Here is a 131110-nt window from a genome sequence, read left to right as displayed (position 1 = left end):
AATTGCTGCGTGAGTTGGGGCTGAGTGGATGCGGTGCGGCCGAGGAATGCTCCCGTCACCGGGCAGGTATCTGCAAAACACAGGCCGTCATAGAATCATAGAATTGTCCGGGTTGGAAGGGACCTTTAAGATCGTCGAGTCTAACCATCAACTGAACCCTGCCAAAACCACCACTAAACCATGTCCCTCAGCATCACGTCTACCCATCTTTTAAATACCTCCAGGGACGGTGAGTCAACCACTTCCCTGGGCAGCCTGTTCCCATGCTTGACAACCCTTTCGGTGAAGAAATTTTTCCTAACATCCAATCTAAACCTCCCCTGGCACAACTTGGGAGAAGAGAAGCTTTTCCTAATATCATGGTGGCTTAAGAAAAAACTCAGCAATGGCATCGAGGTAGCTGCCCTGGCACCGAGACAAAGGTCTCCCTCCTCCGCGCAGGGTCGGGGTAGACTGGCAGGGAAAAGGCAGCTGCCTGGGCTGGGATGTGGTGGGGCACAGATGGAAATTTTGGCAGCTTCAGCACTTACCAGGTCCTGCCTGAATGGCGGGAAAATGTGACTTTTTGTCAAAGTTGAGAAAAGTTGAGACGCTTCCCAAAAACATTGGGTTTTAATTTTTCATCAGATGCAGAAAAAGGGCCGTCCCGCAACCCTCACCAGCAGCATGTGGGAGTGCTGGCAAATAGCACATCTGCACACCCGTCGAGGCCACCTTTGCACTAACTGCGGCCAGCGGCAGAAGGCTCCAGAGGTTCCAACATGTGGAGAGGTTGGGGAAGATTTTCCAGCCGTTCACAGTGGCGGCCAAAGGGAACAGGAGCTGCTAATCCTCGCCGAGCCCCTGCTGCCTCAGTGCCTGCTTTGGATGCAAAGTGGTATTTTTGTCCCATGCCTAGACGTGTCAGGTGTCGATGGCTCAGACGACTGCACGCTAAGCAGACATCTGCTTCGAAGCCCAGCCTCCCGACCTCCACCATGACAGCTTGCAGCTTGGCACAAGTCGAATGGCACTCTGCGCAGGAAAACCCGGCGCAGGGAAGGTTAGATGCTGCTTTTCCACCTCCAGGCACCACTTCTGCAAACTTCAGCCTGCACAAGCTCACCTAGGAAAGGCATCTGAGATGTAACCTGGGCTCCCAAAGCGTTGTCTCTCATCCCGTGCTGATGTTGTCCTACCACTTGCTGTAAAATTCTCCCTGGCACCCTCTCCTAGGGCAGGGCGATGCAGCCCTATGCGCCAGCCAAAGCCCAGCGCCTGAACATCTGTCTCCTGCCACTTCACGGGGCCCCACCAGCCATCACATCTGGCCACAAACTGCTTTCTGGAGTTGGGGGTAAAACAGACAGGCTGCCACCACAGGTAAGCCGGGGCCCTGAGGAGAAGGCCAGCAGCGGGGCGAGGAGCTGCGGTCACTGGGCAGGTGGCACGCACCCCTGGGAGCACACCCTCCCCAGCAGGGACCCCTGCAGCTGGTAGCGGGGAAACTCCGGCACAGGATGTGTGTGAACTTCTGCTCCTTTTCAATGCCAGAGCTTGGGGCAGAAACCTGTGCCCAGAGCACAGGGACTGGCGGCACTGGTGGGGGCGTTGGGCAGAGATCTCTAAAGAGAGATGCCCAGCCCTCCGGGAAAGGGAGATGGGCACTCGGTGCTCTCCCTGCCCCACCAGCTGGTGGCCAGGCACCTCGGTGGCATGCGGGCGCAGTGGCCCTTCCCTCCTCCTCCTCCTCCCCGGCCGCACGCGGGGAGATGGTTGGGATGCCAAACCACTTAGGTAGGTGTGACCAAATAGCCCTATTGAAGGGAGCCAAACCAGTATGACTTCCTTATTGTGCAATGATTAATAAAGGCCTTCAGCTCTTCTTTTTTTTTTTTTTTTTTCCCATTAATTGTGAATAGGCAAGTCCTTGATCATTTCCTTATCCAAGAACCGAGTGAGATTCCTTACAGCATTCCTGCCCCAAAGTGGCCGCACTGCGCTGGGAAGAGAAGCGATTCCTGCGGTACTGAAACCACGCACAGTGAAATCAAAGGCTGTGAACCTCTTTCCCGGTTCACCCGTGCTGAGGACTCGGCCGTCGCAACCTGATACCGAGCTTAGGGAGACCCCAACGTTCCTGCCTTTACCACTTGAGTTTTACAGGGTAAATCCTAACTTAAATGAGCAAAGCGGAGAGTAGCTTTTGGGCGGGAAGAGGAGAGCGGCAGGCAGCAGTCTGTATGGGATTTCTTGGATATCATAGTCTCAGGTGCCAGCTTCCCTACAGCTTTCCTATAGCAAAACATTCTGCACGAGGACTGTCCCTCTCTGAACCGCAGGAAACATTTGCTTTCCCCCGTCCTTAATCTACCTTGTGCATTCAGATGGCCTTTTTATTTTAAAGGACAGGTCCTGTGCGTCTTTACAGACAAGATCTGCTCTTCTTGTCAACCTCAAAGGCCCGTGCAGAAATTCTTTAGTACGCGGGGAAGGTTTGGTTTCCTCTGGCCATGCTGGGGCCGTGTCCTCAGGCGGGGACCCAGTTCACCAGATTGGGTGGCGTCCCCGAGAGGTCTCACTTTACTCAGTCAGGAAAAACAACAAGAGTTAAAAATGTTGTAGAAACTGCAACCAGGTGCGAAAGGGAGCAAGGATACATGAAAAGTGAAAATTTGCCTTTTTAATAAGCCGTTACAGGTTAGTTGGGTGTTTAGGAGGGAACACGCACTGGTGCTTATAGTCATTCAGAGAAGATTCTGTGTGTGTGTGTGCGTGTGTGTTTTTAATGAGACCAGAAGGTGCAGAACGGGGCTCCTTTTCTAACCTATATTGCAGCAATTTGTGCATGTCTGTAGCTGTGGGTGTTATGTGCTTTCTACTCTGAGTGGTAAGTTTCAGTTTGATTCTGCTCTCGAGAGCCGCGGGGACAGTTTGCACTCGCCTTATCAACGCAGAATCCAAATAGCTTCACGGGGTGCCCGGCCCCCTGACACTGCAAACTGAGAAAATACATTTTAAGCACAGAAAAGCGTGTGAGGTGACAACCAGAGGGCTTTTTCTCACCAGAGCATCCCAATCTGCCAAAACTCTCGTGCCCCGAACAGCAGGGTAACAAGCCGTCTCGAGAGCCACAACCTCGGCACCTCCCTGAGAGGCCCCAGCCGGGACCCCAGGGAGCAGAACTGTGACCCCAGGGCTGGGGGTCTTCTCCTACATCCCCATTGCCCTAAAACCCTGCACCACCTCCTCCAGACCCTTGCGCCAATGCCCCAGCACTGGGGCCCGCTGCAAACTGGGCAGCTGCAGAAGGCGCTTGCCCATCCCCATTCGTCCCTGGGCTTGCCCTGAGCAAGCCTGGCTGTGAGCCACTGGCCAAAATTGTGCCCATGATGAGAGGCGGCAGCAAGGGAAGGGAAGGGCAGGGCAGGTACTTCCATGGCCCTTGGGAAGCGGCTCTAGTTTGGCTCCAAAGACTCATGGTCTCAACAGTAATCCCTGTGCCCAGCCACGCAGCTGATTTCCAAAAGAGTGTTGTTACCGTTACATCCATTTGCTAAAAACTTCTAGACTACATACCAGTGTCTGTGCTGCCCGTCCCGCTGTCCCCACATGGGCTGTGACCGAGAGGTGCCCCGCATCCTCCATCCCTGTGGCTCCTGCCTGGGGGTCCTGTGTGGCCACCAGCCCCACAGCAGCAGCGCCGGTGCTCCGTCACCCTCGAGAAAAGCCTGTTCCCAGCAGAGAGACACCCCACAGCAGCCCCAGCAGTTGCTGCTGAAATCTGAAGAAAAATGCCCCCCTGAATCTGGAGCCATTCGGGAGGAGTTCAGCGCAGTTCCCCTGGGATGCCTGGGTTCCTCTCGCCCTCCTTGGGCGCCGCACGCCGCGATTCACTGGGAGCCTTGTTCGTAAAATACCTGAGTGCTGCTCAAATGAAGTTATGACCTACATAGCAGCTAAGAGCGATGTGCAGATTTCCTCCCTCCCTCAGATCTGCTTGAGGTTTTTAATTCCCCCCCACTAGACACAACACTCAGGAGGGACTGTGTTGTTTGCTGCACAGTCACTTGTCTTGCTTGAGCCCAAACAGGAGCCCAGGAGACGAGGTGGAACAGCGGCTGCAGGTACAGCTCCCTCTGCTCTGCCAGGCACAAGTGGTCCAGGCTCCTCCAGGGAAGGGACGACACGGCACGGGCCTTTCTGCTGTTTCGGGCAGTATTATCCTTATTCTGCTAGCAAACACCAAAAGAGAGGCAGGCTGAGGAGCAAAGGGTGCAGGCCATGCTGGAGGCACAGTGCATTCTGATTTCCTTCAATATCTCAGCTACTTATCCAAATTAAGGAGGCCAGAGAAGAGGGCCCTCCCTGACCATCAAACCCGTTCTCCCGAAGCAGCACGTGCCCCTGCAAAATACTCTAAAAGCCTTGTTAGATATGAACATCCTAAATCTCAGCCCTTTGCCACTGGCGTCCTGGCTGCTGACTCCCTCTGGGCACGTTAGCCACAAGGTAACACCTTAGCCCTGTGTCAGTCTGACTCCAAAACAACATTCATGGGCGGACCCAACCACAGAGTTCAGCTACAGGTTCTCATTTCCCCCTGATTTGAGGTATTTAAGACTGGGAAAGGCTGTCGATGTCATTCCTAACGCATTTTTTTTAAAAATTAATTGTCAGTGTAATTGTTTAGATCAATCTAAACACAAAGGCAGTGATGCGCATCTACACAGGGGAATGTATCCAAGTTTAAGAGTATCTAACAATTCAGATTTAAAGACAGTCGTCTTTTTTTTTTTTTTTAATCTAGAAATTTCAGTACTACAAGGCCAGCGCTAAAGTTTGCATCAAGGACAGGGACCCAGGAGCCAAGACGGATGGGTTCTGCTTTGAGTACCTCCATTAACTGGCAGCGAGGTCTGGAACAAGTCGGTTGACCTTCCCATACAACGCCCGACTCATTTGTAGAATAGGTAACAAGACTTGTGCAAGTTGTGGTGTAAGACTAATATTTGTACCTTGTTTTGAGATCCTCCAATATATAACAGCACATATTTTTGTTGTTCGTAGAGAGAACAAGTTGCTTATAGTACTATCTGCAATATCGTAATATTTCGAAGTCCTCACTTACGGGCTACGACTACCCTGAACGCAACAAAAACTCTCTCTGCCCCAAGAAGCTTACAAACGAAGCACTATTAAAAACCCAAAAAACCACAGTGGCTAGGTGCAGAGCTTAAATTTCCATTTTCTCTCAGCATTTTCCCACGAGGGGATTGCATGTGAGAGCACACAACAGAGAGTCAGATCACACCCGGTTCGGTTGCTCTGGCATGCCATTTGGCAATACAAGAATGACATAAATTAAAGTGAAACCCTTCACCTCAGCCTAAGTGAAAATGTGAAGAGCGAGGGGGGTGAGGAGGAAGGGGGGATATTGATCCGTATCTACTCAACAGTCAGACCGGTGGTGTGGTGGCAACAAAAGACATGCCTTTGCTTTTTCAGTAACTAATAATCTATAGAGAACCATTTCCTTTTCTGCTGTTAAGATAACACATTCGCCACCTCAGCTGCATGCAAATAATTCGTGCCTCTGCTTAACTAATTTACCTCTCCGGTGCAGACAGAAGGGCAGAAACCTCTCACCAGTGTCGACCAACGTGTGACACTGAAAAAGGAGCCAGCTCACCCAGAACTTTCTGAAATGTTTAAATCGTTAGAGGAAAACTGCACCAAACGCTCTGCAGGAGAGACATGGCTTCGTAAGATTAAATGGGTTGGTTTTGCCGGTCTTGGGTCCTGCCTCTGCCCCACATGTGGGTTGCAGGCTGGAACTCACATTATCCAAAGAAAAGCATTTGATATCTCTGCACACAGACCACAGCTGGTCAACAACTCATCCCAGATTTAAACACAATATATTAGCTCTCATCTGTTGCCAGAAATATTACACGCTATTAAAAGTCCGGGCCCCCAGAAGTGTGCTGAAACTGAGTGGGCCTTCACTTCATATTGCTTGGAAACAAACGGGTATCGGGTCGGACATGTGTCTGTATCTGATGGAAACCTTGTTCTAATCAAAACGCTGATGCTACTTTCACTCGCTTGCATACGCATACGGCTCTCCCCGCATTAACACAACGCGAGCGAGGTTGCAATGTCAAGCATCAAAAAGTTATGAAATGCCAGAATTAATTAAGCTTGTCCACACATAAGCTTCAGGAGCAGCCCTTGCTTGCAGGATCATGCGCTGGTTTTCCCACAGGACTTCTACCTCGCTCAGCACACAAAGCAGCAGCTGCTCACCCTGCGCGGGATGGGGCAGGGATGCCCTCCCTCTCCTCCTGTCTCCATCGTTGGCCACGCAGCTCTGGTCCTCGTGCTCCTGCACTACTCTTCAGCCAGGGCTGGTTGCTCCTTGGTGCTTTTGGTGGGCCCACTGGGAGGATGGCTGAAGGCTTCACCTGTGTCACTCAATGTCCACATGGGAGAGGAAGGTGGTATCTCTATGCACGACAGAAAAAGAAACAAAATACAGGAGTTGCAAGTCAAATATTCTCTTTGGGTGCTCAGACTTTCCAGGGCAGTTTATCTCAACTGAAGTGTTATTGGACTGCAGCATGGCTCATCCTGACTTCAGGGGTCACTGGGAATACTCAACGCCTTCAAACCAAGCATCTAAAACCAGAAAGTACGATACTTCACAGCCTGTGAAAATTCATGTTAAGTGACTTGCTCCATGCTATGCACAACTCCTTGGGTAACGTGCTTTTCCCAGGCAGCACCCAGCTCCCAGCTGGAGATGGCCCTCGCATCTACCCCACCCCTTTCAACAGAGACCACCAACAAGGTGTAGTGTTCATGGATTAGGGCCTCCTTCAGTTTCCGATGGCAAAGGCCATGGGGAAAGGTAAGACGCATCCTGTGAAGACCACATCATTATGCACATCCACAGGGGCTTGACTCAGCCTTAATTTTGGCTTTTCTCAGCCTCCGAGTGCCTGAGCTTGATGCCTCTCACAGGCTGCTTGCGCATGCTCCTGGGTTTCAGAAAGCACATGGACCAGTGAGATTTGTCCTGGTCCGTGGCTGGCCTGGGGTATGTCAGAACAACACGGCAGGACTAGCATTTTTCCATGAATCCAGCCGCCAGCTCTGCTGGCCATGGCACTGCTGCCAGGAGCAGCCTGTTACCAGTTATGTAGACTAGCACAGGCAGGTGGTGAGCCCCATGTTCCTTCTCTCCATCCTTTTTACTTTTCTCATCTTCCCCTTCCCTGCACTCAGCCCCGTCCTCTTGCCTTCTTGGTGAGCATCCCCAAGGCTCTCAGCTCCCTGCCGGTGTGGCCAGCCCTGCCAGCATGCTGGCCATGGGGGAAGGTGGCCACTGGGCTCTTCAGTCTCCCCAGCCACGACCCAGCGGAGGGAAGCGGTGAAATGCCACCTTTTCTTTGGAAAACCCGGTGCCTCCTAAGCGAGGGGACCCATACAACTAAGGGCAAGGGTGAGATGAAACACTCAAATAAAAAAAAAAAAAGGAAGAACATCTTTTCACAGTCTGTAGATGCAAAGTGAAACTATTTTGATAGATTCAGCTCTCCCACGTCGAAAAGCCCATAGTTTCTCATCTCTGACTTTACTCTGAGGCATGAAATTTCACCCATGACTTGACAAACTATAACATCCACTATGCTTTGTGGCTCCTCAGAAACCTGCTGCCACCCTGCCAAAGCTCACCTTGAGCATTTTGCTGGGTTGCCATTGACAACATACTCCCTTTTTTAGGCTTTTCCTTATTTTGACACATTTTACTTTGCTAATACTTCTCCCTGGCGCTGAAAACCCAATGGTGTGGGAGCTGGTGGCTCTTGTTAGCACATTGACATCTCCATGGCTGGATATAGACAACCAGGGAAGCAAATAACTGGGCCCACAGTAGCAAAGTGTCCCCTTTACTGGCAAGCAATAACAAGCAGCATCCCCATGATGTTGAGAAGATTACTAAGCTGCTAAGCAAGAGCCATTTGCCTTCAGCCTCCTCACAAGGACTCTTGTAGCTCAGCAGAGGGCAGCCAGGCAGCCTGATTTTGGACAGTCTCCATCTACAGCCCTCGTAGTGGACATTTAAATCAAGACTGGTTTATGTAGAAGCATTTTAAATGATGAGAACTGTGTTTAAGCCTGATCTTAGGAAAGCTCAGCCATGTGCTTGGTTTACCAAAGTTAGCTTAAAGAGATAATAATTTTATATACTGCCTTTGAAAAGACGCAGTGGTTTGGCTCTATACTGTTTTACTAAAAGAACAATCTAGCTACAGAGATGAAGAAATCAGTAAACGTTTCAGTCTGGACCAAGCATCTTTCAAAAGGAAATGGTCAATCTCAATGAAGTTGCAGAGGGGTTCAAAGGAGTGGATGACACTCAGTAGTTTGTATCATACAAGGAAACAACCAAGGATTAAAAATCTATTCTTCTGGGCTTATTGGATGAATTTTCCTCCTAGCATTATGAAAGGTTTCTGCTTCCCTGTCGACAGATCATCTTTCCACAACATTGTCTGAAATATGTACTACCTCAGCCACTCACTGTCACCATTGTCGCACCATTTGGTTTAGGGAAGATAAGAAGATAGGTCAAAAAAAGAGGTAGCAAGTGATTGTACCACCTGTGAAATATTCATGCCTCGTACGTTGTTTGATAGAGTTGACGCTCGGGTACTGAAGATGTGTTTCCTGTTTCTTCTCCCTCAAGACAATTTCTTTATCATTTCTATATCATCTTGGTCAGTTTTGGCTTTGACACATGTAGGAGCCCAGATAAATATTCTGCCCTGCTTCAAGGATAACTAACATACCTCTCCAGAATGATTTTTAAAAGCCATGAATAGGGAAGAACAAAAAACAAAAGACAAGTTTGATGCTCTGGATACCTTTTGTGCTGGTACACATGGGAATGAAATTGTCTTTGTCTTCTCCCCCTGCTCTAATGACAGAGGTGGCATTAATAATGCAGAGAACATCTCTCTTCAAGCTCCTTTGCAGCTTTTAAAACACAGAGAGCTAATGGCAAACTTACCTTTCATGTCCTTTTGAAAATTAAGGTAGGCCTTATTGGTAACAAGTGAAATTAAACTGGTTGTTGCTGTTTAACTTCTCTGTGCTATTTCCTCACATGAATTAGTCATGATCAACTCTACTTGGCAGTTGTCCTTACAAAAAACAGAACAGAGAGAAGGGTTAAGCACTCCCATACAATTTACCCAATAAATTTGTCATACCCCTTATATAGAGTTGTCCCTCCAGTTCTGCCTGTTCCCTAACATATCTGGCAGTTTGAACAATGTTGGCAATATTTGAGCAATTAGCCATTCCAAGTGGAAAGGTTAATATACCTTACCCTCAAACCCAGGGTGTGTTTTGTCTTGTGCCTTCAACCATCCTTGATGAGGACTGATTGCACAACAGCCGCAAAGTAGGAAGGTCTTCTTTCAATTTCGGTATGGCCTAGATTGTTTTGGTTTAGCAAAAGGCCGATAGTCCAATGGTGAGAACAGGACAAAAGCACCTTGACCTGAGTGCTATCAAGACAGATCACAAAGAGGGGACTTCATTGCTGTTACCACTTTCTGAGTGTTAAAGCCTTTGGTCATATTGACCCCGGTACAAAACCAGATAACCCATACAAGAAAAAACCCTCTCATGGAGCTCAGAGTAGGACTGGTCAAAGAGATGTGAGATTTGTGGTTCATTTCCCTCTCTTTTGGTTGAGCAGCACCAGGATCTTGTTTTCTCTTTTGGCCACTTTGTTTGCAGTCCAAGTCCGTTGGGAAGCTGTGGGCGGTAGCAAGCATGGCTGGAGAAGTCCCATAGCCTCACATCAGGTGGGACCTGCAAGACCACGGTCCACCAGGACAGGGACGAAACCACCTCCCAAGCGAGCCAGACCAGGAGATGACATCCTCAGCCCAAACCGACACTGAGGTTGGAGAGCAAGTGTGAGTTGCAAACAACAGCCCCGCAGAGGAGTGCCCCAGGTCGCCGGGAGGCCACCAGCCACTGGACCAGCTGCCACAGCCCTCCTCCACCAGCAGCAGGGCACACCCAGCGGCTAGCCTGCCTGCCCTGCCCAGCAGGGATGCTTGGCTGAGTAGTCAGGACCTGGCTTAAGCCAGAAAAAAACAAATCTAAGCAGTAGAGAAGGAAGCTTTGCAGGTTCCAGCCACCACTGGTGCTGCCCATCCAACCCTGAGCCTTCGCGGGAGGTCCGGAGCATCGGTGGATGAAGGAGGTCAGGTCTGAGATGCCCGGCTGCCCCCTCCCAAGGGGACCTGAATGGATGGGAATGACCTGACCTGTGCCGGGGTGCTCCCATGAGGCCCCACGCACCTCACCAGGGTCTCTCATGCGGCAGCCTCAGACCGGTAAAAACTGCCGAGAATTGGGCACTTGGCCTCTCCACTTGTAGCTGGTGGTATTTCCCTGGCTGGGGTGATGCTGATGTTCGTAATGAAGCTTTGGCAGAGAAAGAGAGACATGTTGTAACCATTAGCAGAGTTTGCATTTAGAATTTATCTCAGAAAAGGACAAAGGATAACTCAGCTCAATAGAGTTTTTGTGCAAATTCGGGTCTGCACTTTCCATTGCAGTATCACTCCTGGTCTTCACCACTGTCTTCCTCTGACCCAGAAAAATTTGATCACGAAAATAATGTTAGTTAGAAAATAATGGAACTGATAAGTCATTGCAGGCACATGTGCGTCTCATTATACATCAGTTCGGTTTCACTATATATTTTACACTATGTAACATAAATTTCACTATGCGCCACAAGTATTTCAATATGTGATAGTCAGAAAGTGGCAGTTTACACTAAAAGTTTCAGTATGTGGTAGGATATTTCAAATACTATAAATTCTCCTTTTAAACGAAATGCATTGTGTAGATTAGTAAGAAATGCAGTTGTTTTAGTTTACCCAATGTGGTTTTCTTTCAGAACAGTATTTAGTACTGTGCTGTTCAATTGCCATGTTTATTTTTATCGTACATATTAATGGATGATTAAGTGAAAATTCATTAAACATACACCACACAGGACTCAGGCAACCCGAGTTCCATTTCTTAGATCTTTTACCTCAACTCAACTTATACCATATTAACAAATACACTATATTTATGAAGACTATATTAATGAACAAAATAAGCTTCCTGCATGAGGCTTGTGATTGACCTGGGTTTTTTTGTTGTTGTTTTAACATGAATTCTCTTTGAGCGAGTAAAATTTGAGGGGCCCGAAATCCCCTGTAAGGGTGAATTGTTAAAGCAACGAACAGGTATATCAAGGGGCTGCACTGAATCACCATTTATTGCAGACGATCACCATTTCAGTCGCACCCAGCAGCAGAGGCATCTGCGCTGCCAGCCCTGCGTTGCTGATCATGGCTTTGAATCTGTTGATCAGTTACTACTACACCAAAAAGCTCTGTCATACATTAGAGTTACCAGGTCATCATATTTTCACACGTGACATCCTTCAGCACCAGAGGTTACAGATTACCATTAAAAGATACTTGTCATGAACCGAGAGCATTTCAAAAACTATCATGTGGCTTAGTAAAGCCGAGGCATATCTGCAGCAAGGACCATCTGCAACCTTGGCCAAAGCTATACTAATGCTCCCACACTAGTGCAGCGAAGCAATTTCCCCACATCCGAAATGCAGAAATGCAGAAAGAAGAAAAAACATTAGGCTAAATTTTGGTTATGAGTCCTCCCTCATTCTTGTCTCCTCTAAACACACGCTACACCAAGAACAGCTCCATGCAAAGTTCTATTTTATTCAAAAAGCAGCCTCAGCAGACAGCACGTGGCAATGCTGAACTCTCGCCCAGGAGAGAAACATCAGCCAGTTTTACCTCTGCTCTGGCTTCTGCCCCTCAAGATATAATCACACAGATAATTTTCTAGCAATTTTCAACGGATAATTTCAAAATGCTAATGATCTGTACTAAAGTTCAGTGTTTAGAAGAAGTGGAGGCCTCATCTACCCCGTCTTGCACTCAGAAGACAGGAGTGACCCTGCACCCGTGTGACTCTGGGCAAGCCACTTAGAGAGTTACAAAGGCCCTGGATTAATTAGAAACTAGGTCCTTTAACGTAACTCCTTGCCCCATCGCAGGCCTACCAGACCTCTCTGGCGCCCTGCCAAATAGTTCAAGCACCTATTAACCAAGGAAAAGGTAAAGAGCTTGGGTTGTAATTTGCTGGATTTCAGCCCAGCAGTTTCAAATCTCCTAACCCGCAAGAGCATCTTATCTATGTTTGGAGGTCAAAGACCTCAGCAAAGCCCTGTCAACAGGTGCGCGCTGGCACTAACTCAAACGCTTGGCTCTTCAGATTACAGTGATACTTTGGTTTCTTACAAGTGGGGCAAAAAGGGCCACCAAAGCTGCCAGTGACACACTTGGGGGTGGCCTAAGTCTGCTTACGCTAACATTTTTGGCAAAACACATCACCACAAGCGCTTCCTTGGCTCACAGGAGCCAGAACTGAATGCATCAAGTAGACAGCTCGGCTACCCTACTCTTCCAAAATTTTAAACCAAGACCCACTCTACTCCTTGTTTGTACTCTCTACCTACCATAAGAAACAAATTCTGCCCCAGACACATCACAAAGCAAAGCCCATGAGTTGCGTCAGATGTTTCTCAGCGACTGGGTTGAAGGAAACAGGAATGTTTGTGTCAGACATGAGGCATGGGGACAACCTGGAGAGCGGCGCTTTCATCCCAGATGGGGGCTGGGTGCAATGGTGCCTTCCCATACCCAGCCTGAAACTTTGAACCATGGAGTTTCCCCTGTCCCTCCTCCAAGGCAGCTTGAGAGCAGTCCTGCTGTCTGCCAGACTGTCCCTGCGTTAGACCAGATAAAACATGGGCTCGTCTCTCCATTCAATAGGATATTTGGGATGAAATAAAGGCAATACGTTTACCCTTTAAGCGCATGTCTGCTTTCCAGCATGACCATGTTCCTGTTTAAGAAAAGGAGAAGAGACAACAGTGCAAACTTTCCCATATTCGCTTACTCCTGTGTTAGATCTGGGCTGAGATATGTACAAAGCAATGTATTTATGCCCTAGATTCCACTGCCGATTCTGCCAACAAAAGCTAAATTACAATTATTTTCCTGTAGCCAGGTTGGTAGTCCAACAAGTTTTGGAAGGAGGGAAATACATTACACACATCCTCCAAGTCCCCTCCTAAGTACTGTCACGCTATAATTTTAGCTTACTCTTATTACTGAGCATGTATAATTGATGTTGAGCCATCCTTTAGCCATCATGAAAGTTACATTATGTAAGTTGTTGCGTTACTTTCACTAACCGTTCCAAAGTTTTTCGTATTTCTTGACTGAAAAGGCAGGACACCAACAGAAGTTCATCAAATACATACCAACTCATTTATTGCATCCAAACCTTTGACTTTGACCTGATTAAGTTTCATTTGTAGGCTAAAACACATGATTTCAGGAAAAGAAATTGCAGGGTAGCTTGCAGTGTTTGCTGCTGTGATTTCAGAAGCAGTTCGCATTGGCTTGAAGACTACTGTTTCGTGTGTACTAATAACATCTAACAAAGGACTTTTCCACCTTTGCTGACTGAAGAAGTAGGACCATTTGTAGCGTACAATTACGCTGTTGAGTTTCCGTTGTTTTGAATGTGACCTACCTTTTTTCCTCTTTACTCAGCTATGGCTGAAGCTAATATCCGCTCATCAAAATCCTTCTGTTTTGAATCAACGTATCTCCATCTATATGCAAATCTGAGAGGCGAAATGCTCACAACACAGTTCATATTCCTGATAGCTGAAACATTCCCGTGGAACATCTCTGCCACGTTGGCGTTTTATGGCCATCTTTCTGTTTGAAGTCAACTTCTACAGGTTTTCACACAGAAAATTTTCATCAGCCTCATTTCCTCCAGCTTTAGCAGCAAAACATTATCATCAGCATGCAATAGGCAAGAACCTTGCAAAGTGACACCTTAAAGAAAAGGTTGTCCTGGCACAGTGTGAATATTTTCCACATCGGCAGCTTCCTGCATTATTTCCGTTGATTTTCTTCAAATCAGCCTTTCTTTCTTTTTTTTTTTTTTTTTTTAAAAAAAAAAAAAGAATAAGCATTGGTGTTTCTTTTAGCTCTGATTCATAACAACTGAAGATTTCAACAACGTACCGTGGCAAATAGTATTCTGCTGATCTTATGGAAGGAAAAAGACCAGTTAGACCAAACCTTCTCATTCATTCGTTGCTGCAAGTCCCTGCCTCTAACCGATGTTCTCTTCAGGACAGGGGGAACAGCTTGAGAGGTTTTTTTTTTTTTAAGATTGCTTGAGAGTTTTGATGAGAAAAAGGCCTTCCCTCAGTGTTCATACTCTGGCTTTTATGCTGTGAGACACAAAACAACTGCAAAATTCAGCATCTGCTGACTTCTGCCTGCGTGGACAGGGAGGCATTGCCCTGTTCTGGAATTGGGGTTTGCAATATTGTCTACAAGGATGGCAAACCCCCTCAGCTTTCATTTGCAAAATGCTCCATAAATACAGATGAAAGCCATGAAGGAGACTCAGCAGTCACTTTTGTTTCTTAAGCAGGATGGCTAAATTAAAATAAACAGCTTGTTGATTTAAAGAAGCACTCTTGAGAACTCCTCTGCGGCAGCACAATGCATTTTACCTTCTGGACAACTGCAGAAAATTAACAAATGGCTTGTTTAATGCTGGATTTCTGTACCTAGATATTTGCTGGTTCCCATTTCCCATAAGCATAGGATAAAACTGAGGATAACACAAATGTCACTCTACTATAGTAACAGAAAACAGCAATCAAAAAGAAGGCAGCACAGAAAGGCATACTGTAATCAGCAGTTGTCTTCTGAGGTTGGCATATCTAATAATTTCCTCATGTTTTAATTTTTTTTAATTTTTAAATTTTAACATTCTATTATATCCAGAGAGGTGGCAAACAATTGGAGAGGAACAGAACAAATAACTTCATACATGCAGAAGCATCAGAGGATGCCGCAATCCCGGAATATGCTTAGGAAACTCAAGAGCTGGGGAAGGTTTCTGCTACATGGGGGCTGTGCCTGGGATTAGGCACTGAGGCACGGCCTTTGGAAAGGACATTGCTCAAACGGCACAAACCAGCAGTGGTGTAAAGGAACCTCACTGGTCTGGACAAACGCCCCGAATTAGCACAGCCCATGCAAAAACCAAGCATTAAAAGTAAGAGTACTCTGAATTCATTCCCAACAAGTGCCATCACAGATCAGATTCATGCCTTCCCTGGAGGGTGACATTTGGAATTTACATTTATCTCTTAACAGCTTATGTGGAAATAATGAAAAACACCAAAACGAAACTCAGAAATCATAGAATCACAGAATGGTTTGGGTTAGAAGGGACCTTAAAGATCACCTAGTTCCAACCCCCCTGCCATGGGCAGGGACACCTCCCACTAGACCAGGCTGCTCAAAGCCCCATCCAGCCTGGCCTTGAACACTTCCAGGGATGGGGCATCCACAGCTTCCCTGGGCAACCTGTGCCAGTGCCTCACCACCCTCACAGGAAAGAATTTCTTCCCGATATCTAATCTAAATCTCCCCTCTTCCAGTTTAAAACCGTTACGCCTCGTCCTATCCCTCCACTCCCTGATAGAGAGTCCCTCCCCATCTTTCCTGTAGGCCCCCTTTAGGTACTGGAAATCAACCCAAATTCTCTTTGCACTCCAACTAGGCATATCCTAAACCCTGGGTGGAGAGAGAGGGAAGCAGCGCTGCCTTTTTCGTGTTCAGATAGCAATGCCCCAGAGCACACGGAAAGCAATTATTTCCATCTGCCACACACAACCCAGGAACCTGAAAATTGTTCTGCTAGTAGAAATCTAATGCACCAGTGAGTAACCAGAAGCAACTGACTGCTTTTGTTCGTGAATGGTCACAATGTTCTGGAGATGACACAAGTGCAGTTCACTGTTCTGCTATGCCTGGTAGGGTGGGTGTTTATTACTGGTCTCCAGAGCGAGTAGTATGTCAAGCAGCAGGTGGAAGAGAACAGAAGTTCTTAAAATGCTGACCCACTGCAGAAATTACTCTTTCCTTTCAGTCTGCATTTGAAAAGTATTAGACCAGTCAATTTTTCCCCTTCTTTTGAGGAAAAGCTGGTAATGACACAATTAACTACTTGCAGAAAGATAACTGCTTTGAGATTATGAAGTTCTTTATGTAAACAGCCACCGTTTGTAATAAAAAGTAATTTCAGAATAAACGTGTAGGACTTCAGCAGGTACAAACATCAGTTTAAGTAGTGCCGTTGCCATAGTTCAGCCCATAAAATCCCCAGGTATTTAGCTGGTCACTGATACTGAGATTATCGACCACTACCAACGAGAGCAGAGGTGTCACTCCACCAGCACACCAGCCCTGCCCCTCAGTTCTATACATCTGACTTTTAAGCTGCTGCATCCGCATGTCTGCACCATCCACTCCCCTTTCCAACAGGAGCACAGTGCTGGGTGGGGAGGAGAAGGGCAAGGGAAACTAGCTGTCAGCATCATTTCTGTGGCCATTTAAGCCCTAACTATGTGTTAAAAAAAAGACCAGCCCAGTCTCTTTGTGCAAAACACTACAGGAAAAGCAGAGTGTTATTATCTGAAGGCACAACTTAACCTTTGAGCAGCGTGCTAGCTTTCTTCTTAAGCATGAATATAGGACTACGTACACCCATCTCTGTCTTCCATAGCATGGTGAACAGCTATGAACATTGTATCTTGATCAAAAGGCCAAGGACAGCTAAGCAGATTCCAAATCATTATAAGACACAGGCATGGGAAAGAGGGAAACAGGTGACCTTTCTTCAAATGACATGGATGAAGTCTGGTACCTGGCTTTCTATACCCAGGCATAGACTCTGGATGCACCCGAATTATCAGTCACCCAAGCTACGTGGTGCGACCAGCCAATCCTCAGCAGTTAAGACTCAGTCCCATGCACAGAAGACGAGCTCAGATTTGAGTTACCTGGCAAAGCGCGAGTTGCTGGTTTAGGAGGACTAGCAGAATTTTAAATTAAAGATAAGATCACACACCTTTTTTTTTTTTTTTTTTTTAAGAGCAGAGTTTCAGTAGCAAATGCATAAAGCAAAGCTCTCATGTTTGCTTGAAAAGTGATTTTACGGGATGAAAAATCTGCAGTTACTAAAGTTGTCACAGTATTCCCCATGAATTTCTCAATCACTGAGGACTGGACTGGCTAGAAGCAGACAGGCTAGGCAGCCACTCTCCCATTGTTAAAATAATTGGGATGTCTCAAGATTCTCAATTAAGATAACAAAGTAACTCTTGTGGTCTGATCTTGTTGAAATATTTTGGATATTCTCTGTTTCCGACAGTCCAAGGAATTCTATTATTTTGTTTGACAAAAGAGGCAAAACCAGTAGATCTGCAAGATGACTCCCCATGTAATCACCCTCCGAGTCAGATCAAAGAGGAGCTCTGTCTCAGACTGCAATTTCATCCCCCTCTTATTATTTATTAGGAGATGCATTTGCCAGACCCAGTATTTTCCAGAAGGGAAAGTAAGATCCAGAATCTAAAATACTAGGAATGCTGCCTCCCCCTAACCATACAGACTAACCTCAGCCTTATCAAAGCAGTTGAGAAAATCTGAGGGTGCTCCATTGCATTGGTTCAAATTAAACAAGCCAAGCAAAAGATTTTTTAAATTTTATTTATGAGATGTGAAAAAGTTGCCTTCTACTCTCCAAACCATAGTGCTAAATACCAAAGAGACTGTGAAAGGGGCGCCTCTATTATTCAAAAAATATTTGTGTGCTTTTGGTAGATTAATTGCATTTAACATTTTGGTTAAACACACAAACAAGCACAGCTTTTTGTTGTTGCTTCAAATGAAGCCAGAAAGAGAACAAAAGGCATTCAACTGAACCAATTTAGGTTTATAAACATATTAATTTTAAGAGCGCTATGTGTACACTTAAAATGAATTTAAAGCAGTCAACCTTTGCAGTATGATGCCCAGTTTCGCTGTATCCAAATAATCCATAAATCCAGATGCAAGTTGTCACAGACACTTCTTTGGAGAGCTTGCAAAGTTAAAAGTCAATGTTTCCTATTAATTAATAATTGTTTTCAGCTGTTTTGGCAAGTGATTAAAACAAAGTGTCTGCCTTTAATGTTACAATATAAAAGTTTTCTTCTTTAGAGGCCCAAGCACCAAGCGGGAATTACCTCATTGGCAGGAAGGTGTCATACTTGATTGCTTGGAACATTTGTAAGCAAATAAGATGAAGAGATATTGTACCTGCCAGTGCAACGATTTCCATACCGCGTCCATTAAAACTACCCACTGAGCAGTTTCAGAGGACCATCAGCTGAGATAATTAAAACGGTACTTCTCATGTTAATGGCGTACCATGCTATGAAGGACTCGGCACAAAAAGAAACCGTACGGGCTGTGCATCATTTACCAAACCGTGCTGTCTTGTGAATTCAATCACACGCCCTTTAAACTTTGCTCTGCAAAGCATGACAGCACCTGACCCTTCGGAGCTCCAAACCATCACCAAGATAGTACTGACAGGCTCGCTCCATCTATCAGCCGATGGTTCAACATAACCGCAGTTGTGACCAGTGTCTGCTCCACAGCAGGGTTAGACTCGGCTTTGGGAAGGACCTTCTGCCACAAGTAGCCTTCTAAGCATCATCTTTGATTCCCAAACTTGTGCCAATTCATTCTGCCAGTAAAACTGAAATAACAGTTCTCCTGGAAGCCGAATTTCCACATCCCTTTAAAGGAAGGACAGCAGATTTCATGGCACAAGCTGAGAAACTCTGCTTGCAACACAGAAGGTACTGACATTAATATAAGCAGCAGTTTGATCCCCAGTTATCTTCCCTGTCTGGAGACCGGACAACTCATTGAGAAAACTTTCTCTTCTGCTGCATTGAGACGCTTGTGAAGTGATGAAAAGTGAAGGACTTGTGCTCCTTTCTTTCTGGTACATCATGGGAGTTGCTGCTAGCTCCTCCTAGCTCTTGGCTTCTGCCTCTGGTTTTAAAAACTTTTAAGATATTCTTCCTTTGTTGAGGTAGGATTTTTTTTAGACCAAACAGCACACTTTATCTCTGCAAGGCAATGCATCCAGATAAAGCTGCAGACTGTGCTGAGCAAGCAATAATGTGGCTGTGCTCAGGGAGCGGATTAGCGACAGAATTCAGAAGAACCACACTCTGGTTTAGGTCAACCCTTATTTTGGGGAAGGAGATTTTTCCACCGATACAACACCCTTACTACAGGATCGGAATGGCAGAGGGATACCTCAGCGCTCCAGGCAAACAGTGACCCACCAAAACACTCAACAGAAAGACAGCACAAGCAGGAGCGTTCTCTTGTTCCCGTGATCCTATTTGACATTGCAAAATAAATTCCAATAATTCTCAGGAACTTTCCAGCCGCACCATTCACTCTTAATTGCATCTCATTGCACAGTGAAATGAAATAAAAATCCCAGCCACTGATTTGCTTCAAATAGTTAGCACCAATGCTAGTCAATGAAATGATCCCTGAAAACCCTGTTTGATATCAATGACAAAATCACTCAGAAGAAATCCTGCAGGTAAAGATGACCACTGAGATCCATTACTATGCACCTGTGGTTACAAAGCATCCGGCAAATCCACAGCAATTATTCATCCTCATGTTCTCCCTCACCGGCCAGCAGCAGAGAAAGCACCTTGCTGCTCTCAGAGGCACAAGCAGCCTGTTTACCCTGGGACAACAGGAGGTAAAAGTTGCCTATCTCGGGGCAGCTCTGAAAAGCTCACACCCTTGTTTATTATGTGGCAACTGCGGCACTTGCCCATACGTTAAGATGTTAAGGATCTTCTCCTTTATCGATGGTATCTGCATCCATTTCAGCATAGTGCCTTACAACCCATTAGGATCAAAGCAGAACACCTAAATATGTTACATTTCATTTCAAGTATATATTAAAGATGAAGAATGTGGTTTTATCCCATCCAGACAATACCTTGCAGCAAAGATCTACTTGCTGATGCTGCACACGCAATGCCTTTGATTATTTCAGCATCTTCTAATGATGAAGAATAAACTCCCTTTAAAAAATAAACATTTTTTTTTTCTTGAACTTGCAAGCCTCCTGATACCATCAAATGGTGTTTTGGAATAGGAGCCACATGTGGTTTTGAAGCACTGTTAATTGCCTGCAGTGACACAAGCAAGGATTGACTTGGGTGCGGGCAGGGAGAGGAGAGTTGTGCAACAGGCCTCTTCCATACGCCATCGCACAATCTCGATTAGGTTTGATTTCTGAAAATATACAGAAAGCTGATTACACAGAGACAGCAAAACAAGTGTGAACGAAGGTAGGTATCAGCCTTTGTGGATACTTCCATTTACCCGAGCGCCAATTTTTAAAGAGAATTTCATTTACACCTTGAGTCACACCTTGAGTGGTTACCCCAGACCAAGTCTGTGTTAGAGGTGTGGCTCAAAACCCTGAAAGACCTAAATTTCAGAGCCCCCTGAAATGATAGTTGAAGAATTAATCATTATTTTATATGATGTAGCTATAATTCATCTGCTTCATTGTTCAAAGCATGCCACAAAAAAAGGAAGGCTCCATTATAGAAAATTGTGGCATCTAGTCTGGGGAAGGAGGGAGGGAAGAATGCAAGTAGGAAGGCTTCAGGGCACTGAAATATTTTGCCCCACACTCCCAAAAGACACCGAACTCAACATGATTTATGGAGGCCAGAGGGGACACAACTCCTGCTGCACCTCCCTGAGGAAGCCAATCACAGCAGAACCCTTGAATGCATTCAAGTTTCAGTAAGAGATAAAATAAAAACCAAATAGTTCCTCTTATTGGCATATTAATTAAAATATCACAATATATTTCAAGGAAATGGTAAGCTGGCCCATTAGGACTGTGCCCTCTTACCATCAAAATAACTGAATGCACAACCCGAAGCAGGACGTCACTAATTTCACTAAAAACTGACATTATGATTTCTTAGTGAAGGACATTCCAGCAATAAATTAAGCTGATTTTTTTTTTTTTTTTAATTGCCATTATGGCTATTGTTCCAGTCATTTCCTCAACAGCTGTCAAGTATAAATTTATATGCAATAAAACAAAACTGGACGGTCTCCATAAGGGAGCAGATCCCCCAAATCAGTGGAGAAACTGCCTGGGTGGTTCAGCAAAAACACGCCTCAGCAGAAAGGTAAAGTCCTTCTTGTGTCTTTCTACTGATGGGTGTCAAGATGTAAAGTGCAGAAACACTGATGATTAAAAATGACATGTCCTTTTTCTCCTGCCTAATAAGACCGATTATGAATATCAACATATTTTTCTACAACTAAGCCCAATACAATGGAATCTTATTCTGACTGGAAAATGAAACAGAAAAGCCTTGTGACCAAAACTGGGTTTGGTATTTATCCCACACGTTGAAAATGTATTCTGCTGTTCTCTACGAAACATTCATAACAGTATAAAGCAAAACTTCAGAACCATGTAACAGCAATTTTCATGACACAAAGGTGCTCGAGTGACTCCATCAGCCGTTCCCTGAATAAAAAAAGCAATGCCGGCAACTCGGCTTTCCACAGCGCGACGTATGAAAACAGCAAGGAGAAGCGCCCATGAAACCCCGCCACCATTTTGCACAGGGCCTCCCGACGCCTGGAGGCCCAGGCCTCGGATGTGCCGCAGAGGAAGACGCTCTGAAACAATTCGTGTAAATAAAGGCCTCCTGAAGCAACGTGCTACAAGAACAAAAGTAAATAGACCCTTTCAAGCGTAGTGGCTCGCTCCAAGGAGAAGGCGGCTATGGCAGACGGTGACACCAGAGGTGCCAGACGTTTGGCTTTGCAGGTGAAAGCTGGTGCACCGCCCCGTCCATGGAGAGGACGGAAAGGAAAGCACAGGGTGGGAGCCACAAAGATGATGAGTGAACGAGAAACCTGGGCGAGATCAAGAATCCAGCTCTGTCATTTCACTCCCCACGAAGGGTTTGTTTTTTTTTTTTTCTCTCGAGCCCCACCTTCGCTGTTTCCCTCTGCCCTCCTCCTCCGCACCTTGCTCTCGCTGTTTTCCTACAGGCCTGCCCAGTTTGCGGTAACAGCCAGCAGAAACGAACTCACGCCTCAGATGTCGAAGGAGAAGCTGTGCGAGAAGGGTCATGGAGTCCTCCGGCGACGGGGACATTAGTCACCCTCGCCTCAAAGGCGAGACAGGGGCCACAGGGCCCAGCGGGGGGAGGTCCAGCCTCGCCTCCCCTCAGCTGAGGATCAGCTAGAAAAAGAGACGCTGCAAATTAAAACAAAAAAAGAGCTTGCAAGTAAGGGACAGAACTCGTAAGATAAAATTGCGGCGGTGGAAACAGTAAACAAGCCGTACAGAACTTCCTGGGTCATGCCGGGACTTCGGGGCGTGAGGGCTGCTCCCACTGCCTGGTCTCTGCCTCCCATTTGCCCCGTACAGACTTGGATAAACTTTAAAATGAAGGAACGCCAGCCTCTTCTGCTAATTTTGAACTGTGGAAAAAAAAATTCAGTGAGGGTGTGTGTACATATGACTGATGGAAATCAAACCTCTGAAGTGCAGATGACTTTAATTACAGCTAGAAGAGCACGTAAGGTGCAAGTTTCAGCCAGATAGTTTCCATTCTGATCTGCAGTCCTCTAGTGATGAAAATCGCCTCTCTCTATCTGAAAAAATTACAAATCGGCTTTTTTATGGCAGTGGGGACACCACTGACCCTCAGCAACAAAATCTCAAGATACACTGGGAGAAATTATACACATATTCTGCATGAAATAAGACATCACCAGCTTTCGTACGTGCACTCTCTCCACATGCCTCTCACTGGAAGGCACCCACTGCAGGGAGAGGATTAGTGAACAATGCTATGGATTTTTATTATTTTTTCCCCCCACCACAGCCCGGTTTTCTTTGAAAGAGGACCTGACTTCTAGGAGCTTTTAAGACGTGCATGTGAACTTGCAAAACGCATTCAACAAAGTCTAGCAAGCGATCCTCCAGGTTCTGGCAGATACAAACTATATCACGTATCGGCTTCACCCTTTCCACTGTACAATACTCACACTTACTGTGAATGCCTAGATGAGAATACAGCGTGTATTACTAACTAGATCACACATTTGTTCCCACAACGTATTCATTTTATTGTATCTGTTGACCTATATTAGTGAAATGATGCAAGGTTTAAGGCTTTAAACCTCTTCAGTGGAAAGTGCTATTTTAAAATCTGACGCATTTTGGCAGTTTCAAGTGCAGTAAAGTCAGGCTCTTCCAATCCTAACACAGTGCTTGACTGCCTCTCTTTCTACCTTAAGTGTTTTTTATCCTTATAAATACTATTAAAACCACGTGGAAAACCATACCTTTAAACTTCATATGATTCCTAGTTACTTTATACGTACAAAAACCTGAACTCCACAAAACTCCTCTTCATGTATCTGTTTGCATATAGCTGTATTTGAAAGAAGTTTTGTGTTCTTTTGTGTTCTTTAATATATTGTTTAGAGAAACTGGTGTTTCATTTCACAGTTAAAAGGACTTAATTACTCGAATCGTGGAGACATGAAAGGCAAAGGAAGGAAAAAACCCCCATCTTTCATTTTAAACTCTTCTTCCACAAGCTAATTTGATAGTATAACTTGAAAGTACAGAAATCTGAAATCTACTTCTGAGCATTTGAAACTTCACATCTCTTTACCTCTGTCTCAAGAGATATTACTCAGGTTTAGTGTGACATTTTGAAATGTCACCATCCCTGTTTCAAAACCAGAAGTTTTAACGCAGAATAGACACCTACCTGCTTTAATTCAGAAATCTATTCTATATGTGATGTCTATATTCTAAGAACCTCTGTGCATACCCTTTCTCATCCTAAGGAAAGAAAATAATCTCTTTCCTGTCCAAATAAATAGGGACTGCTAAAATCAATGGCTGAAGTCACACTCCAAAAGCCTTACTCTTCTGATACAGCCAGAAATTGTGAATCAAAAACATTTTTTTGTGGGGGAAACATTTTCCCCTGAAATACGCTTTTGCCATGTCAAGAAAATAACATCATTTTCTCACTAAAGACAGAGAGTAATTTTGGTTTTGCTGGAAGGCTGAAGTTGGAAAAAGTGGTAGTACTTGCCAGAGATTCGCTCAATCTCCACATTTCATCCACTTGCAGCTCCAGAACTGCAGCACCCACAGGAGCCCTTGTGATCACTAACGTGGTTCTTTCTAGCATCATTTGATAATCATCGCTATTAATATTAGACTTATACAAGAATGCAATCAGTTTTAACATCTACATACGGTAGCAGATGAATAAATACATTCTGTAAGCTACTGCTAAATTTGGAAGCAAACTTAATATCTAGGTTTCTTTGGAGAGTTTAGAATCATTACATGTAAAAATGTTCGATTTGGAAAGTACCTATGAAAGGGATTAATCTATCATTTTCTTGTCCAGTCCCTTGGTTTGGCAAATTATTGGTGGCGAGCTGTGAATTTGCTATAAACATTCTCTAATATGAATAGTCATTTTTTAGCCCTAGAAGTCTTCTAAGAGTGTGCTAATACACTTGCACAGCCAAGATGCAGACTTTCCTAAAGATCGAAGCTGAAAAAACACCAGCTACCGTCAGTGCCATAAATAAGGAGCTGTCATTTAGACATCATGCACCATATAAGGAAATTCAAACAAACAAAAAAGGCCATAATTATTATGCAGGATACAAATAATAGTGGAAGTGATGATCAAGAGTCTTCATCAGCTGATTGGTATCTGGCTGGCAGAGCGAAACACGCAGAACACGGAACAGACAAGACTTTCCCAGTCACGGAGTCCAATGAGGGCTATCACAGGCAACCAGCTCTTGCCCTTTTCGTAACTCGGCCTTCGCACCAGCTCGCTCCACAGCTCCAAAAAATTTAGTGGAAAAGTAACTTGAAGTAGCTGAATAGTTGTCCTTTCCATACATTTATTAATGGCTATTTCGTACTGCGTGTTCCCGTGCCTGATGTGTCCTTAGGATTTAATATTTCATCACATTCCTGCGAGATTTCCCAATCACACTGATACACGTTCCCAGCAGTATTTGCATTTCTGCCACTAAGGCAGCGCAGTCCCTATCCCAGCCCAAATTTCTCCTTTCCGCACATGGGTGTTCAGTCCCCCCCCAATATTCCACGTGAGAACTGCTGCCCCTGTGGACAAACAATTCCCTGCTCTTTCCTGAATTTCCTGTACCTCATGGGAACCTAGGATAGTAAGTGCTTTAGCAGCATAATGCACCATTGTACGAGTTCTGCTGTTTATTTCCCAGCAGAGATCCTTCTCCTTAGTCCTTCTGCCCACTCCATATATTCCACATCTTTTCCCATTCTCCAGGGTTACCAGTCCTTCAGATGTCAAATTCACATTCTTCCCTGTAGTGGCAATATCATCCGACTTTTTACCAGTACAAATTTATTTTATGTAGTATGCTTCTATTTTTTTTCCCCCCAAAGAATTAATGGAACTTAATTTAAAACCAAAAGCCCCAATTTCTAGCTCTTAATGAAAGGGCATCACCTTGTGTGCTGACTGACGGCCAGTGGTATCAAAGAAATGATTGGAAAATTAACTTTCTTTACAGAACACTCAAAAATGGAGGTAGACATTGATAAACAACATGAAATACAGTGATGACAGCAACAAGTTCTGTGTTTTGCACTTTTTGTAAACTATCATTTAACTTGCTCACCAGATACACCAGATTCTCAATGCAGAGGAGTGTGTGTGTGTTTTTGGCACTTTTCCTTAGCATTGAAATTAATTTACTGAGCACTATGTTACATTCTGACCAATTTAGACCAAGTCTGTTTTTTCCAGAAGTTACAGCTTTTCAAAGTGAAGAAATGTATTTCATCAAGCCACAACCGCCTTCTGTTGCTATTGTTATTCACACACTAAGTAAAAAACCCTACAAAAATGTGATTTAAATCAGGTAAAGCAAAGGCGCCACTTCATTTTCGTGATTATGTGCTTTTCTTTAGATGTATCGCCCAACCAGCTCTTTAAGGAGCTCCTACTTCTTAAGTATTAATTAAATGTTTTTGTCACTCCATGACAAAGATCCTTATTTAGCTAGAAATAAAGACAGAGTCAAACTTTGTTTTATTTTTTAATAAAATTTAAATAGTTAAAATAAGAGGAAAGAGTATGTTTTAAAGCCAAGCTATTCCTTTGTTCCATGCTAGGCCTTAAAAGTTGGATTTACTAGGAAATACGGGCCACGAGAAGAGAGCTATATAGTTAAAATGCTGGTGTAGAATATATTAAAATAGCCAGTGACTTACTCCAGCTTACCTTAAAGCAAAAGAAACACAGTCTTTTCAGTTTTTTAAATGTACTGTCTCTTATCCTGATTAATGGAAAAATTATCCATAGAAAAGACTTTTTCTTTTTTTTTTTTTAAATAAGAAGACTCTACAAAATGTTTGCTTTATCCATTGGCAGGACTTTGAAATTCTCCAGAATATTTAGATGTGCCTGCCTAAGAAAGTTTATAAATGCCAATCCAACACTGTAACAAAAATTCTAAACAGAACTGGAAATTAGAATAACTCAACAAAATCATCCCACTATAAGAATATTATATTTCAGCACGGTTTGTTTCGTTTTAAAAATTCTTCATGACCAGCAGAATACAGGATAGGTTTATTTTAGTATTACCTTTACCCTTCCATTTCCTTAATGCTATTTCCTCATTTACATTTAAAACACGATCTAATTTGTTCTACTGACTTCTTCTGCCCTCAGGGCTTTTTAGCCTCAATTCTATCCTCACCCAAGGAGATCCTTCCCCTCTTGCTTCTCAAAGAGGTTTTTGTTTGTTTGATTGATTTTCATTTTCTTCTTTTTCAGATACAGGTAAGTATCCTACCGTAAAGGGAGCATGGGAACAACACTGGGAGTTACCAGGACATTCGCAAGCCAAGACTTCGAGTAGGAACTTCAACGGCTACTATATTTGAAAGAAAAATATCATGCTTTCTTTATATTTGATAATATTTGACATATTTGATAATATGTCTACTATAAACATAGTCTTGTGCCACAAACCACCACAAACTGCAGACAAAGGATTATGGCACACTGATGAATTCAGCATAACACAAAAAAAAAGGTAAAGTCCTAGTAGCAGCTGCAATGGTAACAAACATTTAGAAACCAAAGCAATTCAATAACCTAAAAATACATCTGCTAAACTCAGGGGAAAAAAAAAAACATATTAAAAAAAAAATCTGTGTGATGAGATTAGAAGCTTCCAAATTTCAGACTGATTGCTCAGGCACCACAGTAGAACACTAAACTAAGATCTAAGGAAGTATTAGCTTGGAAAAGCTTTAGCCTTCCAAAATTCAAAATTATTAAAAAGCAATACATCTGTTCATCATTCTATGATTTAACTGTTTTCTAGTCTATGGGAATAAACAGCAGGATACAATAGTTTGCAACATCCGTTTACTTTTTTTTTTAAAAAAACCTTTTTAAACTAAATTAAGAAAATACTCTTACAGAAAAAAGAAATTAGATGAGCACAAAGAAATGCCGTGACAAATCCTGAGACAAATTATCCTACATCATTGCTAGTCTATGAAAACTGGTTTGAATAATAAACATACTGTAGTATTCAGTGACAGCATACAAATCGAAAGTATTTGTAAATTATTAAGTTGTGCATGTTTTTAAATGACAAAACATGCTCATGGGTTTACTCTAAAATCTCTCACTGCTTGTTATCAAAGTTAAAAGATCATTTGCATACCAATACACATACTGTAAACATGAACTTCTCATTAAGGAAAGATGGGTTTACAGTAATTTGATCTTTTACAGAAAGCCATTGGTAACTGAATCTCTCAGTGTCTAACTTTCTAGAAAATTAAACCAATGTTTCCACTCTCAAAGTTGAAACACTACCGCTTTAGGAAACAGCCCTGTTTATTTGTTAATCAGAAATACAATCAAGTGGCATATTTCCATTTGCTCTCCGGCTGACAGTTTCAGCTTCATTATATTTTACAAGAAAACAGCAGACTTGCAGAGGTCCTGTAAATTCTTTCATATTGCAACTGATTTAATTACAGCGGTGAAGAAAAGCAGCGGTGATGCAAAATAAGATCAGCCCAATTGCCCTTATCTGATGATAGGATCTCTCTTCCTGTTTGGCTTGCAGCAGTGAGGACTTCTTGTTTTGTTTCAGTTTTTGTTGGTTTTTTTTTTTTTTTTTTCTTTCCTGGTCAGGCTGCCTCCGTCAAGACTGACAGAAGCAAGCAGTTGACATGCCCTTATAATTCCAGCTTGAGAAGGATCCTCGTACCCATATAGCTGAGTTTCAATCTGTAGGTCGGGGAATGATACTAATGTGGAGAAAATTATCTGGATAGCTCATATGTTCACTTAGCCACTGTATGGGTGTTTCCAGCATTGGCTCAATTCCATGAATCATCACTTGAGTCTTCTGCTCTCCATCTAATTCAAAGAAAAAGAGAAACCACTAGTATACCATTCAAAGTTCACAGAAAGATTAAACATTTACTTATACTTAATTTACAGTAGATTTAATTGGTGTTACAGAGTTTAACATTTAACAGAACGAAAAGCAGGAAATATTGGCATGGAGAAAGCTGAGATTTCTATCATCTAAAACAGAAACTATGAGTTAAAATTAATTCCAAGAAAATACTGGGTTAAAATGAAACTTAATGAAAGTGCCACTCTTCTTTTCTTTATTAGTTACGAGGTTTTTTTCCTCCAGTGATCACAGCTGGGTGTCACCGCAGTTACGGCATATCCATCTCACCGGCCACAAGCCATATGAATTTTACACAGATCATGCTTAAGATGTTAAGCTTCCTAAAACATACTAGTAAAGTTGTATTCTTAATACTGTGATCTTCTGAAAGACCTGGACTATATGTAACATGTCACACATATATTATATGTAATATTCCTGAAGTAATTTTGTCATGCTAAGAATAATTTACTGAAGTCTCTAGCAATACCTCAGAGTTACTCAGAAAGCCGAGTTGGCACCAGGCTTTTTCTCACTTAGTTTCATCTCTTGGAAAAGCTAAGTTAGCAAATGATTCCCAGTATGACAAGAATATTTTCTAAGAATATTTCAATTCTTTTTATTTATACTTGTCCCGGAGGATGCAAGTACTTTGATCCTTTGATTCAAATGATGGGAACCAGCTAAAGCAACTGACATAACTGTCATGAAATGAACTAAAAAAAACAAAAATGAAAATTTATTTCAGAGCCTTGAGATGAGAAGAGCATCTGAAATATGCTCCAAATAATGGCTGGGGGGGGGAAAGCAGGCAGTGAAGTTTTACTGTTTTTATACCATACTCTGGCATTTACACATGGACCTACCACAGTGAAGTCCACATTCAGTGCTCAGAAATATCACTGCCTTCTCTAATTGGCATTTTATCCCCCCACAACTGTCTATATTACAGAACAAACCACCGCGCTGCCCAGCAGTTGCACGGAAGAGAGCAGAATCTAGAGGTGAAGGTACCATGACTGGCTCTTTCATTCAGCTCCCCCGGTTGTAGCATATTTCCTATTTTATAACGTAGATAAAATCTTGTTTGTCTGGTAATCAAAATGATTTGACAGCTGCCTGATGAAGTTTGTATTATACCCGGGTATCTATGCCAGCACTGTCTAAATTAGATGAGGAAGAATCATCCTTGAATATGCTGTTGACTTTAGGCTAGTAATAATTCTTCCTGCAGAAGCAGTCAGTTATGTTTGCCTAAAATAAAGCATTATACATTAGTTACATATTATCTACATATGGTATCATATTGTGTATGAGTTCTTGATTAAATATAAAACTTGATTTTCTAAATAGCATAGTATACACATTATCACAGTAAATTATGCACAAACAATTGCTGGTTTCTGGTTTTATTGCAGACAGGTCCGAAAAATGCAGCACATCATTTAAAAATAAACTTCTGCTATATCCAAGCAAAGCACGTATTTACTGAGCTGAAACATTGCCAGTCAGATCGTCAAGAGTATAAACTCCAAAAGAAAAGATCTCAGAAACCGAGTTTTTATACCGAGAAGTTAGGGAACCTCTAAATATTTTTAATATTAAAATAACTTCCAAATATACGTATTTAACACTTTCAAATTAAAATCTACCTATGGTATTCCATAAATTGGCTACAGAGTTGGTGACATTTATTTACATTTCATAATATTATTTAGTTTTCAGAAACAACTAATTTGCATACACAGACAGATGGCAGAACACTGTTGTGGCATTAGTACTGTGTTATCCATCTCCACATAGCCGACTCTTCTTAGCAAAAACTTGAACAAAAAATAGATTAAAAGCTTTAGAACCTCGTTATCATTTTCGTGTCATTGGAGGAAAGGCTTATAAATGATAAACACTTTGACTCTTTTACTGTAGGACAGAACATTTTTGGATGTATGTGCAGGTGCGTACTAACTTGATGCCTCTTGCTTAAAAATGAAATGCAGTTAATCTGAGCGTCCCTGTTCCCTGCTCCCTACCCAACTTTGTCCCTTTCTTATACAAATCTTTTATTCTGTTCCTCAGCAAACTGAGAAAGTCTCAGAGGTCAATGAAGAATTTACGGTTTAATTAAAGTCTAAATCTCTGCATTAGCATTGTTTGTGCCTTAGTATTATCTCTGACAAAGCATCACTTCTCCTTAATTCCTTTTCCCCTTGAGGCTTGACTGAAGAGATCTTATCTACCAATTCTGTATTTACTGTAGCCTTCTTTCACAAAATCCATTGTTTTTACTTCAGCATTCTCCCCTCCTTTTGTTACTAGGGACCATAAACTCTCACTTAAGTCACATTTACCCAAACTTTCCTCAACTTTCATGTTTTCAGTAACTTCCCCATTTTGAATCACATACAGCCTCTCTCTCCTATAGATAGCTCCCCCGCTTTATGTAGCAAAAAATTGCCAACAAACACACTAAAAAAATTACTGGAAAATATTCTTGTTTTATCAACAGCTCTCTAATTCATATCCACCATTACCACTGTGATCTGGGTTCTTGATGATTTGCTAGCTAACATGAAAGCTTCATCCACCTGGTTTATAGATATAATAGATTTACATAATATATTTCCCTACGTTACTGTTTATAGTCTTAAGAGAGTTGTAGCTTATTTTGTACGCATTTTGACACACTAAGTGGTGTCCTCCTCTTCTCCAGCCCATATTCTACGGTAACAAAAAGTCTTTTTACACTGATGAAGTGCCTCTGTAAAAGTGTGCAAGTTGCTAAACACAACATAAACGTAAATGAATGGCGTAAGATTTAAATGACTTAATTACACAAGAGATTAATGCCATGTCCTTGGATGAGGCCTATAAAAACTAGGGCAAATAACTCTGCTCACCTGCAGCACATGGGGTCCAGGCCTGATAATATCATTACTGTCAGTACCCATGTTACCATTTTCAGTTATGTAGTAAAAAAATAGGATTTCGTCAAAATCAAGATCAAATTTTACAGTCATCTCACTGACTTTTTTCCTTTTAAAATCATGATAGAACTGAGTTACATGTTAGCTATCATATGACCTGAAGACAGTTTCTTGTACTTTGTTGCATATAATTCTCAGGAAGAAGATAAAGTGGAAATATTGGAAAAATAAAAGCATAGCAATACATGTTTCATAGGAAGTTTTTTATAGTGTGTACATAGTAACTATAAAATCAGAGTATTTTTATATTACTGAAGTCATGCACAAATAATAAATATTGTTTTGGCATTTACAAAAAAAAAAAAAAGCCTCAAGACCAATTAAGTCATCTCCTATCTGAGTGAATGTCCCAGGATTAAATAATTTTTCTTCACTTTCCTGGTGGAAATCCATGAATATAGAAGGCACCATATCCCCCAGAAATCACTAGTGGGAAGTGATAAGCACAGATTATAAAGCTTTTTGGTAAAATTTAACAATATTCCATCTTCAAAAGGCAGACAACTGTGCTTACATGTTGTGTACTAAGACATATTTGCAACATTTCAGATCACTTAATTTAGACACTAAGTCAAAGACAGCAACGCTTAAAGTAGGTACCCAACCCAGGCTAATAAATCATACCACGTAAAGTCAAAAGAGTTGTCCAACTCTGTACAGCAAATGGAGAGGAGCAGGCAGCTCTGAAGTGAAGGATTCAAGAAGAGGTCTGCTTCTCTATCATCTATGGGGTACCTCGGAGTTCCTGATCAGGAAACCACTTTGATCCAGCCAAAGAAAGTACTGACAAAGGACTCTCTTTTGCAGATAGGCATCTGCTGGAAGGAAGCCAGAGACAGTGGCTGTTGCATCTCAACAGAGTCCTTGAGGCAGCGGCTCAAAGGCCTCCTCAACCTGAGGCAGCTTGTGCCCACTCTCCCTTCTTTATGGAGAATGCCCTACTACAATATTTGCTGTTGCTAATCCCAAGCTTCCTCTCAAAACCCTCAGTGTTCAAGAATCAGTGAGATACAGAGAAAGAACAAAGAAGAGAAAAATCTGTAGTCTTCAGAGATGGTAGGAACATGTGTACGTCATCATAGCACACGGTAAGTTTTTTTTTTTTATTTCCTTTAGCTATGCGAGTTATTGCTTGCAAAGTAAAACACTCAATAATAGGAAACTAATTAATTAGCTTATTCAGCACCAGAGTGTTACACATACCCCTGATGCAATCTAAATACATTTTTCTACTGAATTATTTTTGTGTTTAGAAAGGAAGAATTAAAGATGGAGGGAAAAGACGACTGTTTTTGAGACCGATTCAAGTGCCTACTGACAGGGCATTACTTCTGGCAAAAGTAAGCATTTCAGACATTTCTCACTCAGATTAGCATCACAATACTCACCAATGTTGCAGCTGCATCCTTCCTTTCACCTACACAAGATCACCTTCTCTAGCCAGACTACATCCGTGATGCGCCACTTAAAATTCCTCAGTGGGATGAAACACCTCCTTCTGATTTGTGACCTCTAGCAATCACCTGTCAGGGCAGTTTAGCTGGCTTAAATTCTTTCACTGACAGACAATACAAGATATTCAGGATCTAGCAAAAATTTCCCTGGAGTACTTCAATTAAAAATCCTCTGTATACAAGTCCTCTGCATAGCAAGTCCCAGAATCTGCCTGTAGTCATCAAAACGGACAATGCAGAAACCACAGCTTCTTATCCAGGGCAGCACCACTTAGAAAATTGTCTTTAAAACCCTAAAAAGGGAAATAAAACCTTGTGCTACAAACTAGGAGCAAACAATGAACTTCTTGCATGATACAAGGCCTCAGGGCTATATTGAACAAGGATACTAAAAAGTGTAAACATAACCACGGCAAGTGTCATGCAGTAGCAGCCTTACAAATGATGTAACAGACCTAGTTTCCATCTTTTTTCAGCTGTGAAGTGGTTCATAAACGTTTTGCTTGCTTGTCTTCAGAATACATCGTATGTTCTGGATTAGATGATACTAAAGGTATTCCTGACAATTAGTTATATCACACTGTAGGAAAACTCATCTTGGGTCAGCATCACAAGAAGAAGAGTTCTCCTTCTGTGGCTGTGGTGGGCTGCTTTCCTTTCCACACCTCCTGCTCCTCCGATTGCCAGGCAGAAGAGGCCTTTAGGTTCATGTGCCTTGAAGCTGCCAGAGCACTCCTTGACAGCGTGTGCGCTCAGCAGCTGGTGCCTCGGACATCTCTGAATCTGAAGAGACATGTCAGTATCTTCACCAGGAAGATTTTCATCTATCTCTTAAGGATCTCTTAGGAAATTACAGATACATAGCTTTCAGTAATGTGCTTCATGTGTAGATGCAGCCACTAAGTTCGTTACTGACATATTGCTGACTCAATTTTTAAAGCCTAAAGTCAAAGCTGGGTGGGGCTAAATCCCTCGCAAGCAAAGGTGAAAATTTCCTTCTTGAAAGCTAGACTTCTGGTCTGGCACAGCGGATTGCATATGAAACTATGCGCAATTATTTACAAAAGACTACACCGTATTAGCAAGCAAATTCAAAGACTATGGTCTAACCTGTAATCACAGGTGGTAAAAAAGAAGTGGACCGTATCTGAAATTATCCTACCCCTCTGTAGGCACCTCAGGTTGGACATTACAGGACATAGAAGAGAGCCCCACACAAGCCTCATGGTCTAAAGAAGTTCTCCAGTGACTTCTGTACCAGTAGTAGAATATAAATAAACAAGCACTTGATCAATGTACATCACTTTTCACACTTTTAAGTAGGTAACATCTCTAAAAAATCCCAAACCTCAATATTGTCAGTAATGGTTCAATTTTATACAGGGATCTTTCAACTGCTAGTGCTGAAATTAATCAATAGCATCTAGTTCTTCAACAGCAGCCTGTCCAAAACTGAAAACAACTCCAATGTCTGATATTAAAATTGGCAATGACTGGCTATCATTTACAAAAAAACCAAGCTTCGAATTATTTTCGTTGTATGTGCTACAAAAATCATGTGCTCATAAAATATCCATAAACATTTTCACATCACTTTTGTAATAATTACTTTAGCCAGTTACCATATCTTTTTTAATTTATGGCAAAATATTTTTTTGCTTAGGGAGCAAGCTTAGCTACAGAATGAATTCAACACATCTATATATCAAATATTCATGCTTTGCTTTTCTTAAGTGTCTCTTTAAAAAAAATATTAGAAGTTAAAACGTATTATTTTATACTTTTCCATTCATAAACTCAAATCTAATTGGAACATTGCTGCAATCAGTTTCTGGCATGTGTATGTGTAATAGCCACCAAAGTACAGAAATATGACAAGATGTTCTGATTCCACAGTAATGATGAGCTCAATATAAAGGTCTCAAATAGAAAAACAAACTTGTACTTTAAGCAAATCTTACCTACTCAGCTGAGTACTAGCAACTGCTCAATACCTATGCAATTTTAAAGGAAGCGCATACAAAAAAAGTTGAGCTTGGTCAAATCTCTTGGCCAAATGATCACTTGCTCTTTGAATTAACTCAGCACAAGTACTTCAGACAGTGAATGCTTCAGTTCTCTTTACCAATACAAAATATTTTTTATTTAAGAAAGGTCTATGGTTACTACACAATCTATAGAGCAGGGGTTTTTTAGTTAAAATTTTTAAAATAGGAGTAAAATCTTAGTATGAGTTTTCAGAAGCTTCACAGTAGCTTCTTTCAGTCGTCATATCCCAGGCTTTCCTTATTTTTCTACAAATTCCACCCTATTGCAAAAAGCACCCTGCTTGTCACAGTAGTAGACTCCATTGCCAGAAGTGGCTCATTTTCCATAGCAATCTTAACATATTTTTCACCTCACCTCACTTGACTTGCACATAAACTACCAAAATCCTTATTCCCTTCCTCTCCCCTAACTTGGAATAATTAGCAGTTTAAACAGAAACACAGATGATACATTGGATCACAATCAGCAAGATATCTGTTCAGTATCCTCTGACCCAAGAAAACATAAAAAATTCTGCAAAGCCGACTCTAAAATAGCCCTGCCACAACAAAAGATTCCTCTGACCTCGAAAATGTAGAGGCTGGTATGTGACACAAAAGCGCAGGACTGATTTTTCCTTCCTGCCTCCATATCTTGCCAGCCCTGGGGAAAGCCACTGATGCTGATTTCAGGTAAAGAACTCGCACACAGAAATACATAGTCAGTACAACACTTAGGACGAGTCTTGTCCCTCAAATTGATTCTGCATCTGGAATAAACATTGTTCCAAACACAAGATGTGGTTTGGACAGTAAGAACTTCAGTTCCTGGATATAATCCAACTGCCCAATATGAATATAAATAAACAATTAGGTACATCTGGTTAACTAGCAGCAACATGAGAATATCTCTCATTTTTAACCATTGGTAGTAACATGAGATCAATTGCTCAAACTGAAGGTCAGAGTTTTCCTAAATATATGTTCTCAGCTCTGGATATTCTTGATATCCTTGATATCCACACAAATATCCTAGACAGCTTTTAACTGTGGCAAGTTCCTGGCACCAAAGACAACGGTAAATAAAATCCACAACTTCATATTTTAATTAAAAATCTCTTTTAAAATAAGTGTTATTTTTTAATAGGTTTACTGACCGACCCCTTACAGATAAGGGAACAAGGGTGCTTAACCTATCTTTTCTAGCTTGTTACTTTGATTTTTTTTTTTTAAATTCTTCTCCAAAATAAACACTTCGAAATGTAAGTCTCTCTCCATCCTGGAGTGTTTCATCATCTATCTCGTCTCAATTTCACCCTTACAGCACCTTAATGTCATCCTACCAGAGCCCCTCATAAGAGCTACTGCTTCTCAGTCCAAAATGCTATGATAGAACTAGACCTGTATCAACCTCAGTGAAGTCTGTTCTTGCAGAATACTTGACTACAAAAGCATAACTCCAGGCAAGACAACTCAAGTACTCCTCTACTGCAACCCTGCTATGAAGCCCACATTCACTGATTTGGCTTTAATTACTGCTGTTATGTCTTTACATGGTTTTGACACAGGCCAGTTGTCTGATCTCTACATGATGGTCTTGTGGTATAAACATCTCCTACCTGAGTTTAGACATCTGTGACTAAGGAGAGTAAAAAAGTTTATTTGTCACAGATCTTAGTATGATTAGATTCCCTAGATTATATGCCAGCACAGTCCTAGCTTTGTCTGTCCCCAGAGTGAAAGTAGAGGAATATACAACATTATCATCTACATTAAGTATCATTAAATACTGAGATTAAATCAAATACTTGGCATCTCCCTTATTAATGATTTTCTTCTCTATGCAATTTTTCCTCTCTTGTTATTTCCTGTCATCTTCTACTTCAAGTCTATCTTCAGATTAGATAGCCACACTTCTGAAACATAACAAAAAATGGAGATTAAACTAATCACCTCAAGCAAACGTTTATTACACTTTGGAGCAGCTTATGAGAACCTGATTTACACTCTCATCTCATAGCAGCCAGAAAGTACATTGAAAAATTTTTTAAAGAAAGTAAATTTGGCTTCAAACACCAGTAAATCTAGGTTGCCTGAGCAGGCTATTTTTAACAATTCTCCATGTAGTCCAAAACAGTTAACACCCACGGTAATGTCATCTAAGACAACCAAGGGGATTTTTTTTCTTCCGTAAAAGAGTTCATGCAGCCCAATGAAAAACCAGATGGACGATGGAAATGAAAGTTTTACTTAACTAAACTTTGTTCATTTGTTGTTTTTTTTTCATTTCATTTTTTATTTTTATTCTTGTATATTTCATAGGCGCTTTTTAATGGGGTTGTTGTCATAAGTCCCAAACTAATTTATGACAGAACCCTAAAATACTTTTCTTAAACATCTAACATTTTAGTAATTAAAGGGTTTTAGTAGATCTTACAATGACTGAACCTGAGATGCTTCCCATCAAACGTCTCGCTTCAGGCAGGAAGGAAAAAAAAAAAAAAAAGAGAAAGAAATTTTATAAGATGAAACTCCCAGGAAATACTGTTACACCCCTTCTTCCTGAGTGTCAGTGCCTTAGCCTCAGCCCTGAACCAGCAATAAACCTGTGCTAGTTTATAAAAGACTGGGGTTAGCAACTGAAGCTTATAAAACAATTTTCTGCAAATCGTTTCAGTTTGGCTATGCACATGTGAACAAAGTGGCAAAGTTCAATGCAAATCATGCTGCTGTTGGCTGTGACAAGCAAGCACACAACACATTCATACATACAAAGAACAGGCAAGGTGTGCATTAAAGAGATAAGCACTTGAGTGCATGACAAATTGAGCCCAACTCATCCATGCTATGTTTTCCATTGTTGAGGGAAAGTTAAATCACTTTTAGTTGTGTAGCTTTTTTAAACAGCAGGCATCTTGACTTACAATAAGTTAACCCTTTCCTGCACCATGCCCTCTATATTAGATTTGAGGTTTCCCTTCCCTCTAAACCGTGTACAACTGACCTTCAGAAATTAAGGTGCTCTCTGTCTACAGCCAGGGAGCTAAATGCAATCGATATGGTTCTTGAAAAAAATGAAATACCTGATAAAGATTTTTCTCTGTAAAGACTGTATAAAGCAAATCAATTTGCTGCAAAAGACCTCTTGTTGCTGATAGTTTGTGAGAACTTTTATAATGTCATTGTTTTCAAAACACTGTTATGCCAAACAATTAAACAGCAAATTCTCTATACAATTTTATTATATATTCCCTATGCATATGCACATTCATACACTTTTAAAGGTTTTTAATGGCATTCTTGAACTTTCAACCTCTATTTTATTTCATTTTCAAGTTACTATAATTCACATCATGCCTGCAAATATTCTTCAATTCCAACGGCCGTCCATCTTTTATAATGAACTTTTCAGCTAATCAAATGATGAACTATTCCTAGCAAGGCAAAGCAAAGACGGATTACTGTTGTTGCAAAATCATTGTCAATACAGAAAAGACCAGCCAGTTTGTTTTCATCAATTCATAATGCTAATTTTTAGTTTAACTGCCCAGTTTAATAAATCAAATTCAAAAGTGAACATTCGGACATAATTACAGTCTAAAAACATTTGCCTGAAAAGTGATAAGCGATATGTACAGATCAAAGGCTTAATGGTTGCTATTTTGTGTTTTGTACCTTCCCCCATTTAACTGGAGAAAAACAAACTGGGTTTGTCTTTTTTTAAATGCTACTTCCAGCAATATTATTATGACGTTTAATGAAGTAAATAACTTCACAAGCAAACTATACATGAAAATGGAGGTGTGCTATATTCAATTAACCCCAAAGTATGGACAGTTTTGTTCCATGTCTGACAAATTCTTCAACCTCTGCTAAGTTGATCAGTAAAAACTCGGCTAATTGAATCCATCGATGTGAAAAACCACAGGCTCAAGTCTGTACTGCATACATCAAGCTGAAGGATTTCTGCTTCAGCCATGGCGGTAATAGTCAGTGGGGTCAGGTCAAAGAGGGTTAAAGTGAGTCAGGATATAGCCAAAGGAATACATCAAACACTGATTTTAAAAGGGCAATTAATCTTAGACAGAAATGCTTCCTGGGGAATGAGATCTCAATCTTAAGAGCACACTACATGATGTAGCAGTAAAAATGTACATATACAAGCTTAGAGAGCTTTCATCCTGTGATCACAAACAGAAGGGGAGTGCTGTTTATCAGAGAAATACAAACCCTTGCTAAAATACTTACATTAGCTTCTTCCGGGCCCTTACTTATTGAAAAATAAGTTCTTTAATGAGAAGGCAACAGAGTTTGCATACATGAAATATCTTTTTCTGTACATGTATTGTAAGTTCTTTTGAACAGCTACTAGATGACAGTATTTAGAGATTTCTACCAAAGTAAAATTAAATAATTTAGTCTTGAAAAAAACAGGAATGAGCAGATAAAGGAGAAATGGAATACCTGAAGGGCTCTTTACACTGAACAGTAACTTAAATTTTTTTTTTTAAGCTACCTGTTCAGAGTTAAGATTGAAAGTGAATTTTCAACTAAAGTTCATTTTAATTTTTCCATTCCAAAATATCAAGAGTTAGCTTCAAAGCTGATAGATTATCACATAGTCTTTATTTTTAAAGAGTTTGACTAGTAATGATTTTTTGAGTTCAGAAAGTATTTTTCCACTTCACAGAAGAAAAGTGGATCCATAGAACTTACAACACATATATACAGCATTTGCAAACAGTATTTGCTAAGTTAGTATCATTAATTAGTTAGCAATATTACTGGGAATCATCAGCTATGTGGACAAAATACTGCAGGTACATACCTCTGAAATAAGTTACAGCTAATTTCGCTGCATTAGTTTACAATTTTAAAGATAGCTAGCTTTGCAACCACTCTTCCATCTGAGGATACTGATCCCCAACATCACAAGTGGCAGAATGGCATCTATTTGTGTATCTGTTCCACACATCTGTCTTCTTTGCCAGTGAGTAACACTTTGCATTAAGATACTGGACTTAGCGAAGTTTCCTGAAGTGTAGACACCCGCTGCATTTTGCCAGTGTAAGTGTGGTGATGATGCATCAGGAAAAAGGGCAAGGAGCACAAGAAGCATTCCAATCTTCAATGGCTATAGCACCTCTGTGCACATGCCAAGCCTCTTTTGCTTTTACACAAGGAAAATTTTTACCTCTATTTTCTTACAAATATTCTCCAAATCGCTACAGGTACCAAATCAAATAGAAAGTACAATTTATCCACTGACTGTGAAGGTAGCAAAATCTCAGATTAAAACGAGGTATTCAAGAAGGGGACAACTACTATTGTACAAGTGCTGCTGAATCCTTAGAGAAGAGAGTAGGACACAGTAAATAGTGTTTATCAGTGGATTACTCTGCTTTACATTATTCGTAAGGCTGCTACTTTTCTCCTAATTATTTTCTGTAGGTCCTTTAGTTTTGCAGGTTCTCTTCTTTTTAGCCCTGTAAGATGTTTATATCCTGGGAAAATCAGGTTATGCTTATATGCATCAAGGCAGAATAGAAAAGGACCACAAGAGAGAAGGAATACGGAAATTATTTTACTCCCCCCCAAAGATACAGTACATATACCTAATTTAAAGACCAGAACCCACTCTCTGGACCTCAGGGCAAGTGCCAGCGAACAGCTCATGCCTATTCAGCTAAATTATCTCCTCCCCATATTGCTTATTGAGCATAGTCCCCAGACCGTTAATCCAAGAACACTGCTCAGATTTTCTGGGAATGTATTAATTGGTCTAGACCAAAATTATGCCAGAGAACTGCTAATAGTCATACAGCACAAACACAACATGTTCTAGCCCTCTTTTGTTTACTAGCATAAATAAAAACACTGACACCACAATGTCTAAATCAAGTTGTGCACTGCAGTGTCCTGGTTGAGAATTTCACATTGCAAGTCTTCACGGAGGTTTACTGCTGCCTCCTGAAAGCTTTTGTAGACCCACTCAAGTCTCCAGTTACAGTTGCACCAGTTACAGCAGTAAAGGTGGCAGTGCTGCGTATATAACATATGAACATTAACAGGATGATGACCCCTACTGAAAAAAGGAATTTTGGAGCATTCTCACATTTTCTATGAAACTAACCTTAAAAACTATCCTGTAAGTCTATATACTTTGTGTTCTTTAGCTGTTGCTAATACGCTTGCTTCTGTGAGCAAGGATATATGAGAAACTAGGAGAAAGGTTTGTTTTGGGTTTTTTTGGTGAAGTTTTTGATGGCTCAGTCATACTGAGTGACCTCTGTGATCTCCTTGGTCTGAAACAGACTGATTTAGGTCAGGATCCAAGAAAAATCAAACTCTTAACTCTGCTACTGACCTCAGCGTGATGAGGTGCAAGCCACATCACCCCTCTGTGCCTCTAATTTCTCCTTCCTTTTTGTCTCTCTTCACTCATCTTTTGTCTAATGATAAACTCTGTGGGAATACACTGCAATGTCCATACAAGTGCATAAAGGACTTAAGGTTTCCTCCTAAGACACACAAAAAAATACTCCTTTTAAAACTGAAAATTCACCACAACCAAAGCATTTTGTCAAGATGCTTTGATTGCAACAGTTTGCTTAAAACTCATATACACAGCAGATTACTTGCCCAACAACTTGCCCAATTTCTAGTAATCTTCCGCAATCTTTTCTTGACTGCCTAGATTGTCAGATCTGTAGCGTTCCATCAGGGATTTGTGAGTATGATGCTGATACGCCCAGGAAGTGCAAGCTCTACTGCAGCCCATGAAGCAGATCACTCTAGGATGAAAAATCCCACCTCTCTTCTGCAGAGAATTCTAGAAGTGCTGGCTTCTGATTTCCAAACTGCATAAGCTAAATTTTGAAAAAGTTATTTTGCTCTGTGGAGGATTTTACTTTCTCCATTTCATACTATTACTGTTAATAATAGACTTAAACTTTGTTGTGCCTGAATAAAGTCATTGGCCTTCTGACAAATTTAAAGAGAACAGCCTGGAGCCTGATACTAATAAAACTTATTGGGTGGCCGACAGAACAAATTTAGTTGTAGCTGAACAAATTTCCAAAGGCTTGTCCGAGAAACAGTGCTATCTCCCTATTTTCTGTACCTCTTTCTACATTCTACCCTCTTGAATGTGCATGCTCAGAAACCACTTTCAAGTCACAAAAAAAAAAAAAAAGGCACATTACTCTTGTGATATTAGGGAAGTTGCTAGATAGAAGAGGAAAGACAATGATCATCTAGTCCGACTGCCTGACCAATTCAGGGCTGACCAAAAGTTAAAACATGTCTTTAAGGGCATTGTCCAAATGCCTCTTAAAAACTGACAGCCTTGGGGCATTGACCTCCTCTCTAGGAAGTCTGATCCAGTGTTTGACCACCTTCTTGGTGAAGAAATGCTTCCTAATGTCCAGTCTAAACTTCCCCTGGCACAGCTTTGAGCCATGCCCATGTGTCCTATCACTGGATACCAGAGAAGCACTCAGCACCTCCCTCTCCACTTCCCCTCCTCAGGAAGCTGCCGAGAGCAATAAGGTTACCCCTCAGCCTCTTTTTCTTCAAACTAGACAAGGCCGAAGTCCTCAGTGGTTCCTCGTAGGACATTTCTTCCAGCTCTGTCACCAGCTTTGTTGCCCTCCTCTGGACACATTAGCGTACCTTCACATCCTTCTTAAATTGTAGGGCCCAGAACTGTACACAGAACTCAAGGTGAGGCATCACCATTGCTGAATACAGTGGGATAATCACCTCTTTTGACCAGATGGTTATGCTGTGTTTGATGCACCCCAGATGTGGGTTGCCCTCTTGGCTACCACAGCACACTGCTGACTCATTGAGCCTGCTGTTGACCAGCACCTCCAGATCCCTTTCTGTAGGGCTGCTCTCCAGCCACTCCTCTCCCGATTTATACTTGTGCCCAGCATTACTCCATCTAGGTGCAGAGTCCGGTATTTGGACTTGTTAAATTTCATCCCATTTGCCACTAGGAAAGGGGCAGGGAGCTCACATGCTACTAAACAGATAATCCTCGTATACTCGATTGAGGTAAAGTCAGAGCAATCCTTAAAACCAAGTTATGGTTGCTGTTTCCTGAAAAACTGTATGCAGAAAGATCACAACCAGCCTCAGATCGCCACCATGGTTTTTTTTTTTCTTTTCTTTAAAAGCAAGCCAGAACGTTCTTTATACACAGAAGTCCTCTCTGAATATGCTAAGAGCTTGTTTAGAAATGAGGATTGCTAACAAGAAGCCATATAAGCAGCACAGCTGCCACACTACTAACTCTCAGATTATTTGCACCTTTCTGTGTAGTCATGACAAACTAATTCTATATTAATTAATTCTGTAGTCATGACTATTAATTCTCTAACCTCTGGACTTCCACCTCTTTTGATCAAAAAGAACTACTAAATGAAAAGGCATGCAATTTTAGCACAGAAGAAAATATCTTTCCACTTCAACTTAAAAAAAAAAAAGTAACTGGGGCAGGTAGGTGTGTGTGGGTGTAAAAAAAAAAATCAAAAAGTCGGAAGTCAGACCGATGAAAGGCAGATGCAGAATGATAATCCAAGCAGATGGCCTGCTTAGGAAAAGATAACAGGCACAAATAATGACTCACACCCGAAAGGAGATGTACACGATGACCTCCTCTAACATGGAGAGCACCACTGAGTCAAGGACACAAGGTGGGTGGAAAAACTCAAGTAGCAGGTCCAAACTGAACTTCAGACCACAAGATGACTCTCACAGTAGAGGAGACAGTTCACTAGAATTCATACCACTGGTGAGCTTTTAATAATCTTTTAAAGTGCCTGCACACTACAAGAGCTCTAACCCTTCACAATACTGTCATATCCATGTGGGATGATAGCATGGCTAATAAATTGCCTAAAACTGACCAGGGCTAGTTACATTTCTAAATTTAGGAGGTCTGGAAAAAAAGCATTTCAACACTATACCTCCATAGCACTGAAAAGCACAGACCAGCCTGTAGAGAGCACAGGCAGTCAGACTTACTAGCTAGACACGGGGAGCAAAAGCTTCCCGAGTTTGCTCACCACCGGAGCAGCATGGACAGGGATGGTGCTGTGCTGCTCCTCTCCTTGCTGTGCGGCTCCCATGGTAAACCCCAGGTCCAGCTCATTCTGACCTCAGACAGAGCAAGCCCAGTTACGTTTCGTGTCAATCCAAAGACATTCACACTGCATGCATTTACTTCCTTCTATTGCACTATTTGTCACTTGCATCAAAATTAGGAGCCGATGCAACAAATCTAATCTAAATTCAATTTTCTGTTTGACTAATTTACTGGAAGTCAATGCTTAGAAAACCGGGGGAGAACAAAAACAATTAATATGTAGTCTCTCATACAATATACATTAAAAAAAGCTGAGAGTTAATTGAAAACAGTTGGTCCCTAATTTTACAAAATCATTCAGTACAGCGAGTCTTAAGAGAAAAATCCTGGAAGTCTTTTTGATCCTTGTTTTATTTCTGAAAGAACTAATGACATTGCTGCAGAAAGAGGTCAGTTCACACAGCTTTTCTGAATGAACAACAATGCTGTGAAAACTGGGATTGATTGATAGCCTACTGTTTGCGTCATTATGTCCAAATGTTTACCATTTGAGTCTTCAAGGAAGCATGAGACAAAAATCAAAACAAGTTTTATGAAGACTTCAACAACACTGGCAAATTAAAATTATATCCAGAGTTGTTTAGACATGATAGCAGTGGGAGAAAACTGTTTCCTGCTGCATTATACAATTTTTATCTTTGCGTTATGCACAATGTCTTAAATTTCTGGTGTGGAAGAGGAAAGAAGTCTTTCCCTCCCCCAGAACAACTCTGTTTTCTATCATTTTAACCCTTTGCCTCTTCAAAGCATTCTGTTGAACTCGACACTGTTTCCTCTTGCAGTTGTTGCTCTGTAGTTATGTAAGTTCATGGCGTGTTCATCCCCTTCTCCTAATAAGATGAGTCACCATTTCTAAACGAATTGTTTACAATATTAGGATGTTCTTTTACAGGAACCTCATAAATGTCTACTAAACAAATTTTTGTTTTTTTAAATTGCTGCAAATTATTCACATGGGATTTTTCAAATTTGATAAACTCTGAAGTTCAGAACCGGTATCACTACTTCTGGAAACAAAGGTCCCTTAATTGGCAACAGGAACACCTATCATCAGATGCATAATACCATGGGGAAATGCAGCATGAGCTCTCTAGCAGCAACAGATAGATAACAATTTTATTTATCTGTCATAAATTACGTTGTTGCTGTAAGCAGGTACCCTAATCTACCTCATCTCAGTAAGACAGAGGTTATTAGACGGTAGGGAAAAATAGTCATGGTGCTATCTCCCTTCAGGCACAGATAATTAGTGTTGTTATTAAGCAGTTTTGGGAAGAATCCCCATAAGTAACATGTTCTACCATATCAGGTATCTGACCTTATGCTATCTTTGCAGGCAACGTGATCTTAACACCTTCTCTTCCTTACCTGGATAGAAACTATAACTATGCAGTCTAAGAGACCACAGGCAACATCAAGCTTCACCTTAGCCTGTTCCTCCATAATACACTATATCTTCTCACAAATAGTAATAACTCAAGTTGTTTAAAAGACTGACTAATTTTCTGGAATTGGAACTACTGCTGACAATTCCACTTTACCACACAAGAACTGTCCAATTAAAGGATCAACTTTTGTCTGTGCAAGTGGCATCCACAAGCATAGGAAAAAAAAGATCAGACAGCGAGTTTACAAGCTGCAGCATGAATAATCAGAATAATTTGATTCTAACCCTGGAGTCCTCATGAATGGGTGTTTCGTATTAAAATAAAAAAAGACATCTGTCATGAGCTTCGATTCAAAACTACGTGATGCAGTCTATGAGAAGTAAAACTAGGACTTTGGACTGTTGGCTGGAAAGGATCTTTGTACAATTTCAGGAGTGTAAAATGGTGAACGAAAAGGGGGACAGTGGAAAATTTTATTCTGGTCTTCCCTGAGTAACCAGGGCATTAGTCTTCTTGGAGGACATCTGAAAACCAAGAGATCTAAACTGGGAAATGGAAGAATGTTGACAGAGAGACATAGTCTCTAGGTATATAAATATTTTTGATTTTCATATACAACAGTACAAAAAGTTGTTGGAAAACTCAAAAGAAACGGAAGTATAGATAATGGAACACCACAGGAGAAAAGGATGGAAAGCAAGAAGAAAGAACAAAGCAGAAGTGACAATGATTAACTATTTTCCCTGAAGATCTAGATGTATTTCTATTAGGAAATTAAGGTTTGAAAAACTACAAAAATAGTTATCTAAATTATGGTGAGCTTAGGCAAAGCAGAAGAACCCATTTTAAGGGATGCAAAGGCAGCTATTAAAAAAGTAACAAAGGATAGCAAGAGTTATGTATGACTAGAATAGAGGTATTGAAGGAACATGGTGGAGGAAAAAGAAACAGCTGTAGAGCCACTGACATGAAAGAAAATAAGATGGGTCAACACAAGTTGAAAAAAGAACTGAAAAATACGTGTCACTCTTCCATGATGCTAACATCAAGATCAGAAATAACTGAACATTGCCCAAAAGCTAAATGACCAGCTTGCTTCTAAACACAGTTTAATATGCTCACATTGCAGAACTTACAAAGTTTACTTTAAAAGGCTGAAAACTGAAATGAAATCGCACATCTTCTAGTAAGGATTCCCAGTAACTCTAGGTGGTCAGGGATAGCAAGCTAAGTATTATCTATACAACCACAGAACTCCCAAGTTCTATTTCAATTGTATTCAGCCTTTACATGAATTTAAGTAAACAATAATTATGGAAATATAATAAATAAAAAACCATACTAATACACAGCATAGGCTTACCCACAGTAAAATTTCAGATTGAGGTGTCTTTCTTTCATTTATGAACTGATGTGTAACTGATAAATTGCAATTTATTATTGCAATAACTAAAACCCAAATAATAACATGCCTTAAATAAATATTACAGTAGGCTGCAATACAGAGTAAGTGATTACTAGATTAGTTTGTGTTTGAAAATATTAATTTTAATATTTATCAAACACGACAAGGACAATTTCACTGCTTCCCAAACTTGATATCAATACAGGAGGATCAGAACAAAGAAAAAAAAATTGAAATAAGTTAAATGCATCAGTATTAAACGCAAGGTGATGCACCTTCTGTGATGACTTGGTCTTACTATTTCTGTTGCCACGTAACCACAACCACTACCTGTGAAGTGGCGAAACAGGCACCAAGAAAAAAAAAGGAAAACTCAGCTAATGAGAAAACACCTTGTTTTACACAGTTGTGTCTAAATACTCATTTACACAGAAAATTAGGGAGGGTTATATTACAGCCGTTCTAACCTAGTTTTCTGGAAGAAAGTACTGTACAGTATTGCAATAGGAGTACTGGAAGGTGAAAAAAGAGCATCTTCTCTGAAGGTTCTCTCAACATTGTATTATTCTTAAAGATGTTTGCTACTAATAAAGGTGGCCGTTATCCTTGTTCTAGAGGAACAGGGTATCCTTTATAGTCAAGATAATTAATGTAATTGCCAAAAGTCTATAGAACTACACTGGCTTCTTAGTGCTTGTTCTAATTTGAGGTACTGCTTTTCCTCACACTTTCTGATCATTATAAAGTATAGTAAAGTATAAATTGCTTGATATGCGTTTTGACAAATGGGTTCCAAACTGCTATACTCTCTGCAACAATTCCACTGCAGTGATTAAGGACAAAAAAAAACAAATCAAGCTAACGTGCCTTGCTGTCTGAAGAGTTAACAGATAGACTATGAGTAGAAGCCACTCTTTCCTTTGGTCTAACAATGCCCATGACAAAAAGCCTCTAACTTTTATCCATCAGTTTTCTTCTGATGAACAGTTTGAGGTGAAACCATTTAGCAATACAGAAAGGTGAGCGTTGTACAGCATTCATTAAGGAGGATAATATATACGTAATTGAATGAAGGACCAGTTTGAAGAGAAACAGGGAAGTATGAGTTGGGATAATAACTGCTCAAGCTTTTATTTCTTAGAGCATTTAAACAACAAAAGACTCGAATAAATAGCTTCATAAGCTAATTCAAATAAAATGCAGTATCTAAACAGTTACCCACAGTCCGTAACAGTCCAAAGTAATATTGACACAGTATTTTACAAAGACCATTTTCACTATCAGTTTTACTGTCACTATTCAACCTGTTCTACTTCTGACAATGTTCTTTACATCATGTTTTCAACAGTTGGTAATCAACGTACGTATTCAATCCACATATATATAAATACATTTTTCATGGAAATATTTTTTTCTCAGCACAGTTAAAAGAGAGACTTAATTATATCCATGTTTCCTAAAGCAAAGGCATATAGACACTGTGGGTGGTTCCTGAAACCCTTCCCTCCCTCTTCTTGTGGTCCCTAAGTATCTGGCAGCAGGAACAGCTCACATATATGGCTACAAATGCTGAGTCTGAAAATCATATAGTCCCTGCGTTCCCACGGCACAAAGCTCAGTTACGGATGTCACCATAGACAAGCAATCACCACAATTACCATGAAGCTTCCAGTTGAATGAAAAGTCATTGGAAAAGAGAAAACCATAGAGGAAAAAGGAAAAAAAAAAGTTCAACAGATGGAGAAAAACAGAGAGAAGCTAATATTGATAGCGTTGTGTTGACAAAAAAATGCAGCTGATGGCACCAATGCTTTAATTCACTAAAGAGAGAGGGTAGAAAATATTCCTGGAAAAATCTTTAAATTACTTTTTGAAAACAAGAGTGAAAAAGGTTGAAAACAACTTGCTTCACCAATATCTATTATGTCTTTAAGCATATCTGATGAGATACTTTTTTCCTTTGTTCAGAAAAATTAAGTAGATCTAAACTTTGATAACGCTGAGTAAAGTCTGAAAATCCACATGTAGAAAAGGTTGCCATCGTTTTCTAGTATACCTTTAATAATGTATTCTATTTTGTTACAACATTATTTTAATGCCTTGACCAGAATAAATACAAGTTGTAGATTAAGATGAAACATAAGTTTACAAGAGCAAAAACGAGACGATATCAAAAAGGGTCCAAAGAGGACAATTTTAAATATAATGAAATACAGTCTTTACCATAAGCTATTTTTCCTTCAGAAACTGTTTCATCAAGATTTTCCTGTAGAAAGAGACTGTATTATCATCATTTTATAGATCACATACAGAAGTCAGAGAGATACTATGGCCAGAAGTATCCATTTTTTGGAGGGTGAGAGAGAAAAAGAGTAATGAGAGGCCTAGAACTTGACTTCAGAGAGTGCTTGGCGTTTGCACACTCAAAGTCCCAGAGCTCTCGCTGATTCTAAGTACAAGCAAGCAAGCAAGCTCTTCAGCAGAACACTCACGGTGATCACTGGATTTTTCTGGAGCTGCTCTCTATAAAATGGGTGGTTTTCTAACACTCAGCTTGCCTAGTATCACATATGAATGAATTCCCTAGGGGAGAAGAACTGAATTCAATTCCCAAAGGCAGTATTCAGCTGTCTAAATTACACTACTTCCTGAAGTACATTAATTTCCCATCCATCAGGACAATGATTTTTCACTACACAGCCCTGAAATTAAAACATGTCCAGCCTGTGCAGGAAGACAAAAGTCTCACAGAAAACAACAGGAGATGAGAGGTGGAGAGCGATTATAAGCTGTATAGCGATCAGTATGCATGTGTATGGAAATGAAGATTGTACAGGCAGTCTACAACCCTGAGAGACCCGCTAAATTTCAAGTATTCAATTTCAAACGGATACAACTTCTTTAGAAGAAAAACATTTACATCCCAGGTTTCCAAAAAATGCTTGCAAATAAAAATCTCATATGCCCATAAAATGGACAGAAACACTCAGCTCTACAATCTCCTCTGCATTTTGAGCTGATGGAGCATCTACTGGCACAGGAAGCTTGGTAAATTCTCAGTGAACAGGATCAGAGAGAAAATGAGTGGACTGAGTGGGTTTCATGGAGACTTCAGCAGCACAGGTGTGCTGAGGTTCTGCAGTCTCAGGAGTATAGTCCACTTGCTAGAAAAGGGAGAACTTCATTCTTGGTATGGCTGCTAACATTTCTATAGGCAAAACTTGAAAGCGGAACTATACAGTCTGGGTGAGTTAGCAGGGTTTTTTTAACAGCTCAAAGCTGTATTAGAGCGTGAACACTTAACATGGTGCACATTACATTTGAATAGTGCATGAGATGAACAGATTAAGCCAAACCAAGATTAAGCCAAGAGAATAATCAAAGTTCACTTATTGGCTAAGTTGAATCATCAGTGAACAGAGTATGATGAACTGAAGCAGTCAAGCCTAAACCAGTGCTGCCCTTCACACCTCTTAAGTGCACTGAGCTTACCTGTGCATGTTCCTCAGCAGTAACCATCACTGCTGTCATGAGCATCCATCTTCTCAGGTCTTTTTCTGTAAGTCTGATCCTTTCTCTATCATCCCTCCATTTTGTCCGAGTTCTGCATCTTCCTGGGCTATCTCCTAGGTCTTTTTTTCTTTCCATGTTGCCATGCTTAATTTTCTACTTTGTATTCCTCTCTGGGGTGCACTCTATTTGTACAGCAAACCCTGAACAAGTTTTCCCCAGCCCCTTATCTATCCCCAGATCCACCTGACCACCTATCCACCTGCATCATCTTGTTCTGCCAGCACAAAATGCCCTTTTTAACTTTCAATTCAATTTGTTTCTCCAAACAGGTCTCCACACCATAGGAATGACCTCACCAGCAGGACTTCCACTCCCATTCTTTCACAGATGCCTTGCACAATCTCAGCATATGATCCACATGCAATATGCTGCTTTTCCTCCCTCATCCTTTTATCATCTCCTAACTCACTTACTCTGTCCAGGTGTTCAAAGTTGTTATGTCAGTTTTTGGCTCTTGCCCCAGCCTCTTTCATCCTGCCACATTGTTTATAGTCGCTCCCCCCATCACATTTAATGGCTCCCAGATCTGTCATTTTCTTCCAAATTACTCGTTCAGCCAGTCTGCCTCCCCCTCCACTGGCTCTATGTATCAGTCTATCCCCATATCTCTTCAAGAGTTCACAATATTTTCTATGTTTCGCTCAGACAGCTTTCCTTCTGTTACCTACCAGAAGAGGAGGAGAATGCTCAGAATGTAAGAGGAGCAATTGAACAACGCAACAATACAAAGCTGCATTACAGGAGAGATTCTGCTGAATCCTAGATAGCTCACACCAATGTGAGCGATCGAATTTATTAAACTCAAAGTTTACAAGTTGCTCAGTAGAATCCTAAGGATCAAAGCTAGGCCAATTTTAAGCAGATTTATACAGGAACAGACAAGCATATTCCAATAAAAGGAAAACCTTCCACCAAATTTCAAATCGCTCCTCCTAAGTGCAAGGATAGTACCTATTTTAGTTTATTTTCTTTCAAATGATCACCATTTTTTGCCCCCATTGAGTAAACATGATAGGGCTTTTTTCAGCTTTTAACAAAAATGAAGCAAGCAGTTAGCATAGCACATTTCTATCCTGCTATTAAAGGTTGGTGCATGTGTCGACATCTGAAAAGAAGGTCTACTAATGGGAAGCATCAAGTCATTGGCACTCAGATGAAATTACATTACATTCATGCTTTTAATAAAGGCAGTAACTAGCACATTCCCCATCTGCAGCTTTAGCAAATCCACATAGAAATTATCATCCATTATATCCTTGAATAACTTCTGCATAAATGCTTTTTGAATTTCTTTCATTTAATTTGTGCTCTGGACTGCCTTCCAAGCCAAAATGCATCCTCCTCCTTACTCTCTTTTTTTAAATTTACTTTGTACCATTTCACTTGTATCTGTGGGATCCTCACACTTAAGGACTTAAAGATGGTTAAACTTGCTTGTGCTAACATTCAAGTATCTATTTGTATCTTGCTTTATCCTTTAGACAGTTAGTTGAAAGCATTACCTAAAAGTATGCTCTAAAATTTATAGTAGCTTTAGGAAAAATGGACGCATGGCAAGCAACATTCCATATTTTTCTTACCTTTTGTTATTTTTTGAAATTGTTCCCATGTGTTAAACAAGTATTAAATGGGGGTAAAAAAATACTTTTGAGATTCCAGTCTATTTTTAAGATGACCATACTTAAAGAAACCCATGACAACTGCTTGATTTTGAATTATACAACTTCTGTGTACAGCAATATCTTATAGATTTTTACACTGTTTGCAAATTAGTGCTTTACTGTCAAAAGGTGCCGATACTACACCAGTAAATTCTGTGCCAAGACCATCTCCAGAATATCAGACGTTCTCAAAACAAATTGCCATTTATTGACTGAAAAGTTACTTCTTTACAGGTACTGGTAAGGCAACAGCAAGAACAAGATGAAAAACACTTCACATTAAATAATTCTGATCTCAATTTGCAGAGTACATAACTTTTACATTTATCCCACCTAAGAAGTATATCAGAGTTCCAATAGTTGTAATCTTTGAGGCTAACATCCAGAAATGCTTATTTTTCCGTATAAGTGCTGATCAGCAAATGCTACTGTATGAACTAATGCTACATGAACTAACGGGTATCATGTCACACAATACTACTTAGTAACCACACATAAAGTTTACATACTTCTAACAATCTCTTTCTTTTCTGGTACATTTTTAAAGGTTGGGCTTCAATAGGGAAAAAAGTATTCTGAAAACATCTTCAATTTCTATCAACTTTGGAATTTTACATATTAAAAGTTTACGCAATACAAAATCAAAGGTAACTTAAAACTTCTATTGATGTTGCTTTAAGAATATTTTTTAAAAACACAGAAAATAACACGTGATTAACAGCGTGATGGCAAAGGAGCACAAGAATTTTAAAATAAAACTTCCAGAGATTAATTTTTCAGGAGTGCCTAAGGACTCAATCTTACCCTTTCCAAACACTGCAGGTGATGGGCATGTGTAATCGGCACGCTATAGGGCAGGAAGGAGTGAAATCTGAAACTCTGGTACTGAGACATAGTTCTACCTCCAAAATCCCCATATTAAAAAAAAAATAATAAAGTCAACAGAAAAAATATCTTACTGGACAAAAGTTATTTCTACAGTACCTTCCAGGCTGATAGCACTAGGACACACATCTTTTAGTAGATCTCCCAAAGTATGCAACTGTCCTCCGGAAGCAATTGGACGAAATAGCTTCTGTATAAAAGGTCTCTCTGTTGTTGCCTGTTTTAACAACAAAATTAGCAAAATCAACAATTTAAGGACCATGCAAATATATACTATTACTATTTGAGACAGGCAGAAGATAGGACAGGACAAGAGGTTGCAGCAGAAGCAACATCTGGCATTACCATTTTTTTCCCCCCCTTGCATTCCATTCATATAATGAAATGCAGGGGAGTTTTTGTTTGTTAACAATTGAAAGTAAGCTGACACTCCAGAAAACCGTGAAGATAATTTATAAATAGTGTCATGGATAGAAGAGTGTTAAATCCTTTTTATTTTTTAATTTAAAAAACCCCCTTCTGTTATAGGAATGAGATCTGCTTGAACAAAACATTTCAATATATTCCAAGTTTTAGTAAAACAAGCAGTAAGCACAAACTTAGGAGCTCAACGTACACCTATATGTTTTGTTGAGTAAAAGCAAAATTGTAAAAACTATCTAATACCTTCTGCAATAGTCTGTCTTCCTTGTTTTAGAAACACATTAAGCACTTTCAATGGCAAACAGGTACCTTATAGTTCAAGCCAGGTGCATTTTTTCCCAGTAGATTTTATGTTAAAAAAATTCAAACTATTTCAGCAACAAGAAACAGTACAATTAAAAAAAAAGAAAAAAGAAAAATGTGTTGTGCTTTGACAGACAACCTAGAGTCCTCTGCCTACTTATGGAATTAGTCAGACATAAAGAACAGTCATGCCCCACTTCTGCTGCAAATATCCACAGGAATTCAGAATGATTTCAACTACAGGTCCTGTTAGATCTTGCACATCATCATAATTTCTTTTGGAGACAAAAAAAGCAAATCGACTGCCAGTCACTACTGCCAGTCCCTGTCCACAACATAGGCAATAAAACTCCCAACGCTGCAGAAGCAAAGTAGCTTATGGGATCTACAAATGCACTTATTTAAGAACTGTGGTTGTGTTAAGGTAATCCCATTCTTTGAGTATGTGTATAAGCAACCCCAGGCTCAGCAAGCATCTGATATTGAAGGGACAGGAAAAGCGTTTTTTTCCCCTGACAACATGACCTCTTCCCCCAAACTGGGACACCTGAGCCAGAAAACAGAAGTTAAAAACCTCATATTCAACCAACCCAAAAGTTTTAATCAAGCTCTAAATTGTTGCTGACAAATTTCTGCTAGCAGCTAACTCCAGAAAGCAGCTGATGTGGCCCACATTCCAGGTGACTGGGCTCCAGTAAATTACACTTTCATCACATGCTATCTTAACTGGAAAAAGCAATACAAGCTACTGCCACTTCCAAATTTAGTTTTCTACCCCTCAGAAAGTGGTTCCTGTCCTGCTACGGTACTTCAAGAATAGAAACAAGACAACACAACTCAACATCAGGAAGTATTTTATCTCCTGGTAGAGATTTTTGGGGAAAAAAACAACCAAGTATTGTAAAAATTTTGAAAGGTAAAAATTAATTTTGAAAGGAAGTTACAATGTGGTCTCTGTTACTTACGATATGGTCTCTGTTACCTACCTACACGTAAAGCCACAAGCAGCAGATTAACCGTGACAACTTAATTGTCATTCACCTCTCTGAAACAGCAGGGCAAGGAATCTTTTCCTAAGAGTGGTACACTACCTCAAAGTAATTCCAGGGCAGCACAGTGCTGAACTGTTGACAGACAGCTACTTGTTACTTCTTGCCAACAGTCTCCAGAAATAGAAAAATAATCTTTTCCCAGTTTTTCTTATGAAGACTGATCAGAAGGAGCTGACTAGCTGCCGTACTCAATTCTCTATGTCCTCAGGGTAGCAGAATGTGGATACAAACAGTGCTAATGAAATGTCTGAACATTTGAAAAATGATGGGAGGCACACAGCCCGCAGGATCCACCTCAGACAGATCCACACTTGAGAAGTGAACTCTGGCACATTAATGTTTTGGATGTATATTTCTTCAATATAAAAAAAAAAGATGAAAACTCTAAAACATTGTTGAAGTCAAAACAATTTTCTACCACTTTGAGTTTATTTTTAAAAAATAAACTAAATTATTCACAGAAGTCTAATCACAGCTCCCAAGTGCTTACCATCTGGAGTAGCAGAAGTGGAAATAAACACCAGAAGGATGCAGGCAAAAGTGGTTATCATCAATAGACATTTATGATAAGAATTTCCCAAGTGCATTTTGCAGTTTCTCATTATTTAATAATAAATTACAATCCATTTTTTCCCTAGTTATCATAACTTAATGCCATATTACAGCAAGAGGGAAATGCCAATGATGTATTTTCTACAATCTCCCACACAGTTGCTGACTGCTGCAAAGCAATATCCTCAGTTGCTATCATGAAACATTATACAAAATTAATTCAATTTTATATTTTAAGTGTTGAGCAATACAGATATGGTAATGTAAATAAAAATCACTGGTCTCCATCAATGTTAAAATGATAAAAGTAACTTCATGTCATTTATACAAAGACTGTGATTCACAAATATAATTCTATGGGCAGAGTATTACCCCAACATGCTTACATTTCTCCCCCACCATGCAGCAGATGCTTTATGCCTTGAAAAAAGTCAGAAGTGCCATCTTACAAACTAGAATGTTTACAGGATAACTTTTCAAAGTATCTTAGTCATGTAGCCGCATAAATCATCTTAGAAAAATCGTATTGCCACCCCTTTTGAAGTGTGGTAGCTAGTAATATAAGCCCAACTTGACTGCAGCTTTCCACTCTAGTATTTACTACACCACCACATGAAGGAATAGTCAACATAAGTGATTACATAATGTTGTGTTTTGTACAATATTTGCTTAGTCCATCATGCGAGACAGCACTATCTGCAATCTAACCCACAAAGACATCACTGCATAACTGTTAACTAACAATGATTTGAAATAATCTACGTCAGGTCTAAAGTATGCATTGTACAGGATCCGTCATTTTTTCCTACTAAGATTTTTATAGCTTCAACAGAATATAGCGCTTTTAAGACAATTTTATTTTTCAGTCTAGCCCCAATGCAGCTGTGAGCTGTTCAAAAGATGCTGGATTCATTTGCAGGGTACAACGGGTGAGAGTCAATCAGTAATTGCTGATGACAGATCTACAAAGGAAAAGCCTCCAAGTATAAGAGCATATCAAGATGTGGCCCAAAATTTGTAGTGCATTTTACATTGGTCATGTCCACAATTTAATATCAAATCATCACATTTTGATGAAAGCAAATATTCACCTCTAAGTTAACACATTTTCTAGAAAGTTGGACTTATTTATTGCAACTGAAATTTCTTATTCTTCTGTACTACTACATAGCTCCACAAATCTTGCAGAACAAATTGAGACTTTACTCTTTTTAAAGAAAGTTTAAACAATGACAGTGATAGGAAAGTGACAGCGAAAAATTACACTACAGTGAGAAAAAAAAAAATAGATTAACATTTCCTATTCAGGTATACTGGCACTGAGAAGAGTTGTAGGTGAGGGAAAGTGGACACTACATCAGTGGACAAGGGAAGAGCTATGGACGTCATCACTGTGGACTTTTGTAAGGCTTTTGACACCACCTCCCATAATATCCTTTTCTCTATATATTGGAGAGGTATGGATTTGATGGGTGGACTGTTCGGTGTGTAAGGAACTGGTTGGATGGTCACATCCAGAGGGTAGTGGACAACGATTCAATGTCTGGATGGAGACTGGTGACAACTGGTGTCCCTCAGGAGTCTGTATAGGGACCAGTCCTGTTCAATATCTTCATCAATGACACAGTGGGATCAAGCACACCCTCAGAAATTTCGCAGATGACACCAAGCTGTGTGGTGTGGTTGACATGCTGGAGGGAAAGGATGCCATCCAGACAGATCTGGACAGGCTCAAAAAGTGGGCCCATGTGAACCTCATGAGGTTCAACAAGGCCAGGTGTGAGGTCCTGCACCTGGGTCAGGACAACCCACAGCATCAATACAGGCTGGGGGATGAAGGGATTGAGAGTAGCCCTGCTGAGAAGGACTTAAGGGTACTGGTGGATGAAAAGCTGGACATGAGCTGACAATGTGTGCTCACAGCCCAGAAAGCCAACTGCACCCTGGGCTGCATCAAAAGAAGTACGGCCAGCAGGTTGAGGGAGATGATTCTCCCCTTCTGCTCTCGTGAGACCCCACCTGGAGTACTGCATCCAGCTCTGGAGCTTCCATCATAAGAAGGACATGAACCTGTTGGAGTGGGTCCAACGGATGGCCACAAAAATGATCAGAGGGCTGGAGCACCTCTCCTATAAGGACAGGTTGAGAGAGTTGGCGTTGTTCAGCCTGGAGAAGAGAAGGCTCTGGGGAGACCTTATTGCGGCCTTTCAATACTTCAAGAGAGCTTATAAGAAAGGTGGAGACAAACTTTTTAGCAGGCCCCTGCTGAGATAGGTCAAGGGGTAATAGCTTTAAACTAGAAGAGGGGAGATTTAGATTAGATAGGAAGAAATTCTTTCCTGTGAGTGTGGTGAGGCACTGGAACAGGTTGCCCAGAGAGGTGGTAGATGCCCCATTCCTGGAAACATTCAAAGTCAGGTTGAACTGGGCTCTGAGCAGCCTGGTCTAGTTGAAGATGTCCCTGCTCATTGCAGAGGGGTTGGACTAGATGACCTTTAAAGGTCCCTTCCAACCCAAACCATTCTGTGATTCTATGAAAGTTTTAAGAGGCCCTTTAAGGTAGCATAAAGCCTCACAAGATCAGAGACAAGCTATATAGTTACATATTGTGCTAGCAGTTGTAACTCTTTCTTCCCTATCATCCTGCCAAAAAAAAAAAAAAGTGCAGTCAGCTTGCCTGGTCCTTTTCAGAATCAACAGAACATCAAACACTGCATGAAATCCACAATTTAATTAGTCATATATTTTTTACAGGATGCATCTTAAAATGAAAAACATGACTCATGAACTGCTGGGTTTTAATCTGGAAAAATCACAGAGTTACCAGTGTTTCCATCTACAGGAAGGGATTTGGATTTTCTGCCTAAAAACACTGCTGCTACTCTAACAGTATTTAAACAAATAGAAGTTACCATACATATTGAACCGACAAAGTAAAAAACCAATTTCTTAGGATCCCCACATGGGAATAAACTGTCAACCTAAAACCGTAAAACTCGAGGCTTTACTACTTACTGCCTCATATTTTCAGTAACTTTTAAAGTTCATAGTCTGTGCTGTTTGGTAATGAACCACTTTACACTAAAAAAAACTCTCAAAATTTAAATTTATCATTTTGTTTAAACTGATTTAAACTCAACCAAGAAGCTTTAAAAGTAACAATAAGAGTTTCCATAACGATTTAAGTTATTTTATTTAAAAAGTACAGGAAAGTTAACTACTCCCTGAAAATAAAATTAATTATATAAATTTTATTAAGTATTTACTCAAAAGCCCATTTTCTATATATTTTCTAAGATGTCTTCTCTTGTTTTAGAAATGTTTTCAATTAAAAATCTCAATACACAATGAAAAAGTGACTAATTGAAAAGATGACAAATTGCTGTAGTCACAGAACCATCACAATACCACGTCTGTCTGAAAGCAAGATACTGCAAAGCCCCATCTGGAATACTGCTCTTTCACTGGAGCTGAAATGCAGTTTTTCTGCTGGTTTGGTTTTGGGGTTTTTTTTGTTTTTGTTTTTGTTTTTTTTCATGGGTGTGTATCTTTGGCATCTTTTTGTTTAATATTAGACACACTGAGTACTTCATTGTGGAAAAGGCACAAGGAGTGTTTCTGTTTTGTTTTTTTAAAAAAAGAATCCACTCACTGGAAACTAGACAGGCAGGTTATCAGACTGAAAGATTAAATGGAAGCGGCAGCTAAGACTGATAATCACCAATAAACTCAGGTAAGAAAGAATGTGTGTCAGAATGGGAAAGAACTATTTCTCTGTGTGTAGAAAAAGCAAGATCTAAGGTCTTAGCCTAAGGTGACCCTCCTGAACCTGCCCTACCTCTTGTCCCAAGTTTTATGGTTTTAATAATGTTATCTTATCTACAGTTGCTTCAACTGCTGCATATTTTGACTTCCACTCAGAAACTAGTCACATATTAAGATGGCTTACTTGGCTTTTAAGCTCATTTCATATATCCTGATACCTGCAGAATAAGGCCAATAGAAACATTTGACTGACTTCTGGGAAAAAAAAAAATCACCAACAAATAAAAAAATACCACATCAAAGACAGCTTTTACATATGTAAACAGCTAACATTAGATAGCCAAAACAAGCCAGCAAGGCAGCCTATGCAACAAATAGCACCAGTGATGTAGGAGGGAGAAGAACATTTGACTAGCAGGGCAAACATTGACTATCATCATCTAGAAAACAAACAAGTGACTATACAGTAAAGAAATCAGTAAAGTTAAACTCACATTCATTATTCTGCATTATTGTACTACCTGCAGGCTGATGAAGCTGGTGATCATAGCAGATAATAAAATGCTTTATAAGCAAAATTGTGTGTACGTAGACCTTTAATTCTTCCCACACTGTTCAGTGCTGCTGTTCTAAGCTTCCTATCTCCAATCATGCTCATTCTTAAACAAAAGCCAAACTAAAAATCAATTATTTGCTTTTGCAATGGCCAGTGTAACTTATAGTTTAAATCAACTTTATAAGTTAAAATTAAATGTTGCAAAATATTTCTGTATAAATAACAAGCCAATATCTATAGCAGTCCTTTTTTGCACTTTCATGCGTATTTCTTGTTCATACAACTTATTTAATATTTTGAGGTATTCATTTTGTTCCACCTATCAAAGCATCTTAAGCTTATGCTAGGAAGACAGAAGAATCTAGTGCGATACTCACATCCTAATTAACTCCACAACAGAGTAAATGTGATCATGTAGCTAAAGATATCAGTACTGCTTAACTGATACTTGTAAGTGATTCCTATTTCATCATTTAATTAATAAAAGCTTACAGAAAGACCTAGGTAAGCATGTATTGAAGGAAGTACTACAGTAGGCACAAACTTGCTATGTTAAACTTCAAATTTTCCCTTTCACTTCCATTTGTAAACTCAAATTAAAAAACACAGGAGACTGCATTACTTAAATTGATTTGTTCTCCTATGGTCCGATCTTATTTTTAACTTGTTTTTAATCTCAAAATATTTCCCTATTCACAATCGCTGCTATTTCCCAGCATGCCTTCTAGTTTATGCTTCTAAATAAATAGATTCTGAAAGATTTGTGTCAGCTGGAGTCTCAGTATTTTACTTCAAAAAACATTTCAAAGTTTTTTATACTCTTATTTCTTCATTGACTATTTTACAAGCAATCACTTTGCGCTTCAGTCAGTATAACCCTGAAACAGTATTTTCCAAGCGTGCTAAGAAATAATCCATTTATATACTCTAAGGCTAGAGATTCGAGTTACAGCATAACTAGAAAGCGATTATTTAAATGCCAAAACACAACATCATTCTCTATGAATTGTAGTATAGTATACCGATGCACAAACACTACATTCCAGTAAGTTAGCCACAAACCTACAGGTTTTAAAAAAATTATGTAAAATAATCCATGTTTGTTAATTACAAATAAACTTAAATTGTGTGCACTTCCCAAAGAATTCAATAAAAGGTCATTTATTCATTTCAACACAAATAAAGGAAGCCTTTTCTCAACAGGCTGCCATTACTCAAAGAGCAGTTTGAGAAGCAGAAGGAAAAAACCTGATTCCTCTCTGATATAAGATATTTAAAGCAAAAACCTGATTCTTACATCTTCATTAGATGTTTGGAAAAAAATAAGGAAGTGATACGTTTCTTCCAACTTCACATCTTGTATGATAGCAAACAAGACTCAAAAATGGCTACTATGTCAGACAAAACTACTTATTATGATCCAAAGACAATACTTTTGACTTCAGGTCTTAAAAAACTCCATGTAAGATACAGAAATCTTACACCGCAAAATACATCTAACATCTACTAAGCACGTTACCAGCTAGAGGCAAAACGCAAGATCATTTAAATGAAAATTCTGATACTGATGATACTGATACTGAAAATTCTGATGGTTCGCTAAAACAGAGGGAGACTTCCCATAGACTCAAATTATCACAAAAATTTCCAAAAGAGGAAAATAATTTTAGCCACCATGTATGTTTGTTAAATTATACATAGCTTAACATCGTGTTTTACCACAATGAATGTGATAAAGCCAAACATGAAATAAATGCATTACATTCAGTGTCCTCAGATAATCGGAGTTACAATACAAGAGAGAAAATACAATGTTAATATACTGACCAACTTAAAAAAATCAAATATGAGAATGTTAGTTTAATAAATGCCCCTGAAATACCCCCTTTTTCTTCTTAGTCCAGTATTTTTTCTACACTAAAAGGAACTTTGATCACTGCCCTTAACATCGTCTTATTCATCACAGACTTGCTCCAGGCTGTATAGGTGTTGTGGTAAGAGCAAAGTTGACTTCTAGAAAAACAGAAATTTAAGTAAATAAGCTGCTCAGAATATTCATATTGCATATCTTAAGTTAGCTCAATTTCTGCATTAAAAAAGTGTAATTACTATTTCCTTAAGTGATTATTTTACTTCAGCATATCGAATTCAATACTAACAGTCCACAGACCAGGAAAAAAAGAGCGTATGGAATTTGTAATTCTGCTAAACCATTTTAACTGACTTATCTCTGTTCCCTCCAAAGATGCTGTATGACCTCTTAAGCTGCCAGAATGCAAGGGGTTTCAAGAAAAGCTATTCCCTCACTGTCTATGCCCACAGGTTTAGAATGAAACAATTCCAGTGTGAAAACCAATAGCGACTTTCAGAGAAAGATGGGCTCAAGTTTACAGCTTTCTTTTTGGCTTAGTTTGTAAGGACGCAAGGCAACTATTTCATAATTGCTCCAATGCCCAAGCCTGCACCACTCTCAACTAATGCTTTAAGGGTCTGTTTGCAAATCACTGCTTTCTGATGACAACAGACACAAAAGGGAAGAAATTCAAATGCTGATAATATTTATTCCACTAGAATACTGAAACAAGGTATTTCTACAAGGCTGTCCCACTTAGCAAAAGAAAAAGTAAATCGAACTTATTTCTACATACAGCCTAATTTACAGCTGTAGTGCAAAGGTTGCCACTCTAGAGAACAGCATTTCATGCTATATGGAACTTTGCAGTGACAAAATGAGAGGTTACCTTCAGGAAACTCAATGCTCAACTAGGATTACAATGAAACACACTAAAATACCTGCTTTTACTTTTATCCTTTTTTTTTTTTTTTTTTTTTTCAAAAAAAAAGAACACAATCCCCTTACTTCAAATATTCTCCTTAGAAGCACTTGCACTGTTGCCAACATAAAATTTATCCTTGCCAATTTATTTGCTAGAAGGAACATACCATTCTCTTAGAAAGAATATTAGTGCAGTTTGGACTAAAGAAACTCTCCTAACAGTAGACCTCACAAACTGATTACTTGCATTTAACCTTTCTTTTTAAACCTTTACACAGACTCAGCTAAAAAGCAGTAACAGCTCTCCTCCATTTCTCTCATCTAGCCTTCATTTGAAATATTAAAACAGTGGACTGTAAGAGGCATCCACAGAGCCCCAGTAAAACAAACTAAATGAAAGTTAAAATCTCTTCCTCTGCATTGCAAGCAATACCCCCCCCAATCAAATCCCATCACAAGCAGTCAACGACTATATGAAGGACAACTGGCTAAAGTTAAACTCAATAAGAAATACATATACACACTGAAAGAAGCTTCAAAGAACTCGTTCTTCCTTAATCATCTATTAAAAATCTACAAACTTCATTTCTTCCGTAAGGCAGCAAGTTCACCCTTGACTTTCAGCTCAACAAGCTAAAGTACACACACACAAACACAAAAAAAGGAAGTGATCTCTTGTTTTATCTATTTGAAATCTGTCACCTTTCAAATTTCATCAGTATTTTTTGAGCTTCTACTACAAGAGGCATAAAACACAACAGGAATTGTCTTTACATCTTTGATGATTTTTCTATTTCACTTACTCTCCAAGTTGTTAGGACTGGAACAATGTTCCAAGAAAACTCTGTTTCTAGTATTTCTTTAATTAGTCTCCGTAAACTCCATTTAACAGATTAACAATGATTTTGTGTGCTTTGAATAAGGCTGGCACTGCTTTTAATAGCATTCAGAGTTTCGAACAGCCTACCTGCAGTGTCACATTACTGTTCAGAGAATAAGGTATGTCACATTATGAAATAAAATTAAAATGTTTTAAATAAAACAACTAAGTAATGGTTTTTTATGTCCAATATGTAACTAAAAACCAGAAGACAAAAAAGGAGTATGAACATGCTCAACACACCTATCTAGAATTACCAGAAAAATTGACTCACTGACAGAATGGGATGCGCATTGCAGGACTAGCTGTGAAGTCAACATACAGAATAAATCAAATTACTTGCTTTTCCCAAAATACATTTTAAGTTGATCCAATAAATTACATGTATTCAGTGGCTGTAAAGATTACAATATATACACTGATTACAACCTATAGAAAAAAAAAGCATCCTTTTACTTTTTGAGTTTGTTTTAGGATTTATGCTGCGAGAAGGAAGCTTTGGTTTCCTCACGAAGTTAAGTCTTTATGGTGATGAACAGGAACTTCATATTCCCTAGTATTTTTAAGAGGCATGCAAAAAAAAAAAAGGAAAAAGAAAATAGAAACAAACAGGCTACACTTCATAAATTTAATTTACACTAACAGCAGTCACATAAATTAGTAGTGCAGAAATATATCACCAGGTTGAAGCTTAAGATAATTCCATGAATACCTACCTGTACATACACTTTAATATGGTCATGACAAATGTGTATTTGAATACACCTTTAAAACTGCTTCAAATCCTAAGATTTGAAGTAACACGAAAAAATATGAAAATAACATATACTGTTAACAGAATATTGCATAACATGAAGGACATACAATGGATCAATTTTCTCCCTTAGACAGGTGTATCCACATTACCTCAAATTGATTTTCCTACTTTTGCATACTTCACGTGATGAACGAAATATAAACTTGTGGTCAAAATTATAACCTGTACACACATATCAAGTAAAGTGAAAGTTTTGTTATTCTTGAAAGCATTCTTAACAGTATTACATAAACTGCAAATCCTTTAGTTTTTGAACATCAATGATCACTGTTTTAAAAGCAAGAACAATTATATGATGCATTCCCTTGGTGGAAGCTTTAACTTGTTATGGTCTGTTATGTGGCAAATGTTATGTCAAGAATTGATGCAAGTAATATTTAATGCCAGAATTAACTAGTATCTTAGCCAAGACTGTAGTCAAATTAAAGCCACAACTAGAATTATAAACACATCTGGAATAAGGTTAAAATTTTATGTAGTAGGCCTTATTACAGTTACGTCTAGACAATAATATTGAACAATTTTGGGTCATGAGTGGTTAAGGACTATTCTCCTAATAGTGCGTGGGCAAGAACTCATGTCTTCCTTGAAGTCTTTCATTGAACAAAGCACAGTGTATGAAGCAACTGCAGTTCTATCCTAACTTCCTACACAATTAACAATAATTTAGCATTAGTATAAACTTACAAAGAAATATGGCAACTTTCAGTTAATTCCCCCACACATGTTGTTCCGGGCCATTACTTGCTCATCTTTAAAAAGACTGAAGAACCATTAAAAATACCACCCTTTTCCATATTATTTAAACTGGCAATGTGCTTCCTTATGATCTTTTAGAACAAGTGTTATGTAATAGCAACAAAATGAGTTATTACAACCATGTAAAACATTTGAAAGTCCTAGCACGTGTTCTACTAATCTGAAAAAGATACGCTTAGTTAGAACACATCCATTACCAAATTCAAGTGATTAAAAATTTAATGGGTTGGCTAAATCGTAACACTTCAGAATAGAATTGCTTCAGTCTCTTAACTGTTTCTAAAGATGCATCAGGCTGTCCACACCGATTTTGTGTCTGCATCAAAAATATTCACATCACATTGCGTAAGGGCATAAAGGAGAAAAAAGGCACAAATATATCTCAGATCCTTCTAGGAATCCTAGATTTTAGCTTTGTAGCATCAAGTAGGAGCCTGTCACAGAATTCATAAGAGCAATGGTGCCTAAGGAACTATTTAAGCTTCTGTGGCTTGAGAGAACATCTTTTGGGTTTTCCAAATGGCTTTTCGGCATGCTAGCGTGTTGATTCTGAATCACAGAATCTCAGAATGGTTGAGGCTGGAAGGGACCTCTGGAGGACATCTGGTCCAAACCCCATGCTCAAGCAGGGCCGCCTATAGAGAGATACCCATGTCCAAGAAGCTTTTGACTATCCCCAGTAGTCAAAATGGGATGGGGACTGCACAACCTCTCTGGACAACCTCTGCTAGTGCTTGGTGACCCTCACAGTAAAGAAGTATTTCCTGATGTTCAGATGGGAGCCTCCTGTGTTTCAGTTTGTGCCCATTGCCGCCGGTCCTGCCACTGGGCACCACTGGAAAGTGCCTGGCTGCTTCTTTTATACAGTCTCCCTTCAGATACTTATGCAGATTGGTGAGATCACCCCTGAGCCTTTCCTTCTCCAGGCCGAACAATCCCAGCTCTCGGCCTTTTCCCCCCCTCATATTAGATGCACCAGTCCCTCAATCATTCTAGTAGCCCTTTGCTGGACTCTGTCCAGTAGCTCCATGTCTCTTCTGTACTAGGGAGCCCAGAACTGGACACAGTACTCCAGGTGTGGCCTTACCAGTAGAGGTGAAGGATCACCTCCCTTGACCTGCTGGCAACACTCCTCCTAAAGCAGCCCAGGATACTATTTCAGCCTTCCTTGCCATAGGTCCCACTGCTGAACTCCCTGTACTCTTTGAATTCAAAGGTTATCTAGGAGAACCTTCACATTTACAAATGTAGACACCGAGACCCTTATGAGATGTTCAGAGATTGTACTCTCTTCCATCTGATTAAATGAAGAGTGAAGCACCACCAAAGTCACATTATTTTGGTTTCCATAATGTGACAAAAATTAACAGATGTGTGAAGGATCTCCCTAAGTCTGCAAGGTGACCACTAATATTGCTAGAGCTGAATGAGACTCAGCCCTGATCAATACTTGCTTCTACCCTGATCAACTTGGACAAGATTCTTAACTGAATATGTGGTTAAAAGAAGCTGTGTTGAAGTGGCTAGTCCTTTGGGCTTTTTGCTAAACAGATGAAGAACTCTCCTAAAGGACTCTACACAGTCAATGTCAAAAGGTAAAGTCCACAATACACCAAAAGCATGTAGCAGAGCTTCAGTCTGGGATGCATGCAGTTATGGACAAGACTCTGGCAACACAGCACCTTGAATATTGACCTGCAAAAACCCTAAGTATTTAGGATTGTCCAAAACACAGTATTCACCCTTGGAAGTCATGAGATATGGTCATAAGGCAAGAAATAACAGAAACTAACTAGAAGAAACAGTTCCAAGAGACAGTTTTGTTGTCCACTGAGAAGACAAAGACATTTACAGTATAAGCATGGCCTCAAAGTATTAAATTTCCTTCCCAGAAAAGGATTCATATTTGCAATTGGTAAAGTAAAGGTATCTGAAGAGTCAGTGACAACAAGTCAACAGTGGTTTTCACAATTGCAGTGTCTTTTGCGCATATGCAGACCTAAGGATCACATAAAAGTAAGAAATTCAGTAGCAACTACCTATGGAGCAATCAATTGTAGAAGTGGATTTACATCCACAAAAGCAAACATGACATTGTTTGCTTAAAAGCAATGAATAGTACAATACTTCATATAACACTTTCAATCTACTTCAAAGCATTAAAAACAAAAATACTCTAGTTTTCTACAATAATAATTAACTAGAAGAAGCTCTTATAGTCAAGGACAGCAAAATTTCAGAAATTTACGTTTGTTAATTCATAGTGTTTTCTTAGAGTGTACTGTTGTATCCCACTTCCTCATAGGTTCATTCCATTCCACACTTAGTTGTGTACAATTTGCTTTCAGTCTTCTGGAAAATGCAAATAGAAGTCTTTGTACTTTCCAAAAAACCGAACACTTTCTGTATTTTCTAGTCCCCAAATATGTCCAAAAGTTAGCCTGCTTTATTTACCTATTTTTCTTAAAAATAAGGAAAAATAAGATGGCATACTGACACTGACGAATTAAAACAGGTACTGCTGACTTTCATCCATGCAGAGTTAATTTTTTGCATCACCATCATAGGCTAGGCTTTGTTCTAGTTTAATTCCTAAGCAATAGGCACTGCATATGCTGCACAGCCACAGAAATAACTCTTGAAGATGGCATTCTTCATCCCTCTGAATTAAAAATTCCATCTCTTTTTCTGAATGCAAAGCAGTTCACCAGCTGTGGGTTTTTTTTTTTTTTTTTTTTTACTATTATGTCAGAGTACAAGAGTCAATCTCAGAGGAATACAGCTCCGGATTGCAAGTTTCAGGTAGCAAAAATCCCTCTCGCTACAAAATAAGAACCTTACCACATAATGAAGCGTGTAGTGAAAGTGGCAAATCAGTTTGTGTTGACTAAATCGAGTGAAATAGAGAAGTTAAACGATCAGGTCTAATGATCAAAAGGCAGCAATATACTAAAGAGCACTGCATTTGAATTACAAGATTGAACAGTAACTCTACACAGACCTAATCTAACTGAATTACTGCTTCATTCATTTTCTTCATCCCAGCCTCAACATATTCATATTCTTAAGAATTAACACTTAAGGTTGAGGTGAAAACTGCAATTATTTATTTTTTAATTGCATGCATATATTAACTTTCATATCAAATTTAGGATTATACATAAATATACAGGAGTATAACCTTAATAAAACAGTTTAGGGAATTAGAGACACAAGAATTCAAACCTTAGTTTAAATTAAAATTTGTAGCATGAACATTTACGTAAACTTATTTATATCCAAGTTCATGATCATAAATCAATTCAGAGAAAAGATGACAAGTTAGAATTTTATAAAAAAATAATTTGCTAAAAAAGTAACTACCAATTTGTGATTAGGGAGTGCATAAGACATATGGTAAAATTAAGGCATTTTCAAATTAGGAGCAGACAATTTTTTTTTCTACCAAAACTTTTCATTATTTCATTGTAGCTCAAAATGTATCTTGACTTATCTTTTGCTACCAAAAAAAAAACATAACTGTTTACAGAAAGTTAATTTATTAACTACTGACATGCTACTGGTTTTTGATACACCTAGATTCTTCTAAGATCTAGCAGTATGTGATAAGATAAAGAAGGATTTTAAACAAAATACTACCCAATTTTCCCCATATGCAGAATCTAGTATACCCCTAAATTGTTTTAAATTGTATAATGTAATTCAGAACCTCAACAAACTATTTTTCCTAAAAGCAAAACTACTTCACTCTTTACGTACAAGCTACATCTACATTCAACTGACTACTGTCACTCCTATTGACAAGCCTGAGCTAGCTTAAAACTACCCACCTTGGTAACAGTTCAACCATTGCTCAGAGAAAACACCTAAATTGAGGTTCTATAGTCTCATCTCTTCTGCACCTCCTTCCCTGAGCACTATGCAACTTTTACAATAGCTTTGAACTAGGCAGGCTGACAGGTTTACAGACAACTTGGGCAAATTTATGTACACTTTACTCACATATCTGACAACAAATACAGTTGATATCAGAATTTTTCTTTTAAACTCTGATTGACAGCCACCATCCTGTACTGAGATTCTTGAAGGCATGTGGCCGATCTTGCACATGGGTTCCTCAGTTGTTTGGGGTTTTTTTGTTTGTTTGTTTGTTTTAAGAACTGCGTGGATATTCGTTAATACAAAACATGCATAAAAAGTCATCTTTAGCAGCATTGGTTTGAGCTAGCTCATTTCACTTTGCACTTAGATGGACCAGAAAAGCTCACGAAATTATGGAACCACAACGGTGGTGACAGTGACCTTCAACTCAAGGTGACAACTTGTCAAATTGCTATTACTTTCATCACAGAACTAAGCAATCAACTTCAGAAAACAAATACTCATAGCAACTTATGGATCATGCTACCCATATGCAATACTAGCTAGAAGGGGTTTTGTTTTGTTTTTTCCCCCAATAGTAAGGCACTGGGAAAAATATTTGCCTAACAAAGCTTTTAAACTTTCCCATTCATACAGCTTGATTTTGAAGTAATTTAGAACTGGTGAAAGTGTGCTATTGTTTCTTCAGTGCTGAACCATCAACTATTAGAATAAGTCATTCTGTGTACTCAATTGATGATTAATCAATTTTTCTCTTTTCAGCACAGAAATTCAGCTGAACACCACTGTTACACAAATCAGCCATCATTTCGCATTACTCTCCTATTCAGTCACACTTCCTCTTTGTAAAATTAAGGTTTTTTTAAAGAATAAATTGGTCTATTTTCAACAGGACCTTTATAAAAATGTCATGTTTAATAAATAAGAAAAAATTAAAAGGTATTATTACACGAGTTTATTCAAGAGCATTTTGCACTAGCCAACAAGATGCTGAAACTTGCTGTGTTGTGTTGCCCTCTTCAGGTCGACAGCACTTATATTTTCTAGTTCTCCTGCTTGACAAGTCATTGCAATTTCAACTTCTGTCATAAAAACGTTCATATTTGCAGTTTCAAGTAGCAGCTAACTTTGCTTCTATCCCACCAGTGCTTGAAGTATTTTTGATATAAAACCCTATAAAAATAAACTTTATTTTTGGCCTCTACTTCTCCCTAACTTTAATACTAACCTTGAGGACTATCAAAATATCAGCTAGTGTTTGAAAAGATGACTAAAAAACCCAACTTCAGCACTGGTAGGCAAGTCTCATGACAAGAGGCTTAAAGAGCTCAATTGATTCAGCTTACCAAAGAAAACTGAAGCTGCGGAAATCACTCCGTAAGTGAACTTGGAGATTAGAAAGTCAGATGACTTTAAAGTGGTGTAAGGCAAAACAAAAATCTAGAAACTGCAGTTGAAGTCAGGTAAATTCAGCCCTGAAAGGCAATGAAGCTTCTCGCCCAAAAGAAAAAAAGATGTTAAAAACCTACTAGTGCAAAAGGATGGATTCATTATTACTTTACAGGCAGACCCAGCATCTTTCAAAACAATCTGTTTTGATCAGTTTTTGAGTGGTTGTCATAACACAGGCCAAACTGTGATGCTGATTTGCATACTTGTAATGGGTTTTGCAATTGATTATCTGTGCTCTGCCAGTTAATGTGTAAATGGGTGTAAACCAGCCTTCCATTGCTAGGGAAGGGGCTGTGCTGGGCTTCTGATTCATACATTGAGCCAGATATTAATATCATCTTAGAATATTTCATTTCCTCCTCCCACCTTGCTATTTTTAGAGGACGGGTCATGGTAGACATTTAAATCTATTTAGACATCTCAGTACTATGACTTTTACATAAAGAGCAAAGATTTAACTAATGTATTATTAAGTATGAAGAATTTCATTCACATTACTAAGGCAGATAAAATAACCATTTGTGACTGTACAATTTAATCACAACATCTTAAGGGACTTACGATAGGAAAAGTCTTTCAAAGCTAAGGCCTACTACGTAATTAGCCAATAAAATTAATAACCTAATCAAACCCCTTAGAAAATGGAGGCAAAGGAAATGCTCATTGCAGTACCATGGTATGTCCCAGTACCCAAACAAAGGAACAAGCAAATAAACAATCCCTGTATCCCCTCTTGGGCTGGCAAACACACGACAGCCACCCTGCCTTTAGCCAAGTGAGACTCCAGAAAGGCTCAGAAGAACTTGGTGCGGATAGTTTTAATGCATTTTCTTTCACACACTTCTGTAATTTTACTCTCAAGAATTAAATGCCATTTACGACAAATTTAACTCTTATATACTCATTGAGCAGACTGCAGAGAAAGGGAGGGAGACTGACAGGGAGAGAAACAAGCAAGAGCAAGTGGGTGAGCATTACGCAGGGAGGGAGCAAGATACCAAAACTCAGGGATGAGTAGAAACTAAAGTGCACAACAACGCAGACTCTGAGTGCTCCCACCTGCAGTGTCAGACAGCGGGTAGTCTCTATCAGCACACAGAGACTCCTCTCTGGTGCCTGAGTAATATGCCCCATCACAGTGCCTGCAGCCCAGGACTGATGAAAGCTTCCTGCCGTCTGTCAGGCATATAGTTTGTTCAATTAGAAAGTGCAAAACCAACTAGTCTTATAAACATGGGGAAAAAGTCCTCAAGCCAAACTCTAGTACTCAAGGCTCTAGTACTGTACAAGAAAAGCAGGACTCTTAAATGCATAATAAACTCAAAACATTACTATTATCTTCTCTCTTGCTATTAAAGAACAAATGAAAAAGGCACTCTATTTAACAGTACTATGAAACGAAAAGGCAAAAAGTTTTCATGCAACTACCAACTGAAGACACAGCAGCTTATAGCTCTGAAGTGATGAAGTGGGGCTTTTTTTTTTTTATGTGTGTAAGTAAGTGTCACCAAAATATAATTACTTTTTTAAACGATCTCTAGTAGAAAGAGTTTTCACCTATGTCAAAGGTTCATCTGGTGCAAGTTCCATATGACACAGTGGAGACTACGACAGCTAGTAATAAAATCTCCAAGATCTCCTAGCTAACACTTAAAATGGCAAATGAGTTTATCCTTAGCAATACTCAGTCTTTTTCTTAATCTTTTACAGTAGATGCCAGGATTCTGGTCCAGTCTTAGCTGCTACACTTAAAAGAGGTGGTGGTGGACAAGGGCTTTTAAAATTACCTGTGGTTAGTTTAGTTCTGACTTACCCAAGTACAACGTTCATATTTTTACCATCTCTTTCTCCCACACACACCATCAGATTTGGATACCACACGAGATATGATTCATATTATTCTTTAGAAATGTATTTTAATAGACAAGCTTTACAATTGAAAGAGCGTTCGAGTTTTGAAAATATCAGGCCTTCAGTGAAAAGCATGTCAGATTACTGTATTGAATGCACTTTTTCTGCAGCAACTTTTCCCAGTCACATTTAATTGCTGCTAAATTGGATTCTTCTTCATTGACATCATAATCTAGTATGTTTCTTTGAAGGAAAAGAAATTCATCCACCTTATACTGCCCAAACACAATCTAGGCAGCTCCCATCACAGAATGTCCTTTTAATAATTTTGGGGCAATGGAAGGTAGGGAGACTAACAGGAGAAACTCTCCCCACTGAAGGCAATGCTTAGTAATTTCCTCCCATCCACCTGTATATCCTTAAGTATCTACAAAAACACTATGTGAAAACACATAGGGAATAAACATCCACTGTAACACAAACCCAGGCTAAATCTGCTTTCAGGTATTTATGTAGGGATACACAAGCAACCAACTAGAATGTAAAGCTGACTTCTCCCAGCACTAATGGAAATTAAATGCAATCAGGGTGGGGGTTAAATACATCTTAAGAATACTTTTGAATCAGTTACTTCAGCACATGCAAGTCTGTCACTAAGTACTGTAAGATTATGTTAAAACTATGGGAATTAACTCCTTTCTCGAATCAAATCATAATCTCACCCTTTTTAACACTTTCTGAAGATTCCTTTAAAAACATAGACTTTTATGATGAGCAGTAATCAGTGCACAAACCAACAAACTAAACAAAAAAAGCTAGAAACACCTGCATCCACTTTTTTAAAAAAGGGGAACAATACTAAAAATATTTAGAAATATTAAGAGCAGCATTACTGAAAATAATATACACCAACCTTCTTAAAGGCTGTCTCAGCATCATCTGTATTTGTGTTTGGTCTTCTAATCTTAGTTAGTTATTTTGTGTTTAAACTACAGTAAGTAAGGGTTTCCAATTGAAAAGATAGTGTACTTATAAAGATAAGTACTACTGGTTAAAGGGATAGACATTACTGAATTAGATTTTTTCTTTGGGTTTTTTTTTTGTTTGGTTGGTTTTTTGTTGTTGTTCTTTCTGTTTTAAAAGCTTGACTAGCATGAAATCATGTGGTATTATGGAAAATTTCCCTCGTGGCTTAAAGGTCTATACCTTATTCAGACAGCAAAACCTTCACTTCCCAAGCCCATTTACATGATTTCTATTAAAAGACTTCAAAAACCATCACTTATTAGTGAATAAACAAACAAACAGCTTTTACCAAACAAACAAAATGCTGTGAGTGAACTACTTTTCCTGATACAAACTTTTTGATACTCGTACAAACCTTGCCATCTGCTATGATCTTTGACAAAATAACTGACTTCCGTTCTCAATCTAAGGTTTCACTATGATGGTAAATGTCTCATATTTAACATTAAAAGTTACTTCAGTCCCATTGCAAGATTGTATAGGTTTGTATAGTCATTAAAACCTGATATAAAATAGTATCAGACTATTCAGTACTATGAATAAAGGACTTTTTTGATAGTTACTGGTGCAAAACTTAAATACGAACAGATGAAAGTATTTCAAAGACGAAACAGAGCAGAACGGTTTAATTTACTGAGAGGCTACATGAATTCTGTATAAGTTTTTAACCATACTTAATTCCAAACTTCATCATGACCTTAATGCTATAAAAACTAAGAGGACATAGAAAAATTGTAGGATTCCAAGTATGTTTCCAAATAAACTGCTGAGAAAAACAGAGCACTGGTATATTAAATCAGAAAAAAATATTCAAAGCCAGTTTTGTATTGTAAAACATACAATTAGAAGACAAAGGTAAGAACTAGATGCAAGACCTATGCCATTACTTTCACCTTATGCCAACAAGAAAAGAAGCGTACACAGTGGCTGAAAGAAAAGTGTTGCTCCTGAAACGTTTGACCTTTCAGAGGGCATTTTGCATCCAAAGCAGTCTTCATAGTTAGCAGTTATTTTTAATGACAGAATTAACTTTTTTAAAACAAACAAACATCATCTATACCAGCCTCAGCACATTGTCAAGTATTACACACAACACAATGAATGGCAATTACCTATTAGCATAAATACAGTCTGTTTTGTCTTTGCTAATTCATACAACTCAAGTGTCCAGGAAAGATGAACATAGAATTTTATCATAATGTTAGAAAAGGGAATGTATGATTCTGAAAACAGATTATGATAGATGACATCTCAGTGGAAGAGTCTGGTAAAAGTGGTTTTATTTCATTGTCTCCTACCTGATAAATTCTAAATGGGATGTATCGAAATCCACTATCTTCTGGAGGATACTCCATGAGTTTTCGATTTATTGCCCAAAACTGCTCAAATTTATCTGTAAAGGTAAAATCAGATTTTGTTAATATTAATAACATGAGGGGTTTTTTTGATAAAAGAGGTAAATGAGACAATTGGAACAACATGAAAACTTTTTTTTACAGAAGCATGACCTGTATGAATTTATTTTCCCCCCATTTCTCTTCCCTACTTAGCCTGAAGCCAAAGGTAAGTCATCTGCATTCTCCTATGAAAAAACTGATGCAGCAGCTTATTGAACTGAAAGAGAAAGCAACTGGAATTCATATTGTATCTCCCACTGTTAGGGAAATATTGGGCCACAAATTATGGATTTCACTACCTCGATTAACAGTGATTCTTTCTCCCACTCTCTGCTGCTACTGGTCCACACTGTCTCACAGTTTGTTAAAGACATCTAGTTGTTCTTAACTATAGATGATCAATAGGTGTAAAGAGAAACTAAAGCAGTAGAAAAACTTCTTGAGGGGTTTACATTTGGATATGTAAATCTTAAAATAATCGGCAACAGTTTATGATATAAGCAGAAAATATGTATGTTTGAAACACATTTTTGTTAACGTTATCCAAGTAACTGGGTTTAGTAAAGTAGCCCAAGGCAGCACACCATTTCATCCTGTTCAGACATTACACAAGAACTGAACAGTTTATTGCACTTAAAATGTATTAAGGACAGCATAGGTCTAGAGCAGTAAAGGTTTTTATACCTGCAAATCAATTATTCAAATCAAGCAAACAACCAATACCAAAAGTGACAGAAAGGAACATGAAAAGCTAAGATGAACAAAGCTGCCGCGAGCCTTACTGGAGAAGGCAGCTTTAGAAAAGGAAGAGCAAGGGATGCATTTTCTTACAGGCCCTAACTCTTCAAGACACCAAACACAGCAGATGTTTCTTCAGAAGGAACACACAGTCTCCAACTTTCTCTCCTCAGCACAATGTTTAGCCAAGCCTCAAGAAGCCTGGCAGTATAACTGTTGCAGAATTCAGCCCCCCCAATGCAAAGTAAAATTCAGAAATCTATTTGCCCAACAAAGGTTCTTCCCACTTCCAAAACAGCTAGTAACAATTAAAGGAATTGCAGAAAATTAAAAGATTTGCTTCACTCCGATGTACAGCACAGATGCCCGTCAGTGTGCTAAAGGACATAGTTAATACATATTGCAGGGTTTACAACACATTGCAGGAATTTCCAAGAAACAGTAAACAAGCTCCTGCCAGGTATTCGGTAGGAGCGTTTCCTGATACTTATCTCAGAAAGCACTTCCACACCCTTGTTTCCTGATTAGCAGCAAGCACTTCCTGATAAGCGCTTACCTGAGCTGTGGTCAGCACCGTCATGCTAAGAGCTGCCTGGACACAGGGTGCTCCCCCCACAGCTCACCCGCTAGGAGGCTCTGCCGGTGGCAGGGACAGTGATGGCCCTGGAGCTGACTGTGCCCAAGCAAGCCTGCATTTGGGAACCCCAGCCTATGGAGTCAGAGGTTTGCTTTTGCAATGTCTGACACAAAGAACAACTGCATTAAAAGATGTAGCATATTTCCCTCATCCTTGGCGACAGCGTTGAGAAGGGCTTACAGCTTTTGCTACAGATTGTGTGGACAGGCATCAATCGATTTATACTTCAATTACCACCTGACTATGAACTCAGCTGATGAAACTATTAATTACGGTGATACACAAAACAAAACAATCAAGATCTACTGAAGCTAGCGAGCTTCACCGGACTCTTAAACAAGGAATCTACATATTTGGAGACGTCCTACCTGAACAAAAATAAAACAAAGATTAACTTCATTTACTTTTTTAATGCTCATATTACAGTAACTAGGGAAGTTGGGTAAACAGCTTACTGTCCTCAAAATTCAACAGAGATGAGCAACACATCTTATGGATCAGAAGAACAAGAAATTCTGAACAAATAACAGACTTATGGTAGGAATTTAAGTACATTGTCCCTTGCGGCATCCATGGCAAACCAGTAATCTTTGAAGGACAAAAAAAGTTAAACAGTGGTAATGTACAGTTAACTTACTTCTATTCTTCATTCCATCTTCCTCACCTCCCAAATCATGCAGGTAATCTTATTTAAGGCAGGTAAATTTGCCAATTTATACTTCTCAGATTATTCTCTGAACACTCAGACAATACTCAAGACAGTCTATTGTTCTATCAAGATGTTTAAGTTTCTAATAGTTTCGTAGTTTCCAAACATAACAGCAATAAGTCTGCAACAGTTGAATGATGAACTTGTTGCATTTTGTAATCAAGTACGTTCTGTCAATCCACCTGGTATCACGGGGAATGAAAAACTTTCTAGTAAATTAGCTAGACATAATGGGGTCAGACATGTTAAGACACGTCTCCACAGTACAGCACTGTCTGAAGACATCTAAGCTAATTAATTCTCATAACCTTGTATTACTGCCCTCCAAACATCATTCCACAGATCCAATATTTTTACTACAGGAAGTTAGGTTGTGTGCAAGAAAATTAACACAGATTTTTAAAGCAAGCAGCAGGAAAAGGCTATCCAGTTTGCATACTGATATATATGACCTGTCAAGAGCTTTTATTAGCATTAGGAGCATTGGCTGAATGCCAGAATCCAAAAGCTCCAACATACAAAATCCAAAAATAACTGCTTTTGCAGAACCCTTAAGACTCAAAGCTTAAACAAAAAAACCCAACACCAGACAACACTTCCCCTCCTCCCCCAATCCCCTTGAAAATACAAGTGAAAGGATTCATCCTTCTCCCATTTGTGTGTGCCAGTACCTCCTATTTATGCAAAACAGAATTAAGGAAGCTATTAATGCTATGATGAGCTATAAGAACTAATTAGTGCTTTGGCTAGACAGGACTTACAGACAGAAGGTGCTGGCCGGAAGTTTGACAATCAAAACAAAACTGAGTTTTCATCAAGCCAGTAAACAAGGAAGAGTTCTCTGTCAGCAAAACCACTTTACACACTCATCTCCCTCCCTCGTGAAAAGCTTATGCAGTCTACATGATATCTAAACTCCCGTAACAGTCAAATCTGATTACTTTTGTTTTCCACAATCCATCTGTTTTTAAGAAAGTGCTTGACCAATGTGTTAAAGAGTTTCTGTATTAGCAAAAAACAGTACTTGCAGAAGGCAGATGTTCATATCTGAATAACAATATTTAAAGTAATGGCAATAAGATTTGAACAGAAGTGAGATTAGTGACAGTATAAAAGTTTCAGATGACTTTACTAATCATGTTTCTTAAACACGAGAGGATGGTTGTTATATACCTCTGTCTAAAGTGAAATATAAAAACTTTTCTCTCTGTATTTTATGTCAAAGATCAGAAAGTTAATAATGAAATAATGGAGGATAGAGACAGTTGAAAAAAAAAGTAAAAATCTATCAGCTAAGTCACTTGTATTTATAAATATTCAGTTATTAGAAATGCAGTCACTGAATGCCCAAACACCAGACAAACAATAGCCTTCAGTAGTACAGAGATGCACAGAATTTAAGGAGAGCTTTGAAAATATCTATTTACATATATAGTTTGAGTTGGTATAACTACAAAGACTTAATGTCATCCCTAACAATAATCTCAGTACACAAATTTTAGCAATCATTGAAATTAATCCAAATTTATAACTGTTATATTAACAAGTTGTTGTTAAGTCCAGTCATAGTTTGTTGTTAATAGACAGTAACTGCTGAACTTTTCACTACTAAGCAGTGTTAACTAAAGGTTTGTCCAGGATGAAATTTTGAAGGCTGCACCTCTTTCTCAGGCTGAGACCCGAGGACAATATTCTTCAGACAACCAGAAACATTAGGTTTTGTCGTGCTAGTGTCTTATAGCCGTTCTCTGAAACTCAAGTGCTGTCACGCTTCAAAGAACTTGTAATTTTGCATGGATCTTGATGTCAGATGCTTCTCTTCCACCCACCTGACTCTACAAAAATGGTAACCAGGATGGATCACTGAGAGGGTAAAGGGCACTGCTCGAGTGCTTGCAATCAACATATGCATTTCAATGCAGCATAGCTTTAAATCAGCATACAGAAAGAATATGGGCAATTATTACAGAACAAGAAATTGTATCTACAAGTAACTTGCCATAAGTCACAGTGGTCACAGCATATGGCCAGTTAAAATGGAGTTCCCACTGTAGAACAGTGGGCAAAAGAACTAAAAAGCCTCACCCTAATCTTAAACCTTATCAATAGAATATCTTAATAATAAGGAATTCTTTTGTTTCTGTATTTGACACTGATGCAACTGTTATCAGAGTACTGACTCCAGAACTGGATATATTTCAAGAAGACTGTGGAGAAGGTTTAAACAACAGGAAGAATTAATGCAAAAATGAGGGAAAGATTGTTTAAATTTAAAAAGGAAAAAAGGTAATTGAGGGCTTTTACCTTCCAATATCTTTTTAGAAAGTCAAAAAAGTGAAGAAACAGGTGTAGCCCTCAGGGTAGCATATACGCACAATTTTTTTGTCTGGACTATTCACAGTTTCTTCTTAAAGCCATCTAGTAGTATAAATTTTAAAAAAAAAATCCTTGGAATTGAATTGTATCTCTAGCTCTACGCAAGCTATACCCATTTGCAGCTTGCATAAAAACATGTCCAATCCTTGAGTTTAAAAAAAGGTAAAACTTTTGTCTACTCTTAGGGGTTCACCACTGTCTAATAACTATATGAACCATAGAAACGATGCACAGCTAGAAGTACTTGGGCAGAACCAACCATGGCATTAACTAAGACACCAAAGACTCTCCAACTGATGTATCAGAACCATTAGATTGGAAGTGCCTTTGGAGGTCAAGCTTTGGAATAAAAGCTCCTGCCCCCCCAAAAGAGCTGCCTACACAAAGTTAATTGAGTTTGCTCAAGGCCTTGCCCAGTCAAGTTTTGACTGTCTCCATGGGTTTCCACTCAACCACTTTCACTCCCTCCACCCTAATATCCCATCAGACTTCCTCCTGCTGCAACTTGTAACCATTTTCCTTTGTAATTGCCCAACTCCACTGCCAATGGAGGCATGTTTGAGGAGTCTGACTTCATCTGTTCTACAAGCCTTCCTTTTAGGTAGTGGGAAGCCGCTATTAAATCCATCTTCAGCCTCCTCGTCTTCAGGCTAAACAAGGCAGTTCCCCCACTCTCTTCTACTACAGCATATGCTCCAGCCCCTAATCATCCTAGCAGCACTCTGCTAGGCTCTATTCTGTTTGCCAACATTTCTTTTGTCCTGGGGTGCCAAAGAGGACACAGCATTCCCTGCACAGCTTTACAAGTGCTGAGCCAAGGGAAATAATTACTCACCATCTGGCTATGTTCTGGGGGGCACAAGGGCTAAAGCAGCTCCCTGGTTAATCTTCATTTCTGCAACACCACACAACAGACGTGTTCAGCTTGTTGTTCACAATTACCCAGTTCCACAAAGCTGCTTCCCAATCAGTCCCTAGCCTGCCCTGATGTATGGGATTTTTCCTGCCCCGGTGCAAGACTTTGCACTTGGATCTGCAAGCTTCAGAAGGCTCCTGGTGGCCTCCAGCTCGTCATGGTCCCTCTGAACAGCAGATCTGCCCTCCAGTGTGTCAAACACTCCCTCCAACTACTTCTTTTGGTCATAACCAAACTCACTGAGGGTTTAATCAGTGGTATACATATAAACAAATAAACTGTACTGTACAGACAGCTACAGATGCAAGTCAAGGATACAAAGTATATTTTCTTAACATTAAAGCAAGTATATTTTCTACTGACTCATGCTCTAACAAGCATGGCATTTTAACTGCTCAAGCCAGAAAGGAGTCTTCTCAAAATTTAGTATCAATTCTACTTCCACATTGTTTCCAAGAAGACTAAGACTCTACATGCAGACATAGTTCTGCTGACTGTTGAGCAATTTTAACCAATTTTATAGAAGGTTAAATTTTGTGTGGTATGCCTCAAGCATGAAGCAGCTTTGTTGATGAAAAGATAAAAATTTTAAACACTTCAAAACTAACTGTACCATGCTATTCAGAAACAATATTTACAGCTGGTTACTTTCATTTCTCAGATATTTAGAGACCTGTCTCTAAATGACTTTAGGCCATCTAAACTCATTGTTCTTATTCTTGTATAATAAAAACTTAGATAATTATGATTGTCATACATATTTGACTCTCGCTGACTACTACAGTTCAGTGCCAGCCTTTTGAGAACACAGTTTGAAATACTAGTATGGCACCATTAAAATGTAACTTTATTTTTTTTATTCTTTTCTACTTTACACATTGCTACCATCCACAGTTAAAATGTTCTCACTATTAAACACTTAGATTACTTGGGTATTTTGACAGATCATAGTCTATAATACAAATCCACAACTGAAGAGGGCACTCAAGTTTACTAGTCTTTTCAGACTATCTTCAGGCAAAAGTAACTATCAGATGCAGAGAGACAAGACCTCAGAACTGTTTTCACTTAATGTAAGTGACAGAAGCTTGCTATAGAAATATGTGGAAATATTCTTCACGTCATAGATAGCAATGTAACAGTATTCAACATGAAGGTACATATCTGAAGTAGTCATAATTTTGCCTTGTAATTACACAACAGTCATTACCTGAAATACATCCACCACATGATGTGCCTGTTAATCTTACATACCCTCCAAATTCGCATTCTGCTGGCATGTTACTATATAATACCACAGGAAAGTACAGACTGTAAAATTTGAAAGTAAAAAACAAATATGCTTTACCACTTGGCCTGCCCATGCTAAATAACACATGGAATCACCACAAAAGTAAACATCATGCTAACTAGCTCAAGTACTAATAATAGTCAAGTACAGTGCTATGGGCTTCAAGGTTGGCTACCTAGGTCTGTCACTCCCTTTTTAGTACTATTATTGTGTAAATGAATAAGTCAAACTCTGCTTGCCTATACGCACTATAACAAGTTTCCAACAGCAGTGTTTACAAACAGAGAACAACTAGGAGAAACTTCCTTGTGTACAGTTAGCTGTAAATTCTAGTTTAAAAAAAAAATATTAATTCATAAGCCACACTAGAAATTGAGCTATAGATGCAATTAATGAAAAAAGGGGGTATATCTCCCCTAATACTATTTGAGATCAGTGTATTTAACACATTTATTTTTACGCTGTAATTTATCCATTAGTTTTTATAGCTTTTATATAGTTTTTATGTCCATTAATTTTATCTGAAGATAAAGAAACAAAGCATATTGCTTAAGTAGGACATTTTGAAAACTGTATGACAAAGCAGCATTTCCCTCTTCAGACTATCTGTCAGATATAAAAAGGCCTTTCCCCCCTGTTTTATTTCAATATACATAAGGAAACCATACCTTACCAACCTTTTTTTCACTTACTAAACGTACTCACGAAACAAGTTTCACTTTAAGTACACCATTTCCTTAACACCACCTCCCATTATTTCTAGGTCATCAATTTATCTGGAAAAGGTTCAAGGGAAAAAAAAAAAATCATCAAGACAGACTTTCTTTCCTTTATTCAAATATGAAAATGCATACATCCTACCAAATTTAAGCTTTCTGTGTAGCATAAAAGCAGGTGATCTCAGCAGGTATTATCACTTAAGCTGAAAAGAAAGCTCTGATGACTATTAAACAAAAATGTGTAACTGTAACCCATTTTTGAAACACATAACCCACAGGTTGTGTAGGAATAGAGCAGCAGGGCTTGTTACAGACTTCCCTGAGTAAGTCAAAGAGAAAAGGAGTCCTGACAGTTTTACCCATCCTTCAGTTCTCTGCTCCAAGTCTAGATAGCCTGGATATTTTAATACCTTCTTTGCCTCTGATTATGCTCTGTTTACATACGTGAAAGTAGAGCAGCACATCCCCATATAACGGACTAACCTACTTTGCTTTCCCTGTAGTATGCTTTGTCTAAAATACAGCTTTTCTTAAAAGTTAAGGAACCTTCATATTAATACATTTGTGAAATTCAGGAGTTTACTAGCAGAAAGTAACTTAGGAGCATTTCAAATTACAAAGTAAAAAAACCTCAGCAACTGAAGAAATTTAATTTTAAAAATTTATCCATTTTTTAGAGATAGTTTACTCTGAAATTTAGTTAGACCTTACATGTCTTTCAGGAAATGACATATTTGGAGGGGGAAGGGAAGAACGAAAGCAGGAGGTGGTAAAAAACCAGAGGTTCTGCATCACTTACACCTAAGTAAAATACGTTTAGAGAAATACAGTCAAAGATTCTCTCAATCTGAATCTAAGTCTATCAAATATCTGAAAAAGATCTACAGAAGACAGGCACAGTGAAGGTAGAGAACCAGTCTATTTGTGATTTGGGTTGAAGATGAAAGGCACACCTGCTTCAGCAGGAAGTCTGGAAGGTGTCTATTTTTCTGCAGAAATGGTAATGTTACAGGGGGAAGAGAGAGTCAAAAAGAGGACAAAACATAAAGCCCTTGAAACTGCAACAGGTATATAAATTCATACTCTCCAATGTATATGAGTAGGCTACATGGTTGGCAGATTACCTGTGCCAAAGATGCAGATACCTCCAAGCTTGCCCCCTCAGGGTTTCACAGCTTTCGTTAGACACATGGATGTCTACCAGAACATGGTGAAAACACTAGAAAGCATTTCTATCTCTAGGTACCTATTATTAGACAACCTCCTCTCATGGTAGAGACTTCAGTATAAAGCAACATTTTGAGTGCTGGGTTACCTTTTGCTTTCCTCCCTTTTCTGCCTTTGTGCAGTTCATGAGACCATTGAGACCCACCGATTCCCACTGGCCTCATGAACAAAACAGCTCTGTTCTGCCCCCTTGTTGAGAGCAGAGCAGAGAAAGCCAAGGGGAGGAATTCAGGGTGCCATCGATTCCCCACCTTTGCACTGCGACAAAGTGCAGCTATGCAAGCAGGCACCGGGCCAGCACGGAAGAGTAACAAGGCAAAAGCCAGTTTCGGGGGGGTAAGAGTTTAGAATCATGATACCGTACCCATTGGGGTGGAGCATTAGTTTAATCATTTGTGCAGAAAGGTTAACAAGCCAGTAAACACTGCAGAACTAACCCCGAAGTCTAGGTCACGATCCATCACCAGGAAAAAACCCACAACCAATCAAACCCCAAATCAAAAAACACCACCACCAAAAGAAATCGCTGGGAAGGCCTGCTCTGATGCATGTAAGTCATTCTGCAGGTCCAGCCTCTCTGAATCCAGCCCCAGCTCAGCACCAAAACAGCACTGGGCTGACATGGTGCAGAGGTATTTGAATCTGTCTGCACTGTATCCCTTGGGTTCCATAATATCAGCAACTCCAATGTTCGGTGTACACCATGCTATCTTAACTGCAGAATAAGCAGGTATTGACACCAGTTATAAGAAAACTTGATGCGTTTCCAGAAATTTTTAACCACCAGCTTTTTTTTTTTTAATCCGCTTTTAGCCAATACACCCATTTTCAAAGCTCAAAAGAATTGTTTAATCTTTTTCTACAGATAGAATATGGAAAAATATTACCATTCTGGTAGCCATACAGGGAGAAAGAAAAAAAAGATGGCTTTGTAATTTAAAAAAAACTGACGGATTGTTTGTTCATTCGTTCTCCTGTTAAATTCCTGAAGATTTTCTAAGTACATATTGCCTAATTTAAGTTTCAAATGTCCAGTTGAGATTAGAAATTTGTTCAGCTACCAAAGCATGCTCATCATCTCAAACTGATGTAAAGAACAGCATTGCTCCCATCAGTCCTCTACAAAGAGGAGAAACATACATACAAAACCTGAGTGGGACATGTGTACACAGCACAAGAGAGATGCTGATAACGTGTGACTTTCTTTTTAGCAGTTCAAACATTTCTAAACAGAAATGTGGTAACACAGAAAAAACATGACTTCTGCCCCTCAAAAGTCCAGCACTGGTTTAGATATGTTTTAGAAAAAAATGCAAGAAAAGACAGTCCTGATTCTGTCAGTAAGACAAGAAATAGATCACATGCACTAAAAGATAAAAATATTGCAGATTCTGACTTTTCTCCTTTAATGAGAACAATTCAATACGGCCACTTAACTTTTGGTAAGCCCTACAGTATGAATGAGCATTACATTCTTTTTCCGTAATATTTTCAGTAAAATAATGACTTCATTATATTTTATAATATATAAAGAAGCCTTAAAAACAGCCATGAGTTTTTACTGTGTATTTCCCCCACTCATGTATCAGAAATACCAAGACTAGTCTCCACCGGTTATAAAGGATGCCTGTGAAAATTTCAGGGTATGGTTGCTTATATCTCTCCACAACTGATGAAAAGCATCTGTGTTGAATATAAAACCCCTCCTTTATCAGAACCATTATATACTGAAGTTATAGATATTAATTCTTTGAACCATGCGAAAAATATAGCTTTCCCCCTAAAAACAGTTGAGATTTCATTTGTTTGATCCCGAGTCATCACTAGGGCCAGAGTCTTAAGGTTTCAAAGCTGAAAGCCTTTATTTTTCCACACAAAAGGCAAGAAGAAAAAAAGCCACCCACTTGAAAAACCTCTTTATCCATGATAAAAATGGCCATAACGCTATTAAACTAAGAACAGTAGTAACATTTTCCATTAATTCCAACCAAAGAATTTTAACAATTCTTACAAAGGAACAGAGGTCAGTATAGCTATACAGCCTGTCTTTATTGCTTCCCTACCACAATCAGACATCCACGATGCTGGTCAAAACTAGGGCAACACAGACATACCCATCCCAAAGTAGTGTTCTAGCTAATACCTGGTTTATGGACATAAATTGGCTAACTGAAGTCTGAAGAACAAGCAAAACCACAGCAGAAACAATAGACAGAAAAGTATGTTTACCTTCCTGATTTGGTACCAGATTAACACAAAACCAAAAATGGTGGGAGGAGGGATGTAAAGGTTGTTATGAATACCTACCAGCTGTTACCAGCACAGAATTTTGCCACAAATTCACTGTTACAGCTCTTCCCCTAAAACTGAAAAGTTTCTCATGATATCTGTTTAAGAACTTCCTTTTTAGCAGAAACATTTATACCAAATTACACTTTAATTGGTAGCTACATTTCTCCAAGCAAGCAAAACTGGATTTTTTTTTTCAAAAATCCTAAATTTAATAGATATCCTGTAAGTATTGCTATCACTTGTTAAACAAATAACACTTCCTATATTTAACAACTGAAGAAAATTATTTGAAGTTTCGCAAAAGAAAAAAAAGACTGCAGATGCATCATTACTTACAAGGCAGTTATCACAAATGCTACTTTCTTTTCTTTTTTGTGGTCATTTATTCTGTTTCAAAGAGGTTTAAAATTAATACATCTCAAACGAAAGCCTATAAAAACATACTGAAAGATACAACATGCTTAAAAAGAGTTTTCTTGGTTTCACAAGTTTTTCTTGTTTCTCTTTTATGAAGAGCTGAGAAATTAAAATTAGCATTTGAAAGTATTTAAAAGATTGTTTAAACTTCTCATTTAGGTGTCAGATTCCACAGGTGCAATTTCTCTTTAAGTACAGTGAAACCTTCTTGAAATCATCCTTGCTAGGCAACCTCTCTTCTTAATATTATAAAGCAAGACAGTAAAATTCTGGTTTCCCTACAACTGAAGATACTCTTAGACAAATAATCAACTAAAAGACAGAGCCTAAGATGAGCACGGAAAAAAACCACTGCATATCTGTTCTCTTACCTTACATATTGAGGGTATCAAGGTTCTATAATTTCTGTTCAAAAAAAGAACCTTAATTTACACCATTTCATTGTGTAGTCAACTCTTCTGTCATTATTACAAGTCATTATACTCATAGCTCATGTTAGAGGTCTTTTAGTTTTAGTTTTAAAAAGCATTAACAAAAAGAGGCCATGAAGTGCACTGCTGGGAACACGAGCACCAGGACTAAGTGACAGGATTTCCTTTTTGCAAGAAAGCTAATAATTCTTGAAATAGAAGACAAAATTATGGTGACATAGCATTTCGCTTTTCCCGAACCAAACTGCTTGCAAGACAAATACTATTACAGCAGAATACTTTTTTTTTCCCACAGAATTATTGAAATTGCAATTTAAATTGACTTGTAACAATGTAAGCTTTAAGGAAACATCTATTTCTATACCGATTCTGGCCTCCACTGGACCAGAACTCATCTACTGCCAATTCACAAAAGTGAATACATTGTCAGTCAGTTTGCTGACTAATATCTATACAAAACAGAATCTCTCAAGAAGTACTTTGAACTGAACCAGATAAAGTGCAATTTCTTATTTGATAGGTTTTGCACATATGTACAGCATCCCTCAAGATCTTACCACTCAAATGGCAAATTAAGATAAACCCTCGATTTCTAACTCTCCCCCCATTAAATAAATAATAGAAACCAGAGTTTCTAATAAGCACTCAATCTTCAAAATTATTACAGGAGTACCTTTAATGTGAAAGGCAGTACCACTAAGCAACAAAAAAAAAAAATAATTAGAAAACCCACACACTCGCTAGATACACACATTAAACCTGAACCAATACGGAACCCCACTGCCTAGAGCAAACACATGCCTCAAGTCTTCTTGCATTCAAAGCTTCTCCTGTTTCATTTAATTTTCCTTATAAACATATGGGAAGATGTTAATTCTAAAGTGTTTAGTATTTTGTATCTCAACACAGAATAAAGATCTTCATGCTTACACTTCCGTAAAATAAATTTACCAGTAATAATATAAGTGACAGCTCAGGAGATGAGGAAAACACATTGAAAGTGGCCGTTACGACACATTTCAGATAGCCACTTCTGAAATACTTACAAAGCTTTTCGACTTGCAGGTCTCTAAGAACCATGATAAGAAAGAGGAGACACTCTTTCAAAAAACTCCTTCAAAAACAGAAGTTATATTTTGTACTGCAGTATAGATTCGTGCCATCTGTGCAAAGTAAGAACACTACTTATTTTAGAACATCCTGTTCTCAATTATTTTGCTGACTTTTTCAAGTCAATACTTATTTATGTAGAAATCTTTCTGAAAGCCAGGGTAGTATCAGCAATAAATAAATAAAATTTGGCAGAGGGAAAAGTAAAATTATTCATCTACTGGGCAACCTTTTTTGGAAGTTTACCTGTATCTTTTCCCTTAAGCATTAACTAGAGGAGGCAACCTTTTTTTACTTTACAGTCCAAGATCATTAATACTAAACAACACTTACCCCCCAGGTGTCTCCCAGATAAAGACCATCAGTTGCATAGAAGTACACAAGACAAAATTTATCTGTTTATTTTGTTTTGTTGCTAGTTTTGGTTTGTTAAAATAGAGTCATGACCCAATTTAGTTCCTTGAATAACTCAAGCTACATTTGAATTATCACATAAATGGTGACTTTAAAATAAATAAATAAATAGATCTATCTTTTCCATGATATTAGACTGAAATTCTGCAGAACAATGACATCTCCAGAGGTCCCTTCCAACCCTATGATTCTATGATTTTATATCCCGTCCCATGACTAAAATTTGAAGAAGTTATTTCTTAGCATACTAGACCTAAATACAATTAATACTCGATGGACTGTATTTACCATTCTGTAATCCCATCCACAGTTGCTTATGATCCTTTTTTTGCATCTCATTGATGACTTGGCTTTTGTGCTTTAAAGCATCTGCTTCTTTTATGCAAGCCATAAAATGAGCTTCAATCACATCCTTAGAATGGCAGTGTAGAAGATCCTTTTCTGGAAAATTCTACAAAGAAAAAAGATCAAGAGAAATAAATGCATCACACACCTTATAGAAGGTAACAACCATTCTCTCACTCTGCTGACAAGAAAGATTTTGCAGTGAAAAACACGCCAGCAAAAATAGAAGTTGAACAATTTTCTGTAAAAATCAGAAATTACTCTAAATCACTCAAACTCAACTTGATAAGTACATTTAAATACATCAGTGAATGTATTTAGGCCCAAAATTCAGGAAATGAAGAGTTTTAACATGTTTTCAAACAGGTGTTCAATTCTCTGGCAATGACGAGGAGAAAAGGGGGAAAAGCAAGTGACCCAATTCCTATTCACTCTCAGTGGCAGTTTAGCACCCATTTCTATGCAGGCCTTTGAAAAATGTTTCCTCCAAGTATCATCACCCACTATAGCATATATGAACTATGGCATATATGCCATTTACAAACGTTTTTCTCAAACTTACTGGAAATCCCTGTAAACTCCAACTTTACCTAATACACATGCCTACTACTAGCTTGTGTGACTCAATTCCACTCCAAATAAAACCCTTTTATCTGGTTAGAGTTGGCACGCTGCATTCAGCATTGCAGATGCACAGTGACTACTCCTCAGGTAACTTTCTTCACCTCAGTAAGTGACAACTACTATTCCTATTTCGTTTATTAAGGAATTATAGTAGCAAATCTTGCTCAAGTGCAAAAAGATTTATTTGGAAATTAACTGATCAGAAGTTCAGCACTGTATAGGTTAGAGTTGTTCTTCCTCTAATTTTTCTTTTATCAACACTTAGTATCACTTGCCGTCTTACAAGAATACAAGCATTCATTATCACAAATTAATTGTCTTTAGTTTTCAAAGGTTTAAAAACCCAGCATATTTTATCCTCTCCTTATTCATCTTCTTTTCACAGTTGCTTATGACCATGCTGAACAGTGCAAACCCCCAGAGCCAAACCAGAGGGGCATCATTAGTACTCTCCTTCATAACAATTCTCATCTGTTATTCTACAAGAGGACCTTTCCTCTTAACCCATTACAAATCTGCTATTTAAAAAAGCTTTTGTGAGGGACTGTCAAAACCACTTTGGAAACACAAGTACATATAAAGGGATATTTTTCAAAGGCTTTTACAACATAGTTAACATGTCACAGTAGGAGCAATATAATGCTGGAAAACCCCATACCTTTCCTCCTCCACATAAAACCAAGAAAAATAGTGAAGACTGCTTCAAACTACAGGAACTCAAAGCATCCAAGAACTGCTACACAGCTGGCAATATGAAAGGGAGCTGGGGATTGCCTTACCTGAAGGAAATTCTGAGGACAAGAATGATAGTTCCCTCTTCATTAGGTTATTGAAAAGAGTTGGAAATTAAATCATGGAATTTCATGTAGTGATCTCTCCTTATGACAGTAAACCCAGACTCTGGAAACTGTGGATCCAAAGGATGAGTATCTTCCAAAAACAGGAGTAGAAGGGGAAGAGAAGACTGCTAATACCTTTTTCACTAAAGTATACATGAGTTTGGTGTTGGACTCACAAAGCAAATGCTATTGTTACATAGGACTGATATATGTGCAGCTCACTAGAAATCTAAGGACAGAGACAAAGCTTGTTTGTCATCTGAGGATGGACAAGTATAAAGACATTAAAGAGGACAGAACAGAAAGGAAAGCGCTCCTTCTAGAGTGGGCCTCACTCCCTTTCTCCCATCCAAAGCCGAGTGTCTCAGCATAATTGGGCCCGAGATGAATGGAAAACATTACTGGGATTGTTACTTGCCAGCTGACATCTGCATAGGCCTGTAAAATACTTTTAGAAGTTTAACTTACTTGCTCAAATAAAAAAGTAAAGTCTGGTAACCTATCCAGAAGAAAAGAACAGTCAGAAATAGCATACTTCGAGATCAAAAAAGTTCTTTACATGCAAGAATTCAAAGTGAGACACTGGCATCCCTCAAAAACAGATGAAACAGTGGAATGTACCTAATGCCAAGTAATATAGGAACCTAGAAACTGACTTCACAGTTAAAAGCTGAAGTTTTAGCTAAACTTATGAAAATGACAGTTTTGTTACACAAATGTCTAAACGTTGAGCTGCAGGGTCTTTTTTTTGGACATTCCTGTGTTTCTACAGGTAGGCATCTCCCTCCTGACTTTCTCTAAATTAATTCCAAATTACAGGGAATGTCACTCCCTGGGGATGTGTTCCAGAGAACATACACAGTGCGGTCTGCAGAGTACCAAGGAGATATTCAAAATTGGTCAAAGCTAGCGGAAAGAATCTAACCACAGTAGTACAAAGGTGTGGTGTGATTAGTTTTCCCAGCTTCTAAGGGATAACACTGTGGCAGACTGAAAAACACTCCTACAATCTCAGTGCTGTTTACTCTTCTTTTTAGAAGAAAAAGACTGACACATTTCTATGCAGTGCCGTGAGTAGAAGCTGAAAAACCTAAACATCAAAGTGATAACCTAGGAGACAACACTGCTGCATGTCTGCAAGAAGCACATGAAACAGTTTCACCTACATGAGACTACCAACAGAAAGTATGGCATCCCCACTGATTTATAAGCTAGGCACAGAATAATAAGTTTTATACTTAAATATAGAACACATATGCTTGGGGGTTTTTTGCTTGTTTGTTTTAAATTCTACTTGAGGAAATAGTGATCAAACATACATAACTTTTTTCTGTTCCCTGAAGAAAGAGACAACTGTAAACAAGCTGGTAGTCACCCCTGGCTATACAAGTATGAGATTTGCAGAAAGTGTTAACAGACCCCATAAGCAGCTTTAATTCAAGTACTGTTATTGGCGATGCCTTACTCCCTCCATGTTCTGTATCTTTGAAAGAAAAGTAATTAAGGGTTGACTCTGATTTTCTTAGAAAGCTCAAGTAGTACTGGTTGTGTTTCACATACCAGTAGACACTTGCAGCATAAATTTGGTCATAAAGGAGTAGGTATAATCTGTACAGACAAGAGCACGAAATGACCTCTCGCATAAAACTGTTCCAAAAACACGGTAGGCAATTTCAACAATCTGGTTTCATACCTCCTTTCCACCCATATTTATCTATCAGTTCAAGTTCACAAAACACCTGTTTATACTGTGACAGTCTAGTTGCATTAGGCTACATGTACAGAAAATTATACCAATAATAGGGCATTAAGAACCATAAGGAACATATCCAGTGGCAGGGGGAGTATCCATATATTTGTGTTTAGTTACCAGCAGTGGTCTTTTTTTCCCAAAAAGATTAATTTAAAAAAAACAAACAAAACCCTCATTCATACTTCTGCCTTCCACAACCTCTCTTAGAAGTTACACAATTTATCCATGTATCCATGTACATGGAAAAGCACTTCCTTTTCACTCCACCTAACCCAATTTTCTTGCTAAGAAAACCAAGACAACAGCTGTTATAGAAGAACAGGTGTAGTCTCTCCTTCTCTACATCAGGTCATGGGTGGAGAGACAGGCATCAGCAGGCTTCAGCAGAGGGAAAATATTAGCCTTTCCCCAGCACACCCGATTTCATCTCCTCCAATAAAGAGCACTACCATTTCCAGAGCAGTTCACCACCTCCTATCTACTGCCCAAAATCTGGAGAGTTGGTTACCATGCTGAGAACATGAATGGTGCTAAGCACGCCGCAGAGTAGCATGAGGTGAATTTAACAGGAAGGGACAGAGTTTCCCTCCTCCCCATAAAGCCACACCTGAGTAACAAACGCAACTTCCCAGACTATGGCTTCTCCTGAGTCTCAGACCTTAGTATTCTGTTCAAGCTCGTCCTTCTATGACTATTTGAGGCAACTGTATTTCAAGTTTACTAGAGATATAAATGCATGCTATTTTATTGCATACCAAAAATACAAATGAATAAACTGTTTCTTTAAAGCAAGCAATAAGCACGTTTATTATTTAGTCTGCATACATAACACAGGATGACAATTACAAGTTTCTGTCAACTTTCAAACTTCTGCTGAACAGAATTAAAACTTTTAATGTTTTTAACTTTAAACAAAGAAAACTGATCGGGGAAAAATAGTTAAAACACACTCCTTACAGATGTTTGAGATATTTGTTGTTGACCACATGCTTTGGTAAAAGAAATGAGAAAGTCATGACAGCAAAAGTTAAACCCCAGAAAAATCTAACACTGTTCAATTAAGCCAAATAAAAATTATAGCTCTTTCAAGAATAACTACACACAAATGAAAGGAATAATCCAGGCAGGAATCCCACACCTAAACTATTTAGCTATAAGAAACTGTTAACATGTGAAAAAATTTCCAGTATTTTGATGTACTTTGATATACTTCAGTTATGTTTTGCCTTTAAGGATCAAGAGGGGTTTATTTAAATAAACTTTCAGATTACATCAAAAACAGGAAGAGAGATTAAGCAGGTGCTTAATCCAAGGTGTTGTATTTTTAAAAACTAAATTACATTGGCTTTTAAAATAATACTGCCTTAGCAGTAAAATACTTCTGCTGATCTTTAATGTATGCCTTTGAGACAAAGCTAAATTAGATGATCTTTTGGCAAGCAGCAATATAAAGACATTAAAGTCAGTTTACATTACTACATGAAATTGAGAAGCACCGTGGTGCTGCAACTTATTTCTCAAGATGGCTCTACTTTGGAATGGCAACATCCACACACTGCCACTGTTAATCTCCCAGAGCTCTCAGAATGTATAACAATTAAATCATGATTTATGAAACTAGACGCCCTACAGTTTCTTCAAAACACTGGAAGTTTCTTCATCCCAGCTCTCTGACACATATCAGACAGAAGTGTAGCAATCACACTTCAGTGGTTTCAAAAACATCCCCATCTTCAGATTCATTCATTCAGTCAATCACTTTAAAAGTTTCAACATGTGGGAATACATATCATAAGAACATACGATTTCAGTGCACACTTCCAAAAAAAATTAGACAACTACTGCTATCAAGACCTTTTCTAAAACACCTTAAAGAGAAGAACTGTTTGAATTAAAATGTTCAACACAACTGCTTTCCAGTATGCTTTTCATTTCATCTCAAATCCCACGCACTAAAGTCAAGCCTATTAACCTAGCGTTTTCTTTTGGATCAGTTTTCCTGTTGCATTGTTTCTTTTATAATACAGAAATTAAAGTTAAATACCATGATTTCTACTTGTGATTTTGACTTCCAAACGTACCTGGGATTACCATCTCAATACATTTCAGAGTATAAAAGAATCCTGCACCAAAGCTAACCCTGCACAAATGCTCTTCTGAGCAAAGATCAGTAGTGCTATGAAGTCACACCTAATGGTTTTACAATGTGTAATCAAAATAATGTCTCTCCTGTGACTAAGCTGTCACAAGACCAAACCCATTTCACTCAGTTCTCTACAGGGGACCCACATAAGGTACAACAGCACACCCTGACTTCAAGGATTTCTACAGTATCTCATATCCATGTTAATGTGCCTAAAAGGATGAGCACTTCTCAATCTGCCCAATCTTCAGTCAACTCAGGCTGACTGAATTAAAATTATTACAGAAAGTTCTTTCCTTGTACCCACTCAACTGCCCCGACATAAGTCTCATAACTTTCTCTTGAAGAACAATTTTGGATTTTCAGATTATAACAAAATCATTTTCAAAGGAAGGTAATTTGAAAGCACATACAATCTCATGCAGATTTACAAAAAACTTTAGATGATGCCTGAATAATGAAGATTCGCCCTTCAAGTCACACAATTCACTTATTTCTAAAACAATTATGAAACCTTTTCCTAGCTTCCAAATGTCATATAATCCCAAGCTCACTTGTTCTGAACTAAAGGTGTACTTCAGTTTTACCTTGAAATGCACTGTGATGCTCCAAGGAAGGGCTGTATTTGATGCATGGAGATCAAACAGCAAACCAATTGGGTAATGCCTAAAAATTAAAGAGATATTAAATTAAGATAAACACTGTGTATTTAATTTTACACGTAACAGTTAACATACCTGCATTTACATGAAAAAAATAAGCTGTTTGACTCCCACAATTAACATTCATTATTGCTTATTCAGAAAAGTTATACAGGCAGGTATAAATGACTGATGGTTTCTGGCAGAATCAAGTCTGGAATTTACATGTTCAACACCTAAACCAGCTGTGCCCACAAAACACTGCTGGTTTTGCAACAGCATAAGTTGTTCTGTGGAATCTTTCAAAACAGGATTTTTAGTTAAAAAGCTTGATAATGGTAGGAATAGCTGGTCTGACAGAAAAGTATACGTGCTTTCAGATATTTAAATGCCATGGGTTTGTACCATGCTCCTTAACATCTCTTCCCTCTCCCACCTGCCTGATGTCATTGTGAAGAATAAGTAGTAAAGTAAAAAATTACATATCTGTAAAAGGGCTGAAAGAGGATAGATCAAGAGGAACTCTGTATCTTTACTATCAAATGAAAAAGAATGGAAAAAGAATGGAAGAGAAAAAGGTTAATTGGAGTTTTGTATTTCAGTGGTATTCTGGATTAAAGGAGTTACACAAAGAAGCTGCTTCCTCCAAATAGTCACTTCTGTCTTATAGCTTTGTCTCCTTTAAATTCATTAGAAGATACAGCCTGCAGCAATATAAGGAATATATATCACATACACAAAACCTCCACATGCATTCTAAAAAAGATCTTTCTGCAGTTTTCTCACAGGCAGACACTGGCAAGATTTTTGATTAAAAAAAAAAGTTTTTGCATTCAGCATACCAACCTCCATTCTCTTATCTTTCAAAAATCTTAACTAAAAGAGCCTTACTAGCTTTCCATCCTGCAGAGGGATAAACACATACTTAACTGTAAACTCAGTAGCTTCACTGAATTAAATGTGACTGATCACAGGACACGGAGCCAAGCACGTACAGAAGCTCTGAAAGTCCAGAGCGTGATAACCGAGAGCATTGCTCTAAGAGCACCTGTGCCACGCCAGCTTCCTGACCCGCTGAACTCTCACACAGCAGTGCGTTAGCACCCTCTACGGGTCAGCTAACGCCAAAGCTAATACAAAGTCACTTCACGACAGCAAAATAAAAAAAACCAGAACAGTACTACAATTCTTGAACGTACCTATTGCATTTGTAACTTCTTAAAAGGAACAACAGGGGGAAATATCAAGAAAATATCTAGAACTTGTTTTCCTGACAAAGGGAATAAAGAATGCAGATAATGCATATCCGGATTTATCCTGATTCATTGCTAATACTCAAGTTTTTACCACTAATACTTTTTATTACTAACTGCCAATCATGTCTTCAGTACTTCAACAGGAACTCAGCAAGAGTTCAACGAAGAAGTGGTTTTCCAGATGAACTAAGTAACAAAAAAATCAGATTTCCTTTGATAGTTAGATGAACACTAACAATGACTTTCAGTTACTTTCGATTTATACACAACAAAATATATAGTTATAAAAAAAAAAAAAGAGAGAAAAGCATCAGTTCTTGGCCTACCTCTATGTTTTCTAGGCACTGCAGATTACAAAAAGTTCGTGTACTCAAGCTTTGTTCAGTAAAATCCTTGTACTTTGCACAGTTGATATTTGGTTTTTATTTTGAAAGAGGCCAGCCCTAAATTAATTTTGTTCCATAGCAGAACACATGAGATTAATGAAGACAGTGGACCATGAGCGAAATATTTTTCTATTCAGAAGTGCAGCCTTCCATTAAGAGTAAAGGTCACAACAAGAGTGAAGCAATCCTGAGATATAAGACATGGCCTGCTTCAAATTCCAGTTCTCTCACACTGGCATTTAATCTGAAGCCAACAGAAGTCATAAGTGATGCCTGTACATAATGCTATATTTCACTTACTTTTGAGATATAGTTACAAGCATTTTTTAAGAGTCTGGGAACAACAGCACTCCATATAACAATACTAAAGCTATTCTTAATATTTCCTTCATAATAAAACCTGGTGTCTTAACCAGGATAGAGAATTATGGGAGGCACAAGAGAGAAGTTGAGAAGAAAATAGGATTTGTCATTCTGTACATGGAATAACTCCCCCCAACATTCCCTCACTACATTCTTAAGCATATATCTACCTTGTGCTATGAGACAGTATTCTCTCACTAAAGATCTTGTTTCCAGTGGTACTGCTGCAATGCTGTTTCTGAATTTCTATTTGAAAAATAGGCATTGCAATTAAAGAAATATACAAATGCCCTCTAGAACCTACAGTAACCAAAAGAATGAAAAAAAAAAAAAATCAAAACCCCAAGAGAGCCTTTAAAGATTTGCCCTCCTGAAAAGAAAAGAGAAAAAAAAGAGAAACAGTTAAAGGAAACGTCCAGCCTAGAAAGGTATTATTTTGAAAGAATATTATTGGATTGTTGAAATCAAACTGGTCTTAAGTAGAGTGGGAGCCAATGACAGGCAGACTGTGCAGAACTTTCTCCAAGGAAATAATGAGAGAAATACCAAAGAGAAAATCTCTAAGAGACCACAAATCTTTTTTTTGTTTGTTTGTTTTTTTTTTTTATAGGTTGAAGACTTTCAACCTATAAAAGTGTAACAGCATCTCGACTTCCAGTCATTTTCTATTTATTACTGCTTGTATTGTTTCACAGAAGGTGGTTTCAGAGCGCGAGAAAAGTCCTGGAAAACACCACATTAAGTACCTAAAATCCTTTTGAAAGTGACAGATGGACAATAAGGAAAATTACTACTTTTCTAACAATTTCTTTCTGAACCCAGGGCAGAAAGTGACCACACGAGCTGGTACATTGTTTTCAGATCAGAATAACTTAGTGAAGTAAATCAGTAAGACACGTCACATGAACTGATAATTTCAGGACAAAAAAATAATAAATCCTATACACCAGAATTGTTTGGGGTACTAAGTATATCAAGTGGCCAAAATCCAGTGTTTAGGTATTTTTTATGAACGAACGTCTCAGTGAGAGAAATTTTGGCTGCACTGGAAAATAGTCTTACCTTTTCCTTTAGTAGTCAGTAAGAAATAAATTTTTCTTAAGCAAAGCAGCATTTTTCAAACAATATGTCAGCCACACTTGATCAAACGGTGGTTTGACCTTTTTTGTCTTCCACTGATTCTGGCTTAGGAAGGGTCAAGCATCCATCCAGTTCATACTAGAAAGACACCTATGCAACTACTAGGGCTACAGCACAATCCACAGAAAGGGGACAGAAACTCTGCTGAAGGCCACGTGCAGGTGCTCAAATGGGATGGTAACAAGCTATAGGGTGCTGTCCCTTCACATCTGCTGAAGAAATCACCCCTGGCACATCAGAGGCTTTCACTCAGGCAGAGCTCCTGAGAGAGGATGCAGCTCTCCAGGTCTCAAGCTGCGAGGAGAGCCCTCTCCTGTGGACTGAAGCAAGCAGAGTTTCTTTGCCTAGAGGAGGTGTGTTTTAGTGGAGGAGCTATGTCACCAAGTTAAGAAACTGCAGGAGGTCAGTGGGCTGCACAGCATCAGGGAAGATAAAAAGATTGATGGCATCCTCGCTGAGACCTTGCAGAGATGAGAGCCTGAACTCCCAACTGCACAGAAAGAGGGTCTGCAGTCACTGGAGTGGTGAATGGAGACTTGCAAGATGAGTTAGACCAGAGTCTTGCAACCTCTGGCAAGAGAAGGCAGGCTCCTTCTCCACCTGCAGTCAGTGCCTCAACAGCAGACAAGGGGCTGGAAGCTCTGAGGAAGCATCAGAGCAGCCTGAACAGCACATCCACACCAAGAGGTAGCAGTCATAGCAGTAGAAGGCTCCTTCCTACAGGGGATAGAGCCCTCCCCCCATCTGCCAATCTCACTTGCTACTTGTTAAGAAGTTGCAGACTGACGAGGTTTGCAAGGGAACCCTTGAGCATATCAAGAGTGACTATACAGCTCCAGGGGCAAGGTAGCACCTCTACAATTTTGCAGAAGGAGAAAGGCTCAGAGAGATACGAACGCTGGTCAATAACTGCAGGTCAGTAACTGTTTTTGCAGCTGGTGTGACAACAGGGACTTGGCTTTTACAGCCACAGGACATTTTTTATGGACAAAGGACTGCTAGGGAGAGATAGAAAAGTATCTTTGCCTTCAGGTTGGCCAGCCTCGTGAGGAGAGCTTTAGACCATAAACAACAGGGTTGTGAATAACAGCCCACAGACAAGTAGAAATTTAATGGACATGGATGGAAAGCAAGTGGTGAAAGGTGACTGCTACAAGGGAGAGCTCAAAATGATAAAAGAGGGTAGAAGAGAGCCTACCACAAGTATGTGTATATAAATGCACAAAGCTTGGGAAACAAGCAGGAGAAACTAAAGCTCCACATGCAGTGACATAACTGTGACAGTGTTGGGCTACCTGAGATACGATGAGACAGCTTGCACAACTGGAATGCTGTTGTGGATGTATGGACGCAAGCTGCTCAGGAAAGACAGGCAGGGCAAATGAGGGAAGAGGGTTGTCTTCCATGTGAGGGAGCAGCTTAGATGCATGAAACTGAATGGGACAGACAACAGGTTGGTTGAGATTTTGTGGTTCAGGATCAGAGGAGAGACTGGTAAGTGCAACATCACAGTGAGTTTGTTACAGATCACGCAATCCAGGTGAGGAAGTAGATAAAGTCTTCTTTAAAAAACTCAAGAAGTTTCTGCATCGCAGACCCTGGTTCTTGTTAATCTCTGACATCTGCTGGAAAAGCAACATGGTGGGACACAAGTAGTCAAGATTTCTTGATACAGGAGGGACCAGAGCTGACCCACAGCTGATTGGGTTACCAACAAGACAAAATAGTTCTAGATGTGATAATTAGTGGCAGCTTTGGCTGTAGTGACCACGAAATATCAGAGTTATAGGTCCTGGAGAGACTGATAAAGGAGAGCTCTCTGAGAAGATGTGATCCATTTCCGTTTGTAGCCTTCTGATGCTGCACAGGCTGATGACTGCAGCTCCTTAACTTCATGACAGACCTTCCCCCAGCACACACCTCCTGCAGGCAAGGAGACCATCTTCCCCTGCCCCAACAACCTTGGCGGGAGGCCCCAGGCTCCTATAACTCCACACCTGGAGAGATGCATCCTCCCCTTCAGGAGCTTGGTCTGAGTGCTGCAGACCATGAAGTTGAAGCTATGTTTCAGATTTCCTCCAAACCCTCACTGGAAAAGGAGCTGCAGCTGAAAAGAAATACACTACATTCCAACCAGGTATGAAACTGCACAGACTGTACGCAATATGACCTCACAGTGCAATATAAATAATTAGAATAAGAAATATTACTAGCAAGTTCTATTTGATTCTGAATGCCAAAGTTAGACTTCAAAAGATTAAGCATTAATGCTATTATTTCTCTACAAACTACTAGTTCAATCTGATCCCCAGTTCTCATATTTGGGTCTTCCCTGGAACAAGCTTCAGCTATTTAGGGGATTACCATTCTCCTAAAATAATAGTTTGTAGATAGCATTTTTCTTAGAAAAGCAATTCCACTGAAATCAGTGGAGCTGTTCCTGGCAGAATATGCTTCGATTTTCTGAAAGATCAAAGCCTTAATTAGCAGATCATAACTACACTATTCATTTTCACGTCAATGTTCAGTTTACTAACTCTTCACTTGATTTTAGAATTATATATATTCTTTTTACTCTATACCTATATTCTGTAATTTATTTTTTTAATTCTAGTTTAAACATCATAGTATTTAAAAACTTACAGAAAATGCAGATCTATTTTTGGTTGAAGTAAAAAGCTTTTCTTTCCTTTCTTGTTACAACTTCAGCAAAAACTTAAAGTTTCCTCCCATTATCTACCTAAGATTATGAACTCACTGGGACAAGCCTGCTACCTTGCTGTTTATTCAGACCATATCCATCATGACTCAAGACCACTATAGCACACCAAGAGACCAATTATTGTTAAATTGCAGATAATTTAAATAGGTATCTAAAGCTGGTTTTGCCAGCCAGTTTTGAAAAAGTGAAAAAAGCTAGGTTTTATGCTTTTTTCATTTTTTACATATTACTATTTTATTAATGTAATATTACATATAAATGTAATATTACGTATTACATTTACATATTACTATTACTAGGTTGGTTGCAAAGAAACAAAAAACTAGAAAAGATCTCCTGCATCACCAAGTCTAAAGGGACTCCATGATATGATGCTTGCTAATCAACAAGACAATGCAGGTTCAAGAGGTGGAAACAGTCACTGGTAGTTTTCTTTCCTATTATAACACAGAAAAAAGAGATACAGTATCTCTTCAGTGTCCAAAATACTAAGTACTTTATCGAAAGCTGATGCTAGCTCGCAAACTTGTCAGCTCTCAAAATGTTTTGGTTTTTAACTCTTCATGGCAGAAATAGAAAGAAACAAAGTCTAATGAACAGCATTTATGAAAACTAAGTAAGTGAAACAATGGCAGTGTGATTCCTCAACCTCTCAGGAAAAAAAAAAAGAAAAAAGGCTCTTTTAATAGACCAAATAGACCATATGATAGAACAAAAATAAAAACAATAGCAATTAGTTCAAGAAGTTGAACTAATTGAATTCAAAAAGAGCCTATGTATCAGCATTAGATTATCTGTTTTACAGCGCAAGCACATAACACATCACTGAAGAGTGAAGGTTATGAATGTTTATTATCTTTAAGCATGTATCCTATTCACATTCAGACTGCAGAAATAATACTTCCTATCTATGATATTAGGCATCTTTTAAGAAGGTTGAATAAGCTAAATAAAGATTTGTTTGGTGATTCTACTGCAAGAAACAGGAAAGCCAAAAACACAGGCATTTCGTATTACAGTAACAACTAGAACAAAAACAATAGGTGCGGCACGACCTCCACATCATACATATAGCAAGTACAAACAGAATAATAAAAAGTATGTTCAACATTAAACTTTCTTCTCCGTCTCTGGAGACATTCAAAACCTGCCTGGACGCGTTCCTGTGCAACCTGCTCTGGGTGACCCTGCTCTGGCAGGGGGGTTGGACTAGATGATCTCCAGAGGTCCCTTCCAACCCCTACCATTCTGTGATTCTGTTTTTCACAAACAGCATGCTTTCCTTATTACCCTCCTCCTCTTTTGCCATCTTTGAAACCCAACGGAGTGGTTAGTTTAGGAAAAGTACTGACACTGTGCTGAACTTGGTAACTCTTTACATGACAAACTGAGTAAAGGTACAAAGTTAAATAAACTCACCATTTCAGTGGTGTACCTTCATATTCAAACCATATTTCACTAACTTCCTCTTGTCTCATAACTTTCTGAAAGTGTTTCTTCACTTTGTCTGTTACCAGCGTTAAGTAGCTTATCCTTGGCAAAAGCAACTGAAAAAAATTATAGAAGCTTTAAGTACACATAACATTTACTAAATTAGTAAAAATCTGTAACAAGTATGCATTTTCATAACCAAAATTCAGTCCGCATTCTTTTTTTATCCTTTTTAAGGTAAGATGTCTTTTAGACAGTTTACTTATTAATGGTCAATGAAAGGCTATAAAATTATATACTCAGAAGATGCAGAATAGCAGTATCCAATATACGAACACAAAAAAAAAAAGTAAAAAAATAAGTTCTTGTCTTGATTCTTTCAATGTGGTGGGAGGGAGAAGAATGGAAATTAATTTCTGCTTTTCTGTATTTAAGCAGGCCAAAGAATTAAGTTTTTAACCTTTTTCATATGAACAGCTGGGAACATGTTCTAACTTCTTATTGAATATAACAAGCAACTGTGTATCAGCTGTTATTTCAAAATGCAAATTCCTACAGTCTTTTTTAAAAGAGAATGAAAGCTAGCTGGTTAAGGGTTTGTTCTCCAAGTGCATTTTGTACTTCCAATAGCTGGCAATTTCCTTTTTCTTTGCACTGGGTTTGCCAATTCAACAGGTTATAGTCAAGGCTACTACGATTCTTCCACCATTTAACCTTTGCCCAGCTACTAAAATCAGAAAGAAAACTGACAATATTTTATCAGTTGAAACAAGACACCTTCTTACAGCTTTGTGGTATGCTATCTTTTTTCTCAAGTGTGATGTTATGCCCTATCTGAAACAGAACGCCATATTATTATTTTTTATTTGCACCTCCCCCCCCCCTTTTTTTTTTTAAGGTCTCATGCCTAGTAAAAGTGGTTAAGCAGACTGCATCCATGTACTGACTGATGACTGTATAGTGCATTTACTTAAGATCAATCAGCCCATAAGCTTTAACGAACAATGCTTTCAGTATTCCAATGAGAAAAGATTAACTTTCCCATAAAATAACATTTAGCTTTGGAGCAGGCATTTTAAATTAATTGTATCAATCCTGTAAAGTTATTGTCATTTCCTAATTATTAATAAAATAGATGTGTCTAAGGAATAAATATAAATAAATTAATTTTTACATATTTAGAGAAAGAAAAACATTTGTTTTTCAGTGTTCCTCATAACCATTGTCATTTCTTAAAATATTTTCTTTATAGTATATGGATAATGCTAGGCCTTAAGTGAATGTCTATGGTACAGACATCCCAAACTATATAACGATATATTTTGCCTGACAGAAAACTTGATCTCTGCTGCAACATTCTTCCAGAATCTCTCCATAAATTAGACCACATTTTGAGATATAGTAAATAAAGAGTAAGTTCGTATGAAAGAGAATGGATTTGTCTTTTAAACAATGCTGCACTAGGTTACTAATCTGCATACATCTGTGAAAAAACTAAATTTTAGATTTACATAAAACTGCAAAAGATCAAGACTCACCACTGTCACAGTCATCAAGTCAGTTAACACTTGATCTTTTAGGTACCATATGGGGTTTTTTTTCCATCTGTTGCTCTTATTACCATCATCATATTGTTTCTACCTTCTTTCATGGGAGCCTAATTCAGCAAGGTAATTAAGCACAGCCTTCAGTTTTAAAAGGTAAACAATCTTATTAAATTCAATGAAGTCATATACACACTCAAATGAGAATTGTTTGGTACCCCAATGACTTAAACAACAGTATCATTTTTTTCCTTTTTTCCTTTATTAACCTAATTCCATATATCTACACTGATTGTTCTTGAGACAATATTGTCCAGGCTATTACAATCAAACACAAGTATTTTTGGTAATAATTCCATATTATTTCTGCATGATATTTGCAGTTAAATTGCTGGTATATTCTGATAGGAGACCCATTTGGTCTGTTGCAAAAGCCAATTTTCAGCATGCTGCATGTGACACAGCCATGCAGGAATTGATAAATATGTTAAAGCAGTATTGACTGGAATACTGTTGACATAACCCTTTCAACTACATAACTAATTTCCTCTGTAAAATATTTTACTTTAGTTTGTAGTGTGGAAGAACAACACAATTTCTATTTCAACATAATCGGAGATCACAGACAATAACCAAACAGCATTTAACTGAACTTAACAGAACATGGCCAGCATTCCCAATGGGCACCTCTGGAGTACAAAATCCAACGGTTAATTAGGTTAACAGAGATTGCCTGTTTGTCAGAGATGCTGAGCATTTGCAGCACCCAATGAACTCTTTTTTTCGGTCGTCCCACATCTTCTACCTTGCTACATTCTTCCCCTTCCATGGGAGACATGAAAGAATCTAATTCTATCGCTTTTCTAGCTCTAATTATCCTAGAGATTTACAAGTATATCAAATATGTTAATGGAGACCTTTAAAAGCCTAGTTTAAAGACATTTTCCATTTGTTACCCCTTTTAGTATCCCTTCTCCACCAGTTCTCTACACTTAGTGAAAAACATCAGTTAACACATAACATTTTTACTCCAAAAATCCTGTAATTTTTAAATGCTATTAGTCCTACATTCAGGTTGCTGTTGTTGCATTATTTGCGTTGTTGGATGTGTTTTATTTTTCATTTACTGAGTATTTCCAGGGGAAAGGTACTGATATTTATGAAAAAAACCCAACTGTAACATATTTAACTATATGCTGGGCTTTAGTCAATCTCTCTGAAGCAGAATCATGTTAATTGTTTTACAGAGGCCTCTATATGAAAACGGGAATTCTACACAGTCACTCACCTTCCAGACTATTAGACACTCACAAGCTCCTCCACCCCTTTACCCGTGTGGCAAGGTGCCTTCCATTTAAGCAAAGCCATGTTCACCAGAATGACATGCACAGGTACTTTTTGCTACTGACTCCTAAGCCAGTCCGTGCAGGTCAAGGAACTCTTTCACCCTTTGGCGACCCTACAGCAGTATCTCTAGATACTGCGAATGAATGGCCATGATTCAGTGATAATTCTTGGTTTAGGGCTGTAATACTTAATTAAGAAAAAAATCTGATAATCATATGACACAACATACTAAACCAAGTTAAACTCATTCCACTAGGTCAGATTTGCCTTTTTTTTTTTTTTGACAAATTTTATTTTTTTGACAAATAACTGTGTATTAGCAGACTTTCTGCTAAAGGTTAGAATAATGCCATGAAAATAAAATACACCCAACAATGCAAGTAATGCAACAACAGCAACCTGAATGTAGGACTAATAAATCACTACATAACACGCTAAAAGACAGAATGCCTGTCATAAAAATGACCTACAGTACTGCATGGGCAAATATACAGACAAGGTAGTATTAAAGCTTTTAACGAATAAACTGAGTGCATATTTAGCATAGATTCAATAGCTCTCAATTTTAATTGTACATGAGATAACTAATAGGAAAGTGCACGATATAACACACAAGGAATTAAACAGAAGAGAATCCCAGTTTTGATTCAAGTTGTCTGGCAATTGACTCTGCCATGCTGCCCATTGATCAATGGCAGATGAGTATAATACTTGCCGTTCACTATGCTGCGTCACAAAGAAATTTGAATGAAAAACCCCACTTTCAGTTGAGCTTTGTGACTCAGAAGGAGCCACATCTGTCTTGCTCCCTAGAAAGGATGGACTTGTAAGAAGATTCAAGAGAAGTCTAAAGCAATCGGTGCGTGAATGATTTGCTTTTAAGCAGCAAGACCAAGAAAGGATTCCTGAAACGTTATGTGAGGCTGGGTGCCTTTCCCTCCAGCAACCAGTTGTGTAAGTTTTCTCCCACTCAGTATAAAAACAGAAAGCTGGCATAAACTCCTTCAAAGTAGTCAGAGTACACAGTATAAAGCCAAGTAGATGTTCACGACCTGTTGGGATCAGATTGACTACTGCAACAGTAATGGAGACAAGATAAACAAGTCACTCAGCACTAACAATCAAAAAAAATACCATTTGAGAACATGAAAAAACCCTAACATTCATATTCTCATCTGAATTCATAAGACAATGGCCAACAAATAAGATTAGTCCTCCTCATTAAATTAAGAAAACAAAAGTAAATCTCCAAATACATTACCAGGCAGAATAAATCCTAGTAGTCTAGAATATGCCATCCCCAAAATTACACAAACCACACCACCTTCCTTTTGCATGTTGTCTGTTGCTACAGTACTTAATCACAATAACCAGAAATGCTTTCTGTGGAGGTTAAATGAAATGCAAGGAATTCCTAATGCCTAAGGAAATGCTTGCAATGTTTTTTGTGTATAAAGAGCTATCTCCACAGGTTTTGTTGCAGAGCAAAATACCATTTTACATTCAAAACAGATCATAAAAAAATTTTAATTTTATTTCTAACTGTTGTTTGCACCAAGAGACAGACAGTATAATATTTTAAAATAAAAATTGTAAAAATTTTAGGACTAGGAAAAAGTCGGATAGTTCAGCAACAAAAGTAGTTCAACCTAGCTGTTCCCAATTATGCCTCCACTCAAAACATAGGCATCTGTAGGAAACACAAGATATTTGACACATCCACTTCCAGTGTAACTCTGCAGAAACCTACAGGGCAGTGTTTTACCTGAGCTGCTTAGTCTTTATGTCACTACTCTTTCCAAAAGACAGACAAGCTCACTTTAAATTAGCTCTGTTACTCCCATGCAGTGCCATAATGTGATACGCACATGCATCACTCCTGAGCTGTGATAACACATCTAACAGACAAGGGTCTCCTGCCACACTGCTCAAAAACTGAAATCCATCACACAGGTGCTGGGCTGTTTTTCAAACCCCTCACCCTCTAGGCCTATGTGTTCCTCCATCTTCATAAAGCAAGTTCCTCAGAGCAGAGGCTTTGTTCCCTTCGTAACATAACGATGCCAGTGTTTCCTTCCCATGCAGCCTTCCCATTTATGGAAGGCAGTCCGAAATACAGAGGTTCTATGTATATTAACAAGTACTGAGGTGTGGTAAGAGCAGACATATAAAGCTGAACAGCTGGTGTTGAGAGCTGGGAATGTTTGCTACATACACTTTTTTATGTTTTTTACTTCAGTTTAGCTGCAGTTTGAGCCCACACTAAATGCCAATTAGCAGCTGAAGCATACCTTCTGCTTCAGCTTCACATGAAAGTGATTCAGCTTGCGGGCTATACGACTGCTGTGTGATACAAACCTGGGCACAGTAAGTGGAAAGGATGAAGACTTCCTTCAAAAACGCACTCCAGATCTGAACAAAAACATTAATGTAGACACACTTCGAAACCATGAGAACTAAACCATAATTTAAAACTTTGATTGCCGTTCTACCTTTTACTATTATAAATCCATGGTCTCTTCAAGAAGCAGAGCTATATATCAGCTCCAACATGACCTGAAAAAGGAAGACGCTAAAATTTCAGAATTATGATCTGTGTATAACTAGATTTTGCAGAAATAGAGAATTAAGCCTTGAGAATTCCTGTGTATACTTCAAATGGAGTAAATAAAAGAGACCCCACCAGTTTAAAACTGTCTCCTTGGCTTAGAAAGTTGGCCATACCATGAAGATAACATGGTTTCAGGGTTTCCATGCTGATGTTAAACAGATCGAGACTGCATGTCTCTATAATTAAACTCGTACTTTTCATGTAGCTGTTATACAATATATATACGTACATTTAAACTCATATATATATAAAAGAAATTTAAAGCCTCAGACTTCTAGATAGTTCAGATGCATTTGGCAATAGGTCAACCACATGAAGTAAAAGTGCTTCTATTTTACCAGTGGTGAAACTAAAACATAGGAAGATGAGCACTATCATTATGGAATGAAAAGCATTAGTGCTTTATTAGGTTTCAAAAAACCCACTGAACACACATGGAAATCGAAAACTGATGACATAAAGAAGCTGTTACGCACAGCAGATGAAATACTTCTATCCAGTAATATTCTGAAAATGAGTGGGATATGACAGATTTTAGGATTTCAGAATCACGTAAAAACTCACAGTAGAAGATTTTCCTCCCACATACCTGTTACATCAAGTTTACATTTCACAGGATCAACTAACATTCTCCATCAACCAAATGTCTATCTACTAGGTGCTGAAAGGATGAAAACTGCTGAGCACACTATAAATAAATAACACATAGTTATAGAAAGCCCTTCCAATTTACAGCTCAAATACATCCATCACCCTCATTTTCATCATCAGCTAGCAATCCAGTTCAGGCACTGTACTGTTAAAACATTATAGCTGCTTTTCCTACATCCGAGCTAGATCTCTGATGGCTGCTAGCGTTTAAAGAAAATGAGCAGAAAAAGTCCATAAGCAGAAATACTGGAGTCAGTGTTGACTATGAGTTTGTGTTACACAGGTGACTGACCTTTGTGTTTAAGACTGCACAAAGCTCTGACTGAATAGTAAGGTAACATACAAGTTCTCTCCCTTCTAGTCATTATGCAAGAACACCCAAACTCAACGTAAGTACATGGAGGGCCTCCTCCTTTTACCCAATTATTTATTGACTTTTTTTCTGGTTTTTTTTAAAGATCTTGATTAGCTACGGTTAGTTTATCTCACTGGTGAAACAAGCTTGAAGTTTTAAATCTGCTGTGAAGAGAGACAAGTCACACACTGGACTATCTGTGACTACCTTCATTATACTCACATAGTAAGGTTCAGCTTCCCTTTCAGTTATCTCATCCTGATACAGAGTGAAACAGGTTGGTATTCGGCCAAACCACACATCTCGAAGTACATCTTTGTCATCTGTCATTCTTCCAGTGGACAGCGAAGCACATGTAGATCAGCTTGTTTCTTCAACTAAAACTGCAACCCCGCTCCCCCCAAAAGAAACAAGTCAGCACTGCTGCAAATACACCTCGTTAAAGGTTCTCCCGTAACTACACTCCTGCATGATCAACGCTGTGACAGAGATGTTAAATGCATCAGTTTGTACAAAAAACTGACCGAGTTAAGGCCTCCAAGTTAACACTTTCCCAATTACAAACACACAGTAAATGACAAGTAAATAACCAATAAGCATTTTCTAAGCCTGCATCACGCCCCAACCGTAGAAGCAAAGGGACCTTTCCCGTTACCGCCTTGCTGTCACCTCGCAGCTCCCGCCACCCCCCGAGGCCCCGGCTCTACCGCGGGCGAGCGGCCCGGGACCCGCGGGCAGCCAGCAGAGCCGGTGTCCGCAGACGACCGGGAGGACGGGCAGCGACGGGGACGACGAAGCGAGCATGTCTCTCGCCGGCGGGGCCGCGGGCCGGCCCGGGGAGGGGGGATTCACCGAGGCCTCAGGACGGGCCCCAACACCGCCCTCCGCCGCGCTGAGACCCGGGTGCGCCTCGCTGGCCCAACGCCCGCCCGCAGGTTCGGGGCGGCGGCCGCCCTCGGGTGCCAGCAGCAGCAGCACGGCCCAGCCCGGCCAGGCCCGGCAGGGTCTCCTTCCCTCCCTCCGGGGCGGCCGCCCGAGGTGAATCAGCAGCGCACCGGGCCGGACCGAAGAGCGCTACAGCGGCGGCCCCCGGCGTGCTCTCCCCGGGCAACGGCAAGGCCGGGCTGGGGCGGGCCGCGGCGGCCCTGCCCCAGCCCACCGTGAGCGAGTGGCGTTCCCCGGGAGGAAACAGAGGAGAGACAGCCCCGCCGGACCGGGACGGGAGGGGGCAGCCGTTACCTCAGTCGCGAGCGGCACCACCAGCCCGCGCAGGGGGGGGTGCGGCGCTTCGGGCAGGAACTGACCCTCGGGCCCGCCCCCCGCCGCGGGCCCGCCCCCAACGACCCGCCTCCCCGGCGCATGCGCAGTCCGCCGCGAGGCTTCCGCCCGGCTCCGGACTTCCCAGCCGCCGCCGGAAGCCGGGCGGGTTTGAGGTCTCTGGGCGGGAAGGCGGCGCCGGGCGCTGCTATGCCGGTAGCACGGAGTCGGTCCCGCGGCCCTTTCCTCCCCTCGAGGAGGCGGTCGACCGTGCTCCCTGAGCGGCAACGGGGCCGCTGGGCTGCAGCTGGGCCCGACGTGGCCCCGCTCCTGTGAGGCGTCCGCGGAGCCGCTCGGCCGACAGGCGGCGCTTCTGCCCGCGCGCAGGAGCCGGTGGACGTTAACGCCGGGAACCTGGGGTGCTCGCGGGTGTTGAATGCGTCTCTGGGGGTTGTGGGCACGATCTGACCTCGTAAAGCCCCTGTTCCCTCCTGCCCGACTGCTCTCCTCTCCCGTTCTCTGTGTGGTAGGCGTTACACGCCATGGTGTTACACCACGGTCGCGGGAGGGTGAGGAGCCCCTGACGTACCGCAGCATCGCCCTGCACCGGTTTTTGCCGGCCGAATGGGTGCGAGCCCACAGCGATTTCCATTTCTGCATTTTAAGGAACGTCTCCTGCACTTCTGTCGCTCTGCACACCCCCACCTCGATGTCCTGCAGCTGTAGGAGTGAACAGCAAGGACATCGCTTCCCGGGTGGGAGGGCACATCATGATTCCGAGGAAGACCATCGCTTCCTTGCTGCTACGTGTCGCCCACTGGCAGTCGTCAAAGCTGCTCCCGTGGCAAGACGTACAGCTGCAGCGAACTGGTATTTTACAGCTGGTATTTTGGCAGTTAACCTCTGAAAGAAAACTGATAAAATGTGGGTTTGCCTGACGCGGCTGGCGCGCGCCGCAGTTTCAGTAGTGCGATGTTCTTGCCAGGCTGGCGTTCGGCCACCAGATGTCGCGCAGCGGCCACTGCTGCTGAAGGTGTCTTAAGGAATTCAAGAACTAACTAGTTATCGCTGACTTTTTGTGGGTTTTAACCAAAGACTGGTATTTTAATGAGTTTGTGTGTTCCTGATTCAACCGCATGATTTGGGGAATTGTGGTACTTTTTCAGTCATATGAAAGATTAGAGAAGTCTGAAGAGCTTGTTTTATTTTTTTCCACTTTAAGTAAGCTTGTCATTATAACCTTTGTTTGATAAAACATAATATTCTGAACACAAACCCTGTTATAAATTATTAGGAAAAAATAACTTTTTTGTTAATGATCTATAAGCAAAAAGTTTAGGCTGTGGCGCTTCTGTGATTTGGAACATAAACAGTGAAACTTTCCCTGTCTTCTCTCCAAGGGTTTTTGTGACATGTTAATTCAAAAAGAGGTAAACTGGTATAAACCTGGAGTATTTGGTATATATATGGAGTATTCTTGTTTGGTATGGTCTACTCCAAAGCATAGGGAAAGTCAGCACATAGCCCAGGTTATATTGCAAGGGCTTTAGGCTCTCAAATGACCAGTTTCCTTATGCTCCTAAATACAGGCAACTTACACTTACCTTGGGTGCAGGTATTGGGCATCACCTCTAAAGGGCATGCTAATGCTGAGATGATGGAAGGGGAAGGGTTCCTCCAGAAGTATTCCCTGCGCACTCACTGGTGCAGAACTGGTCCCACAATTACAAAGGCATCCATCCCACAGGCACTGGTCATTGCTACAGGCTTCTCTAAGGATTTGTGCAAGGAACCCCCTTAGTGCTGTTACAGGTCCGTTGAAACCAGTCTGATGAGGATGCATTGACTGGTGGAGCTGCTGTGAGGTGCCAGCACCACTGAAAAAAAAAAAAGTAGTTTTCCCTGGTTACAAGATTTACAAACCTTCAGAAAGCTTTGAATATATGGATTTCCCTACAGGAAATCAAGGAGAATTACATATTTATTCTTTGCCATTTCCTCCTATGAGTTCCTCAGAGTTCTTCGATAGAAAGAGTTGTTTCAGTAGTACTGAAGAGTTTGACTGATCATTGTGACGGGTTTGACTGATCATTGTACCAGCATCACTGAAGATAATGCCAGCTTATATGGAAAAGAAAATGGCCTAGAAACATCCATTGGCACAACTGCTCTCACTCGTTTTTTCTCATGAGCAGGAAGAAGTCTGCCAGTGCTGCTATTAGCAATAATAGTGGTAGTGTGTATCAACTGAGGATGTGACCTATTCTTGATGCTGCCTGTGCTTACGTCCTGAGATCTTACTTAACCTCTACTGCTACAGCTCTTGAAGCACACCATTGGCAGCTAGACTGTGTAATCAGCATTCTGTTGATTACAATTGACAACTACCAAACATGTTAAACATTTACTTTTGCATTATTCTCTCATACATAGCATAAGAAACATAGGCATCTGACTAAGGCATATGAATTCCACTCCGTAGGCTGAAAATTGAACACCATTGAGTGCCCAAGTCATTTGATGGATCTAGATACAACATGCTCGGTAGAGAATAAAACACAGCAAGTTATAAAGTGAGATAACTTGCTATTTAGAGTATCTTCCTATTAAAACTTCTTAGCAAACTGCTGATGTAGTTACCAGACACAGATGCAGCAAGATACATTGTAAAATCTGTGTGAGATTATAAAGACAATAATTCTATAGGCAAATGAGACTCTGATACTGAGATGAACTTGCTTGTAGGTAGATACATGGGATGTAACTACTGAACAAGTGAAGTAAACCTGAGGTGAATGCCAACTTTGCTATTAATATGACTCTAAATAATGAATCTGAACCCAAACATTAAAAATAATTGCTAGGATGGAATGTCAAAACAGGTACAATGAAAAAAAGGAACTACCTCCTTTGGCATATTGCTTTCCACATTGTTATCTAATGCTTCAGGTTGCATCATCACTCAGCAGAATGGACAAGTCAAAATTGGCAGGGGAAGAGCTCAACAAACATATTTCTAATGCCAAAGATCCTCAAGCAGTATTCCCCCAGTTTAAACGTCATCATCAGGCAACGCGCAGTGAGTCATTGCCTAATGGCACCCGAATCAGAACACCTGTTAGTGAGTACATATGGAATGTGAAGATGCTTGTAAAGAACAAGATTATAATTAAAGATGCATTAATTCTAACAGAAATACAAGAAATGGAACAGATGGTTTACATAGTTGTGGGCAGCTATGTTTTTGTTAATGGTAGTGGAGATGAAGATTTGTAAACAGATTCACTGTATAATTTAGGTTGGAAGGGACCTTTAGAGTCCTTTCCTGACCTCTAGGCTAACACCTCTTCTCAAAACAGGAGCAGCTACAAAGTTAGATCATGTCGGTGAGGGCAAATAACGCCAACATTTGTCTGCTGAAAATCTGCCTGAAAAAAAATGTGAAATAGTATTTCCCTGTATATTTTGCTATAGCTCAGAAAACTAATATTCATTGCTCTGATCACATAGAAAGAATTTAATGCTGCTTTCATAGAACCGTATGTTATGGCACCTACATATACACAAAGTAAGGATCATTCATATGTATAACAAAGAACCCTGACAGGTGGACAACAAATTCCTTTTATTCAGGCCTGGCTCCTCTTTGTGTACAATCCTGACTCCATTACATCAATGGCAAAACACATAAATATGTGTGAAATTCAACTTATTCCAGTGTTGCTTCATTAAGAACTGCTCAGCAATCACTATTGATGTTTTCCCTTCATTTCGCTAACAGTTTTCAATAGAGAGCAAAACATATTTTGTTTTAATTTCTTAGCTATTGTCTTTTGAGTATGTAAGCAAAAACAGATTGTGAGAATCATTAATGTACACCTTTTAACATGCAACAGTGAGTAACAGTCAAATTAAAAACTCATAATGCTGCTATTTATATCTAGCTAAATAGTTGATTGTTGCCTACTCACAGTGAAGAATTAAGTTCATTAATTACATGAGAAGCTGATTCATTCATCTGAGACCTGTCTGGAAACATTACAAGATACGAGTACCACATTTGATGTTTTCCAGATAAATTTTTAATTTATATGTTTGTGGAAGTAGAAAATCACTCTTACCTGGATAGAATTCTCCTTTCATGCCCTCTTCACCTTCTAGTATTTGCCTTTTATAACAAGTGAATGGGTTTGGAAATATTCTAGACTGTTTTAAAACTCTTTCTTGTCTAAATAACTGAAGTGTCCTGACAGCTGTCCTAGTTTTCCCTCAGAGTAGTTAACTCTGGTTTACTTTGCTGATTTCCTATTTTAATTCTGACTTAAAATTCCTAAACGGTATTTCAGACTCTCAGAATAATCTTTTATTGCTAAGACAAGTGACTGGACATTAGGAACTCCTAGTTCTGAGTCTGCTGCATATTATTTACCTTGAACAAAATTTCTTATGTTTGCTACTTTGTCATAGCCCCATTAAGACATCTTGGTCTTAGTGAGGAGGGAAGGAAATACCATTTTTTAAAATTTCACAATATGTATGTATGGAGATTTCTTATGAATCACACCATAAGCTTTCTTTTTTAATATATTAATAGTGACAACAGACCTTTATTCACCTAGCTAGATTTTCACCCCTCTGCATGTTAACTAATACTTATTCTGTCAAGTCTTGTCACTTATCAAAGAGGAGTGCCTGGTACTCAAAAGGCAGTAGATGAAAATTCCTGATGATTCCCATTTTTTCTGCTGGGAATACTGAAAGAAAGGTTAATGGCTTTGTCAGTACTATCTCGGTTTGTGGCAGGATTGGCTCCATCTATGTTTGATACATAAATTTAGCTATTTATGACTGAGGATCACCACTAACTTAGTGGTGAATCATAGCATGGCCAGGAAGTAAAATAAAAATATAAGGAGGATAATATAATAACCCTGTGCTGTTTGGCCATTGGAACAGCCTTTATGTTGTTTATTTTTAGAAGATGTTTCATCCTTAATCCGAACAGAAACCTTCCGTCAATGCTGTTGGGATGTCAGCTTCTGAGACAAGGGCAGTCCAGTCCTCAGAATAAGACGACACGAAGCACCCCAGTGTCACCTGGTACTCAGCAACTCCAAGAACTGAAAGTAGCATTAACTTCTCTTTATTGACAAGTAATCTTTTATACCTTGATAAGAAGACTTCTTGCTGTACAGCTTTAAATTAAAATCCTTTCAATAAGGGTTTAATTCCTTTCCTATGTTACATTGCATAATTTCAAGCATCTGGGTTAGACATGGTCATCCACAGATACTCATTACAACCTAGTCTATTGGCTAATTTATGAAGCCTGGCATACTATTGCAACAAAGTATCAAATATCATAGGGGTTCGTGGACAACAGAGTGCTACCTGTGTTTAGGTACAGCAGGCCGGATTCGCTGCCCATGCAAGTCACCACGGCTTCAGAAAAGTAATTTTCTCTTCTCAGTAAACCTGTGCGTCTACTACATCTGACCTAGACCATGTTTTTTTTTTCTTAGCTTTCTAAAAGGAAATACTTCTGGTTTGTAATAAAATACAGGTTTTCTCTATTCCAGACAAAACTGGTTTTGTGGTATGACTGGATGATCTTCAGCAGTTTTACCCAGGGAAAGAATTTTTCTCAGTTATTCCAAATTCACTTTGATCATTTTGTAGTAATAAAGTCTTGATAACTCCAGTTCTGAAGCTCTGATATATCTTTGTTTCTCTGTTAATTAAGTGTGTTAAGGAGGTTTAAATTTACAAAAACTTTTTAGTGAATTTAAAATCAATAGTGGATGCGAGTTCTTCTGTGTTGTCTCTTTGTTGTATTTGTACAGTATGTGTTATATGAGCTAATTGTTAAATCACTCCGATTTCTCAGGAAAAAAAAGAAGTAAGCATACGATGCACATGAAATAGGAGCATGGATCTTAGTGTTGATGGGGAAAAAAGTAAAAATCCTAAAGTCTATCTGATTCCATACGAATTATAATTAACAGTGCTGAGTCAGGGGGGAACAATCACTTCCTTTGACTTACTGGCTATACTGTCTCTAACATAGCCCAGTATACGCTTGGCCTTCACTGCTGCACGAGAGTGTGCATTTGCCTCTGTTGAACTCCATGATTTTTGGACTCCATGGCTCGTTCCTCTCGTTTGCTGGGGTCTCTGTGAATCCCTGCCCAGCCTTCCAGCATATCAACCACTTTCCCCCCCCAAGTTGTATCATCCAAAAACCCAAAAAGCATGTGTTCCAGCTCATTGTCCAGGTCAATGATAAAAATGTTAAGTGGCACTGGCCCTAGTATCGATGCTGGAGGAACGCCACTAGTAACCAGCTTCCAGTTAGACCTTGAACCATTAACCACTACTCTCTCAGCCCAGCAGTCCAGCCAGTTTTTCACCTACCTTACAGTGTACCCATTCAGTTCACATGTCCTCAGTTTAGCTACTGGTATACTATGAAAAACTGTGTTGAAAGTCTTACTTCAGATAAGCCACATCTGTAACTCTCCTTTCATCCACAGAGCCAGCCATTTCATCATAGAAGGCAATCAGGTTGGTCAAGGATGATTTGAGCTTGATAAATCTCTTCTGGCTGATTCTAGTCATCCTTCTGTCCTTCATGTGCCTGAAATGGGGAGGACTGGTTTCTTGATTTTCCCAGGAGATGACCAGGTTGTAGGTCTTCCTTCTTGGCTTTTTAAAATACCGATGTGACATTTGCCTTTTACCAGCAACTGAGGAATTCTCTCAGTTGCTACAGCCTTTCAAAGGTGATAAAGAGGAGCCTCACAAAGACATCAGCCATCTCAGCTTCCATGGATGCATCTCATCTAGTCCCACGTCCAGAATGACTTAAATTCTCCCTAACTTGATCCTCCTGTACAGTGGGCAGTACCTCATTCCCCCCGTTTGCTACTAGGCACAGAGACCTGGCCTTGCCAGTAAAAAATAAGGCATTAAGCACTTTTTCACATTAAGCCTTTTCCACATAGTTTGTCACTAGGTCCTTTCTAGCTTGCCTGCACTAATTAGCAGCGAGCTTACATTTTCCTTCATCTGTCTTTTGAGGCTGCTTACCTGTAGAAGCCCTTCATGTTGCCCTTCTTGTTGCCCTTCTTGGTGGTTTCATCCCCAGCCACGTGTGGCTTTCCTAATTTGACTCTTGCACGCCTGGGTGATGCTGCTAGATTTCCTGGTAGCCTGTCTGTGCTTCCACTTTCTGCATGCCTCCTTTCTGTGTCTGAGCTCAGCTAGAAATTCCCTCTTCAGCCAACCCGGCTTCCTGCTATATCTGCCCATCTTCTTCTGCAATCACGATGGGACATTCTTGTGCTTCAAGGAGATTTTATTTGAAGATCAGCTCTAATGGGATGCTCCCCAGGGATTCCTGCCCACCTGTTTCCTGACCAAGCTGAAGTCCACTCTCCTGAAGTCCAGGTCTTTACTCTGCTACGTACCTTCCTCACTTCCCTTAGCATCTTAAATTCAACCTGTTTCTCCACTTCTTTATAGGCTTTGATCTCCATACCCTGATGAACCTGCTTAAAAGCCTTTCTCAACAGATTAGCAAGACTGTTGGGAAAGATGCTCTTGCCTCTCTCATGCTGGTGCCATCAGTCCCCACCAGACCTTGCTCCCAGAAAACAGTCCATGGGCATAGAAGCCAAAGGGGCTGCCCGTGACACCAGCCACGCTGGCTTTGATCTGCAAGATACATCCTCTCCTACTGAGCCCATCTCCTTGACTGGTAGGATCAAAAAGGAACAGCACCTTGGCCCCTTTACCACAGCGTAAAGCACAGCAGTCATCTTTGATCTGTTCAAGGTCTCTTTTGGCAGCAGCACTCGTGGCCAGGTGGGCAAGCAGAAATAGACAGTAATAGTGCAAAGACAGTAATAGATAGTAATAATCCAAAGACCCCATCAATCCTTCTGTGATGTCCCACATAGAGGCCCGGGACAAGCAATCAGCTTCCCAACAGCAGGTCTGACCTGCAGGTGGGTGCTCTGGCCCGTAGAGAAGGGACTCTCAGCCACTGTTACCCATTACTTCATCCTATGGTGCTGTTTCCAGCCACTTTGGGATTTTCATTGGATACCCTTGGAATTCCCCATGAATTTCTCTAATTTTAGCTATCCCCCAAAACTTTCTATCCTAGGTAAATTTTACTGTCTTGCTACATATAATAGCTCATCAGTAAAAATAAATCTTAAATAAGAACAATCTTACTGAAGATGTTTAAGGAAATCCATAGCTTGTTTCATCTCATATTGATTATTCTTACTCTTTCTGTTGCCCTGTGACAGCTCTTTTTTCTCTCAACCCCTGCAGTTTCCTTGATAATCTATTGGGAAGGGCATGGTTATAAAGACTGAATAAATTCCAGCTTACTCATTCTCCTTCATCTACTTTTTTGTGGACCAGGTAGTAGATAACTCCCTAATTATTGTTTATTGGCAGCAGAAATTCACTGACCTGCATTCTCAGAGTCGCTCTCTGTGCTTGTTTTAAATATTACGTCCTTATTCTCTGTGATCGCAACTGATTATCATGGGAAAAGCAAATGCTGACAAACAGCTCTGCCACTTCATGCTTCTACTCCCTGGGACTCCCGATAACTGGTTTGCTTCATCAGGCTGTTTCAACACCTCCTCTTTTGGATAACTTTTCATGGGGCAGTGCAAGGTTTAGATTCATCCGAGAAGAGGACAGAGCTGATGGCTGCACAGAGCGGTGCCGGCTGATGGATTTCACAGGGTCTTCACGCAGACAAAAGGGCTTTGTAGTGTACAGGAGACAGGAGGAAGAAGTGACTGGTAAACATAACTATGAACAGACCGTTTCGATTTCCTAGTAGTGCTCCTGTATTATCTGCAGATATACAGGAACAGTTACGCTTTTAATTACATCTGGTCAGCTTAACATTTAATTGCAGATTCTTTAGCACCTAACTAAGTTACAGAAGACTGGGTAGCTCTTGGATTTGTCACAGGACACTCATATCCCATAGCAATTTAATCAGCTGTGCTTACGCTTCAGTCTTGAGCATTTTGGTTTTAGACTGTAAATTGCTGAAGATAGAGACCTGCCTTCCTGCATGCTTGTACCTTTCCCAGCTCACCTGTCAGTCAGTGTAAATAATAATAAATAACCGATAATTATGTACTTAATTCCCAGGGCTACTGATTAAGTAATATACTTGGAATCTCTATAAAATAATTAATTTAAAATTTCCTGGTAGATTCTGCCTTCCTTCTTAAAAATTAAAAGAAAGAGATCCTATCCTAACTTAAGCCATGCTGGCTGGTAGATTTCTATGAGAATATGATGAAAACACAATAGAATGGCATTGCTGATTTAGTCAAGCTTAAATTAAAATTATTCTCTAAGGTGACAGGTTTCCAAATTAATTTCAACCTAGAGAATAATTAAAATTTAGATCAGGATGCAAAACAAGAACACGAGATATAGCTTAGCTTTTGGGCAACCATGAAAGTATAGCAGTACTATGGACACTAACTAGTGGAAAAGTGGAAAGCAAGAGAAACAAAGCCATAAAATATTAGCCTGGAAATATAATCATTGCAGCAAAGCTATACCTACTCAGGAAAACCTAAGCACATCTTCATATTAAGCAGTAAATTAACAATTTGCCAGTATTATATTCCTAATGCCTTGTTATTATGTACATTTTGGTATTTTTCAGTTGATTTGGTTTATGGTCTTATACAATACCTTTAAATTGTGACTAAAGGAGAACAGAGTGCTAGAATTAGCATTCTTTTTTTTTTTTTTTTTTTTTCTTTAAAATCAAACTCCAGAGGAGCCTGGAGCCTCTGATGGGCAGAGCAGCACGATGCTGCCTATCAGGGGCGTCCTGCCCTCACGAGAAGCAACATCTCCCACCTCCCGCTCAGTTTGATCAACCTACAGAACCGCCAAGGTGGGAAAGAAAAAGAAAATTTGCCACAATGTGGAATGTTCTTTCCTCTAAGTAGCATCCACAGCATTTCTTTCAGTCTAGTTATAGAGTCTGTTTTCTCATAGCTATTTTATCTTCCCCTGTTACAGTTTCAGGAAGGAAAAAACTACTTATTGAAAAACCTCAGATACCAAACAAATGCTGTAGTGAATCGATGTTGACATTAAGGGAGATGGTATAAAAAACATAGCATACATACTGTGTTTACAGATTTTAGTGTTCAGCTTGAGACCAGGCACAGAATCTTTACGTAAACTCTTTATTCAAACTGGCAAGTCCAAAGATTGAAAGCTTTCAAGAAACTATGAGATGAAAAACGTACAGAGGAAACATTAATCTTTTACAGGGGGGCAGAAGAACAAAATACTTGGATACTCAGCAAGACTGAAGTGGGTTGTAGGTGTTGTCGTGGCTTTGTACTGACACTGCACTTCAATGAAAGGTAGTTATCATTAAGAGAAAAGTAACATCGGCTTGTCATTAACAGAATGAGAAGAGTACTTAGCAGGTAACAAAGAAGGAAACCCCCAAAAGAAATGTTTTCTGTGGGACATTTTTTTTTTTGGAGAAGGAATGAAAACTACTACCACGGTTGCATTAGCAAGAATAAAAGTGATGTCCTGCACTGGGAACTCCTGAACATTTCATAACTGAAATCTATTTGGCTATCTGCCCGGACTCATGGGCTGCACCTAGTTGGCATTAAAATCAAACAGCACTCTCACTGTTAGCATCACGATGGGAGTATTATGTGGAGGTAGTAACTAATGCAGAAGTAGTTCACTTCTACATGAAAAAAAATAGGATGGCTGTGGATAGCACTGTAAAACTCCGTGTTATAGTTAAAGAACACATGCTACACCTTGGCCATGTTGTGGGAGACTTTTAATGGTTAAGCACTGAAGTTACACAACCCCATGAACTACATACATGACTTATTTTGATTCCTTCCCTTGAGCTGCAGGATTCTAACGCAAAAGCCTCTTTAAAGGCTCAAAGATGGGTTGCAGGACTCTTTGAGTAATTGATGGGAGGTGTGTGAGTAGCAAAGGGGGTTCTACATTTCACCTTCCATCTATGTGAATATATATGTGACTCAAAGGCTCAGATAAATTGTTTGCATTTTACAGCAACAATAAGAAACCATGCTAATACTGATTTGAATAATTGAATATGATAATTTCACGTTACAGATTCTATCCAATCCTGTTTGCTGTGGACTAGTCAGTTTAAGGAATAAAAATCTTAGAGTGTCAATGGGTTTAGCAGGACTATCAATGAATAACAAATTACAAATTAAGTCAAAGCTATCAGAAGAATAAAGGTGAAATCTTGACCCTGACAAGGGTCACACGCGTATTTGACTTGATCTGATCAATAACTAAGCACCTAAGAGATGGGCATTACATGCCCAAGTACCAGTTCACAGACAGAGTTAAATGCCAAAGACCCCAAATTGGACCACGATGGGAAGGAGACACCTTGAAATGAGACCAAAGGCATCCAACACAGAAAGCTAAAGTACTACCTGAAGTAATCATGCAGTGTGTACAAGAAAGAAGAAATCCAGAGCATGAGGTTATGTAAATCCATCCCCACTCCAAAACATCCCTCACACCCTGAGGTACCTCCATCTACTTCAGCTCCAGCACCTGTGTGCTCACCTGTGTGTCTCCCCAGGCAACCCAGCCATACGGCCGCCAGACAGACCAGGGTACGTCATGGCAACTGGCACGCCAATAGCGTTGACTAAGTGAAGATTGCCCTTTAAGCCTGATTGATGTTTTGCCCCGCCTAGCAGGTACATAAAGCAATCCCACAAATTCTTCTTGGCTTTCAACTTTACTTCTTGGGTGAAGCTGAAATCCCTGGCTCTTGCTTTTAGATTCCTTGGTCCTAGTCTCATTTGATCTCTGCTTGCTATTTTTCCAAAGTCTTTCCCTGTGACATGGACTTGATGGGTTTGCCCTGCTATTTGTTTTAAGGGTCTCTTGGCTTCTCTGGCTTCCTATTTATTGCTGTGGCTGCAATTCTGGCTGGGATGTTCCCGAGCTAATTTAGTTCCTAGCCTTGGCTTTCACTGGTCACAATATTTGGTTGCATTTTCCATTTTTAATTCCAGGCTGTCTTTAACCACCAGGAATGACCATCCACATCCCACCATGTCTGATAACTGAGGACATGTATTTATGCCTTTTTTTTTTCAAGAAATGGAGTGGGTCTCACTCCTCTTTTCAGGTGTACCCACGGAACCTCTATTCTTGTTGGGCCAGAAAGAAAACATTAGTGGCAATATGACTGTGAGGTGGAACGTCCCATAGTAGGTAGGGTGTTCCTAAATTAAGGCTACCATTTCCATCCGTATTTCTACATCATACCTGGAACTCTTGGAAAGAAATGGAAGCCAGTGCAGCATCTTGTGCAGAGCCTGCTATTATTATGTGTATTAAACAAGGCCCAAATACGCCAACCACAGTAAGTCCCAGTGGTGATTTAGGCCCAGCAATACCTAGTTTTTAACTCCTTGTCAGACTTAGGCAAGAAGCAGGCACACAACACGCAGCCCTGTGAAGACTGAGGCAGTTCTGGACATGTGGAGAGGTGAATCCCTAAGTACCTGAGGCACTTTCAAGACAAACAGGGAGGCACCCCTGGAATTTAGGTGCCCGTAGGGTTAGGTGTCAAATGAATGTGGGATTTCAGGACCATAGTTTGTGTCTTACGTGTTTTATGTGTGACACAGGCAGGATTTTGGCCCCTGCGTACTTCATTGCTCTTTTACCACCAGCTCCAAAGTGTGGGAATCCAAACCGCTCTTCATATATTCTGACAGTGAATTACCTGAATCTCAAATGGTCGCTCGTGTGTACTGTTTCTGGAGGAAATTGCAAACCTCTATTGTATTGGAAAAGAAGATAAAATATTTAGTGACAAAGCTGATGATAGTGCATTCCTATTTTTCTATAATTTGCTTATGGGCTTTAGATTGTTTTTTCCACATATATTATGCCATATATTGGAACAGTTTTATATTAGAACAGTGTTTCTGTTTTGAAACAACAAAAAGGGAGGACTGATGATTTGAATAAATACTGTTATCTCAAGTTGTGTGTTATTTAGTTTCTGTAACAGCTTCCCAGATGTTGAATCTGTATTTGTCTGATTCTCATAGTAATTCCAAAATTAACATGTTTCTGTGTTTTTTTGTAAGTCTCAGATACAGTGTGCAGTCAAGCTAGGTGGGTATTAAATATGATAAAGTCTAATCTAGATACTCAATCATCATCTTTTTCACCATGTTGGAATGAAACCAAACAGGAGAAGGATAATTTGTTGCATAATATCTTCCTATGATAGGAATTACTATGAACTGTTGCAAAACTGTGTTGGTTCAGATAAAAGCCAGACTGACTTGTTCTGTTGTATGTGTCAGGACTGCTGACATAAACATGACCATCATTTAAAGTTCCCTAAACGACTGGCTAATTCTAATGAATTTCTGTCTTAACTAATAGTCTTAAAAATGCCTTTCCTGAAAGAAGAGGTCCAAATCTTCTAAATAAGCCGAAGAACAAGTACTGCTACAAGTACTGAGCCTCCACAAATCTGTTTGGATCAAGATCGTGTGTTGTTCTGATCCTGCCATATTTAACACCGAGACTTTAACTTTGACCAAAGTTAGGACAAGTATTATCAACCAAATCCCTTTCACCTACTTTTGCGATCAGGATATTGTAGTGTATGTTAGCACTGAAGCACAAATGCTGAACACCTCAAAGCTGATGTTGCATGCTTATTTCTTACATGTGCCACTCCAGGGTGACTTAATTCTGCACATTTTCTAGGTACTCAATGTTGCTAATGCTGATCCAAACCCTGCCAAGGTAATCTAAAAGGATTTGAAAAGACGAATATCATGCACTTCTTTTTTTTCTTTTCTATGATTTAAACTGCATGTTTTCAGGCCGTACATGTCTTTTTGTTGGCGTGGAATGAAGTAGCACCGGTTGCTGAACATACCCTCTGGCCTGCCAAGAACTGCGGGTACCTGCTGGGTACAGTGGCAAAGAAAGGGGACACTGGGACTGCAGTGGCTCAGACTCCTTTCTCCCCAGTGCTGTTTAGCTGAAGTGGCTCACCAATACCAATTTTATTCACCTTTGCTTCAGCACAAGAGAATCCCAATTGTAACTGAGACCTAAATGGAAATATAGTACACATACTTAGTAATCCATTTATCTGGCTTCTTTAATGTTGAATGTCATAAAATGCCATGGCTATGCCAGTTGTGGGACTCCACTCAAGGAAATAGACAGGAATAATTTTAGGCTAAAATAAGAGAAAAGGTATAGCTATTTGGATCTTTACAGTGCATAGCCAGTGCCCAAAAATTCTATCCAGATAGAGGAAACAGGGATCTCCTGCTTTGTTCCTAGCCACCTGTCAAGGACGGCATGCTACCTGTCATGAGGTCTCCTGTCTCTGTCCTTGGAGATACTTGAAACCCAACTGGACATGGTCCTGGGTAACCTGCTCTTGCTGCCCCTGCTTGAGCAGGGGGGCTGCACTAGACAACAACCTCCAGAGGTCCCTTCCCACCTCAAATACTGTGTGGTCCTATAATTTCCATGCTTGTATAAATTGCTTTACCAAAACTAACATATTTTTTTGATCCATTAGGCATTTCCTGAGGGTACAACCAACCACCTTTCCAGTTCTGCCCAATTTTGTCATGACACATTGTTAATTTTGGGAAAATTCACTTTCTTCGTGGGTTGATCTGTTTACTTAATCACTAGCCAAGTAAATTACACACCACTTGGGAAAATAACTGAACTTGCCCCCCCAACAGGTGTACATATTGCTTTGGGTAAAACAATAATATACGTAGGGCTGAGCTGCTCAGCCAGACCCCTTCTGTGTTTTGTCATCCCCTGCCATTCTCACATCCTTGTCCACCTGCTGTAAAACCCCCAGCATTAATTTATGCCCATCTCGATTTATGTAGTGTTTGTCAATTATCAGCTGATTATGACCATTTTTAAATAGTGAATTTACAGTTTTTCCAGTACGCAGACATTTTTATTGTCTCACGTTAGCCTTTTTAGCAGACAACTATAACCTCCATGTCCCATCAGCAGCAAGCAAAATCCTAACAAAAAATCCTCATACCAGCCGAACGCTTGCTGGTTAGCCACAATTTAGGACAGCCGGTATCAGCCAGCGCAGAACAGTTAAGTTTCCTAAGGAAAGCTGGAGAAGACCTCAGGCCCATTTAAAGAGAAGATACCTAAAAGCCCCGGGGAGACACGTTGGACCACCACGTCCTGGCAGGGGCTGGTCACGATTGGACCTGAGACGATCCTCCCCGCTAGCAGCCGGCAGAGGAGCGTGTCCCAACCTGATCCTTCCCGCGGGAATGGCTCTGCCTCCCCCACGGAACCACTTCGCCCTCCTCGGCGGAATAAAGAACCGGCGGGACGGTTAAAGCCACTTTATTCCCAGGGAGGGGGATAATTAATTAATGTGGCGGGCACCGGGACAAAAAGCAGCGCTGCAGGCTCTGGGGTGTGCGGGCTCCCTCGGAGGCCCCTCGGCTCCCCGGGAGCGGGGTCGGGCCGGGTCGGGGGGTGGACGAGGAGCCCCCTGCGCAGTGCGGTGCCGTGCGGGCCCGCAGCCTTTTCCCCGCCGCTTGCACAAGTGTCCGGGGCGCGGGGCACACCTGAGGGTTAGCAGAAAACAACAACAAGATAATGGCCCCTAATGCGCACCCTGGGCACGGATCACAGGCGGGGCCGCTCCCTTTCCTGTGCGACCGGCGGGCAGCCTGCCGCGCCGCGGCTCCCTCGGCGGGGAGGGACCGACGCGGCCGGCGGTGGGCAGGGAGGGAGGGAGGAAGGCAATCTCCTTATTAAACGCATACGCCGAGGCGGGCGGCTGCCACCGCTGCCCCGTCCATGCCCGCCGAGAGCCCGCAACCGCCGGCCGCCCCGCGCTCCTGCCGCTGCCGCTCCTGCCCCGGCTGCCGGCGGGAGGGCACCGCCGCCGCCCGCAGCCCCGCCGCCTGCCGCCGCGGCGCGGAGCCCGGCATGGCCCGGCGCGGCCGCTTCCAGCGCCTCTTCGGACGCAGCGAGTCGGAGGACTCGGAGCCCGAGGGGGCGGCCGCCCCTCCAGCCCCCCGCCGCCGCCCCTCCGCCGCCGCCGCGCCCAAGCGGCGCTCCGCGTTCCCCCACTGGCGCCCGAAGAGGAAGGAGCAGCATCCCCGGGGTGCTCCCGCCTGGACCACGCCGCCCGCCTCCCCCCTCGGCTCCCCGGCACCGCGGTAAGCGCGACCCCCGCGGGCGGGTGCGGTGGGCCGGGAGAGAGGGCGGCGGTGGGGGGGGGGTGTCCCGGTGGGAGCCGGCGGTGCCTGAGGCCGCCGGGCCGGGCTGGAGGCCAGGTGTTTTTTTTCCTCTCCCGAGGAGGGAGGCGGATGTCCCGCAGCCGCCTTCACGTCCAGCCTGTGCCCCAGCCTTCTGGCGGAGCGGCGCCGAAGCGGTGTTGACAAACAGCAGCGCCTGTGTGAATAAGTAACAGTCACCCTTGTGCCCCAAGCAGGGGGAGGCTTCCTGGCCCCAAACTGCCTCCTGAAGTGTGGCTGGAGTGTGTGAATAGCTTTTACTCTTCTGCAGCAGTGGGCTTGCTCTGTGCTCGCTTTTCCTGGGCGTAGTAAAGGAGGGAGGGAAGAGAGAAGAGCTTGACACCGCTTTTCTACAGTGCTCCCCATGGCTGTTGCTTCCCCAGTGTGGTTCGAAGTCTGCCGTGAGTAATGACCATCTAATAATGCACGCTGGCTTATAAGTTCTTGAGGACACAGGCATTCCCTGGGGTCTGTTTACAGCCTGTGGCCGCAGCATGGGGAAGCTCAGGGAGACTGTGGGGTTGCGGAGCAGTAGAACCTTTTGACGTGAAGGGTATGGTTTCACGGCAGGGTATGGTGAACTTGGGGTAACGTCAGGTGTTGGTTTGGTTAATGCTGCTCAGATTTGTATAGCAAGACTCAGGCAATGAGAAGATGTTAGTGCTACCTGGATTTAAAAAAAGAAAAAAAAAAAAAAAGAAGTTGCAGGTTATTTGTCTCTCAGGTGTTTGGTTCAGACTGAGAAATCTCTAAGTTAGAGAAGGTGGTCTGTGTGCTTTTATATATATATACATATATCAGTTATATAGAAAATGCTAGTACTTGGCTAAAAATAGACATCATGTAGATGTCTGGACTTGACTGAAGGTGTAGTCTAATGATGTTTGTATTTGGTATTGAAATGTATTATTGAAAACTTTAGACACCAACACCTTTTATAAAAGGGGAAAAAAAGTGCATATGTTTACCTATTAATAGGAAAAAGAAAATGAAGTATGCTTTTCAGAACTGTTAAACCAGGAAATGATGTATTTCACAATGCGGTTGAGTGGTCAAGCTCAGGGTGATGCTGCAGGTGACCTCAACCAGGAACAGATTCCTCTTCTGCCTTCCAAAAGCCAGATAAAAACAGAAGAGCATCATGGTGTAGCTCAGGTTGGAAGGGAGCCCCAAGCATGGTCAGCTCTGAGTTCAAACCCCAGTTGCTCAGGACCATGTCCAGTTAAGTTTTGAAGTCTTCCAAGAAAACAGCATTGGGCAAGCTGTGTCACTGCCTATGTGTGAGAAGGTTTCTCCTGGTGTAAGGTTGGAACATCTCTTCGGAATGTTTATAGCCTCTTCTGCTCCTGCCATGCACTACTGAAGAGCTTTTGGCTCTTCTTGGTGACCCTCACATGCAGATTGGTAGGCAGATGCTGGGTCCTCTCCGAGATCACCTCTTCCCCAGGCTGAATCCTCTCCCCCAGCCTCTCCTCTCAGGGCAAGTGCTCCAGCCCCTGAGTATCTTGGGGTCTTATGCTCAACTTGCCCCAGTTTATCAGCATCTGTTTTGTGTTGAGGGGGCCCAAAACTGAAGAGACCATCTAGACGTGGTCAAATGAATGGCAAGAAAAGGGGGATAAGTCTTTAATCTAGTTGCAAGATCTTTTTTCTTCTGGATAACTTGCTAGATCTGCAGTGCCAGACCAAAACAGAAATGCTGTATGGGATTTGGAGTTCAGTTCATATACCTGAAAAAAATGGAGGATGTTTTTGCTGCATAAATTTGTTATCTAGTCCCGTGCCTTAAATACAAGTGAAGTCTAATAATTGCAAGGCTTCTGAAATTATAGGTTTGTAACTCCTGTTACAAAATACTGTTTTTTTTGCTTTTTGTTCAGGGAACCAATCCTTCTACTATTGATAACAGGTTGGGCTTGTGCTTCAGCACGTGAAGATACACGTGTATGTCACCATCATTAACTGCAGTCGGTCATCTGCAGAGAGCACAAACTTCTCTCGTTTGTGTAGCTTTCTACCACCCTTCTTTAAAGAAAAATGGAATAAACAGTCTTTAATACACAGCCAAAACCACTCAATACGTTTTTTTAACATGTTTTTTTATACATTGAAGATTATGGTAGCATTTCTCAAAAGAGGTTGCTTGAAGTATCTTATTTTTATTACATGGATGGTAGGCTGTAATGCATGGTTGCAAGAATGCTGTGTAGGCCAAATATATTATACTTTAAAAAGTGGTGATTTTGAAAATTTGTGATGCTTAATAAATGGCCAACACTTTTGCTATGAGGGAGACTGGGTTTGGCACGTAACTAGCACATCAGCTGGCAGTTTGAAGACACCTAGTTATGCGATGCTTCAGTTTAAAAATTATCTGATGAGCTGTTTTGCTCTTCTGACATTATTTTTTCAGGTAGCCGGTACTTTTCCTTGCTGTTAGTTGCTTATCTTGAAGAGCAGTAGCCAATATGGCATAAAAAAATCTTACCGTAAAAGCCAAACAAGCAGCCCAACTCCTTTAGACTTGAGGCTAGAAGTGTGCATTCTCCTGCCTCGATGAAATTGGTGTTGTACTGCCTCTGCTCATGGGTATCTGGGGTTAAATCAGGGAAGGCAGATGTACTCCTCTGGTCTTTTTTTTCCAGCAAAAGCTTGTAGAGTCTCTTTCCTGGGAATAATTGCTACATATTGGAGCCTTTACACAGAAGAAGGTGCAGTGAAAGAGAAGAATGAAAAAGAATGACAGTTGTCACCATGCCATAGAAACATGCACTATATTAAGAAACCAATTTTTACTTGATCCCTTGAAAGTCTTGTCCCTACAAAGTTGTCATGTCTTGGACAATGAATGATCTCCACCCAAGGACAACTTTAAAAATGAAGATGATGACTTGGATTTGAACTTTGAAGCAGGAAGTTGACTACAGGAGGAAAATTGTAGGTCTTTGGGGTGTGATGGTTTAGCAGTCTTTCTCACAGTGTGTGTTACTCTATGAATCTGGAGCTTTTGGTATTTGGTGGTCAAGACCAGACAAGTTACTTCAGTCCAGTTATGACTTGGCTAACACATAAATGACAGTAGCTAGATTCTTGCCCAGTATGTGTCAATGAAATGTCAGCATGAATGTGTCAATGTCACCATGGAAAAAGAGGACGTTTTTGCTGCTTATTACTTCCTCAGTTTCAAGAAACACTCATAGTTTGGTGTTGGCCTCAGTATGGAGCATGCTAGGACTGCTACCATCAGCAACACCCCTTGTCTTTACCATTTTCCTCCCCCCTGATTAAATTTAACTCAGCTCGTCTTCGTCAACGTACTAAATACGTGAAGGCAAAGAAACTTATGTGACTGTTATTCTGCAACAATTTGGCAGGGAAACAAAAATGAATTAGGGTTCAGTAATAGCATAAAAATAAGTAAAGGGAAACAGCATTAGGCTACGTTCAAGGAAAGTTGGACTGTGAAATAGTTATACCTTATCTTGGAGAGGAGCACACACATTCAGGAGATATGTTGGCTGTGAAGAAATGTTGTGTTGCAGGCGGAGAAAGTGGCGGTGAGGCCGAGATCTGATATCTCTTCCCTACTTTCATATTCTTCGAGTTACTCTTCTTTGACTCCTGTATTAGAAGAGGTGAAGGAATCGAGCTTCACAGCCCACATGTAACATCACATTTTGGAGAAAGGTGAAGAATAAATGTTTCATCCTGTGAAAAACAGAGTTTATAACAACACAGAATATTAGTAGCTTGATTGGTTGACAAGAACAAAATGTAGAAAACTGACATACTGCTTCCTGTATGTGTTAAGTAGTAAAATACGAACCCTCAACTCAATGTACTTTACACCTGTAACCTTAAATTTGTGCATTGTTTGGTTGAAAGAAAAAATGGAATTGTTCACCTGTGTTCTTTGCAAGATTGCATGTGGACATCTGCAAGCGTTCCTGGTTGCACTTACTTTATGGGAGGTGGAAATGGAAAAGAGTCGTTATCTTTGCAGTATCATTCTTGGTACTCTGTAATGTAAGCATAATGCCTTAGGAATAAAGTTTTATTAGTTTAATTTTGTCTTATAGAGGAAAGAAGTTCTCTTAAACTATCATGATCAGATAATTAAATGCAGAACATTTTTTGCTCAAATTTTGTCATTATTAATCAGGAAATCCGAGCTTATTAAAAAAATACGTTTCTAGAAAGGTACTAAGATAAGAGGAATGGCATGCTAAAACATTCACTTACTTTGTTTGCATTCTTAAGAGGTAAAAAGTACTGTCCTGTGGAAATCTGCATAATGACATCTGTGCCATGAAAGTAGTAATCTGTCTCTTCTGCATGAGTTTAGCAACAGCTGCTGTTTCTGTGTTGCTCATTTTGCAGGTTTGGTGGCTGTGAAAACACCAGTACGGAGAGCGCTCTCCTTTTCATTTTGTCCTTTTAAAAATCAAATGACGGTCTAAAAAATCTGAACCAGTAAGGCTGCTGCTGCCTTCCTGATCAGCCCGCTTGGATGTCAGCGGGAGGGTAGATCCTGGTAGAGAAGAGTAGGATCTCATTCCCAACCTCTGTAGTGCAGCAGAATTGCTGACTTTCTTTATTCGTGGTTTTTTTTCCCTTAAATTAGAAAAAAAATGATCTTAAAAATAAAGTGAGTCAATGCCCTCCTGCTATTCATGGTCAAGGGATTTTTCCTTAAATTTTGGGGTGCTTCTATGTTTGTTGCATGTTTATTTAGGAGGGATGGTGTACCCTACTGTACTCAGGTGAATCTGATCCATAATAGTGTTGAGTACTATTAAAGTGATAGGAGTTCTGTACTGAAGAGTTAAATGTCTATTAAAACACGGACTGTTGTGAAAACGCAGGTTCTAGCCCACTCAAACTAGGTGCCAGTCTTGACACCTTTGGTTTTAGCGTGTCAGATCCACACTCTGAAATGGTGACCAATAAAAATATAAAGGTGTTTTGAGAAATTATTATTAAAAAACACCATTGTGGAAACCACCCAGGAGCGTGCACAAACAAAAAGTTCATATCGAATGCAAGTACACACAGTTGGCACTTAATAATGCATGGAGTGCTAAAAACAATATTAAATATTGAATGCATACCAATTCAGTGAGTACCATTTGTCTAAAAGTGCAAACTGCAGGTTTCACTTTCTCCTCTTTCTTAACACTGCTATCCCTTGTCTCTTCCTTTTCTTCTTGTTACGTTCCCTTGTTTCTACAACTCTCCATCCCATCTTTCCCTCCCTTTTCATCCTCTCGAGATTTGCAGCACTTCAGCCTTCATTCTCTAGTGGGTTCCGGCTTGCGTGGAGCAAACAGAAGAGTGAT

General features: G+C 39.8%; 1 protein-coding gene across 4 annotated transcripts; it reads right to left on the bottom strand.

Annotated features, from left to right (window-relative positions):
- Positions 1–28358: 28358 nt before the first annotated feature.
- ATG5 (autophagy related 5) lies at positions 28359–109473 on the bottom strand. Of its 4 annotated transcripts, none has more exons than XM_063329857.1 (8): positions 109360–109473; positions 108343–108503; positions 101601–101728; positions 94261–94339; positions 88258–88420; positions 74594–74688; positions 53301–53418; positions 28359–28627 (listed from the first exon to the last, which is right to left on the bottom strand). In XM_063329857.1, the coding sequence occupies exons 2-8, from the start codon at positions 108448–108450 to the stop codon at positions 28491–28493; spliced, it is 828 nt and encodes a 275-aa protein (XP_063185927.1). In that variant the 5' UTR covers positions 108451–108503; positions 109360–109473; the 3' UTR covers positions 28359–28490. The 4 variants fall into 4 exon arrangements, with proteins under 4 accessions (XP_063185927.1, XP_063185928.1, XP_063185926.1 ...); XM_063329858.1 differs by having other exon boundaries at positions 108343–108514; positions 109360–109449; XM_063329856.1 differs by lacking the exon at positions 109360–109473 and adding an exon at positions 109176–109319.
- Positions 109474–131110: the final 21637 nt, after the last annotated feature.

This window comes from Chroicocephalus ridibundus, chromosome 3, assembly GCF_963924245.1.
Source record: "Chroicocephalus ridibundus chromosome 3, bChrRid1.1, whole genome shotgun sequence".
Lineage (NCBI taxonomy): Eukaryota > Metazoa > Chordata > Aves > Charadriiformes > Laridae > Chroicocephalus > Chroicocephalus ridibundus.
This window is presented reverse-complemented; position numbering and strand designations above follow the sequence as displayed.

Bases quoted from the DNA above. Each gene is read 5' to 3' on its own strand.
- ATG5 (XM_063329857.1), bottom strand. From the start codon at position 108,450: ATGACAGATGACAAAGATGTACTTCGAGATGTGTGGTTTGGCCGAATA. The intron at 94,340-101,600 runs GTGAGTTTATTT...TTTAATTTTTAG, and splicing joins GAAGGTACACCACTGAAATG to GCATTACCCAATTGGTTTGC. The intron at 53,419-74,593 runs GTAGGAGACAAT...TTGTTAAAACAG, and splicing joins TCCCATTTAGAATTTATCAG to GCAACAACAGAGAGACCTTT.